This window comes from Myotis daubentonii, chromosome 7 (assembly GCF_963259705.1).
Source record: "Myotis daubentonii chromosome 7, mMyoDau2.1, whole genome shotgun sequence".
In the NCBI taxonomy this organism is placed as follows: domain Eukaryota; kingdom Metazoa; phylum Chordata; class Mammalia; order Chiroptera; family Vespertilionidae; genus Myotis; species Myotis daubentonii.
The window spans coordinates 13,064,104-13,206,893 of record NC_081846.1 but is presented as its reverse complement, the minus strand read 5'-3'; the positions used below and the strand labels follow the sequence as shown (position 1 = coordinate 13,206,893).

The following is a 142,790-nucleotide window of genomic DNA, read 5'->3' as shown; positions in this document are numbered from 1 at the left end:
GGGTCTGATGCCTGTGCCATCTGTTGTTACTGAAGAATGGGGAGATGAGGATGGGTATGAGGACTGACTTTCTGAGTCAAACACACCCCCACTGGAGGAAGTTGCATTGCCCAAAGCTTGCACTCCTTGGGAAACTGAGGTTGGGACCTTGGAGAGGGCTGAATGTCTCTAAGAAAGGATATGTCTTAGGATATCTCGGCTTGTATTACTTCTCTGAGCGAGCGAGTGCCTTATTTCATATATAGATCTTCTTCTGTAGAACCCAGGTTAGAAGCCATTCTTCCTAGTTTTCTACTGACCTGTGTTAGCACAGGAATGTCACAAAGGGAAAGTACAAAGGTTCCTGGTATAAGGGCCACACTGCTACATGGATCTCTCATATGGGAGAGAGAGAGAAAGAGAGAGAGAGAGAGAGAGAGAGAGAGAGAGAGAGAGAGAAGGACACGTGTGCGTATGTGGGAGGGGGTCCAGTGCAGGCTTCCTTTTCATTCAATTCCATTTGCTTCCCAGGTCCTCTAATTGAGGGAGGGCTTGCAATTAAATCAGAAGAACATGCTTTGAACTGGTGAGGCAGACGTGGACATGCCTTACCTGGAGAGGTAAGTGAATTGGGCAAAACGGAGATTTGCAACCAAACAGTGACTTCTTAATGCAGGCATCCGTCAACAAATTAGTTTGAAGTTTGTTAATAGTTCATGAAAAATAGGTAAAATGGGTTTCTGTAGCTCTTCAACCTCCCTCCTGAGTCCTGTGTCCATGGGCCCTGGACTCTGAAACTTTGCAATAAATTAGCCATTATACAAATACACTGCTTCCACAACCCCCCAATATTTTTGGTATTGAATTTGTAAAAATTATTCAAACCTCTTTTCATTCACTTAATGTTTTAAACTTGAATAAACCAAGGAAGGTTTGAAACATTTATGGAGCAGTTATTTGACGACATCACATTTACATGACAAAATTGCTACCCTCTGACCTCTCAGAGTTCTCCTTCTCATTATGCCTGTAATTTTGATAAATTTCCATCTGGTGGTAATTCCTTGCTCCAACTGCATGGATCCAGGACATTACCTGGTACATAAATCATAAGAGTAGCTTCTCAAGAGTGAGATGTGAAATTCTTGCATCAAATTACCCAGGATCTATTACCTTCCCCTTGTTAAAACAGATTCCTGAGCCACAACCCTACATCCACCTAATTAGACTCTTCGGTGATTCTGATGCAGATGAATGTTGAGGATCACTCATTTTGAGAAAAGGAGAAATGAAAATCATAAAATCTAAATATAACTCAAAGTTGTAAGACAGTATAGAAAGCGATACCTAACTTAGAAAAACATACAAAGACCTACTGTACAAAAATCAATATTCAGGTTGAGTGCTTTGTCCCACTAGGCTTTGGTTATTATAGATCACTAGAGGCCCGGTGCACAAAAATTTGTGCACTGGAGGGGGAGGGTCCCTCAGCCTGGCCTGTGACCTCTCACAGTCTGGACCCCTCGGGAGATAACGACCTGCTGGCTTAGGCCTGCTCCTGGGTGGCAGAGGGCAGGCCTAATCCCTAGGTGCAGCCCCCGGTCGGGCTCAGAGGAGGGCCGATTGGGGAGTTGGGGCGCCGCCCCCTGTCATGCACAGAGGAGGGCGGATTGGGAGGTTGTGATACCACCCTCAGTCACGCTCAGGGTAGGGCCAATTGGGGGGTTGGGGCACTGCTCCCTGTCACACTCAAGGCAGGATCGATGGGGAGGTTGCGGCGCCACCCCCTGTCACGCACAGAGCAGGGCCAATCAGGGGGTTGGGGCGCTGCCCCCTGTCACGCAGAGAGCAGGGCCAATCAGGGGGTTGGGGAGCCCCCCCCCCGTCATGCACAGAGCAGGGCCAATCAGGGGGTTGGGGCGCTGCCCCCTGTCATGCACAGAGCAGGGCCGATCAGGGGGTTGGGGAGCCCCCCCCCGTCACGCACAGAGCAGGGTCAATCAAGGGGTTGGGGAGCTCCCCCTGTCATGCACAGAGCAGGGTCGATCAGGGGGTTGGGGAACTCCCCTCTGTGACGCACAGAGCAGGGCCCATCAGGGGGTTGAGGAGCTCCCCCCTATCACTCACAGAGTAGGGCCCATAGGAGAGTTGGGGCACCGCCCCCTGTCACACACAGAGCAGGGCCGATCAGGGGGTTGGGGCGCCGCCACTGTTACAGGGCAGGGCCGATGGGGAGGTTATGGCTCTACCCCATCACACACAGAGCAGGACCCGTGGGGGGGGGGGTTGGGGCGCCACACCCTGTCACACACAGAGCCGCAGGGCGATCAGGGGGTTTGGGCGCTGCCCCCTGTCACGCTGATCCCGGTGCCGGGAGGCCTCGCGGCTCCACTGATCCCGGTGCTGGGAGGCATATTACCCTTTTACTATATAGAATAGAGGCCTGGTGCATGGGTGGGGGCTGGCTGGTTTGCCCTGAAGGGTGTCCTGGATCAGGGTGGGGGTCCCCACTGGGGTGCCTGGCCAGCCTGGATGAGGGGATGATGGCTGTTTGCAGCTGGTCACACACCCTTCAGGGTGGGGGTCCCCACTGGGATGCCTGGCCAGTCTGGGTGAGGGGCTGAGGGCTGTTTTCAGGCTGGGACAGAAGCTCCCAACTACTCCTTTTTTTCTTTTTTTTTTCTTTTTTATTCTGGGCCAGCTTTAGCTCTGGCTCCAGCTCTGAGGCCTCTGCTGCTGAAAACAGGTATCTGGTTTGTTTAGGTTCTATAATCGAAACTCTGTATCAACTCCAGCTCTGAGATCCCAGCCGGCTGAAAGCTGGTTTCTGGAGTTTTGTTTAGCTTCTATATTTGTTACAATGTTTCTTAAACTGCAAGCTCAGAGGCCGGCAAGGCAGGCGGGGAATGTTGGAGTCCTCCGTCACTGAAGTAAGCAAGCCTCATGTTCAGTTTAAGCTGCCTGGCTGCCGGCTACCATCTTGGCTGGCAGTTAATTTGCATATTGCCCTGATTAGCCAATGGGAAGGGTAGCGGTTGTACGCTAATTACCATGTTTCTCTTTTATTAGATAGGATTGTTTACCCATAATTCTACTTTTCCTTTTTATCCTTTAAGCAGAACCTCCTGATTTTCAATTACTCTTAGCATGTTAGACCTACCCCTTGGTCTCTCCTCACAAACTACTTTCAGACTTTCTCATTCTGTAGTTTTCACTGGAAACCTGTGGTACTTTTTAAAAAATATATATTTTATTGATTTTTTACAGAGGAAGGGAGAGGGATAGAGAGTTAGAAACACCAATGAGAGAGAAACATCGATCAGCTGCCTCCTGCACATCCCCTACTGGGGATGTGCCCACAACCAAGGTACATACCCTTGACTAGAATCGAACCTGGGACCCTACAGTCCGCAGGCCGACGCTCTATCCACTGAGCCAAACCAGTTATGGCAGTGGTTGGCAAACTGCGGCTCACGAGCCACACGTGGCTCTTTGGCCCCTTGAGTGTGGCTCTTCCACAAAATACCGACTTCTGCGCATGGGCCACGAAGTTTCAATCGCACTGTACGTGCGTGCCCCCACATGGTATTTTATGGAAGAGCCACACTCAAGGGGCCACAGAGCCGCATGTGGCTCAAGAGCCGCAGTTTGCCGACCACTGAGTTAGGGCCACCTGTGGCACTTTGACCTCCTTGTGCTATCTCATCACTTGGCCAAGGTCAGCTAGTCTTTTTCCCAAGAAAGCCTGGCTTTATTAGTCTCATAAATGCCCCCAAGCCACCCTCTGGCTTCCTTGTGTATCATCAGTCTGAGTCAGAAAATAAAATAAAATACAATAAAAGGGATAAGCCTGCATGGCAGTTTGCAAAAATTAAAAATTTTTTCCAATAAGGAAAATGTCCTTTTGACAACCAAGCCACGCCCCTCTACAACTGCCTCCTCCAGATGTGGCAGAGGAATTATTTTTGCTTAGATGGATGATTATTCAACTCGATTAGCAGCTACATAAACCCCAGCTGTCTTTATTTCCTTCCATACTGCTTTGGGTATTGAACTTATAAAAAATCAGCTGAACCTCTTTTCTCTTTCCTAATGTTTTAAATTTGAACAAGCCAAACTAGCTTTAAAGCATTTATTGAGTAGTTACTTGATGGCATCACACAAATACATTTAGGCATTCAAGGGCAATATGTTAAGCTGATCTGCAAAATGTTCCTCTTTAAGTGTGTTCAAGACATTTTGTTTTCACTTTCAAATTCTTGCCAAGGAAATTGGATATTGGTTCTTTTTCATCTCCAGTCTCTGCCTACTGGGAATAGAGTTCTAGCAATTATCTCAAAGTGTCAATAGAATAAGAAACATTTGAATATTTCATGGGGTGACTGCAGGGAGGGGTTAGATTGTCATAATGAGATATTACTTGTATAACATGGCCATTAAGGATTATGACAGTAATCAATTGACTCATGAGTCATTCATTCATTCATTCATTCATTCATTATTGCAATAAACATATACCAAGGACCTATCTTGTGCTTTGTCATATTTTAAGTGCTGGGAAAGAAAAATATATCTGAGATTGGCTTTTCCATCAGAGTCACCACAGTTTAGTAGGGGATAAATGCAAGACAATATAGATGGTACAAATATATATACAGTTCTCTTACATAGATACATGTGCCTAGTGTCTTAGGCAATTCAGAAAGGGGAAATTTCCCAAGGGAACAATGGGGTTTGGTTCAACCTTCATAGCATTTCTACAGCCAGTTTGAATTGAGTCCTGGAGTCTTCTTTTCCTCAGGTAAGCAATGCCACCATCTACCTCTGATCTTGACCTTCTGTGACTGAATTATTTTGTTGATTTACTTTTACTCTTGGAAGTCATTTCTCATCACTTTCTCAGCTGCCTTAACCTCTTACATTATGTGGAGGCTTGGGGTAAGTCTTGAGAGAGTTGTCCACAGGAGTTGTAAAGTTGTCAGATTTAAGAAATGTTTTCAAGGAAAGAGGGTGTAGGGCCAGACTGAACTTACTGTGGGCCTCAGACAATGGTGACCCCAGCGTTCACCTGACTTGGTGGAATAAAAGAATTCATAGCCACATCTACCTGAAAAATAGTAGGCAGCCTTGACTTCCCAATGAGCCCTATTGTGTTCTGGATAGAAGAAGATTCTGTTGAATGGAACAGCTGAGATGATTACATTTTAGTTCGATATTATGTAGATTGTTTACATCAAAACCGGGACTTCCCTCCTCTGTGGTTAATGGTTCAGAGCATGAGTTTTGAAGCCAGGATGTTTTTGCTCCAATCTGGCTTCATCCTTTACTCACAGGATAATGTCTGGAAAGTTACTTTTCCTCTTTGGACTTTAGGTTCCTTATCTCTAGAATGAGAAAAATAGTAGAACCTGCCTTGCGGGAATCATGGGGATCAAATGAATAGTTCAGTTAGCACATTGTAGATACCCAATAGATGCAAGTTGTCATGATTATTTGTCATTAGGAGCATCTTATGTTCTGCTCCCATTTCTCCGGGATGTACGCCCCCCCACCCCCCGCACCCAACACATGAATGTGTCTTTGTAGTTAAACTTGAAACTTCTTGTGATGACTGATTATTACTGTTATTACAGATACATTCACCCAACCTACACATGTAATAAGATTTGGAGTCCCCTTGTTCACAAGTGTAGCACTTATTAACCTACAGAGCAGCCATGAAAGTAGGCACTGGCCCCTGTGCCAGAAACCTGGCAAAGCCCAGAGGTGGAGGAGAACCTTCCAGAGATCACAGCCAGATGACATTTTCAGTTTCATTGGGCTTCCTGGAAATATAAGTCTAGTGGTGAGCGGGTGAGTGTAAGAAAGAGGACATTTGTGGCATTAATCATTAGTCTGTTCTCTGAGCTTCTTCCCGCCCCCAGGACCTCCATGTGGTGACATGATGCCACTGAGAAGTGGGAATGGGAGCCCACGTATTGCTTAGGGTCAACATGGGGTTTTCTAGAGCTCTGAGGATTTTTTCTTAATTACTTTATTTTTTTAAATTAGGTAACTCACCCACATGGCTCAAACATTAAAAAATATAAATAGGTGTATAGTGGTTATTCTTCTCCCTCCCCTCCTCCTTCCTCTTAGTTCTCACCCCACCCCAAATAGGTAAACCTGACTATTTATTTCCTATTTAACATTTCAGGTTTATGGCATGGCAGCAAACTAGTTGGACTGGCTTTGTGGGTGTCGAAGTACAGTCACACAGGACCCATGTACAGGAGGGCCCTGCACTGGTCTTGATGCTCTGCCATTGCTGTTGTGAAATTCTGTTTTTTTTAAAAAATATATATATTTCATTGATTTTTTTACAGGGAGGAGGGGAGAGGGATAGAGAGTTAGAAACATCGATGAGAGAGAAACATCGATCAACTGCCTCCTGTACACCCCCTACTGGGGATATGCCCGCAACCAAGGTACATGCCCTTGACTGGAATTGAACCTGGGACCCTTCAGTCCGCAGGCTGACACTCTATCCACTGAGCCAAACCGGTTAGGGCTGTTGTGAAATTCTTAATAACTTTGCCCCCTGCCCCCAATCAATTTTATCCTGTACTAGACCCCACAACTTACACAGCCTGCCATGCATGCCAGACACGGCTCTTCACTTGGCTTTTTTGCTTAGCTCTACATCTTAAAGATCTTTCCATATCCTATATAATAAAAGGCTAATATGCAAATTGACCAAATGGCAGAACGACCGGCCGCAATGATGTACACTGACCACAGGGGGAGCGCTGCTCAACCAGAAGCCAGGCTCATGGCTGCTGAGCGCAGTGGTGGTGGTGGGAGCCTCTCCCATCACCGCGGCAGCACTAAGGATGTCCAACTCCTTGAGGACCTAAATCAATCAGACATCCCCTGAGGGCTCCCAGACTGCGAGAGGGTGCAGGCTGGGCTGAGGGGCTCACCACCCCCGAGTGCATGAATTTCGTGCACCAGGCCTCTAGTATATACAAAAAGAACTTTCTCATTATACTTTTTACAGCTGCTCCATAGTTTATCTTTGAGGATTTAAAAATCTATATACATGGCTACTTTAGGAACCCCCTTAGGGATCCCTGTCCCAATTTTCTAGTCCTTCAAAGCTTCCAAACTTGGGAGAGAGAAGAGAAGATGGAGAGAGAAGCAGCAGAAAATCCTCCTTCTAGTTGAATCCTCCTTTTGCCTGCCTCGTTTTAGAAGCAACTCTCGTTGCTTCCTGACTCGCGATGTCCCCACTTCCCGTGGCTCATTTCTGCCACCCCACCCCGCTTCACCTTTCAACTCCCCGCTACTGAAATGCTTGACAAGGAACCATCAGGGCTCCATCAGTCACAGGGCAAACTAATTTTGTCTTTGCCTCCGTGTGGAGACAAATACTTTGGGCTGAAGGTCATAGTGGCCACCAGAGACCCACTTTTAAACCTCCCCTTCCATTGCTTCTGTAGTCCCACCAATCATCATTTCTGGATAAATCTATGGTCGTGGCACAACAGTTTATGTGCGTTTGAGAAGATAGCCTAGGTCCTCCCTCCTCCGGGATCTCCCAAGGTCCTAAAGCCCATAACTCATTTTGAAGCAGCCAGTAGCTCTGACTCCATTACAGACTTATGTCCCCGAAGCCCCCTCTTAGAGTTAGATCCGACCCCTCACTCAATCAGGGATAGGCCTGCATGGCACTGCACGGTGCACTGTACCGTGGCTGCTCCGACCTTGGAAAGGACAGAGCTTCACAGGAAGCCCACATTCCCTGAGAGGCTGGTGCTGGGGGCTTGTCCATGAGCACGTGTTCTGCCTGTCACCTCTCCTCTGGCCATGGCTTGAGGACATGGATGTGGATCGTTGGGTTAGACCAGCCGTGGGCAAACTACGGCCCGCGGGCCGGATCCGGCCCGTTTGAAATGAATAAAACTAAAAAAAAAAAAAAAAAGACCGTACCCTTTTATGTAATGATGTTTACTTTGATTTTATATTAGTTCACACAAATACTCCATCCATGCTTTTGTTCCGGCCCTCCGGTCCAGTTTAAGAACCCATTGTGGCCCTCGAGTCAAAAAGCTTGCCCACCCCTGGGTTAGACTGACTTGCTCCGGTGTAAATACATGGTGACTGAGATGGCAGCCCTCCAGCCAAGCCCAGAGGTGCTGGCAGCCGGAGGCATGTGGCTGCCACTCGGTCTTAGCTGGCCCAGCGACTGGACGGTGCACCCGCTGGCGTGTGTGCATGCAGTGTAGACACGGACGCGACCAGTGCAGCAGGTGGATGGGAGGACGTCCTCAGCCTTGTTGTGTTACTGCCTCTGCTCCTTACCAGGCAGGAGAAACCACAAACCACTCGATGGCTCACTGCTCCTTCTTTCAATCAAGCCATGCCCTTGGCACCTGCAAGGAGGATTAACTAGAAGCTGGGAGCGAGAGCTTGGCGTCCATTCCCACTGCCAGGGAGAGCTTCCAGGTATCTGAGACTCCGCCGGGAGACAGCAAGGCTCCGGTTCCAATTAAACACCGTATTGAGTAGCCTGGTCTCAGTGCACTCTGTTTGTTTAGTTTATTTGACTATTTGATAAGAGAAGTGCTGGGGTGGCAAAAAATTAATTAAAATAAGAAAGAGCGATCTTAAGAGAAAAGGGAAAAAATGCTAAGAAGCCAAGAGATGGCTTCTCCCCACACCTGCCAGCAATTAATTAATCACTAATCCGTTTATTATTTCCAACTTATGAATCTGTGTCCCCTGGACAAAACAACAAGGTTATTATTTTTTAAATGTCTAATTAAAACACGCTGAAAGACGTTCTCTAAAATGGGTTTGGCCGGAGCTGATCCCATTGGCGTCGGCAAAGTGGCTGGGAGCTGCCGAAGGGCGGCCAGGGGCATTCTGGAATGGGAGAAATCTTTCTCATCCAAATGCTAAGCCTTCCTCACAGTCACCACAGTGGGCAAGGACAGGACCAGACTGACAATGGTCTCCTCCGTCTTCCTGCACAGGGTGGGGGTGGGGGAGGAGGATTCCCACCGCAGCCGTCATGGGCTGCCGGTTGGAATTCATAAAACAGCGTTATTGAGACATAAATCACACACTCTCCAGCTCAGCCAGGATTATGTATATATTTTTCAACCTGGATTATATTTTAACCCAGGAAAGGGCTGTACCTCGCTGGGTGGAGGAGAGATGCCAGGAGTTCTAGGAGGAGTTCTGTGCCTGACCATCCAGGGCCGAGGCTACCACCTGGTCCATCGCAGAGCTGGCGGCCCGCACCGTGGTGACCACCCCCCCCCCTTGTTTTTCTATTACCTACTCGCCCTTCTCCATCGAGCCGCTGAGAATCTTTATGGGAAGTGATGTACGCTGTGCGTGTCAGGGCGGGTCTGACCCTGGCCGAGCCCCTTATCTCCCTCTGTGTTCTCCTGGCCGACAGCCTCCCTCCAGGTATCAGTCAGCGAATCCGCTCCCCACTCCTGGGTGAGCCAGGGGCTGGCAGGGATGCATTCTGACTGTCACCTTCATCTGAACTGCCACTTGCCCCTCATGGCTTAAAAGGTCGTTTTAAGGTGTCCAGAGAAGAGGAGGTCACACACCATTCCCAGCCAACCTGCCGTGGCTTGGGGAGATGCCATGTGTTTTGGGCAAATTTGGGGGATATGGTTTCTAAAGGCAGCACAAGAGACATTACCTTGCATCCGCTGTTCAGCCCCTGGGGGTCATGACAGCCGCATCTGGCAACCTCTCTTTTCTCCAGTGAAACTCCACCGGATGTCTTCTTAGCAGGGGCTGCTAAGCTTTGTGAGTTTCTAAGGCCGATGCTTTAGAGAAGGGGTGGGGAACCATTTTTCTGCCAACGGCCATTTGGGCATTTATAACATCATTCGGGGCCATACAAAATTATCAACTTAAAAATCAGCCTGCTCTATTTGGTCCAACATTTAATTAACTCACCCCTAATGCCATGGCAGGGCCAGACCCAATGATTTCCCAGGCCTTATATGGCCAGGGGACGGACATTCCCCACTCTTGCTTTAGAAGAAGGCAAGTGAGGACCGTACGGCAGAGAGGAGACATAAAGATGCCAATGAACACGGGGATGGGGGTGGTGGAGGGGCAGCCCCTGAAGACTCCACGGGAGATAAAAACGCCGGGGCTGGGAGCCGGAACGGAGCAGCCGCCTAAGCCCGGCTTTTGAATCGGCCCCAAATGCAATGACATTTTCTTTTTTGGCTGCTTTGAAAAAGGAGAGGAGAAAATGTAGACACTGACATTAAAGATGGATGGGGCTTAGACAAATCGCAGTTTTGAAGGTTTTCCCAGTGCTGGGAAGGCCGAGGGCACGTCTCCACGGTGTGCTTCTGCGGGAGCCGCCCTCTCTCTTCCCCAAGCCCAGAGAAAGCTGCATAATGAGACGGCAGCTCTCAGCCCAGCTGGCTGCTGGGAGGTTTCACATTTAACACCCTGTTGGCTTCCATCGAGCTGGGGTTTGCTCATCCACTTTAGGCTGACATTTGCAACAGGAAGTGGACCACAGCCTCTCAGTGGTGAGATGCTGGGCTCAAGGGCGAGGCCAAAGTACCGAGCTTTCCAGTTTCCAGGGGAAGGCACCTGTGGAGAGCCCCTTCCGGGCAGAGCCCTCCTGCCCTGGGCCTGGCTGTGCACCTGACTTTAAAAGCAGATTCGGCTGGCCGGCCCCTCTGCACGTGCATGGCAGCTTGAAGGAGCGGGAATCTCATTAAGGGAAGAACTATTGACCCATCTGACTGCGTCCTGTTGACGCTGCTAACCTTCCATTTGTGGCCTGTGATTCTTTAATGTGGGGAGTGGTAATTGGAGAAGAGAGATTATAAAGAGGAATGAGACCATGGCTGCATGTCACACTAAATAGCAAGGACCTGAAGCCCACTTGGTCTATACCCGTGGTTGGCAAACTGCGGCTCTCGAGCCACATGCGGCTCTTTGGCTCCTTGAGTGTTGCTCTTCCTAAGCCTTAGGTGTACCCTAATTAAGTTAATACCAATGTACCTACTTATATAGTTTAAGTTTAAAAAATTTGGCTCTCAAAAGAAATTTCAGTCGTTGTACTGTTGATATTTGGCTCTGTTGACTAATGAGTTTGCCGACCACTGGTCTATACCATCCTCCTGGCCACCACAAAATGAGACTTTCTGTTCCTAGCCCCCCAGGGTTTGGTCCAAAGCAGGTCCAAATCCAGCCTGTGTGACTCATCCTAGTGGGTCTGAAGTCTCCAGCACTGGTGCTCTGCTGGCACCTCCTACCTTCACGCCTGTGTCGATGTCAGGAAAGGTTAGAAGTCCAAGGTTAACCTGGGGACTGACAGGGACGAGGGCCACGCACAACTACAGGGAAACACACACACCCAGGACGGAAGGCAAATGACAGGTGGCTTAGAGAGACTCGCCCTGGTTCAATGCCATCGGTAGGTGCTGGACTCCAGGGGCCATGGCTGATGCAAGCTGGGCAGAAAGCATTTCATGTGGCAGGCAGGTCGCATCTGCTTCAGTGGGTGCTGGCTGCCACCGTGACCCTCTTTTTGATGAGTATAGTTGAATTAACTCCCCTCTCCCACCGCCTTTGGGCTTTTGCTCCCACCATGCAACACAAATTGAAATACAGGGGTGGCAGGCGGTGGCAGTGGGGGCTGTGCAGGGGAGGGGACCGCAGAGACCTTCCATCTTGTTAATGTAACACTTCCTTATGTGATGGGAGCTGAGCGCGCCGGTAATGAATTTCTCCTCTGGTAATCATTCACCAGCGCATTGTGACCTGTGTATTTTTGCTGTGCTACTCATTTCCAGACTTTCGCTGTGACTTGTCAGCACCCAGTAAAAATGAATTGGACATGACCCATCTCTTCTCGAGAAGCCCTCCCCAGCTGCCCTTCGTCTCGGTTGAGAGAAGGAGTAGGTGGGACCACCTGGGACGGCCGCCACAGACTCCTCGGCTGTGGTCCGAGTCCAGGCCCATCGCGCAGGCAGATGGACACAGGCGTGCCAAGTCTGCGGGCGCTCTTGTTACACGGAGCCATGTTCCTTGGTCCAAATGGTTCCAAAGTGCCCTTTGCCTTGTGCACCTGTTGTTTCTTGCTGTACGATGAGCTGTGCAGGCAGTTTCTTTCATGGAGAAGACATGGGTGCACATGGTGGTGCAATTAGGCATCTGGGCACCCCATGGGTTCTTACCAACTCTGGTGTGAAGATGCATTGATGGCGGGGGACGAGGCTATCGTCTGAGTCACACGCATGAGTGTCGCCATCTGCAACTGTAATTCTAGCCACGTGGTCAATTGTAAGAAGGGGTTTATAACCAGCTTTTACTGCATTTGTGGATCGTGATGATTAAACAACAGATGGGAAACCCAACCAAGATTTCTAATCTTTACCTCTTCACTGATCGAGGGAGCGAGGGCTGAGGGATCGCGGTGTGGTCTCTGTCTAGGGTTGAGTCTATAATTAGAGAGGCACCCCCTGATTTTCTGCGTCTGTCTTGTATACTCATTCTTATCAGACAACAAACACTGATTTTTGGCTTTAAAAGGATGGTTCTTGAATCCTGGGAAGGTCCTAAGATTAAGAGAAAGTCCTTAATTTAAGGTTGCCAGAAAAATACAGGATACAATTTCAGATAAACAATAAATAAACTTTAAGTTTAGGTATGTCCTAAGTATTACACAGGACTTTATTTTTAAGAAAAAATGCTTAATATTTTTTTCTATCAAAATGCTTTTTAAAATTGTGGTAAAATATACATAACATAAAATTTACCATTTTAACCATTTTTAAGTGTACAATTCAGTGGATCTAAGTTCTTTCACAATGCTGTGCAACCATTACCACTATCAATTTCCAGAACTTTTTCCACAGTGGCTGCATGGAATATTTTTATTTGTTAATTCCAGCAACCCTCCAACTTTTCAACAGCTTTTAGATCTGAATATATTTGATCTAAATTATTATATATCATCTATACTAATAAAAGGGTAATATGCAAATTGGTTGGGATGCTCTCACGCAATGACCGAACAGCAGGCTGCATGGGGTGACCAGGCTAGCGGGGAAGTGGGGGGAGAGGACAGTGAGGGGTGACCAAATGATGAAACAGCAGGCTACGTGGGGCAACCAGGCTGGCAGGGGGGGAGCAGTAAGGGGTGACCAGGTTGGCAGGGGGGGCAGTTAGGGGCTATCAGGCCAGCAGGCAGAGGCAGTTAGGGGTGATCAGGCTGGCGGGGGGGGGGAGCAGTGAGGTGTGACCAGGCCAACGAGAAGGGGCAGTTAGGGGTGACCAGCTTGGCAGGGGGGGCAGTTAGTGTGATCAGGCTGGCGGGGGGGGGGCAGTTAGGGGCATCAGGCAGGCAGGCAGGTGAGCGGTTAGGAGCCAGTGGTCCCGGATTGTGAGAGCAATGTCTGACTGCTGGTTTAGGCCCGATACCTTGGATCAGGCTTAACCTGGCAGTTGGACAACCCCTAAGGGGTCCCAGATTGGAGAGGGTGCAGGCTGGGCTGAGGCCCACCCCCCTACTGTGCACGAATTTCATGCACTGGGCTTCTAGTCTCTCTCTCTCTATATATACATACATATACATACTAGAGGCCCGGTGCACAAAAATTTGTGCACTGGCGGGGGGGGGGGTCCCTCAGTCCCACTTGTGCCCTCTCACAGTCTGGGACCCCTTGGGAGATAATGACCTGCTGGCTTAGGCCTGCTCCCGGGTGGCAGAGGGCAGGCCCAATCCCTAGGTGCAGCCCCTGGTCGGGCTCAGAGCAGGGCCGATTGGGGAGTTGGGGTGCCGACCCCTGTCATGCACAGAGCAGGGCGGATTGGGAGGTTGCGATGCCACCCCCAGTCACGCTCAGGGTAGGGCTGATTGGGAGGTTGGGGCGCCACCCCCTGTCACACTCAAGGCAGGGTCGATGGGGAGGTTGGGGCGCCACCCCCTGTCACACTCAAGGCAGGGTCGATGGGGAGGTTGCGGCGCCACCCCCCGTCACGCACAGAGCAGGGCCAATCAGAGGGTTGGGGCGCTGCCCCCTGTCACGCACAGAGCAGGGCCCATCAGGGGGGTTGGGGCTCCGTACCCTGTCACACACAGAGCAGGGCCACTCAGGGGGTTGGGGAGCTCCCCCCTGTCACACACAGAGTAGGGCTGATAGGGGAGTTGGGGCACTGCCCCCTGTCACACACAGAGCAGGGCAGATCAGGGAGTTGGGGCACCTTCCCCTGTCATGAACAGAGCAGGGACGATAGGGAGGTTGTGGCCCTGCCCCCTGTCACACACAGAACTGCAGGGCGATCAGGGGGTTTGGGCGCTGCCCCCTGTCACGCTGCTCCAGGGGCCAGGAGACCTCACGGCTCCACTGATCCCAGTGCTGGGAGGCCTCGTGGCTCTGCTTGACACCGGGGCAGTGAGGCCTCGCTGCTCAGCCTTATCCTGGTGCTAGGAGGCCTTGCTGCTCTGCTCGACACAGGGGCAGTGAGGCCTCACTGCTCCGCTGATCCCGGTGCTGGGAGGCATATTACCCTTTTACTATATAGGATAGAGGCCTGGTGCACAGGTGGGGGCCGGCTGGTTTGCCCTGAAGGGTGTCCTGGATCAAGATGGGGGTCCCGCTTGGGTGCCTGGCCAGCCTGGATGAGGGGATGATGGCTGTTTGCAGCTGGTCACACTCCCTTCAGGGTGGGGGTCCCCACTGGGGTGCCTGGCCAGTCTGGGTGAGGGGCTGAGGGTCATTTTCAGGCTGGCGGGTGACTGAAGCTCCCAACCTCTCCTTTTTTTCTTTTTTTTTTTTTAATTCTGGGATTTATTTACCTTCTATGGCTGTCACTGGAACTGAGAGCCAGCTTTAGCTCTGAGGCTCAGCTCTGAGACCTCGGCTGCTGAAAGCAGGTATCTGGTTTGTTTGGGTTCTATAATTGAAACTCTGTTGCAACTCCAGCTCGGCTGGCTGGCTGAAAGCATGGGGCTTGTTTAGCTTCTATACTTGCAACATTGTTTCTTAGAGTGCAGCTCAGAGGTCAGCAGCGGCAGGCAGGGAACGTTGGCTTCCTCCATAACTGGAGCAAGCAAGCCTCCTGTTCACTTCACTGCCTGGCTGCCAGCTGCCATCTTGGTTGGCAGTTAATTTGCATATCACCCTGATTAGCCAATGGGAAGCGTGTCGGAGGTACGGTTAATTACCATGCTTGTCTAGCCAGTGACCATAATGGCGTCACAACCATAATGAATGTTAGACCAGAACCACCATGGCCCCTGGCTGAGCTGGCCCCACCTTCCAGGGAGCGGTTAGGGGCACTCCTAGGCAACATGATAGGTTGCAAGTTTGATGGGGGAAAATCAAAGAAATAGGGGGGTAAGGTCTTAAGGGTCTGTGGGGTTGGGGTGATCTGTCCGGAGTAGGTTTGGAGTGTGCTGGGGAAGGAAGAGAAAGATCCGATTAGAAAACGGCATCACTGCCAGTCTCAACCCTGAAATGGCGCTGTTGGCTGAGCACCTGCTGAAGCTGCTGCCCGTGGACAAGCAGATTGACACAGGGCCCTTCCTGAAGGCAGTGTCCCACCTGCTGCTCTTCTTTTTTAAAATTAATTAATTAATTAATTAATTTTAAAAATTTATTTATTTTTTTAAAAAATATAGTTTATTGATTTTTTACAGAGAGGAAGGGAGAGGGATAGAGAGTTAGAAACACTGATGAGAGAGAAACATCGATCAGCTGCCTCCTGCACACTCCCCACTGGGGATGTGCCTGCAACCAAGGTACATGCCCTTGACCAGAATTGAACCCGGGACCCTTGAGTCCGCAGGCTGACGCTCTATCCACTGAGCCAAACTGGTCAGGGCCTGCTGCCCTTCTTTGATTGCCTTGGGTCCCCAGTGTTTATGCCCATCAAGGCAGACGTAAGTGGTAACATCACGAAAATCAAAGCTGTGTACAACACCGACCCGGCCAAGTTCCGGGCCCTGCAGAACATCCTGGAGGCAGAGAAGGAAATGGATGGAGCAGAGTGGCCCAAGGTGGGGGCCACACTGGTGCTGATGTGGCTGAAAAAGGGCCTCCACTTCATCTAGGTCTTCCTGTGGAGCATCTGCGATGGGGAGTGGGATGAGTGCCACCCCAACCTCATGCGTGTCAACGCCACGAAGGCCTACAGGATGGCGCTCAAGAAGTACCCACCCCTGGATCGTGCAGAAGATCTTCCAGGCAGCGCTGTATGCTGCGCCCTACAAGTCTGACTTCCTGAAAGCACTCTCTAAGGGCCAGAGCGTGATGGAGGGGGAGTGCCTGAAGAAAGTCTACCTGCCACTGGTCAACTACACGGCCGCCATTGACGTCACCTAGGAGATGTACACGAAGATGAGCACCGAGCTCAACTACAAGGTGTAGGCGTGCCCAGTGGCCGGCACTCCCAGAAACAGACAAGCCAGAATCACTGTGAAGCAAGCTGGCAGGCCGCCTTGGCCTGCGTCCCCCAGAGCAGTCCAGAGTCTGGCTGGGGTTGCAGGGGACAGCCCTGGTTTCTGAAAAGTCATTTTTGGGGTCTATCCTAACAGAGCAATAAATAACCACCCTACTTCTGAATCACCTTTTAATTTCATGGCAGCACAGACTGACTGCCTTCATTTCAGTGTGATAAAAATCAGTTAATGTTGCTAATAAGTCAAGTCCTAGGGTTTTCTGTCCCTATCCCCCCACGTGGTGCGTGACCCTGGGGAAGTCCTGTCATACACCTCATTTAAAAAATGAGGATCTGGTGCAGGGATGTTTCGGGTTGTGTACAGACCTTGAGGAGTCTGATTTGAAATTATACAGGATTTTTTTTAAAGCAGACTGCTGTGTGCTCTCCTGTGGTTCCACAGCCCAGCATCACAGTGCTGTCATTATAGACCCCACTCTTTCCTTCGGTCTTTTTCCAGACAGTTTTTTATAGTTGAAAACAACCAGCAAGCCTTTGATGACCTTGACCAAGGGGACTTTATTTTAAAGCTGTCAGGTATGAGTAACTGACCACAGATGACTGAATTTGCATTCTTCTGCATAAGTATTTTCTTTAGGGACAGCCTCCACCACCTAAGAAACTACCTACATGTGTATTCTCTCAGAGGGGAGACCACAAGCCCTCCAGATGCTGAGACCCAAGGAAACACCTCGCTGCCTGGCACTAACAAGAGCTGTATTTTTTAAAATATATTTTTATTGATTTCAGAGAGGAAGGAAGAGGGAGAGAGAGATAGAAATACCAATGATGAGAGAGAATCATTGATTGGCTGCCTCCTGCACGCCCCCCACTGAGGATTGAGCCCGCAACCCAGGCATGTGCCCTTGACCAGAATCGGACCTGGGACCCTTCAAGAGCTGTATTTTGAAAGTGTTGGGGTGAATAAAGGGACTCCCAAAGAGCTCATGTGTGTTAAAAACCCAGTGAGGAGCAACTGGTGATTTTTATGTAAGCACTAAATAATTCTTAATAAATAAATCTCTATTTTGCAATCACACACACACACACACACACACACACACACACACACACACACAGCTTTGGAGATAGTGAAAGGCAGTTTGTCTACTGTTGAGAGCTCAGAATTAGAGTTTAATTGGGATAGAAATCCTGCTAATAGCACCTGATGCCTGAAATCTGAGCACTCTACTTTTAGGCTTTCCAGTTCAAGTTTTTGGAGACTGCCTATTAAAACATTCCTGGTTGGGAAGTGTTTGTATAGAAGCCCATAAGTATTAAGTATTTGCTGTGTTTACCATGCTTAGCTCTCTGTAAGGAATATGGAATAATATTAAATGCCTCATGTTCTCAAGAAGCTTGAATTTTAAAATAAAAATAAAGAAGAAATGTAAATATTAAAAATAAAAAAATAAGAAGCTTGAGTTTTAGGAGCAAAATCAGGCAGGCAGGCAAGCGGTTAGGAGCCAGCAGTCCCAGATTGCAAGAGGGATGTCCATGTGATCGGGCCTAAACTGGCAGTCAGACATCCCCCAGTAGGTCCCAGATTGCGAGCGGGTGCAGGCTGGGCTGAGGGGCCCACCCCCCCTCTGTGCACAAATTTCGTGCACTGGGCCTCTAGTTTATCATAAAATTATAATTTTACACAGAAACTAATAATACCCATCTCCATGTTGGAACTTGTGGGCATACTTTCTCAGTTCAGACTCTAGGAGATTTCTACATGTTTCACTATAGGGAAGCACAGGTAGTGATTAGGAAGAACTAAAACTCTTACCTTTTAGTTTGTACAAACTGGGCAGCTTAATACTATCAAGAAGGAGAATTTAGATGTCATTCATTCATTCAACAAATGTTTATGTGCTTGCCCAGTAAATGCCAGTTATGCATTGGGGGCTCCTATATGATAGTGAATGAGGTGCTTGTCCTTAACCCCCACTTTTGCTGCTGCCAGGTTTCCCTCTACCTCCAATCCTTGCATGTGCTGCCCTTTCTGTCCACCATGCTCTCTCTCCTTCCTGTCCCAGTCATCTGACTCACCCTGAGGTTTCAGCTCCATTGGACATGATGCTCAGTGGTGGATTGCTCAATCCACTCCCACACTCACAGCTCTCTACTCTTCACTTTATGGCTCCCGCCATGATGGTTATGATAGAGTTGTGCGGTTATTGGACTCACCAAAGTCTCTTCTCTCTAGATTGTAAGCTCTCTGAAGGCAGGGACCACATCTGTTATGCCTATTGCTTCCTAGTATCTAGCAAGGCACATAGTAGGCATTTAATGTAAAATATATTGAGGATATGAATGAAATCATGCATACATTCTTCTCTCAAGAGCTAGTAGGAGATAGACAAATAAGCACATCAATATCTATGTAAATAGCTATGAGTGACGGGCTCTGGGAAACAGAGCAATTTTGCTGAGAGAGAGCTTGGATTTGGGCCAGCTCCCCCATAGAGTCAAGCCCAAGGGTGTGCTCCTGGCTTCTCTGCAGAAGGGAGCCCGAGAGAACTCGGGACCGGGAGCTTTCCCTCCCTGAGTGTCTGACACAGATTCAGACAACCAAGCAGAACTACTGCATCAGCTGGGCTGTCCGAGCTCAGGGCTCAAAATTAATTTAGCCCAATGCCCACTTTAGAGTTGGGAAAGCCAAGATGTGCACAACCTTCCCAAGGTCACAGAACAAGAGGCAGAGCCGAGAACCCTGGTTCCCCCAAGCTCTGGGACTAGCGCTCTCCCACCTCCTCAGCATGTCCAAGTTCAAGGGCAAAGGAGCATTGGTGGGTTTCAAAACCCTCACAAGCTTTCTTTGAACTTCCACAAGATTTAAAAGCAGTTGGCTGGGAATAGAAATGTAACTGCTCAAGAACACGTGAGATGAGGGGGCCGGAGGAGAAAAACAGGGAAGAGAGAAAGCCGGTCCAGAAAGGCCGCCTGCCTGGCTCTGGAGTCAAGCCCACAGGGTGGTTATGTGTGGGGCTTGGCAGTGCAGCCGGGCAGCCAGCGGGCACTCAGGAAGCGGTGCTCAGGTCCCAGCGGAGGCAGTCTGGGCTGCAGGATGGAGATTTATTAGCAGAGCTGTGCTCCAAGCCGCGGCAACCTGGCTCTGCTGCTGATTCCCAGAGGCCTGGGGTGGAGGGAGCAGGGTTTGGGAGTGGGGGGCTGGGGACAGGCTCTTGAGGTCGTTTGAATTGGGCTAGAGGAAGGTTCATACCTGACCACAGCTCTTGGGCCTGCTGTTATGGTGAGGAGCCCAGAATGGAGCACCCAAGTCCTCAGACCGCAAGTCCCTGGCCCGGGCTGTACTTCTCTGCTGGTGCAGGGCTGTGCTGGGTGCCTCTGTGTGTACAAGGGCTGGCCCTCAGGTCAGGGCTTTACATCTGTGTGGGCCTGCTCAGGCTGGCTCCTCTGCGGAGAGAGGGCCCCGCTCACCTGGGGCCAGCGGGCAGGTGGAGTGTTGAGGACAGGCTAGAGCAGCTGAAGGTCTTTCTCTCACAGCACCAACAGCGGGCCTGCGCGCAGTTGTCCTATGGGGTTAGCAGGCAGAGGAGAGAGGATCAGGCGTCATTCGCTGGATAGGCTGCAAGAATGACTTGGCTCAGGGCTCCCTAGTGGTCTCTCACCCTGGTGTTCAGGCATGTCCTTCCTCCAAGAGCTCCTCTCAAGGTCGCCGAGAAAATGAAGGACTGAGGAGGACCAGCCTTTGCCGGTAGGGAGCTGGCTTTGGGGCTTGGGAATTCTGAGAGATGGGAATTCAAGGGCAAGCGAGACTCTGCCTCAGTCCTTACACTTCTTAGAAACCTTCCTGTTTTGCTGATGGGAACAGGCATTAAAGGTACCATGACGGTCCTGGCGGGTGTAGCTCAGTAGTTGGAACACTGGCTTGAGCACTGAAGGGTCATGGGTTCTATTCCCAGTCAAGGGCACATGCCTGGGTTGCAGGTTCGATTCCTGGCCCGGGTAGGGGGCATGTGGGAGAGGCAACCAATTGATGTTTCTCTCTCTCTCACTCTCTCTTCTCCTACCACTCCCTTCCACTTTCCCTAGAAATCAGTGTAAAACATATCCTCCGATGAGGATTTAAAAAATTGTACAAATGTGTAGTGCTCAAAGGCACACACACCCCATTAAAAAAAAAGTTTCTGTGAAGCCCAGAGGTGGACCGAGGGAGCTCCGAGGTAGGTAGCATTTCATATTTTGATCATCACCCCCTCATCTCACACCCTATCCCCCGGGGGAAAATATTTTCCCCAGGAGTTTTACTTAGCTCAGCCTGGGGTTAGAGGCTGAAGCTTGGGAGAATGGGAACACACTCATCTTTCCATTGCCTCTTCACGCTCCCCTCCCTGGCTCTACCACCGCCACCAGCGTTGCGGGGGCAAAGGCACAGTGGCATCCAGATGGGCCCTGTTTCCCTCAAGGATGGGCCTATTTCAACTTCATTTCACTGCCTCCCCTGAGCATTGAATAAACATTTCCAGAAGGATACAGATAAGGAAAGGGAAAAAAAGAGAGAGAGAGAGATCTTATGTAAACACTAGAGGGCTAGAGACCAGGAGATATTATTAGTTTACTAGGGCTTTAAAAATACCCCAAAGCTCAACTAAAGGAAAGTAGAATTTGCTTTTCATTTTACCCTCTGTTATTGTTGCGAGGGTCAGGAATACAATAGAAGCAGGGATCTCAGGAGACGCGTGATATTACAAAGATCACAGCGAGGGCAGAGAGGGAAGTTGCAGAAATCTGACTCTGGTGACCTTCTGGGCCAGTGAGGACCGGGGATGGGAAGTGGGGAGCTGTTCTCTGCATACATTAAGGAAGGCCAGGGAGTGACGCAGATCAAACAGAACCTTCTCCCTGTGCCTTGCAAGAGCTTATCTGGTCCCCATCTCTGTGTTCCCAGGAGCACAGCAGACGTCCCCACAGCAGCCTGTATGCTGTTCCTTCCACGTGAAAGCTTTTCCCAGGCACTTTGCTTAGCTGACTCCTCATCCCTTCCGGTTTCAGCTTAACTATCACCTGCATAGCGAGGCCTTTCCTGGTCTACCGTTGAGAGGTCTGTTTGTAGGGATCACAGTCTTGGAAATGGACCAGGCAAGCCTTTGAGTTAAAATAACCCGATTGGACAGGTAGCCCATTACCCATCTCCATCATATTTTTATTTTATAAAAAGCCAACCAATCACCCTATTAATTCCCCATGAAAATGTTGAGAAACGTTGTCCCAGGAGAGTGACCAAGCATCCTGGTTTGCTGAGGTGGAGGGACTTTGGGGACATGGGCCTTTCAGGAAAGTCTTGGGCAAGCTGGGATGATTTGGTCACCCCAAGTCTCTTCGTCTCCAGTAAAAAACGCTCAACAAAATATCTCTGGTATAATGTTTATTTAAATAGTAATCTTAAAAAGGCTTTATACAAATCATATAAACACAGTTTGACATTGTTGTTTGTTTAATTTTTACATTGAAGAATCACAGTAAAAGCTCTCAAGTTCCCGTGATCTGGCTCAGCCAGCAAATGGTCGAATACCTTTAACTGCAAACCCTGGAAAAGTTAACCTGTGTGATGGCTTAACTTCTCCCCTTGTTTTCTTGCCATTCATGCTCATTCCTTGGACCCTCATCCCTGTCAACTCCTCATTCCCACCTAAGAGAGAAAGCAACCTGTGGCCCTGTGGCCCGTCTAGTCCGGGAGAGCGTGGAGGTAATGTGTCAGTCAGTACAAGGCAAAAAAGGAGATCAATACTGTGAGTTGGGTTTCCCAAAGGAATGACTTAAGGAGACGGGTCAGCCAGCCCACCTGCCGATGGAGACGACAAATGCACCAGGGTGCCCTCTGGCCAAGTTATAATCGGGGCCCACTATCTTTCTGTCTCGCCAGAGACCAGCCTCCAGCATTGGTGAGGTATCTACACGCAGCCCTGGGGAGCCTGCTTTTGTTCAGCATTCAGGGCCCGCCTGGGGCTTCACGGAGAACATGGATACAGAGGGATGCAGGCTGAGTTGTACGTAACTTAGAGGTGAACTGCAGGCTGGAGACAGGGCTGGTCTTTGGGGAGCTGTAACACGGTCCATTGGGCATGAGACAGCCAGACCCCCAGGGAAGACGTCTGAACTTCCCTTTTTCCGTAGGCTGCTCCTGGAAATCCCCAGGACTTGCTCGCTTCCTGAACACGGAGCTACACGGGAAGGCGAAGAGGAGGGTAGGCTACTTAAACACTTGCTTCTGCTCTACGCCCGGCTCAGGGGGGCCTAAAGCTAAGCCCTCGGGCTTGACGGCTTTACTTTTCACCTCTAACTACCACGGTGCCAGCGAGTGCTGAGATCAGCAGTTAACTCAGGCCCTCGGTCAGAGTCAAAGTCACAACAACACCACTGAGTCCCACGTGACCATTCACATACACAGTAGATACAGAGAACTCAAAGGCGGCACAGACACACACACGTAGGAATAAATAGCTGTTGGCATGAGTCTCCCTCTCTGCACACAAAACAGGGTGACGTTCCCATGTGAACCAGCATGTCCATGAGTTAACACAGGAAACTGCCAGCCCCATTCACCCTTCCCCTTTCACCTGGGCACGAGACACATGAGATGGGGGTGACCATAGCAGCAAAAATGGTCGGACAGTTTATGCGATAGGCTGGGCACGCTGGTAGAGTTTCAACCAGCACACAGGTAAACCTTAGGCGTCACTACAAAATCAGATTTGGATCTTGACGCGGGCAATCCTATCCTTCGCACAGGTTCATCCATTCCTGATGCGGCCCCTTCTGGAGCAGCTGAGAGTCATCTGGGCAATGACGACCACTTGGGCAGCGGGCTCATTCCATTAGTAGGTCAGCGGTGAGGTGGGGGAGCTGGGCGGGGAGCCCCTGGGGTTAGGGAAGGAGGAATGCCTTAACTTGTATGATATTCACTGATTTCGACATAGAGGGAAAATACATTTTTCTTCACTTTTTCAAGGCACTTAATAAAAAAAACACATAAATTGGTGCGTGTATGTGTGTGAGAGAACATCGGTCTCTCTGGGGTTCAGACAGGGTTGCCAGCGTTTTGGTTCACAGTGCTTGCAGACTTCCGGCGAGACACCCTGACCTCCTGGCCCCCTCTCCTGAAAGGTGGAGGTGGTGGCCGTAACCCCAAGGAGAGATCACTGTTTACTCCTGGAGAGGCTGACTCATCAGGATCCTCTGTACGGTCTGCTCAGCCTCTGCCATCACACCATCAGGGGCTGGACTTCTTTACCCCTCCACTGCCTCCTTCCCACCCGGTGGGCACCAGGCACCTGGCACCGACAGAGAAAACAGCCTGTGTCTCCCCACCCCACCTTTGAGACTATCAAACGAGGCCTTTCCTGGGGCTTAGAGACAAATGTGGCGGTGTGTGCATGCATGTGTGTGCATGTGTCCATGTCTTAGGAGAACAAGGAGGGGGGCGGGAAGCAGAGCCACCCCCAGAGGCCCCGCGAGGAGCCCCACAGCCATAAGTCCTGGTCCGAATGGCTCCTATTCACAAAGCTCCGTAAGGCTCGTCCACGTCTCACATGGAGGTGCTTCCCCGGATTTTGACGTGAGAAGTTTCCTTTCTGGTTTGTTTTAAATCGCATGTAGGAAAGAGCTGTTCGTGCTGACCCTAAAATGGCAATTTTCCCCTGGATAAAAAAAGCTAAAGGCAACGACATCCTATGTAAATGCTAGGACTGGGCACGGCAGCGCGCAGGGTCGGCGGCAGATCCCGTAAGTCAGGAGAAGATCAGGAGACGGGATAAGCTGCACGGCTTGTATTGTGAGTTTTTTCCCCTAAAGGTGGAAAGTGTGAAAAGACCCTTTGCTTTTCAAGTGTTGATTAGAAACAGAAAGCAGAGAATAACGACCCCCTCTGCTTCTACGCTAGAAAAGTCATTCTCTTCTGCCTCTTCGAGTTGCTCACAGACCAGAGAAATAAAATATAATAATAATTAATAATAATAACAAACTCACAAATGAAAGAGAACTGTGACCCCAAAGAGATGAGCTCCCGTCTTTGTCCCAGCAATGACTCGGCCCCCCCGGTGCTAGGTGGGTGGTGACACCCTCCCCCGCAACGAGGCTGCATCTCCCTCCTCCCTCCACTTGCCCGCCTGTCCTGCCCACGCCTTTAGTAATTCTGGATCAGTTTGATCGAGATTATGGCATTCAGTTTCCAAAGGGGAGAAACACTGTAATCTTCACTAGCCCCTCTCGCTGGAATGAAACGTCAGATGCGATTTGGGTGCAATCCGTCATGCCTCGGAGCAGCACTTCTGGTGGTTCATCTTGACCTTGTGCTTGAGGCCGTCGTAGAGCTCGAAGTTGTAGTTCTCCAGCGTGGTGCAGCTGCGGGAGCTCAGGCCCGAGTAGGAGCAGGTGCAGTAGAGCAGCAGCCCGGCGCACGTGGCCCCAAGGAGGACGCCCAGCGAGCTCATGGCGATGATGGTGATGAGGATGGGGTCCAGCGTGTAGAGCCAGCTCTTCTCTTTGTCGGCCGAAGGGGTGCTGGACCCTGAGGTCGAGGAAGAAGCATTGCTCCAGTCCACTTCGTACTCATCTAGGACAGAAAGCACAGGGCAGATGGCAGGCAATGCTTCTTGCGGGGCGAAATACCTGAGCCTCCCCAGCGGTTCTTCCGAGCGTGGGTTGGAAGCCGGGACTTAACACTGCTTGGCTTCAAAGCCCAGCCCTGCCACAGCCTCGCTGTGTAACTTTGGGAAAGTTATTTAACCTCGCTTTGCCTCAGTTCTCTCATCTGTAAAATGGGGATATTAATAAAGTCTACCTCACTTGGTTGCTAGGTGAACTGCATGAATACTGATAAAGTGGTTGGTGCCCAGCACATAGTGAGTATAGTCTTAAGTATTTGAGACTTAAATAATTTCACTAATGCTAAGTAAGTACATATTATAACAGGGTGCCTTCGGAGCCCCAGGGATGGCCCTGTGTTTGGGCACCCTTCCTCCTTCTCCTCCTCATCCCTTACTTCCAAGGGGTTCAAGTTAAATCGAAGGACAGGCTGAGACTATTCTCACAGCAAGAGTTTCTGCATAGCATTCCTGGCCATCCGAGCAGCAGATGTTTTTCAAGCCACCAGACTTCACTTGACATCCGTCTTACCTTACTAATGGGTTGAATTATGTCCCTTCCCCAAACTCATATGTTGAAGTCTTAAATCCCAGAACCTCAGAGTGTGACCTTATTTGGAGATAGGAGCTTTACAGAGGTAATCAAGCTGAAATAGGGTGGGCCCTAACTCAGTGTGACTGGTGTTCTTATAAAAAGGGGAAACTTGAGACAGCCAGAGATGGCAGATGGCCATGTGGATACAGGCAAGGCCACCGACAAGACAAAGAGAAAGGCTTGTACCAGATTTCCCCTCACAACCCTCAGAAGGAAGCCACACTTGTTGACACCTTGATCTTGGACTTCCAGTCTCCAGAATGAGGAGAAATACATTTCTGTTGTTTAAACCACCCAGTGTGGCCAAGGCATGACGATACCCATGGCTTATTTTGTGGGATTTCCTGATAATTCCATGAAGAAAGCAGGGTGATATATATAGAGAGGATGAAACCGAGGTTTTAAGGAATTAGGTGACTAGGTAACTCACACAGGGTCCCGGAGTCAGCAAGCAGTTGCACCGGGCCCCGCAGGCTTCCTGCACCCTCCTGCCCTCCTCCTCCCCGTCAGTGCTCCTTGCTTGATCCACTGCAGCCTCTCCGCGGAGGCCAGTTGCGCAGCTTTGCCCATAAAAGGAGCGTTAGGCTGGGTTTGCAGGCAGAGTCTGCGTTCGGTTAACAAGGTGCTGTTTGGATTAGTCACTCTGTTTCTATAACTACACTTGAAGTGTTTGATTAAGGTCGGGTGGAAAGCAGCTGCTCTATAAACTGCTCTTCTTAAATGCATCAATCTTGGTCTCAGAGCTGTTCTCCGAGGGGAACCTTCGTGATCCCTCTTGGAGATCAACTCTGGCACTCAGAGAAGCCCGGACAGACCTGTGCTGCTCTGAGCCCAGGGAAGAAATGACACCTACATGTTTGCCCAGGGGCCCTTTAGTCGGGATTCTCGCTTCAGCCTCTTGAAGTATGTGTTTGAAGTGGGAAAACAGGGCTTGAAATAAAATGAAAACACGAGATGGGCAGTGTGAGAAAGAAACATGGATCTTGCAGTGAGCCCCAACTTGGAGACTTGGAGAGTGTGAGAAAGGTCCCTACACGCCAGGGAACTGGCGACCACAGCAGGCCTGGGAGGGTATGCACGGTGACGCTCATTCACTCAGGCACTTTTTGGAAGGAGGTTAATGGGTTCAAGCAGTGACTCCTGTAGAGGACCCTGGCCTTCACTTCTCAAGGGTTTCTCCAGATTTGAAGTCCATCAGTGTTGAAAGTTGCCCGAAGTAGGGGACCTGTTTCAGATTAGGCAGAAGGGACTCGATACACTTTCTCAACTCTAAATTTGACCTTGACAGAGCAATTGGTGGTTTCTGGCCCTCTGCAGTACATTTTTATAACCAAACTTGAATTTCATGATTATCTGCTAAATCGTAGTAATACTCACCAACAATTTCATCTTCGTAGCCCTCTCTCCCATGTACTTCTGGGATGTCCACTATAATGAAAAAGGAAACAAACAAATCAAGCTATAACCAGTTCTATCACCATGGCTACAAGGCAGAGACTAGACCTTTCTGAGAATGACTCTTCGGTATGTTGGCAGCTCAAGCATCCCATCTGCTTCTAGATCATGTAACAGGCATATTAATGGAGCCTTTTCCCTCAAAGGATCTGTCTTTACTTCCAGTAACCAGAAGAACAGAAACAATAGGAAAGGTCTTTAGTGCCAAGTAAATCCTTACTTGTGTCTTTATAATAATGGTTATTCATTAGCAATATAGGTCTGAGTTTTGAGGCAACTTCAACGACACTGCATGTCCATCCTCAGCTGTCATGACTGTGTTGTTCATCTAGTATAACATGCTGACCCTCCTTATATGATGATGCATCTAAGTGGACACAAAGTACAAGAGCCTTTCTCCTCTGGATTTCAAATAAATGTATGGAAATTTAAGGAAGTCACGTTTCATCATTATGTGCTTCAATGTAGACGTAGGATTGGAAAGAATGTCATGCCTATTCACCTTCACATATCTGTGCTAATATCTCCCATCTTTCCTTTCCCGTCTATTTTTCTATTGGCTTTCTTCAGTTTAGAATAGATCAAACATGGGCATCCAATCTGACTAGCCCAGTCTTGAATACAGCTGAGTTAATTTACTCTGAATTTTCTCTAGTATTATCACTATCTTTTTCTTCTTTTATGATAATATTTTGGGGAAGGGGATAATACAGGTTTCTCTATTCACTATGCTGTCCATCTTACAGAAATCAGAGCCAATAAAATTACATGTCTAAAACGGAAAATCATTAAAAAAGAGAATCAAATATGTGGTGAAGAACAGTGTCTTATCACTTCTTCCAATCTCACAAGTTAATTATGCTTGTTCCTGCTGTCAGCAAAATGGCACCAAGTGAAGGCATGTGGCCCTTTGAGAGTTTTATTCAGCCCAAAGTCAGGTGGACAACCTTGAAGTCAGCACTATAAAATGATATGCAGAAATCAAGGCTTACCACAAAACCCAAATCCTAAACAGCTAAAGTATCAAACAAAAGGAATAAAAGAGCTTCAGACCAGCCTGAACTTCTCCTTGATCAGCACAACATCTCAGGGAAGGTCGACTTGACCATGACCTGAACTGAAGATCCATCCATCACGGCCACACATAAAACTCAGACTTTTCCTGGAGGTGCTAGTTGTAATCATGTTACAACCTCATTCCTGGCAAAAGTGCTAAAGCACATTCTCATCCCCTTGGTGGCCCAGAAGAGATGCACAAAACAATGTGCCAAGACCCCACTTGAAAGGATCGATGCCACTGGCACCGATCCTCCATAAATCCTGCCTGCTCCTGGCATGATTAGAGCACAGCAACTGGCACCTGCAGGCTGTGCCAGCCTCCCCACCTCGGTGCCCACCCCCTGCATTATTCTCCAGGCCTCTACAATGCAGACTGTTTCCCTGGAAGGAAGACGTGGACACGAATCAACAAGAGGCAGGTGGTGTCTGTCATGGGGATCAAATCAAACTTGTGAAAGTCAGACTGGAGATTTTTTTTAACCTTATGAAAAATAAAACAAACATGGGAGAAAGGGAGAAAGCCAACACATTTCCAACCATTAATAGTTTTGATGCTCAGAGGTCTTAATACCTTCACGGTTAAAAGATGCAGAACATTGGATGAGACTATGAATGAGCCTAGAACAAAAATTGTGGGGCTCCTATCTGTGAGTTTTGGGCCAAATCCTGTTCTTGCTTTCAGGTACTTGGTCTTCACAAAGGATGCAATGAGTTCTTAGAGGCTAGCTAGACTGTCATCTTGCTCCATCTGACACCCTCGGAGAAGAACTCTGAGGACACTATTGATGATGGCCTGGAAAGGGGTGAATGTTGCCTGGATCTTAAAGAAAAAAGGGTAAGAGGGTGGTGATAACTATGAGGACATTTTGTCCCAGGAGATAACAGCTTCTTGTCTCTGGAGGCAGAGGACTGGATGAAATGAACTCCTAAGAATCGATCCATTTCTAAGAAATTGGACCAATGAGATTGGTCTGTGAAATTGATTGCCTAGATGTGGCTGATAGTTCTGCACCTGGAGAATTAAAGGCTACTTAAGGTGAAGAACACAGTAGAGGCTTGACTTGGCTTTTGACTGCTTCCAGCAGTTTGGGGGAGTGGGAAGGGGTCGAAAAGAGGATAAGTTAATCAACGTTTTCAAACATGCATCTGTTCACCAAGCCTTGAAGAAAGAATGGCACACTGGGGAAAACCCAAATATAGGGAACATTTGTACAAAAGCAATTTAATTTGATAGCAATTTTCTCTAGTCCCTTCGCGAATATTCTTGATGTCTGGGGTTGATTAAGAGCTTTCTTTCTCAAAATCCTCTTTGACCTTCACAGGCCACCTTCCTTTTCGGTTGAGCCTAGTAGGTAAACCTCAGCCTGTGGCAGCAAGGAGTGTGGTTCCACCAGGTTCCCGTAGTTCTAGCAAAGAAAAGGCAAGGGTTTGGAGGAGGGAGAAGTAATGAGCGAGGAGCGCAAGGCAGGGAATGGAGGCAGCACCTTCCTGGGAAGGAGACCTAGCTTGAGAAGTGAGGCAGATAGCAAAAAAAAGGGGGGTCTAGAGACCTGGAATTTAGTTTTTAAATTTTTTTTTTAACGAGGAACAACTTGAAGAGAGCCTGCCAGGACTCTGTTGTAGGGAGTGGTTATGAGGGTCAGATGGATGAGGAAGAGCAGAATGGGCCACACATTTAGGAGACCACAGGTCAGGGATGGATCTTACCACCCACATGACTTCCACTTTCAACCTTTGTGCTTACATGACCCTATTTCCTTTTGGGCCCCTGTAGGGGTTCAATCTCAGGCCAATCCGACCGCAAAGCCTGAACTCTGACGCTCAGTACTGTATTAGGGCCAGAGGAGAGCCCTCCTCCCCTAGTCTGTTCTCAAGTTCTCTGGGTGTGGGCAGGACACTACAAATGCCTCCACATCATCATTACCCCATCCTAACAGAAATAAAGGTCTTGGATCCTAGTCGCCTGGATACACGCCCTCCCGTGGTTTACCTGCATCAATGGTTCACCACTTTGATGGGAACTAATGAAGATCTCTCATGAACGAAAGATGTGGCAATCTGAAATTTAGGGCTTCACATTTTCTCTGATAGGCGTTACTCAAAGAGGGAAGGCTGATTTAAATTGTTCTTCATTGACTGGCTAACTAACCAATCAACCAGCCATCACTTATGAAAGAGGGTTTAGTAGGTGCCCAGGAACCATATTGAGGACTTTGGGAAATGACGATGGATGGGATCAGGTGTCTGTAATCAAGGTCCTGTCTGGTTGGGAAGCAAAGACTCAACCCCAACAAAATAGTGTACAAGAAAGGGGGGCATTGTGGAGGCGACTCCTATTGCTGCTGGAGCACAGGGTGGGGATTGGGCAAAGGAGGCTGGGCCAGGGCCAGGAAAGAAACCCGGGAGTGGGGAGGAGGACGCTTCAGAATTAAGCTGCAAAATGGGGGCCGGAGGTTGTAGGAGTGGTTTCAAACATGGCACCTGAAGCTTTTTACTCATACACTGAGTTCTTGGTTTGGGGCTCAAATTCATTTTCATCAGATTCTCTTTGAGGAATTAAAAGAGATTGCCTTGCCCCCCACAAATCCTCCATCCTATACTTCCCTACCTGAGAGCCAGGTCTGTCCCCTCTCCCCGCACCCGCTGCTGCAGACCAAAACCGTGAGAGGGAGCAGGGCTCATGGTGACTGGAAGGGATTTTAGTAGAGTTGGAGCAATCAAGTGAGCCTTCTTAAAAAAACACACAAATGAACAAAAACGCAGTCCAACAAAACATGGCCATTTTTATATGAACCTTGAACCTCAGACTGAAAGTCCTCTTGCTTCCCCAGGAGTTCTTCCTTTAGCATCACTGAGAGGTGGGTTAGGTACACAGTGATGAGTGACTCCAGGTCTCATCTATCTCCCATTTTCCTGATTTTTCAGAGCAAGAGTAATTAAACATCCACTGGACTGTTTCAGGAACTCTCTCCCCTCTAGAAAAGTCAAATATTCTCCAGTGTCCTTATCAGTAGATCTCCATACTATGGCAGGAAGGGTGAACAGCCATACCTAGTTAAGAACCAAACCTAGTCTAAGAGATGTTTACCCCAAGGGGTCTGGAACACTGCCTGGTGGCGTAAGACCACACATGCTGTGCAGAGGAAACACCCCAGACACTCCAACCTGCACCGGGAAATTCCCCACTGAGCGTGACTTAGGCCTCAAACAAGAATGCTTTCTCTCACAGTCCTTTCTCCCCCCCCCCTACCCCCCTTTCTTTTCTTCCTCATTTTCTTTCTTTTTTTTTTCCTCCTTAAATTAAGATCCTTGGGGTTAGTTTCTTTTTCTGTTATAGAAAAACTGTGACCTTCACTTTCACCACTTCTGCTCTGCTGTGGTCTACTCTGAGTGTACTGGTGTTGACATTGTTCTGTGTACTTTCTGTGTGGCGCAGGGAGCTTCATAGGGTTGCTAAGGGAGTTAGGAGCCAAACCACTGGCTACTTTTATATAAATGATGTAAGACAGTCCATCCCCGGGTCACTTGTGCACAGATCATTTCAGGACACTGACATACACAGGTTCTCTAGAGGAGTGGTTGCCAACCTTTCAGACCTCATGGGCCACCAGTGGTCCGTGGACCACCAGTTGGCGACTGCTCTAGAGAGTCCCTTCCATGCCTACTCTGAGCAGTAGATTGAGAGGCTTGGTTGAAGCCTAGGACAGGCTTGACATCCAGAATGTGTAGCAGAGACACCCAAGGGCCATCCACTCTGTACCTGAAGGGAATATGGAGGAGTAGTGGACTGGGGGCAGCCTGGGAACAGACTACCTGCTTCTTTTTAGAAACTATTTTTATTGATTTCAGAGAGGAAAGGAGAGGGAGAGAGAGATAGAAACATCAATGATGAGAGAACCATTGATCAGTTGCCTCCTGCACGCCCCCTACTGGGGATCGAGCTTGAAACCAGGGCATATGCCCTGACCAGGAATTGAACCGTGACCTCCTGGTTCATAGGTTGACACTCAACCACTGAGTCACCCAGGCTGGGCCAGATGGCCTGCTTCATGCCTGAGTTCTGCTACTGCCCCAGGTGTGAGTGCCTGGACAAGGCATTGACCTCCCTGAAACTCTGTCTGCTCCTCTGTAGAGTAACCACGGACCCTCCCTGCTCAACTCTATCGTCTTTCTGGACAGAAAATAAGAGAGCTCTGAGGGCCCTCGTGCTGCATGCTTTCTGAACAGGGCTGCTGGCTGAAGGAGATGAGGCGGCTTCTACAGAAAAGGGCTCCATGGCTGCACGCTGCTCTGCCCCCACCTTCACCCAATCCGTCCTCTCCTTAAGTGGCTGCTCCCCGAAGGCATCGATCTTAAGGTGTAAGGTGTGCGTGGAGAGAGAGGACCATGAAAGGACAGACAAGTGGGAGCCAGGAGCTTCTATGTTTGCAATACTTGCTCATTAGGCTTCGGAACCCGTCCTGCCAACTGGCAATCCGGGAACTGACGATGTGGGTAAGTGTGCCCCAACTTCCAGGCCTCCGCCTGGACTGAAGCAGGGCTGATAAAACGTCCCAGGACGCCAGCCGTAACCCCTCCACTTAACCCACCAAACTGCAAGCAGCTTTAAAGCAAGGATCCAAGAGGCTCTTCCACACCGAAAAATCACTGAAACCATTCATTTTCACAGGTACCAAGTGTCATCGCTTCCATGTTAAAGAGGAAGAAATTGAGGAAGGAGGGTAGAAAAATGCAATAAATCGTTGAACCAATCAGCAGTAAAACTGAGAGCAAGCCACACTGTCAACACCTTGTTTTGGGCCTATGATTTGTTTGGGATAAGCTCTTGGCCACTTCGAGCTCTTGTTGAATTTGATTCCAAGTTCCCAACCCCCCTGAGCCAGCTAAATCACTGGACTGTTTAGATGGGAGTAGCCTTAAAAAATTCTCTCGGACACTCTGTTTTGATCCCAACAGGAGATAGAGCACTCAGACCAAAATAAATGGGAAATAATGAAGGACTAGGAAATATTTCTTGGCCCTCCAAAGTGTTTAATTTAGTACTGGCTAAAGGTGTACCCCCCTCCCCGCTATGTACTCAATTTCCCTAATTTGGTTTGCTCATCCCCAGCTGCTACAAGAAGCCAAAGGTTCAGATGTTCATCTAAACTTTGCCAAAGCTGCTCCAGAGTCAGGCTACTTGTGAGCCATTCACCCCTTGCTGGGTTTGGCTTGAGTTTAGAAACACCAGCAGAAGGTCCTTCATCCTGGGTTATTATCTTGTAGGCTAGAGCCAAATCTAATGAAAATCATGGAAAAGAAATGTTCTTTGGAGTTTTCAAATGGTTTCAAGCTGGGAAAGAAAAGGGGGCTTGGTTTGAGATATTGGAAGAGTCTGAACCTGAATTTAGCCATTATTTTTTATTATTTTTAGTTGAATAACTAGGAGGAAACACTAAAAAGGATTGGAAAGAGCAACTGCAATGAGAAGGCTGTAAAATGACCTAATACTGCTTTCAAGTGTAGAGGAAGATGAGCAGCTTGAGGCCGGAATGGCTCCACCAAGCCCCAACAATGGCGTGGAAATAAGAAAAGCACAGTCAGAGAAATGGTTAGCTGTAAAGATGGGCTTCACAGCTGTGTGGGCTGGGAAAGCCCAGCCATGTGGACAGAGGGCAATTCTGGAGCCTCTTCCTTACACTAGGTCTTTGAAAAATCCGACATTCTCCATTTCTGTAAGAATACATGTCAAAAAGGAGGTCTTCTTACAGATTGCTCCATATGATTCCATAGGTGCTTGAAAAAAAGTCTCTTACACATGCATCTCACCGAGAGAGCTGTTTATACTCAGAAACTGGGCAGCTCTTCTGATCACAGGAATGAATGAATGATTCTGAGATAAGATGGTAGGTGTTCCAGAAAGGTGGAACACCTTTACCTATTCAAGAGGTGGAACACCTTTACCTATTCAAGAGGTGATTTGCACAGAAGCTTGCCGGCGAACAATGCAATTGTGTAATAAGCGAATAATAGAATAATTCCTCTGGCTCTAGGTTTGGTCTCCTCGGAGAATGCAACCAGTTGGAGGAACTAAGCAATTAAGCCTTTGTGTGAAGGAATCTGATCCATGCTTTTATGGGAGAAGGTTTTGGTGAGGCGGGCAGGGCAAGTGTGAGGATGTCACAGGAGAGGGACGGGTGCCACCAAGAGGGAGGAGGGTGCAGGCTGGAGATGAACACCTGGTGCAAAGGCAGTGGTGGAGACAGGCCTCCTTGGGGAAAGAGGAGGGGGCGACGGCCCTCTCAGGAGGTGTGAAGCAGATGGCGATTATGGTGTGTGGGCCCAGGGCTTCTCATGACACTACTATTGAGCTCACATTCTTGGTCTGCATTTGGCCAAGGCCTATGAGGCACCCCAGGTCTCCTTTGATGCTCCCATCTCACGCCCATCTGGGTCCTAATGACTGTCTTCCTCCTTCAGTACCAGCTGTCAGGACTGTCCTAGAGAAACAGTGAGGAAGCTGACATGGGCCCCTGAGGTCTTTACATCCCCTTTCCCAGCTCCTTGGCGGCAGTGGGGAATTGCTGAGGGACAAAACAGTTCTTTAACAGTCTGTGCTCAAATAGAGTCTCAAACCAGCAGGCCGGCTGAGAACAAGACTCTGGTCAAGGCCACCTCCGGCTCAAAGCTTTCCCTGCACTCGCATCATTACCAGGGCTGGCTGCTCTGTAACAAGGCACAGAGAACTCTAGCCCACGCGTCCTGCTAATGAGTCCTGCTGCCAAGAAAAATTGCTGTGGTCGAAGGCCAAGACGTGGCATACTGTCGTTCCAGCTCCGGATCAGAGCCTTTGCTTGTGGGTATGTTAGTTAATGATACCAAAAGGGTTCAATTTTGCACAAGTATACACAGAAGGCAACACAAGGCTTGTGTGCATGGTGACGTCTCTAGCTCACCCACCCCTGGAGCTTATGCTGCTCTCCCCCCTGAGACATCCGGAGAATCTACCCAAGCCCCAGATCCCAGAACCAGCAGTCCTGGGTTTTGGGCCCACCCAGCCCATATACGGCTGTAGAAACGATCCATTATGCTCAGAGTCAGAGTCCCATGTTCCTGACCCCTTTGTCTTAGTGCTCGGCAGAACCAGGGTAGTGCTCTTGGAAGAAATTGTGTTTGGAACTAACAGGTCCCTTGTTTTCTCTCCCATTTGCCACTCCTGCCTGGAGCCATTTGGGGCTAGTGGCTTGGCCTGCACATATAAACCTCCTGCTAGAAAACAGCCTCGTCGCCTGCTGTCTTTCCTCAGGTCACACCAGCCCGAACCTCCTCTGAAGGAAGCTGGGCACCGCGTCTCAGCCCAAGGACTGGAGAGTCTGGGTTGGCATGTAGACCTACTTGTGGCGGCTGGAACATTTTAGTCTGCAGCACAGTACTGTGCACTGACCTTAAAGGATGGTTTTACATGAATTTTTTAGTAGAAAACATAAATAAATAACAGCAAGGCACAGCACAGCCACTCTTTGAGGAAACCAAGTGGAACTCATTAATCATGAAGAACAGAGCTCTGCCTGCTGAACCCAGGGATGGAATTAACTCGTGGGCCACAGTTGCCTCGGCTCCGGTGAGTTGCCACGTACAGCCAGGCCCACCTTCTCTGCATACTGGAAGTGTTTTTAGAAACGTCGCTGGGATTAACATTCCCTTTGGCTAAAGCTACCCAAAGTCTTCTCTTGTAAGCACTCCGCTCACTTTAGAGAAAGGGAGACTGTCACAGAGAGTATGCGGCTCGTGCAAGTGTGACCTGGGGTGCTCTCCGATGTCCACGACCTTGTTGCCCTCTCAAAGGGGTACAGGTCCTTTTAAAAGGAAACCCGCAGCCATCTGAAGCATGTATGAAAATGCAATCAGGCACACCAGGGGACCCAGGCATGCTATCGGCGACAAACATGTGCACAGAGGTGACTTTAAGGATGTTCACTGCAATATTGCTTATAGCAGTAAAAGCTAAACAAGAAGAAAACTGGACACAACCTGAATGCTCACCAGGAGGGGAGCACTTAATAAACTACGGCACTTCACACGATACGGAATGCTCTACAGCAGCTCAAGGGCGGGGTACATTTGTCCATGCGAACGGATGAAACCTGGAGACTTTGTCAAGTGAAAACAAGTAAGTTGTCCAACAAAGAGAACAAATGCTGATACCACTTATGCAGAACAAAAACAAATCCCAACCACACCAAACCACAGAATTGGGCACGAAGGTGTTTTGAACTCTTGAAGGTCAGTGACTGAAATAAAACAACCCCCCAAGAAATATTACTTTCCCCAGAAGAGAGGAGAAGGATTCTGGGTTTCCTGCCCACCCCCTGGCCTTGGGACAAGAATGGTTTTTGCTGCTTTGCCTGAGGTCACCTATTCTCCGAAAACAGCATTCCATGCTGAAAGGGATTTTGCTCTTTGGCGATCCCCCAAACCTCGCCTCTCTTCACTGCTTAGGTCTGGGGCCAAGCAGAGCTCTCCACAGTTAGTACAAATGTGCTCCGGCCGAGGCCTGTGGCCTGACGCCTTCTGAGGGTGCAGGCTTCTGCTTCTATCTAACCTCTAGACGCACCCCAGTGTGCGCAGCTGTCAGGCTTCATCAATCCCTGCACCTCCCCAGCTTTTAATTTATTTATATAAGGCGATGCCTCTCCCTGCCGACCGTAAGGCCGTCAGCTGGCGTCCCCTCCCCTCCGTGTTCGCTGGTTGGATTTGCTGTGTGTTTTCTTTGGGCCGTCACTAAAGTGGACGAAAGGCAAGCTACAGCTGTGAGAAGCCCAGCGACGTGCACAATGAGAGAGAAAACGAGCCGCGTGGACAGGCCTGCAGACTGGCTCGGGTGTGCAGCCCACCACACAGACAAATCAAAGCTCAACACTGAAGCCCTCTCCATCAACAGATTAGCGGTGGTTCTCCACCGTCTGGCCCTTTAAATGCAGTTCCTCATGTTGTGACCCAACCATAAAATTATTTTCGTGGCTACTTCATAACTGTCATGTTGCTACTGTCATGAATCGTCATGTAAATATCTGATATGCAGGATGGTCCTAGGCAACCCCTGTGAAAGGGTCGTTGGACCGCCAAAGGGGTCGCGACCCACAGGTTGAGAGCCACTGAATTACAGACAGGCCATGATGTTGGTGCAAAACCACCGCAGAGTCAGGGAGGAGGGGCAGTGAATGGGCCACAGCAGACCAGCGGGGCTTTGGTTACATGGGCAGGAGGGCAGGTCTCGCTTCCACAGCAAGAACACACATTTAAACCGTCATAAAGGGCCAGGTAGGAGCCCAAACAGGCCATACGGGGCCTGGACATCTGGTATTTATGATCCATGGAAACACGATTTCTGCAACATTTATGCTTGAGCGCAGTCTGAAATACCACGTTATAGTGCTGTGTGGACACCTAAGATCAGAGTCCTAACAGCCTTTCTCTCCTTTGGGGGCAGAGAAAGGTCCTCGAGAATGAGCTGTGGGGCTAGAACCAAGGCGGGAAGCGCAGGATGGAATTCTCCAAGGGGGCTCCAAAAACAGCAGTGCTAATGGAGCATGCACGATGGCTCATTTAATTTAGTCGGGCAAATCTGGTCTCAGGCCAGCTCAGGAAAACGGTGACTGAGCCTGGGTCTTTGCCTGAAAGAAATACTTTACTAATGGGAACAAATGGCTTTAGAAAGGAAAGCCAAATGTTACTCAGACAAAATGGGCAATCATACTTGTCATTAGAGGAGCAAACGAGGCTCTCGCCACGGACAGTCTCCTCTGCTCCCCGCCTGGGACCGATGGGGACATCTGTGGGGCCATCTGTACTGTCAGCGCTGCCTCTGAGACCTGACAACCAGAGCCCGTTTCCTCTGAGCACCACTGGGAGGTTTTATAGCTGTAAGAGCACCTTTCCCTGGACCTAGGTTCAGAGAGGGAAAAAGGAGGACTCGGGCGGAAATTGGGCCTCTTGGATATGTCCCTTTAAGACCTTGAATCATGGCTCTCAGACCCCTGAGGAAGGCTCCTGGGCTGATGAAATGTCCCACCAATAGGGGGTGGTGGGAAAATCCTTCCACAACCTCTTCTTGACCACATTCTAGAAACATTCAATAATGGGGAGGTTGCAATTCCTAGATTTTTTTTTCCTCCTAATCCCACCGTGATAGAAATATCCTATATAATAAAAGCCCAGCGACCAGAGACCAGAAAGACCACGGCCTCTCACCCCAGCCGGCAGCCCCCCAGCAAGCAGTTAGGGGCGATCAGGGAGGCAGGCAGAGTGGTTAGGGGCGATCAGGCAGGCAGGTGAGCAGTTAGGGGCCAGCGGTCCCGGATTGAGAAGGGGATGTCCAACTGCTGGTTTAGGCCCGATATCACAGATTTCGAGAAAGTACAGGCTGGGCTGAAGGACCCCCCCACCACCCCAATGCATGAATCTCGTGCATCGGGCATCTAGTTTTATATAACTAATCACTGACAACCCAAAGAGGAGAACCAAAGAGAATTGCCTGTCAACAAGACATGGCTTTTGGAATAAGTTCCCCCAATCCCTCTCCTCAAAGTTTTAAAGGAATGCTCCTTTCAGAAGCTGTTCCTTTCATAAGAGTTCAGGATCACAGTAATTTATCATTATCTTCACGACTTGCTCCAAAATGAAGTCAGGAATATCTCCGAGCCTTGAACATGCTACAAGTTTCCGTTCTGTCTGCGAAAGTGCCCAGAAATGGGAGCTCCCCGTGGCTCTGGAAGTAATAATTGGGTAGGCGAGGCCCAAGACGCCGCCTCTTCTCCAAAGGAAGTTATCTGTTTCCCTCGAGTCGAGCACACCTTTCAGCCTCCCTGGTCCCATTACCCGCGGGACCCTTTAAAAGTACAGTCCAGTCTCCAGGGGTTTTCCATCAAGAGAAATTTTGTGGAAATCACATCGAGCAATTTAGCACTTAGCAACTTTTGCAAAATCCCACACCAATCATAAAAGTTGGCTCAGCTGCACACATTGGATAAATTCCTAACAAGCAGTAATAAAACTAAAAGGAAGGGAAGCTGGTGTTCAGCCCCAAGGAGCAAACCCACCCACTGCCCACAACGATGCCCTGCAGCTCAGAAGACAGACAACCTGTAGGCTCTGAAAACATCCATTTGTTCAAAGCCTACATTTCCACTTTGTTCTCACAGGCAAAAGGGAAGAAAAAAACTCAGATGTTTGTATAAAAAATATTATCATTTTATTACATTCCACAACAATACATTTTCAAATAGTTTCCAATGTCCACAAGTGATTTTGACACACAGGCAACTGAGCAATGCAAGAGTTGTCACAGCTATAGGGAGAGGGGATCAGAACAGGAAGTTAAAATGTTTACGTTTTCTTGTTGTTTTGTTTTCTTGTTGTTCTTTGGTAATTTTCGATTATTTAGGTGTTTGCTTGCCTGCTAGTTTCATTTTCAAGACAGGGTCCTTTTCAAGATGGGGTATCAACCTCAGAAACATGACTTAATTTCCTATCCTAATGTGGCTTTAATCCCTAAATTGTGGGACAACGGAAAGGGCAATTTTACTTTATTTTAAGCATCCTGTTTGGTGAATGGCAATGATATGATTTTTTTTTTCTGCCTTTGCCAGCAATTAGGGGATAGCAATTGGCAGCACAATGTCAAGGAAGGGATTTTCACCCAGAGATCAGGGCTTCCTTCCTGGGTCTGTTGATATGAAACCTCTACTAAGGCAAAAACTTTAGCAGCCCGAGCTAGACCTTCAATTCATTCATTCATTCATTTATATTTTCTTAGTTGCTATTACCTCTTTGTCTTCTTTGAAGCAACTCTAAACACATGCACGCATGCAGTCACCTGTCCAATCTATTTTTCTTAGGCGAGAGCGACCCTCCCTCCCTCTATGAAATACAGAATTTTGCTTTTTAAAGCTGCAAGGCATGATTTTGTAGAAGAGCTGCCCTTTTAGCATAGTACCTGGGTAATACTATGAAAGTTGCTGGGGGGGGGAGAGAGAGAGAGAGAGAGAGAGAGAGAGAGAGAGAGAGAGAGAGGATGGAATGACAACCCCAGCTGAAGTGCATCATGGGATTCACAAAGATTTGAGCAGCCTCATATCCTCAACTATGGCGTGTACATAATGATGCCTTCTTTTAAAGAAGGGAAATCCTCAAGGGTATATGGTAACTCTGACAGTTGCTACACTGGCTGGATTTTCCAGGTGTAATTTCCTGACACAGCTCCAGGGGGCTCCAACAGGGATGCCAATCATTTCCAGAGAATGCCTGGCCCCAAATGCAGACTGGATGTGGACACCTGCGATAAAAGCCCTTAGTGTCTGGCATGGAAGTCATCACAGGGTATCCTGGGCCCCTTCCCCCCCTCCCTCTCCCTGCTTCTCTCTGCAATCTTCAGCTGGGCTAGGATTCTTCTTGAAATCTCAAGGTGGCTCCTACTCTAGCCTTTCATCTTTCCTTTTCTTGGCAGGGGTGCTGTGGTTGAGACAGAGTCGCTCTTTGAAATAGAATAAGAGTGGGAGAGCACCATTCTTTCAGAAGGATGAAACAAACCAGATGCGAAAGTGAGCGTGTGCTGGAGGGAGTGATGTGGATATCCTGAAAGAATGTCGGAAAGTCTCTCCCAAGCAGCCGAAAATAAAAATAAAAATCTATCATTAGTATTTTGTTCTCAGAAGATCCCTGAAGCTTTGAGCCCAGGCAACCTTCTTTGGAGAGAATGTCATACTTGCCCAGGGGATTCCTAGCAGGAGGGTGAGAAATAAACACCCCCAAGGCGGAGCCCCAGTACACTGTGAATCTCGTTAAAATATGCATTTTCTATCAATGAAATTGACTTCATTATTGAATCTATCCTCTGTACACACTATCATTAGGCCATTTACCTCCAACATCCCTTTCCCTGTTGCTTAGAGGACAAATGGGCAGCGATGGATTTATCTTCATTACACCTTCTCCTGACCATGAGGCAACATCTGGAAATGCCAGGCCAGCCTAGGACGGTGGACTTGCCAGATGCTACACATGCTTTAAGGGGTAGCACACTGGTACGTTCAAAAAATGATTACTCTTTATTCTCCCATCATATTAAAATAAGTCAGGTGGACAGCCTTATATATTGGTGGCTATAGGTTCAGGCACACATCAACACCATGAAAGAAAGCCAAGGATCCCTTCCCCCCATATTTTACAAACGCTATTACAGTGGCCGACAGAATGCCAAGGGATATGGTTCGTAACCACCTTACTCAACTCCCCTTAAGGTTGGGCACAAGGGTTCCTCTCGGGTGAGGCGACTTAAAGAGAACATTTCAGTCCCTCCTTCTTCTGCCTTCTCCCCCCCCACCTCCTCCTGCTCTCAACAAGCTACTGCTTTCCCTACATCAGTCTCAGGTCCGTCATTCTCTATGACTTTACTCCAAGATTGGACTTAACTGATAACAGCTAAACATTCATTATGAGCTTCTCTTTGTAAGGCAACATGAGACAGATCTGCTTCAGGGCTGGAAGCAGAGGCGGTTCCGCTCGCACCCAATGGCTGTTGTCTTGTTACTTCAAAGACACCAGGAGACATGACAGGGGGTCACATCTGAGTGCACAGGGAACCTTCCTCTCGGGGCAGGGGGGTGGGGAATGGGGTTTTGGGATGGGGATGGGAGGGGCCACATTTCGGTCCATGTGGCCTCTAGGTTTTTAGGTACCCGGAGATGACAATGGTAGCCAACAGAAAGCCAGCCAGAGCTAGATAAGGCAACAAAAAGCTTCAACCTCTTCTCCAAGTAAACAAAACTAGGACAGTATATTATTTTCTCATAAAATGTACCCCCCCGGAGAAGTAACACAATAGTTAAAGGGGGCCCTCTCTGAACACACCCACACACTCCCCCCACCTCCCCACCCCGACAATGAACCGGTCTCTCTCACACCCACACACACACAGAGCTACTCACACGCGCAGAATGTATACTATGTACAAACACAGATCCAGGGCTCCCCTCCGGTCCACCAGGAGGGGGGAGGGGGTAAGGCAAGGGGACGCCAGGGAACCAGTCTCTGGAAGAAAACCAGCTGAGCCTTGAGCTGTGAAGTGCTTAGGGGTGTATCTCTTCTCCAGTCCAAGATGCAACATTAGAGTTGGGGTTGGTTGGTTGGTTGGATTGGAATCAACAAAAGGACCAAAAAAACAAAAACAAAAACAAAAACAGAACTGAAGAATAATGGTCAGGATGGATAAGAGTGCACAGGGTTTGGGCCCCAAGAGAGAGATGTCTGAGGGTTCACACAGAGACTAGGCGAGGAGAAAAAAGTGCAAAATCGAGGCAACGTGTTTGCAGTCTTTCTTGTTTGTTTTGGGTGCTGTCCTTGCTTCGGCCTCAGCAGTGCGAGGGGCGGTCTTGCTCTAGCTTAATGGTTAGGGTGGGCTCCACCGCCAGAGGGGCCCCGTTGGTGTAGTGGGAGGTTTTGTAGGTGATGGAGTGATCGGTCTTCTTGGCCGCATAGCGGAACCGGTGGTAGTGGAGCACCAGGGCCAGCGCGACGGAGACCAGCACCAGCACGGCACCCCCGGCGGCCATAACGTAATACCAGTAGGCTGGGATGGGCTGCACGGGCACCGTGTCCACTGTGGGCTCGGTCCCTGGTAGGAGGGTGCCCCCTGGTGGAGAGACACAGAAGAGTGTTGCTAGGCTGAGAGCATGCAGACTAATAAAAAAAATTAATTTTAAAAAAAGGAAACACACACATGCTTTGGAGTGGATAGGGAAGGGAACAGGGGAATAAGATGACACCAAGTATCTAGTTCATAACAAGTACTTCTATTCACAACCTTCGAGGTAGGTACTGTCACACCCATTTTACAGATGAGGAAATAGAGGCCCAGAGAGGTTACACCAATAGTGTTATGCAGCAAGTAGGTAGTAAGTATGGCATTCAACCAAGATCTGTACGATTAGAAAGCTCTTCTCTTCTTTCTGTTATATCACAATTACACTATAATACAGAGAAGTGGTATAATTTACACACACACACACACACACACACACACACACACATAAATGATGTTGAAATGACTTCTGGAATTCCGTAAGGCTGGTTCCCTGAATGGGTGGAAATACAGTATTTGGTCTGGCTGGCTAGCATTTTCAAACAATGTATTAATTAGGCTGGCTAGACTTGAAGGTAAATTCCACTTTGGATTGCCAAGGCTTCCAGGCCCACTGAAATCAGCCTGGTCTTGTCTAAACAGGTCAATTACCACTGTCAAGCAATGACTAACGATTCATTTTTAAAAAAAAAACTGTACAGAGGATTTTAAAATCTGATTGGAAGGATGTTGCAACAAAAAATGTGGCCACAAAATGATAGTGGGTGTGTGAGAGCGAGAGTGGGTGAGGGCAAAGGGAGGGAGATCATTCTTAATCACGGAGAAGACAGGGGAGGGAAGGGAAGCTAGCAGAGGATTTAGAAGGCAACCGCACTTGCTGGCCGGCCTCTGGTTGCCATGGAGATGATGTAGTAGATTTAAGTCCAGGGTAACTCTGGGGAATGACTGGCTGGAGTCCCACTTGATGCAAAACAGCACTACAACGTGTTTCTCCCAGAGATTTACATCAGATGAGAAGCTGGCCCCGGATGGGACTAGGAGCTTCTGAGCTTGCCAAAACCAGACATGATCTTTACTTCTGAAAAATGATATATGCTTAACCTCTGAAAATTCCTCCCTCGCTGCTTACATCAGATGCCGGTGGTTAGAAGGAGGTATCTTCTCTATCCATGGGCTACCCAGTGGGGGGCCGTGGCCATGCTGGGGCCTTCTCCATACCTCGCTGGTCCTACTCTGTGGGTGTTTCTCTGCTCAGGACACAGACAGAACTCATTTGTAGCTTCAGGCCTCCCCCGTGGGACCCAGGGCTGCTCAAGCAGGAGAAGAATGAGCGCTCATCTTGGTTTCTCCCCCCGGGTGTGTGCAGAGAAGGCACCCAGTAAATGCTTGTGATTAAAAGACTGAACAGAGGCAAGGACTTCTACTTCTGAGTCCGTGTTCGCCCACGCCTGCAGCCCAAACACCAGAGCTCCTCTCTTTGATTGGGGGATCGCCCAGGGGTGGGTCAGACCTTCTGATGTCCGCTCAGAGTGGCAGAAAAATGAGAACATTTTTCTTGGACAAAATTTCAGAGCCTGCCCACCTTCCCAGATCGTCACCGTTGCTCCCTCTAGTCCTAGGATCCCTTCTGCTACGGTGCAGGGCTCGCCGATGCCTTTCAGGCTATCACAACTGCCACAGTACTGGAGGAGCTTTGACAAGGATGCATCACAGGGCACATGCCCTGGCAGCCGCGTCCACAGCCCCGGGGGTGGAAAGGGTCCCAGAATCCCAGGATGCCCTCTCCGTGCCCCTGCCTATGCTGTCATCTTCATCATCACCTGGTCTGCTTTTCTCGCCACTTTATCTTTTAATAGTCTCATCACCGTAGCTGAGAAAGTGCCCCCCCCTTTGATCATATTAAAAATTATGCATAGAAACAGTAAAGGAAAGCAAGGCGCTGGAAAGAGCCACATCGGACTGGTATCAACTCATTATTCAGGACACCGGAGTTTCCGCTGCCTGGCAACCATCCTGCCGCTGGGTTTTCCTGTGGGCTCGGAAGAATGCACAAGAAACAACAAAGTGCGCAGGGACAGCCCCAAGTTCCTCAGCGCCCAAAGGGCGTCCTTGGGTTTGCCTCTGATTTCGATTTCGCTGCACAGTGAGGGCTGTTATCTAATGAGGCGGCAGCTCACCTGTGAGAGGAAAGGAAGGCGATACATCTGCAGGGATTAGCTCCCCATGGGGAGCACCTGACCAGACCACAAAGGCAGGAGTACACATTTTTGTCCAGCGGAAAACGGTCACAGCTGCCCACATTAACCTCCATCACCATCTAGTCCAGTGGTTCTCAGCCTTGGCTGCACATTAGAATCACCTGGGAGTCTTTTTAAAATCCTGATTTCTGGGCCTCATCCTCCTTGGTAACAAAGAAACAGAATTTCCGGAGGATGAGGCCCAGAAATCAGGATTTTAAAAAGACTCCCAGGTGATTCTAATGTGCAGCCAAGGTTGAGAATCACTGATCTAGTTTCAGTTCAAAGGTTTTGCTTTCCTCCCGCCAAGATCCTGGTTTTCAACGTTAAACGCACCACCCACGGCTCAGAGTGCTGGGGCTGAGGAAGGATGTGGCCTTCCTGCTACACCTGAAATGTTTCTTATGATAGAGACAAGTCAGGCACACAGGGGCGGATCTAGGGCGCCCCCTGGAGGAAGGTAGAATTACAACGCATGGATTACCCAGTCAGAATCAGTGATGGACCCTGGCCTCAGCGTTCTCTGCTCAGGAAGACAAACTCCACTTTGGGTCTAAGACCCCCTTCCTTTTGCAAGTAAGACTCCCCTCCCCCAAAGGATCAACATGTGGGAGCTTTGGGTGACCAAAGCCATGTGGGGGACATTGAATTGCCTACTTAAAACATTTTCCTTAAACACTGGTTTGGAGAAATGAGGAAACATGCTACATGCCTTTGTGCTTTTAATGTTAAGGGAGTTAGAAAGGAGAAGATGCACCTCATAACCCTTCCCTCATCTCCCACAGGCAATCTTGGGGTGACCTGCAGTTGGGGGCCAGAGGTGTTCAGAACGTTCTCCAGCTATAGGGACTCAACGCCCCCAGGCGGGTGGATGGCTGGGTTGGAGTCCGGCTCTGGGTTGGTGGCAGCCTTCAGGGCGCTATGCTGATGAGGCTGCGGTTTGCCAGGAAAGGAAGGTAATAGGTCAATAGGGTTAGAGCGCCTTCCCAGACAACAGCAGCAATCCAACAGGCATCAGAGCGGTGGAGGGACGCATGGATGGGGGAATGTACTCTGGACTAAAATTCAGATGCCCTGGAACGTGGTAATGGCCGGCACTTCGCCTCACAGTCATTCTTAAGAAGTGCTGGAGAGTCTGCGAGCTCATACAGTGCCTCTACGTACAATTGCAATAAAGGTGCCCCCTGCAGGCGGACTCTACCTGCGCCAGGTGCGAAGGCTGGTGAGTGGCTGGGCTTTACAATGAAGACGCCTGGGCTTGGTCCCCAAGGTGGGAGGAAAGAGCGCAGGTACGGCTTCAGCCTGGCCTAGAGCCCGCCCGGTGCTGACCTGAATGCCCCTGTTGGTAGCTCCCACTTGTACCGCTTACTCACGTGCGTCTTTTTCCCCAATTGGAAAATCAATGCCTGAACTATTTTTTATTAATCTCCCTCCCCAACCCCTATTCTCCACAGAGCTGTCTCCTTCTGTGAGATAATGAGAAACATATTTAAAGAGGCAGTAATTGCAAGTGTATTTGCCAGGCTGAATGGGCCTTCATCGGTACAGGCTCTGAGCCGCCGGGAGAGGGGGCGACATGAACGCACAGCATTTGAATCTGGAGAAACAATAAATGCAAAGAAGCCAGGCGTGGGGGAAAGCGAGGAGAGTGGTTACATAGAGCGCACGCTCCGGCCCTTCCTGCCTGCAGATAGGTTAACATATAACATATAACTGGGGAAGTGGCCGGAACAGCCCCTACGCTGCGTGGGCGTCTCGTGTGTGGTGGGCCCTGGGCTATGGGCTTCCTGTGAATTATCCTGGTGACTTCTCATGACTCTCAGGCAGGAGACCTGAGCATCTGAGAGCGTAAGTGATTTCCTCCTGTTTTTCCCTGGAGGAAAGGGGGGGGGAGGAGGGCAGAGCAACACAGCGAAACCCTAGAGATGCCACCGGTCAGAGGCAGGGCCAGGACCGACGTGCGTGCTGGTGGCACCGGCCCAGCCCTGATGTTGAGATGCACATGTGGGACATGGTCCCCTCATGCGTGCCCACACTGCTCCTGGCTCTCTGTGTTATGGGGTGGGGCTGAGCACTCGCCAGTCTCATAGAGCCCCACAGTCACTGCCTGGCCCTGCACAGAGAGTGTGCAGACCCTGTTCTTGGATAGGACGCAGCCCCTCCCTCCCTGAGGACCGTCCCCGCCAGGCAGGTCCTCCCTGAGTCACAGCGAAGGTTATGGCCGTCCTCCCGGACCCGGGGAGCCCAGGTTTCCTAAAGCAATGTTTTGAAAGACAACAACGGTGAATCGTCTCAGAATGGAAAAACAAGGCTCGATGCAAGTAAGAACTGTTTGGGCCGGCCTGTCTGGGCAGTCCTTTTTGGATAGGTTGAAAATAAAGTGTTGGTGAAGGGGCATTTCAGATAAAAGGCTTACTTAATTTGGGAGATGAAACAAGCCAAAAAAAAAAAAAAGTTGGCTCCTCTAGAAAAGTTTACAGAAGATAGGGGAAGAATGTGGTGTGTTTGGAAAAAGAATGAAGAAGTATGAAATATCCCTGAGAAATGGCTCTTTGCATTTGCCTCTTGAGCAGGGCGTGGAGGGTCAGCGGAGGGTGTGTGCTGAGCTGGCAGGCACCATGCGGACCCCCGTCGATCAAAAATGTTTTTTTTTTTACATAGGATATGGACTTATAGAAAAAGAACCTTCTATGTTGCTGTTCTAATTATGCTTAAAGATTTAAATCCAGGGGATTCCATGCTTAATGGGTGAATGTAGATTTAAAAAAAAAATACACCAAACCCTGCAAAATTTGCATAAAGATGTAAAGTGCTAAAAATGTTTTTGTTTCCTTCCCTCTTTTTGAAAAATATTTTTATTGATTTTTAGAGAGAGAGGAAGGAAGAGGGAGAGATAGAAACATCAATGATGAGAGAGAATCATTCATCGGCTGCCTCCTGCACACCCCCCACTGGGAATCGAGCCCGCAACCCGGGCATGTGCCCTTGACTGGAATTGAACCCAGGACCCTTCAGTGCGCAAGCTGACACTCTATCCACTGAGCCAAACCAGCTAGGGCTCCTTCCCTCTTTTAACAAAACCACGTGAACTGTACCCTATACTAGAGTTGTTTGAATAAAAGTTGTATTAATTGCATCAAAAAAATAACTAAGTGCAATGCCTCTCAATTCAGGTCTGTGGTTGGCCGGCCGAAGTCTCCGGCACTTCCTATCCTTCAGGGGCACATATGTGACTGTCTGGCAACCACGGCGTGTCCTTTCTGCACTTGGAGAGAGGAAGAGTCCACGAAAGAATGTTCTCCTCCCCTGAGAGAGTCGGCCGCTGGCCCCTGCTCAGATGGAAAGTGAACCTTCAGGAGGGGATGTGCCAGCCTTGTGCCAGGAGAGGTGATGTGCACAAGCGACCCTCACAGAGAATGCCTCAGTGTCCTCTCATGCAGGCGTGGCAGCACACATCTGATCTGCAGGCTCCCTGGCTCAGCAACACCTAGGCTGCATCTGGCAGCCGGAGCTGGAGGGTGGGGGAGCCGGGAAGGAGCCATACAGCACAGCTGCCTATCTGTAGCCCTGGCAGGGCTTAGGAACACTTCTCTGCCTTTCATCGGAGGATTACGTGCATGAACACCATTTAACCCTCCCTGCGTCTCACAAGTGCTCCCAGCAGAGAGAGAGAGAGAGAGAGAGAGAGAGAGAGAGAGAGAGAGAGAGAGCAGTGGGAGGAAAGAAGCCAAGGAGAGCGGGACGTTGAGGCCAGCCCCAGGTCCTGTGCCCTGGGATGGGGGCCCTGCTGCCGGTGGGCAAGGCCTCTGGGAGGCAGCCAACAGGGAAAGAGAGTGGGGATGGGAAGGGAGAGAGGGGCCTTAAAACCTGACGCACAGAGTCGAACCCCCGCTGGCTCTGTCTCTACCCCACATGGCTCTCTCCCCTGACTGCTCCCCTCCTTGTCCACGAGAGACGCCCCAATGTTCACTTTCTGCTGGTTATTCCGGGTGAAAACGGTGAGGACTTCTAGAAGGTGAAACCCAAGAGATGGGCCCCAGGACCCTCAGACCTGGTCTGAGACATGCAACCCACATTCGCTGTCATTAGCATCCGTCAGTGGTGACATTCTTTCCCCAACAACCACCGCGCACAAGGGCACCCAGCCTGGGAGTGCCATGGGTCTCTCTCGGGGAGGGCACCAGGCCCAGGCCCCGGGGTCTTCAAAGCCCACAGCCTCCAATGTGAACCCCGCCTCCCGCCTCCACTGTGAGCTGCTAAGAATAGCCACCTGGCCACCAACCACGGAACGCTGATTATGGGCTTTATATATTTTTACTGGCTTCTTTATTATTCTTTTTTCTTTTATCGAAAAAAGAAAGGATTGGTGAAGAGGAAACAATCCATCACCTTAATTACACCCCTTCCACCCCCCCTTCTTCTTTACACACAGATTTTCATTTGTTAAAGCTCAAATTCTAGAAAAAGATACACGACGGTAGTATGTTTATAGCCAGCGCTTAAAACAGGAAAGAGAGAAGAGAAAAAAATAGCGCATACCCAGCTACATTGTTTAAAACGTGACTCATAACAACAGCAAAAAAAGTCTTTCTGAAAACCACGTGACAACTCGGCTTGTTCCTTCTCTCTCCTTGTCCCTTCCCCACACGTTTCTCTCCCCCCATGGCGTGTCCCTCCTCATTACTGACTCACCCCCTGCAGCACAATGACGGTGTACACACTAAGCAGGAAGCACTGGGCGACTTATAGAAAAAGAACATGTTTCGTGGCAAGAAACGAGTCAGAGGCGGAAAACGGAAACAGACTTCAAAATAGGAAAGATCAAGAGTAGCTAATAAGCCCCGGTCCAGAAGCCACTTTTACCGCATTTCCTTCAAGATTTACCCAGTACATTGGTCTCCCCTGCAAGGAATGAGAATGCTGCCGTCTCATGGTTAATTTATAATGGAAAAGAAGAACAACTCACATTCGAGAACACCTACTGACAATGTAAATGCCTGCTGTTAGCGGTGCTTTAGCATCCACTTTCCGTATCCTGCCTGCCCAAACCCGGCTTCTCTCTCTCGGTGCAAAGGCTGGTTTCATCCCCAGGCACCGTGCCCCCTCCAGGTCTGCCCCTGCCTGGACCAGGAGAGGAGCCGAATGCTGGTCGCTAGGTTCCACGGGGCAAACGGCCCTCTCTCCACTCCCAAAGGGAAAGCTTTGCTAGAATCCAGAGTTGCATGCTGAGGTCCCCTGGGCCTCAGCCCCAAAGAAGGATCTGGCCCTGGGTTCCCTGGCTACCAGATCAGAGCTCCGTGTCCAACTTGTCCATGGGATTGTCACTACCCATTCTCCATTCTGGGCCTGCTCTCAGCCAGAGGAATAGAGTCTCTGCTCCCCGAGACTTGGTTTCTCCCCTCCAAGGATGCTCTTTATCTCCCAAGACAGCAGCCAGGGGCCAACCCATGCCACCCGTGTCTGCCTTTGCTCAACCCCTAAACCAGCCCGTCGGGAGCTCTGGAAATGCTTACCTTCAAGTCACTAAGATCTGTGTTTATTTTGGCTAAATGAGTGGCATGGCTCTGATGAGATTTCATATATATATATATATATATATATATATATATATATATATATATAAATTTTTTTTTTTTTTTGCAAGGGAACACGACTGGACGGTGAAGCTCCCTGGTAAACACAGCCTCAAGGAGCCCACATGTGCCTGGTTTGTTTATTCTCCTACGGAAGCCAACCACTCCGCCACAGCCACGGGCCTGTCCGTCACAGACCCGGGCCTGCGCGTGCGCACAGAGCACTGTCCCCGGCAGTGGCTGGATGCCTTTGCCCAGCCTCCCTGGGAGCTTCCAGTCTCAACCACCCACGAGAGTCCAGGGAAACAACAGAAGCAGGTTCCACGCGCCAGCACCAATTTACCTTGGGTCCTGAAGGTTAGACCTTGAATTCAACGGTACCCACACCCATCGCGAGTGAATTCCTCCCCACACTTAGATTCGCATGAACATACATCTCACATCCAAAAAGCACCAATGCAGGCATGGGAATGTTCTTAATAACTTCAAAATGTGCAATGGGGGTGGGGATGGGGCTCAGGGGGGAACGAAGGTGAGAAAGAAAGAGAAGACAGTATGTGTGGGCCTGTCCTTCCCTGTTCGGCTCCCCCCCACCCCTTCCTGTCTTAGGCTGTGGGGGGTGAGTGGCAAATTCGGAGAGCTGATTTCGAGCCAGAGAGCACATCTAGGTGACAAACCGGGAATTCATCTCTTTGCAGCCACGAGCTGGACAGATTAATGGGAGTGAAGATAATGAGTCTAGACTCAGATAGAAAACTGACTTCCCTTATCTCTGAAGTGCTGTCACCTACGGGGTGAGGCCCAGCCAGTACAAACAGGGCCCAGCACCCTCACAGCTGTCTGCGCAGAGCAGGTTCTGAGAAACCCGTCCCTCAGTGCGGGTGAGGGCCTCTGAGGGTGCTTCTACACCAGGCCCATGAACTGGAACGCTTCCAGTGGCTTCTAAATGCTCAGCACTGGGACCTGGGTGGGCACTTCAGCAGCGCCAGCCAACTGGATTGCCAAGAGCCCCACATGTGAGATCCGCCGCGTTATAAAAGCCCAGGCGTAAAGAATGAGAATGTGGCTGTCTCATGCATGGTCAATGCATGGAGCCCCCTCACCGCCCCCCCCCCCCCCATGAGGCAAACATCCCAAATTCTTCTCTCTTTGACCCGCTCTTATGTACTTTATTAGGGAGAAAATGTCCGTTTCTGTGTTCCAGTCCTGTAAGTGCTCAAATCCCAGCCATCGAATGTGCCTCCGATTCCCCTCACTAGACGTCAGCTCCTGAATCCTGCAACTTCTCCTCTTTAGGATGGATAGTCCCTCCTTGAACTGTCCTCCCGCACCACACTGCCTGCCCCTGTCACTCACCGGAGGTTAATTGAGACCGCTGCCTGGGTACCCTGGAGTTGGGACTGGGAAGAACCTGTCTTCAGGCTAAAATAAATCATTGCCACATCATTTCACTGTTAATTCACTCCCCATTTTTTTGTTGTTGCTGTTCAGTCTGCTCACAGCTTCTCCTTTCTCACCACTCACGCATTTTCTGCCTCATTGCTCCCCGTCGGACAATGCGAGGCTGAAAGGCTTATCTGTAACCTATTTGTCTCTATTAGAGGTTTCTAAACTTTAATTAAACAGGAGACAGGGAGGATCTCAATCCCCCTTTCCCAGCTTCTCCAGGCGTTGCTGGTGCCATCTAGCGGCGGGAAGGGGTGGCGTCTAAGTTCTCTTAGGAGACTCGTTACACTTGGAGGTTTATTCTCTCCATCCAATTCACATCACATAAGGGGAAGGAAAAGGCATGCAAAAAAAAATTTTTTTTTTTACCTTTAAAATTCTCACCTGCAAAAGCTGAGATGGGTTCTGGAAAAACAAACAGAAAACATTTTGAGTTAGATAAGGGGAAGAAAGAATCGGGCGAACACAGGGCATGGCGTAGGTGACTTCCACGGACTGAGTTTGTTTATAATGCCCCTTGGAGAGCGTCCCACGTCCTCCGCATGCCCCAGACTGTCTCACACACCATCATCATGGGGGCCGGGTGGGTGGGGAGAGCTTCGCAAAGTTGCTTTGGAACAAAAAGCCCTTTATGGAGTAACGGGTCCCAGAAGCATTGTAATCAGCCACTTACCGCTGATTACTTTCTCAGGGTCTGGCTGACTCTGAGATGCCGGGGCCTGAGAGCTGCCTGAAGGGACTGGGGGTCCCAGGTGCTCCTGACATCATCACGCGCACACGCCCGGGACCCATGTGCCAAGAAAAGCACTTGGCGAGTTACTACAGTCACCCTGCCGGCTGAAGGCGGGTTCCCTTCCTTCTCGGGATTCCCTCTGGCTTTTAGGAACGTCTGCGGCTGAGGAAGATGACCAGGGTGCATATGGGAGGTGGGCTGGCTGCGCTGTGCTTCTGCTTAAGGGGACTGTCATGGTCCCTTCCCATACTGGCCACCTGGTGTGCCGTGCTTCATCTTACGATAATTCTGGGAGCTTGGCCATTAGAGGCATTCGCTTCAAAGCAAAATCTAAAATGTTACTTCACATGCCATAGTTCGCCCTGCAATTCATTCATGCAAAAGAACTGCCGGGTAATTATGCTATCACTCTGATATGGCACAGGTACTATTTTTGCTCACCACTGAAGGCTCCCATTAAATCCATCAAACCCCTCCTGCATGTAATTCTGACTGGCAGTTGTTCTTGTCCTCCAGCATTTTCTTTGCTGAAAGCGGGAGTCTGACGATGGGGTCCCGGCACCCCCCAATCTCCATATACTCAGCGCATGTCTATTTCTGAATGGGAACGGGGCTCGAAGGCGTCCCCTCATCAGACACCCCTACCTAAGACACAGCTACACGCACACCTCCCCTCCGGCACAGGCTGCCGCTGCCTCACCCACAGGGGACCAACTGTGTCTGAGATGGCGTGCTGCCTCCTCTCGTCTACCCCAGCTCTTGGTGTCCCGTTTGGAAGAACTGCAAAGAGACGGATGGCCACGTACCCATGCAGTTCTCCAGCGGGACATCGGTGCTTATCCGGATGTCATCGATGGCGATTTCTCCGGAACGTCCTTTTCCGATGACGCCCTCGAACACAATCTGGAAGCCAGAAGAACAGAGGCAGGGTTAGCTGAGCTCCCTGGGCCACCCAGTGCCAGGATTCCCAGCTTTCTGTGATTGGTTCAAGTCAAATGCATCTTGGAAGGGATTAAAATATGTATCACAAGGTGATGGACACTGTTGTCTAGTAACTGGAATGTATTGATGAAAAGAAACACGTTCAGAGTATGTTTAAAGAAGGGTGAAATGTTCCCTAGCATTTTTGAGGTTCCTTCCTCATAAATCTTTCACATGCCCAGCCCAGAGGTATTTGGAAACTCGGGAAACCTGAGCAGGTGGGGGTAAGGTGAGAAATATACAGTGTACAGGTTTGGATTGCCTTGGGGGTAACACTGTCTTACGGCTCCAATATGACAACTAGCAGGGAAATAGTTTACTGCACACCTACTGTGTGCCAGGCACAAGGATAGCTACAAAACCTAATAGACAAGCCCCTTTGAGAATCTCACAAGTGAGACAAAAATGCAAACAGCTACTGACAATACATTGCATTGATGTTTATCAGCGGGAATGTGGTTGGGGGTGGGGAGGAACTCGGGACCCCTTGCTGCACACAGGCGCCCCTCTGCTCCCTGGCCTCCCCCACCCCTCCCCCTCCCCAGGTTCTCTCTGCACACTAGCACATGTCCTCTGGCAAGCGAAGCGAGCAGTTGGCTGCCTCACCAGCCATCTGTTGCTGCTTCTCGTCTGGGGAGGAGCAGGTTAATGCTTTGGCTGGTTCTTAGTCACCTCTTCCACAGTGTGTCACCTCTACCCAAGCTTCAGCCACAGCTGCGCATACCCATCTGTGCCTCAGTCTCTCGCTCTGTGGGGCTGAGATAATGGAACTCAACTCCTGGGGCCTCGGGGAGAGAAACCACTCGTTTAGTTTAGAGCCTGGTCTCTCTGGTCTGCTGGCCACGAAGCACACACAGCAACCCGTCCCCTTCCTGTGCTTGCACCGGGGCTGGGACAGGCCTGGGATGGCTCCCCTTGCCCCACCCCCCCACCCCGGAGTCTGAGCGGCTCCACAGGCCTCTTCCCTGGGCGTGGAGGGTTTGTTTGTGTTTATTTCCCTGGCTTGTGTGTCCCTTTGTCAGCCTACCGGATAGCAATCTAAACTAAAATGGAGAGAAGAAACATTTGCTGGAGAAGATTTCAGCAATATAAAAGGCAATAGGAGGAACAAAGAACCAAGTCTGGGTGTAGAGATAGGCACACTCTGAATAACAAATAAGAGTGTCATTTAGTTGCCATGGCAACGTGAGAAACACAATGAAAACAGCAGCTTAACCACGTTCCCTAATGATGAATGGGCGCAGACAGCCCTTTGAAATATTGAAATACAGATCACAAGGACACCCGCGGAGGCCCGCACCGGCTCCCGCCACCATCCCACCTGATACTCCATGTCGTAGCTGGGCAAGATGATGCGCCCGTGCTTCCACTCGCTGCCCTGGTCCTCGCGGATGACCCACAGGAGCTTGCTCTCCTGGCTGGCTTCGCGCACCACCTGCAGCGCCACCCCACGGCCGCCCGTGGCCTGGTACTGGAACTCCATGCACACGGGGCTTTGGGGCAGGTGCACCGGAGGGCTGATGAGCCGCCCGTACTGGCCCTCTCTCCGCCCGTCGCTCTGCAGCCGCAAGAAGTTCCTGTCATCTGGGGGGGAACAAACCAAACAGGGGTTCCTGGTAAACGCCTGGGAAAGACACCCGCTTGCAGCTGCTGCCCCTCCCGCGAACAGCTGGGGCCCACGTTGGAGTGTCTTGTTTTTTCAAGTCCTGGCTCTGCAGGCCCCACCTCCCTTCCTATGGCTCCTTCAGAGCCTTGATTCAGATACTGGGCCCTCTTGAGGCCCTTGAGTCTTTCTGTCTCTAGCCAGCCCCTCCTGCCTATCCCTCGGCATCACTGTCTTTGAGCCACTTTTACGGAGGGCACCTGGCGGGGCTGGCCCGTTGTCTCGGCTGGTTGTGTCTACTTGTCTTCTCTCTCTAGACCAGGGGTGGGCAAACTTTTTGACTCGAGAGCCACAATGGGTTCTTAAACTGGACTGGAGGGCCGGAACAAAAGCACGGATGGAGTGTTTGTGTGAACTAATATAAATTCAAAGTAAATATCATTACATAAAAGGGTACGGTCTTTTTTTTTTTTTAGTTTTATTCATTTCATACGGGCCGGATCTGGCCCGCAGGCCGTAGTTTGCCCACGGCTGCTCTAGACCCTAAGGGGCCAGACCCACATCTCCTTCATCACTGGCTTACCCAAGGGGCCAACGCATCTACTGTGCCGCGTTGCAAGGGGGTGAGGTGGCTCTGGACTAGAGCCTGGCGCTGGCCAGGTGGTGTATGCTCTGAGCCTTTGTCATCTTGGCTGAGCACTGTCCAAATGCAAAACATTTAAAACCTTCTGTCTCCGCCAGCGTTACTCGACGGTGCCTGGGCGACCGTCAATCAGAAGCCTAGTGTCAGTTTCGAGAGAACAGGGGATGATGGCTGAGTGGGGGTGATTCTTGGGCTCTACCCCCTTCCCTGCCCGGCCTGGGGGGGCCTGAACTTGGCCTTTCGCATACACTACTAGGCCAACACTGCTCCCATCATCACGGACGAAGGCTATGTGTTTAGTAGAGGACATACACATGTTGGAAAGTTAAGGTTTCTCCCATCCAAACGTTCAGAGGATGGGCCTTTTAGCTGATGAGTTTTCAAGTACATCAGACACGATGTGAAAGACCGCCTTCCTCTCCCCCTTCGCAGACCTCAGGCCCTGCAGACACAGGTGTGGGACCTGCACCTGCAAATCCAGCTCGTGCGGGGGGAGGGGCTTCTGGCCATGCGTACAGAGAGCGAGGTGGCCCCTGAGGAGAACCCTCACTGGCTCCTGCTGGCCCTGAAACCGCTCGGGCTGGTCACTTCTGCAGGAGGGCAGGGATCCTTGCTGCACGCACCCCGCACGTCAGCCACCTCGGGGTCCTGCTAAGGGGAGACGTGCACGGACTTTCTCAGCGGGGTCTGTAAGCACCTGGGGCTTGTTGGGGAAGGACAGGCCAGGACTTCAGAGCTCAGAAACCACTGGTTTTGTTACTCCTGCTGACATCATGTTTCTCGTGAGAGCTGAGCCTGCGACAGTCCCACCATCAGAAACAGCTCCTGCCTCCCCTCCTCCAGTCACCTCGCGTCTCTTCTCTAAGCCCCTCTGGGTAGAGCCTCCGGATTATGGCTCTAGAAGCTCCCCCGCCCTGAATCAAAAGAGAGCCGCTTAGAATGCATAGTTGGGATTCCACTTTGTGTCTCCTTAACCAGGGAAAGCCATGTCTGTCTAACACCCCACACCAAGAGACCTCTCCAAGGCCAAAGTCAGCACAGAGACCCAGGCAGCTGCCTGCAGCCGAGATTGTTAATGACGGTGATCTGTGGAGGGAGGAGACACCCGTGCCACAGCCAGACACGCAGTGCGCTTCTAACCTATGCTTCTCCCATCAGATCTCATTACCGCCGCTGTTAATGATAATAATTATGTCGCATCTGCATAATGCTGTACAGGTTACAAAGCATGTTTGTATGCGTTATTCCATTTAATCCTTGCCATATGCGCGTGAGCTCGGTTTGCTTCATCTTACTTTGCACAGGATGAAAAAACTGAGGCTCGGAAAGGTTCAGGTGACTTGTCCAAGGCAGAGAGGCCACTAAGTATAGAGCCGGAAGGTGTTCCCACCTTCACACAGCAACAGGTACCCTGCCCCAAGCCCGGCAATCAGTCACACCCTATGCAAGGCGCTTCCCACTGGGCCTGGTCCCCTTCCTCCTCTTACCTGTAACGCCTCCCTCCCTGACCAATCCGAAGAGCCCACCTGTTAGGCTAGTCTTTCTCCTAACCCTCCTGGCACATTTCAACATTAATACCTCCCTCCTCTGAACAACTCAAGCATTTACAGACCGTACTACTCGTTGTACCTTGTGTTGAAAAAGACTGAGGCCATTTTTCCCCCCATGCATTTCAGCACATAAACACCGGCTGCTATACTTATACTAAAATTTAACTGTTTCTTGTGTGATTTTATTATCTCCCCAGTTAGATAAACAGGTCCTGGTATCACACACATAAGGCTTAATAGGGCTTCTTCTCACCGGCCCCTAGATAGTGACATGTCTACGCCACTATTAAAAATAAATGTTGTTCCCATGAATGACAGAATGACACACACATGGGTGAGGAATGATAGGAGGCTATGTATTGGAACTAAGAACAGAGGGAGAATCAGCTAGCCTCTGGCGATCCCTCAGACTCATGAAATATCTTCACCATACCTCCCCCCACTCCCCGCCCCCGCCCGGGCCAACAGCCCTTTTCAAAAGTGAGGTGAACTAACAAGAGCAGGGGGACCTGTGGACATCCCAGCCCCGGAGCCACAGGTGAGAACCCCCCATATGCTCCCCCCCCCCCACAGTCCTTTCCAAGCCCTGACTGTCTCCACCTGATACAAAGGCAGCCAGATTTCTGAGACTTATTATTCAGCCTTCCTCCTTCACAGTTTCACAAATAAGACCCCCTTGCCGCCTGAAAATTGCTTGGCAGAGATACTGTCACTTGTGTGAATTTACATTAAGCGGCCGGGGAATCCTGGCATAATGGGTAGGATTTAGGAAGTAAAATGTTCGAGGAGGTGTAAAGAGCAGGGCTGGCTGGGTGTTATCTGGGTCTGTTGCACTTACCCACCCTGTTGCTAAAACTTCGGCACAATGAGGCCAAAGGTTTCACAGACTGCTTCTCCCCCAGCCCGAGCTCAGCCCCTTCCTACCCGCCCCCCCCCACCCCACCCCCTCACAATAAGATGATAGTCGCTATGCATGATTTAAAGGGCCACTGGAAGACCAGGAAGTTAATGCTGGTGGCGTGCTAAGCACGAGCAGCTGAGGGATCATAATTCAGTGCTGACATCTGAGCTAATCCACTAGTTTGCAGAATCTCGAGACAAGCAGGCCTCTGAATTTCACTGAGTTAAATCGTTTGTGCCCCACTTGTCTGTTAAATGCTATGAGCTCGAGGGAAGAAAGATGATATGTAAATTTAGGGAATTAGCAGTAGACATCAGTCAGAGGGACGCTGGGCTGCAGAATGTCCCTGCCTGCCTGTCACTGACAGACCTGATTAGAACCAGGACATCATGCAGGAATGGCCGAGACCAGGAAAATCTGGGGAGGGGGAGAGGAGAAGCAGGGGGAAGGGAGCTGATGTTAACTGAGCACCTACTATGTGCCAGATATTACACTGGAGGCTTCATCTGCCTATTTTATGGAATCTTCCCTGCGAAATAAGGATAATTTTCTTCATTTTTACCAACAAAAGAAAGCGAGGCTCAGAGAACTGAAGTGGTGTGCCTCAGACCCCAGCTACAGAGTGATAGAAGTAAGCTATGAGCCCTGATCAGTCTGAGTAAAATCACCTGAGCATGGCCTCTCACCTGGGCTGGAACCCTAGCCTAATCCTCACTCATCTGCTAAAGCTTCAGTCGTCCCATCTGTAAAATGGGTGTAACAACATCATTACTGCCTAGGGTTGTGAAGAGGAGCTGGAACAAGCCATGCACAATGCTTTGCACAGGAACAGGGACATGGTAAGAGCTCGATATAAATTATGGCCTTTTATCACGACTACTATGGCTATCCACACTGCCTCCTATGCTTGCCTTTTTGTTTTTTTTTTAGAAAGAAAAATGGTTGGAAGAGCACCAATAACTTGGGAAGACCAATCCAAGACTCAAAGGGAAGGATGGTTTGGCCTGAGGACAGTAAAAATGTTTTTAGGAATAAGACAGTTCCCAGATCCATCATCCTAATCCCCCAAACTGGGCAGCCCCAAATTGTACATCATGCACGATTTCCATGCATCTGTGTGTGAACCTGTGCTAGATGGAATAAAGTAACACATGATCCTGGAACTCGAGGGGGCCTCATGAGACGGCTTACAGCAGGCCAGCCCTGCTGCCCAGAGGAACGAGGCCGAAACATCCAGAACAGCTGTCCACCCTTGGCTTTAAACTTCCCAGGGAAGGAGTTCCCACAGGCCATGTGGACAATGTGTTTCCTGGGTCGCAACCCTAACGGTCAGGATCTTCTTAAATTCAGTTTTACATTTTCCTGCTGTCACTTTAGACACATGTCCTCCTTCCATCCCTGAGGGAGCACAGCCCAAGATCTGTCTTCTGACTTAGAAACACTGTCACTCGTGAAGAATGGGAGGCCCTTAGTCTTTGCTTCCTCAGGAAACACAACCCTTGCTCCTTTAAACATCCACTTCGCAGGCCTTCAGGTACAGGGTGGGTCCCCACTGACTCTTCTCTAAGCGAAGGGTTTCTGTTCCTTTAAGTCAGGGCACCCACTTCAGTGCTACACTGAGGCACACGTGTGAAAGTGAAGTCTGTTCCCAAACACAGAGGGGCTGCTAGGCACACACTGGCTGCTGATGACCAGACAGAGCAAAGGGCTGGCATGGCATGGCATGGGGGTGGGGGTGGGGGGCTACCTTAGTGATTTCCTTGGACTTTAAGGATGAGCCCTTTGAATTGCTGACAATGAACTAGCTGAGAACCACCTGTGACTGGCGGCTGTCTTCTTGTTCTCCGACCTGGTGGCGGTGATGCCGGCAATGGATAGCTTCCCACAGAAAGACAACGGGAAGGAAATAGGTTCAGTTGTTGAAAGAGAATGAAGAAATAATGTCCCCGAGATACAATCCCTCTTCTCCCAGACCTGACACGCTTGGGAGGCGTTTGCGGAGGGTCCCTGACTCCGAGCATCTGCTGTTGCCCTCGACGCCGGGAAAACCCCCACGTGGGAATGAGCAACGGGAGTTCGAAAGGGCAGGGAGGAAGCGCAGAGGACAGGGCCCTCAGGCGTCTTAACCTGCGGCCGCCTCTACAGGGGCCTCCTGATACCTCACCTGGCGATTTACGGCCACATCTGGCTTCAGCTGCGCGAGTGCTTTGTGAGCACGTGACAGCATCTGGCCCAGCAGCCACGGAACCACGGCGTCCCCACCTCACCAAACCCTGAAGTAAGCCACCAGGCGGGTCCTCCTGGCGATCACAAAGCCAAGCACGCCATCTGTCCAGGGCGTGCCTCTCCTGGCTAGCTTTGCGCCCTCCCGCCAGAGCCACCATCTGAAGGAATATTTAGTGCTGCAGGAGACGCAGGCGCTTTGTACAGGTCATGCTTAAAACCTGAGTCAGCCCCTCGGCTGGCCTCCCCACGTCAATCTGTCTCGCTGAGGTCCTCAGATTAACAACCAGCGACAGGAAACACTGGCGCTGGATGAACTCGGCGGGATGTTCTCAAGGTTTACAGCTGACCATTTTGTGGACAGTCTGGGATGTCAGGCTCGGTCCTTGCAGGAGCCTGTTTTGGTATGTCAGCGTTCAGGAAGGTTTTGCAATGGAGGCGGTCTTGCTATCACCCCACCTCTGTGTTATTTATTCACACACTGCTGGGGACTCAAGCACTGATGCCTTAAAAAAAAAAAAAAGGAGTAATTGCTTCTCCTCTCTACTGCTGTCTTTTCCGAAAAGCCGAAGAAGTGTTTCCACCTCCTTAATGAAGGACCTCTATGCTTCTTTTTCCAGTTGAAGTTATTGCTTGAATATTGGCTTTCTTTTAGCCAAGCTGTTCCTGGTCTTTAATTATCTGCCATGATTTAAGCCTGAGAAGTTCCTGTCTCAGTATCTGCAGTGGCTGCAGAGCCCCAGCCAAGCCACAGCAGCCTCTTTCTCAGGGCAAGTCAAGCTAAAGCCAATCCCGTGTCCGCTGCCGTTGGCCCCATCTCTGGGGAAGGCCTTTTGAGCTCAGAGAGTTGCTTTTTAATTCATGGAGTCACCAGTAGTTTTCTGACAAAGACCATGGCCATCACAAGCCAGTTCATGCATCAGTTATTTCCTTTGATTTCTCTGCACCCATCGCCCACCATCCTGGCCCACACTTCATCTTCTCATGCGTGTCCCACGGTTTTGGTCTTCCATTCTAATGGAGTTCACGCAATGGCCCGGTTTGCACCCACCAGCCCGTGTCTACCACGTGCTTTTGGTGGGATAGCCACCAGGTGTAAAATTCAAACATTGCCGAACATGGTATCCCTGATTCGCTCTCACTTGAGATTGTTTTTGAACCCAGAGGCAAGGTTCTGTTCTCTCAATCCAATAAACATGAATGCAAGCCAACCAATGCTGTCCTTTCCTACTGGCAGACCATTCCATGTAGGCTTTGCCCGTTCTCTTTATATCACGTCCACGATTTGAACTTACTGAAATGAAGTCACACTGTACCCACCCTTCACGAGGTCCACAAGCGTGTACAAGAGCACACACACCCGAGGGAGACCACACACACCTGCGGGTACTGAAGCTGACCTGGCATCGTACCTGTGCCTCCTTGTCTGTCTCATTCCTGACAACAACAATAACAACAAAAACAATCAGTATTCTTCCTATTATGGGTATGGCTTAGGATTGATTTAGGATGCTCTTCCTGATTGAATGAAATAGTCCCTACCCTATCCAATGCTATGTTACTTGCTTACTGTATGAAGGTTGCACACGGAGGTAAAACGAAACAACGAGCCAGATACCAGCCACGGACCACTCCCATCAAGGGATAATATGGATGGCACATCCCCCTCATCACTTGCTTCTTGCTTTGCACCAAACCAAGGAGCAGCAGCAGCAGCAGCGAGGGTCCCAGAGGTCACCCTCAGGTCAACGCCTGATGGCGCTGGAGCAGCGGTCGCCAGGGCAACGTGATGCCCTATACCTGCACTGTCCCAGGCAGCATGGCTCTCATGCCCCTGAACCATGGCTGGGTGAAGAAGGAACCAGAGTTTTAGCTGTATTTCATTTTAATTAAATTAAAATAGCCACACGTGGCTAGTGGCTGCCCTGTTGACCAAGGGCCATCTCAAGGACTTTTTGGCCTTGTTCTCTAAAGACCTCAATCTGATCTTCCTCAAAACTCCCACTAGGGGACACTTTCTGTGTTCTCCGTAGCTACAGAGAAAAGGCAGAGTGGCTTTGGGCGACCAAGGGATGGGCTCCTCTGTGACCAGCAGGGGTCAGATTATTGGGAACAGGGTCCCCAGGGACAGGCTTCCCAGGGACGGGTGTGAACACACTCCGGGCTTCTGAGCACAAGCAAAGAGCTAAAAAAAGAAATTCCAAGCGGCTTGAAAGACTATCTTGAAAAACAAAAACAGTGGAATGGAACCAGTGGGTGTCCTGTCAGCCTTAAGCAACCACCAGCGCTGGCCAAAAGAACAGAACTAATTGCTTACTTAAAAGGAAAAGAAAAAGAAAAACAAAACAAGAAAAAACACACAAAACAAAACATGAGAAAAGAACTAAATCAGAAACTATCTAAGGAATGTAAGTCGTTTCCACAGACACTTCTAACCAAATGGCCTGTGTATGCTATTTCAACATGGCTATTTTCTTTCCTGCCTTCTTTTTTCTCCCGACTCGACGGAGACACCTCCTTTCTTAAGTGTAATTACTTGTGTTTACCCATCGAATGAGGGGATAAAACATATGGCGCACTTCTCTTAAGAGCGGGGTGGGCTCCTCTCTGTGCAGTGGTGACCTGTGGGGGACACAGCCACTTTCAGGTCTGACTTGGAAGGTCTGGCCACTCTGATCCCATTAGCATTTACCCTGCCCCTAACCAAGCACAGCTGTTTCCTCTCTCCCAACTGCTCCCCTCGGGGGCCTGTTTTTTTTTTTTTTTAAGAAGAAGGAGAAGAAGAAAGGAAGGACCACCCTGAACAGAAAGGGCTTTCTCTCCTCTCCTACTTAAAGCCTGAGACCCAGTTTTGCCAGGAGAAGGAACATGGGAAATACAGCACATGCTTTTGTAAGTCATCAGCGGGCAGAAGGAAGGGCTCTGAAGACAATATTATGATTCTGTTTTCTGGAGGCAAGTTACAAGTGCCACTTTCCCAAACTTCAGGGCTTCCTCTGGAGGAGGAAAATAATTATTTTCTTTCTCAATATCTTAGGGGAAAAACACCACTAGATCGAGTAGTTCCTTATGGCCCTAATTTTCCTTCCGTCCCCATCCAGCCAGCCACAGGTTGGAATCCTGCCCACTTTTCGAGCTTGCTCCAAAGAGCCCTACCAACCGCAGGCTGCAATGCATCAGCTGAGCGAGGATAAGGACTAGAATTCCCAACCAGTAACCAGGGCACTCAGGGATGGGGCAAGGGCTGGGCCAGGGGGAGGCAGAAATGAGCAAGCAATGGGCAGGGGTAAAGGCCAGGGTCAAAGGGAGTCACTGAAGCTCTCCTGAAGTGTCCCTTGCTAATTGGTGGCCTTGCAGCCTGGCCTGGGAAGGCCTCAGACATTCTTAGAGAACATCTGCTCAGAAGAGTGCAAGGGAAGAGGCTGAATTATTGGACAGGACCTGAAGATAAATGCTGGGTAAGAGCCAGGAAAGGTCTCCATGCTGTATCAGCCACGTCCCTTTATTCAAACTGCCTCTGCCAAGCTCCCCTCTTACACACACATGCGTGCCCATAAACCACAACCACACACACAGATCTACAGACACAGGCACAGAGATTCATGCACAAAACACACACACAGGCATATACATATTTATCCATACATCTACATCTATACAGAAAAACACATGATATATGCATGTACACACATACACAAAACAAACACCTTGAGCAAGAAACATACACACACATATGTACCCACAAATACACACATGTAAACACGAGGCATACACACACACACACACACACACTCAGACACATACCCTACAAATCTTTAAGATAAAAAGTGGGGGTTAGGAGAACAACCAATTAATTGGGCCAAGTCTCAAAGGAGAGGAAATAAAATGAAAAATCCAGGCTGGGTTATAAAAATAAGTATTTTTTTTTCAGCGTGCAGGAGGCTCATTACATTAATTAAACATTATTGCAGTGAAGGAGAGGAGGGAGGGTGATTAAGGCTGGGACAGGGTAAGTGCTCTCTCCTGTTGCCCGCGGCTGCGCCGATCCTCAGATATTAATCTCTCTGAGCACTCGAATGCTGAAGAGATAAACACTTGAAATATGAAAATGTTTTTCTCTAGAGCAGACGCTGTGACCCTCTGGGAAAGCAAGTGCAGGCCGTGTCGGGAGGCGGCCGCAGCGCCCTCCCGGCGTCTGTCCTACTGCCTCCCCTGGGGACAGGGGACACTGCCAGTTCTTGCAGTGAGGGGCAGGGGGCAGCTCCGGGGGACCCTGCAGAAGGGGCGGTCCCTTCTCCCTTTATTCTCTAGCCAGGCAACATTTAATCTGCTAATTTCCAGAGTGAACCCCTTTCCTCTCGAATGCTGGGGGGGGGGGGATGAGGTGGGGGGGGTGGCGTGGGGTGGGGGGACCGACGGCCCAGGCCAGGGGTGTGGGAATTTGAAAGCGAATGCCCGGTGTTTGTGACGGCCTGTTGTTAAATTATCTGGGATTTTGCAAACCGGCTGTTACACGCAAGCACTATTAAAAATTAAATGATAGAAAGTTACAAGTAAATAAATGAGATTACAAACTCAAGATAATAAATTCCTTAAAACTCAACACTTCCTAATTATTTTAATATGATTTACCAGTACCTGTGCTCCCAAGGTTATTTGCATATATCACATCTGCCTGAGGAGGAAACTACGGGGTGCTGTGCGCCCCCCCCCCCCCCCGCCCGCCCACTGATGGCTGGTGGCTTGAGTTCAGCTACAGCAGGAGGAACTGCAACCCTGAAGGTGGCCCTCAGCGCAGAGCAGGCCTTTCCATCATCGGAGAGCTGCTTGTGAGGCCTCTACCAGAACACCCCTGTAGCCGCGTGCAGCCCCGGACACGGCAGACGACCTGCTTCTGTCTATTCCAGTGATGGCGAACCTTTTGAGCTCGGCGTGCCAGCATTTTGAAAAACCCTAACTTAACTCTGGTGCCGTGTCACCTATAGAAATTTTTTGATCTTTGCAACCATAGTAAAACAAAGACTTACATTTTTGATATTTATTTTACATATTTAAATGCTATTTAACAAAGAAAAATCAACCAAAAAAATGAGTGTCATAGGTTCGCCATCACTGAAAGGGCCCAGGCAACGCCTCATGTCCAGGGGCCAGAGGCTTTTGGACTTGGACTCTGCAGGACAGCGCCAGGCGGCTCTCCTAGACACCGGTGGGCATGGAGGCGTTCAGGCCCTCGACGGGGCTCGCCGCAGAAGCCATGCCACCCTGGGAGAAGGTAAGGCCGAGTCTCGGCCCGCGGCTTCCTGATGGGCCACTTTAGGAACAATACCCAGCCTGACAAGAGGCTCTGTGATGCTGGCAGCGAGGACCGGCCGGGAACAAGGGGACATTGACTCATGGCATCTCCTAGACCTCCCCACGGCCCTTCCTTCCTTCCTCTTCTTTTATCTTGGCCTCTCTCCCTCCCGCCCAGCTCCCAGGCCGTCCTGTAATCACAGCGAGGGCAGGAACCACCAGCCCGCTATTCTGTGGGGTGACGTCGTGAGCGAAGACCGTGGTGGTTTGCGGGCAAAGGGCAGAGGGTTGCTCTGTGCTGGGAAGTGAGGAAGCCAGCCCGAGGGTCTGAGCGGAGAGCGTGGGGAAGGCGAGCATGAACGCTCTCCTCTTTGCACTCGCAGCCGGCTTACCTGGGAACGTGCGGTCGTTGGGGCTGGTGCTGCCGGCCCAGGTGCTGCGGAGCCACTTGGCGTGGTCGTAGATCCAGCCGCAGGCCTCCTCGGGGAAGTCGAAGTTGCAGTTGAATCCTGAAGGGAGCTGCAAATCTTTGTCTAAAAGAAGAGAGAGAGAGAAAAATAACCCAAAGGAACGCCAGTGAAATGGGTTCAGAGAACAGCCACCGTGGTGCTATTTCAATGGCTGGCAAGGCCTGAGTGCCGAGCAGAGAAAGAAGGCTCCCTTTCGCTCATTCATTGCACTCCTCTTGGCGGTCGCTGGCTTTCGGGTCAGCCTTTGGTCTCATCCTTCCCAGGCACGAAAGCCAAGTCTGCCCGCGGTTCCCATTGTGAGCGATCACAAAGGCGGCCACCGAGTGGCTTCGGGCCCTCCCTGGCCTCTCTGTCCACCTCGGCGAGCAGACCAATGTGAAAAGCGCTGCTCCCTACACGCCAGAGAATGTCTCCCCAGGGCCTCGGTGGAAGGCTGGCCCCTGCCCACCTGGCTCTCGGGAGTGATGGGCAGCCCGGTAGCACCCAGAGAGGCGGGAGGGAATGCGGGCCAGGGAGGAGAAAGTGGACACCGAGACAAGGCCGGCTTGTTTGCGCCCCTTCCCCTGCTGCGGGAGGCCTCTCGTTTCAGAAGACCGGGCCGTTTCCACATCCCGGGGGAGGCGCTGCCGGGTGGCATGTTAGGGCAAAGTGAGGGAACCGGACCAGCCGGCCGCCCGCTCGGCGCTGACCCGGGGGAAAAGGGATTGCACAGAAGGCTGGGTCCAAGGTCAGCAGAGGGTGCATCCTCCTGGGAGTCCTGGAAGCGGCCACCCATGGCTCGCCCTGGCTGCTCAGTTGTTCTCGGGCCTGAGCTAGAAGCCTGAACCTGACGCGTTGTTTTGAGGGTCCACTTGGCTCTAAAAACCAAGCCTGAGCTGGTGCTACATGGGTGATGAAGCGGGGGTAGGTGGAGGTGGGCGAAAAGAGGAAATGGGACAAATATGGACGCTTGCGCTTGCCAGAACGGCCTGTGGAGACAGCAGGAAGGTGTGGCCAGTGCTGGCAGCAGAGAGGAAGCGGGGTCCCTGGCCTTTCCACTTCCCTTCTCAGGGTTCCCAGGGAGGAATTTCCGCGGAAGGCCTCAGACGTGGGTTAGGAGGTCTGAAGTGAGTAACAGGCTGGAAACAGATGGCTCCCACCACGGAGGGGAGGAGGGCACGCCTCTGGGGGCGAGGGCAGGGCTGGCCTCCGCGCAGAGGGCCACCGGGCGCTACCGGGCCCTGCTCATGCCTCTCCTTCCCAAGAGGGAACGTGGAATGTTTGCCCACCGTGGGCCAAAGTCAGCTCGAGTAAAGAAGAAACACATGGAGTCTATTACAGCATCAACCTGTGGCTTGGAAAAGTCAGCTCTTAGCCCTCACCATCCCCTTCTCCCGGCCACTTCTGAATTTCTATTTTTCCGTTCAAAAAATATGGAGTAATTCAATATACCATAATTCCTCTCTCATGTTTACATGCATACTGTATCTCGGGAACCAAATTCCACAAAGGGATCTTGTGCAAAAGAAGAGGGAAGGGAGGAACCACCAAAGAAACCTCAAAGGAAACAAACCGCTACCAACAGGAAAATTATATGAAACTTCTGAACGTTTGCAGAACGCTTACATTTTCCTTTGGGCTGCCATTAAGATAGAAGCCCCGCCCCCTCCCTCCGCCCAGACAACCCTGCTAACCCGACACCATATATTCGCTCCCTATGCATTCTACTTTTGGCCCTCAAACTATCTTAAACATGTCTTGGAAGATTCTCCAAGTCTCCTTCTCCTCTTGATAAAACAAAAACAAGTTCATTAAAATGTCAGGATTCTGTATTCCACTCACCCCGACCAACAGTGTCCCTCCACCCACACAATGCACAAAAGCACATTCCTGAAAGCATATGCATTAAATTATCATTTTTCAGTCACACAACTTCAGCATTTATTTTTGGCTTCCCTCCCATTCTTCTTCGCAGCCTTTTTTTTTTTTTTGAGTTGGCCACTCCATCAGCGCAGTCCCTCCGACTGTCAGGCCGCTGAGTGTGCGGGTCCGGCAGACTCCACCGTCCACCTACGGAATCGGCGTTGCGTCTCTTATGTCTCCATCACTTCCCAAGTCTCTTCACCAATTTTCCCTCATTTTGTTTAATGAACATTTAATAATGGTCAGTAATTTACTGTAAATGGAGGCTGTCAGGCATGAACTTCCAGCCAAAAATGCCAGGTGTTCCAAAATTTGTGGTTTGTTAGGAATGTCCTCAGACTCCGCTCCTTAGCGGTATGATTTAAAACCTGTCGCACTTTTGGTCTCTGCCAATTGTTTCCATCGAACGTGGGTATGTTTAGGAGACGGGATGAGAGGAGTCCAGATTTCCCACGTGACGAGGAGGGGCCCTGTGACTGGGAGGAACTGAGGTGCCTTTTGACACGTCCGCTTTTGTCACTGACCGGCACTCACACCCCACGGAGGACGCGCGGTCCCATGGAGTCATAACGATAACACTTTCCCAATCAGTGGTGGTGAGGACAGGGAAATGCAATTAAGGAATGGTTAACTGCTGAGTTAACCTTGACTATGGGGCTCCCTGAACCATGTCACCTCCAGATTTTCACCTGACTGTATTGTGAAGACACGGCTTAGCAGGAACAAGGATCACAGATGTGGATTCTAACCACGTGAAGTGAAGGCTAGAGAAGAGGACTTCTCGGAGGAGGAGTCCTCTTTAAATGGACCCTTATGCCCGGCTGTGGTGGCTCAGTGGTTGAACACTGACTATGAACCAGAAGGTCACAGTTCGACTCCCGGTCAGGGCACATGCCCGGGTTGCGTGCTTGATCCCTAGTGTGGGGTTTGCAGGAGGCAGCTGATCAATGATTCTCTCTCATCACTGATGTTTCTCTCTCTGTGTCTCTCCCTCCCTTCCTCTCTGAAATCAATAAAAATATATATACTTTTTTAAAAATGGACCCTTATCTCAGCTGATGATCACTGGGTTCGTGCCCATAGGGCTGTACAGGGAGCTCCAATACTGACTGGTTGGAAATGGCCATTGCCCCAAGCCCCCGAGTACCCGCACCTCCCTGACCTCTGACCCAGCGACCCCCAGGTCCTTGCCCAGTCACAGGTCAGCCTCCATCCCCACTGGTCAGCACCCCTGCCATCCCGGGTGAATGCGACGCTGACCCCGACCCTCACCATCCTCAAAGCTGCAGTTCTCCCCGCACTCCGTGGCCTCCTCGTCAGTGGGATACGGGGTGGTGGTCTCTTCGCTCCTCACGGTGGGTCCCAGTGTCTCCACGGTGGGCTTGGCATCTGCGTGAAGGCAAAGGAAGGGGCGTGAATGCCGCATTCAGCAGCCAGCACTGAAACGCAGCAGGAGGGAGAGGCCCCGCACCAGGTTTCCTGTCTGAGTGTGGGCGCTCAGAGAAGGAGAAGGCGGGACACACGCACCCTGAGGCCACCCCCGTGTGCCCGCAATGATGTCGGGGCGTTGTACGAGCTGAACGAAAATGGGCTCAAGCTGCAGAAACAGCCCGGACAGAGGCCCCGATACAAGCCCCTGCTAAGGCCTTCCTGCCCCGCAGAGGCCCTGAGGCCGGCATGAAGGCCACGCGAGACAGGGCCACACGAGACAAGAATGAATGTGGGCGATGCTGACCCGGAGGCGGGGCTAAGCCACACTCTGGGTGGTCCGTTAAGACAGAAGTGTGGGTGAGCAAACACACAAAATGAATGACGCTCATCAAAACCAGTTTGCATGCGTCTTGCTGCTGAACGACCTGAGCTTCCGTTCAGAGGAAACCTAGCGCCTACCTGTGCCCCTCCCCTCGGGTGGCAGCCGACATGCCTTCCAGCCTCACCCCTGCTTTTGCGTGAATACAGAACTTTGGGAACCAGAGCTCACCCCACCTGGGCGGCACAGTCACCGAAGCCGTAAGCAAGGCCGGTGCCTGGGGGGGGGGTGGGGGGGAGGTGATCCCGACACTGCTGTTCACGTTTGCACAAAAGCAATGGAAAGGACTGCGGGTTCAAAGGGACTCAGACTCCGCTTGGTGGGAATCAAGGGGGGACTGAGCCTTCAGGAGCTGTACCTGCTCCTTGGCGCCATGCGTGTGATTAGGCGTCTTTGTGAGGCCCCTTCAGGATACCATGTAATAAACAATAAGGCGTGGCAGAGTCAAAAGCTTCCTAAATTCAATAGCTGCTGCCAGGCAGGCTGGGGGTTGGGGAGAGTCAAGGATGGGACAGAAGGTGACGCAGGGGACCTTGCCTGCCTGATTTAAGGGGCCACCAGGACTGGCTCCAGCTGATTGAGGCCCTGAGGGATGGGGGTGAGGAAGAGTGGGGAGGTGGCCAAGTGTGGCCAGATCTTGCAAAAAAAAAAAAAAGAAATCCCCCCCACCCCCCCAAATCCAAGAATCCCCATGGAAAACCTCCAGACTTATCCATGTTGGCAACTTATTCAAAATATTATAATAACTAGAATGCAACAAAACCGGGCTGGGCCCAACCTGGCTGCAGGCAGTCAGTTCTGACCTGGTGATTCATTCACCTCTCCATTCGCTTGTTTATTTGCTCACCCCAGTCATTCATTCAGCAACCGTTTGTGAAATGAATTAAAACGTGAGTCAGGCCCTTGGTGGGGCAAAAAGGAGTGCTGGTGACTGGTGTTCAAACCCATGTGTCGTGGGGCGGGGTCTCCGTCCCAGAGCTGTGCTCCCACGAAACTCCCTGAGTATGCCCAGGCGTGGTTCCTCCCATTTCTGTACCTGCTCCTTGGCGCTACTGTGTGTGATCAGGCGTCTCTGTCAGGTCCCCTTCAGGATACCGTTTAATAAAGCCAGGAGCTGAAGGAACTCGCTAAATACGCTGAAACTCTTTTTCACGGTCGATTTCCCATCTTTCTGCTATTAAGTACTACGCACCTAACCTTTCAGACTTCCCTTCGCCGTGTCTGCCTCTTGCTCACAGTCAACAGCAAATAACCTCGAAGCGTCCTAATTTGTAAGTTTGAATTTGTCACTGTGTCACGGAATCTCAAACTCAATTGTACAGCAAACTCCAGGCAGCAAGGCAAGAAGTAATCATTGGAAACACACACCGACTAACAGGTGAAGCAGCCCTGTCACATTACTTAGCGGCAGGGACCCGGCCCGGCCCATCCTCTTCCCTGGGATCCTTCCGGGGTAGGAATGAAAGGCATGAACCAAGGATGAGTCACACAAACGGGTGTGCACGTGACAAGCCAGAGAGCCACGTGCCCTGGCAGAGCAGTTTCTGGAAATGTGAGGTAGCAAGATGGGCCAGCGGATCGGTGGAGATGAGGCTAAGTGCAGGGGCACAGCGGGCCGGCGAGGCCACAGAGGGCAGGGCGTGTGGCTGACAGCGAGGAAACAGCAGCGGCCTCTGTGTCCACAGTGTTTGTACTGGGCGCTCCGAGGCAAGTGCCTGTTAAACTGCAATTGAAACCAGATGTCCGAGACTTCAAAGGGAGGGAGGCCGGGCAGAGGGTAGCGAGCCCCAACTCTGCTGTTCGGAGGAATGGCCGGGCAGGACTTTGAAATGAGAAACCTGTTGCTGACCGTCACCGGTGTCATTTGGACCAGGTTGGGGTTGGGGTGCAATACGTGGAAAAAGCCATTTGCCACTGTCCGGCCGGTCAGAGAGCAGGGCCAGCCGGGAGAGGCCCGGCCCAGGGGCCCGTGGACAGGACGGAAGTGTGAGCAAGCCCCCAGCGGGCTGAGCGACCTCTGCCGCTGGCTTCCTCTCTCTGGGACTCAGTTTCTTTATCTGTGAAAGAGGCGCTGGCTTTGATTTGTGATTTCCCCCCCCAAACTGTATGTCACATGCATTAGTAGGTTGTGGAATCAATTTAATGGGTCGTGACCAGCATTTTAAATATAGCAGCGATAACACTTCAGCGCGCACGCACGTGGTGAGGATGAGCACTGCTTTGGGAACCTTTTGTCTCAGTCGTACTTACTTATCCTAACAGGTTTATTAGATGCCGGGCAGCAGTCTATGTACTTGACATGCATTATTTTGTGGAATCCTCATAATAACCCTAGGGGGTGTAGCTCTACCACGATCACCCCCGTTTTTCAGCTAAGATACCTGAGATGTTGAGGGCTAAGTAACGTGTCTGACTTACACTTGGCAATCTGTGGCCAGAGTCTAGGCCAGGGGTCCTCAAACTACGGCCCGCGGGCCACATGCAAATACAAATATTCTATTTGTTCCTGTTTTGTTGTTTTTTTTTTTACTTCAAAATAAGATATGTGCAGTGTGCATAGGAATTTGTTCATAGTTTTGTTTTTTTTAAACTACAGTCCGGCCCTCCAACGGTCCGAGGGTTTAAAAAGTTTGAGAACCCCTGGTCTAGGCACTCAGTGGCACACTGTTCCCCATAGGCACACACGTGTGTGCTTATGTGTGTGTATGTGTGTGTGTGTGTGTGTGCATACGTGCACTTGTAAATCTGGTGGGTAGTTTTATAAATTTATTTTAACTTGTGGAATGTGGTTAAAACCACTTGAAAGCCACTGGCCTAGAAGCCGCCGTTTTCAGCGCCTCAAATGGGCAGGTGACCCACATTCCTCGGAGACCTGGCCCTAGTGCTACCTAATGGGGAGAAGTGTCTCCCCGCTAGATGTGCTCATGAGGGCTGCCTGCACTCCGAGGGGGAGGGAGGCCGGTCTGGGCCCGATTCCCACCTGCGTGCCGCCATGGGCCCCCTCCTCTGCGCCATCGCAGCGGGCACGCTGGCACTTTTCTCCCTGGGAGCCCAGAGCACTCCTCCGACATGCCCTTATCAACCCTCCACGATCCCCTGCTGGTGACAGGCACAGCGCAGGCAGAATGGAGATACCTGGGCCCTGGGGGAGGGGGCCGGGGGCTCAGCCCGCCTGCCGCTGGCTCCTGCTGGCCTGGGGCTCTGGCGGCCCCAGCTCGTTGGCAGCAGTGAGTGTGCTCCGGGGGGTCTGTGGGGGGAGGAGGGCTGGTGCCCAGGGGACAGGTGGGGCTGACTCAGAAGAGCAGGGCGCTTCCCAGCAAAGGGTGGGCATGCTCAGGGGCCCCCTCCTTGTGAAGGAGAATTAAGAGGCGCTCCCAGGACCGGCTGCCTGGCGAGGGCGGGAATGAGCCATCTCCTGCCACACACTGGGAAGAGGTCCCAGCAACCGGGTCCCTCCTGAGCAAATGAATGCCTTTTACAGATGTGGCTTCGAAATGAAAACGAAGTCTCGGAGCCGCTGACATCTGGAGGCCAGATTCATGCATAAACCGATTACTTGATTATCATGAGGGGTTGTTTTTTCTCTCCCTTCCCTAAATCAACAGCCAAGCTCCCTGGCCTGAGGAGTCGGATCTAATTGAATTTGGGTGGGTGGTGTGTGGTTGTGATTTGTTTTTGAGAGACTGGGGCTGGAGAGCTGAAACGATCCTTTAAACATGACAAAGTACCTCCCTTGAGAAACCCCCAAGACCAGAGGCTGAGCGCCCATGGTCTGAGGCAGGAGGACATGGCAGGGCCCAGGTGAGCAGGGCTGCCGCATTTCGGTGGAGAGGGATTCAGCTAGGGAGGGGTGGCCCCTCTGCCCCATCCACGTCATGGTCTGATCCCCCCTCCCCCCCGCGCCCCGCCCAGGGCATCCTGAGGAGCCAGGGCCTTACCTGTCCAGTCACAGCCAAGCACCTCCAGCCGCATCCCGATTCCCGCTGGCGACCACCTCTCGGGGTACACCCGCACGTACTGCGCAGGGACGGGGTCGAACCTTCGGACGTCAGGGGTGTCGTAGTGCATGTTCCCTTCAAACAGCTGCAGGGGAGACAGGCTGCTCAGCCCTTCTTATGGGGGACCCCTCCTCCATCATCCCGTCTTCCCTCTCCTCCCCCTTCTCCTTCCCACCCTTCGCATCCAACAGAAGGCAGCGTCCTAGCTGCCTCCTGGTCGCTGGACATGACGGTTCCTGGGAGCTCCATTCTCAGGCCAAGGTTCGTATTCATTCGGAAGATGGTTAGAGGCCCAGACCATGGGAAGCGGGAGCAGGTCTGAGTGTCATCGCCAGGTCCCGCCTTCTATCCTGGGACTGAACTGAGCCCTCAGAAAAGAACTCGGCTCCGAATGAGTCTCACGCTGGACTTAGCCCCAGAGAGGAGAGAAGGGAGCTCAGGCTGCCTTGCCTGTTCCGAACTTTTCAGTTTATCAGGAATCAGACGTTCTAATCTAGTCCTTTTTCTAATGCTTGAAAGTCTAGATGTAGAAAGTCCCAGTTGACTGATGGTCCAAGTTCACGGAGAGGCAGAAGGGAAAGTGACCTTCCCAACACCTGGTCACACACTGATAGTCAGAGACTGTTACCCAAGCCTTTGCTTAGTGGAGGCAATTCTATCAAAAGAAAACTTGCCTAGAGCCCCAGTACATAAAACCGAGGACAGAGGGGCCGCCCTGGTTGAAGTCGGGGGGCGGGGGGGGGGGGGGGAGGTGGCGACCCAGAGCACACCTGGGAGCCACTGGCTTAGGGGAAGGTGGGGTGGAGACAGTCAGGGGCTGTGGTGATCAGCATGGGGAATGCTGCAGGGTGTCTGTGTCCACAGCTCCCAAAGGGGCGCTGTCCCAGGGAGGGCGGGCTCTGCCCCTGGCAAAGACCCTCTCTTTTCCCAGCACCCCCCCCCCCCCCCAGTGGTTAAGAGGAACCAGGATCCAACTTCTCCACCCACTAAAGGTTCCGGTAACCGAGCCCTGAGCCTTTCCAGCCCCTGGAATGGCGAGCTGGGAGCTGACATCAGTATTGCAAACCTCCAGCCCAGCCCTTGCCTCAGTGTCAAGAATGAGCACACTTGCTTAGTAAAGGGGCTGAGTAGGGACATGGGCTACCCCTTCCTGGTTAGGGGCTCTGCTCTTTAGAGGAAAACCAGGGGAAACTTAGACATGAGGTTGCGAAGGCCTGGCTAGCCGGGAAATTGACCTGGAGAAGAGAAACGATGTCCTCCCCCTCCTGGGGCTGCTCCGAGCCTGGAAGGCCGGCCTTCACGCCCCTGACGGCAGGGGCTGTCCTCCCTGCCTCGCCCGGCCGCAGCACCAGGCGGGAAAGATCTAACAGTCCAGACTCGGGAACTACAAAGGAGGGCGGCCACATTCAGGAAAGCACAGTTGTTTTTGGAAGTAAAGTCCCCGTTTCTACAGTTTAGCCTCCAAAAACCACATCTCCTTTGGATGTCTGGCCAATTGGAAGGAAACTTTATCTGGGAGAGCGTACAAAAGGCGTTGAACTTGACCGTAAGGCGTTTGGGCACTGGAGGCAGGCTCACGACGGGGTCTGAACCATGGAACCACCACAGGGACCCTGTGGGACCCTGGGCGTGCCATCGAGCCTCAGTGTGTCATCGCTAAAATGGGAGTGACAAAGGGTCTACCTTCCAAACCTGTTGGAAGGATTGAAATAATAATAAGGATTAAAATAAGGCAGTTAGCGCAGTGCCTGGCACAAAGTAATCTCTTAATGAGTATTCCTCATACTGGATTGTAGGGATTTGGTGATGATTGTCTGGATGGGAAACCAGCACCCCCGACTTAAGGTTAGAGTCCTCCAGGCACCCCTACCTTTGGCTGCTGGGTCCTGGGGTCCTGGATGTATTCCCAGTCCTTGCCGTTCAGGCTGTAAGAGACTTTGAACTTGCGCACAAACGCCCTGGCCTCCACCGCAGTGATGCTGTCTCCTCCCCGCGCCCCCTGGGCGATGACACCTTTCACCGTCTTGGGCGCCCCCAGGTCCACCTGCAGCCACTCCTCACCCGGCTGGGCCTGAGGGGTCCGGGGGAACCAGCCCGAGCGGCTGCTGACCAGGCGGGCGGCGCTGGGGCTCCAGAGGTACTCGCGGGTGGAGGAGGCGGAGATCTGCGCGTCCGTGATGAGGCCCGAGAGCATGCCCAGCATGTTGGAGCAGGGGGCGTCTGTGGGGAGGGGAGGAAGATGCAGGAGGTCAGGGCTGACACCACAGTCACTGGGGACACCCTATTCGTAGGGAGCTGTAAAAAAACCCCAACTGGTATCGAGCACTTTAAGTCAGCACTGATTTCTTTGCACTTCAAGGCAGAATAGTGCCGAGAGCCAAGACTGGGAGCCAGGCTGCCGGGGTTCATGTTTGCTCCGCCACTAACTGGCTGCATGACCTCAGACAAATATGACTGAATTGCCCCATGCCTCAGTTTCCCCAGGTCTAAAGGAGGACTAACAGCAGTGCTCACCTCTTGAGGGTTGCTGCGAGGGTTCCATTGGTTACTGTACGAAAGCTCACAGCCCAGAGCCTGACGTGCCGAAGCATCTAGTGCTGCTCGCCAAGGACTCTCAGATCTTTGTTGGTGACACCAGCTCCTGCTGCCCCAAAGGCTCGTCCCCCCGTCGCCACCGGGCTAACCTTTCCTCACCCCCTAAAGGTACATGTCACAGCCTCGGAAAGGCTGTCCCCAAACTTTCAACCAAGTTAATGAAGTCCTTCTAGTCACTCTTGCTCGGAGCTCCTGTTCTTTTTCTCCAGACACCCATCTTCGTTTCGAATGGTCCAGCACTTGTCTTTGCTAATTACCGATCTTGCCCGCTAGCCCGAAAGCTCCCTGATGTCAGAGGCCCCATCTGCTTAGCTCACTTCTCAGGCCCCAGCTCCCAGCATGGGGCCTGCACACAGCAGGCCTTCGGTAAATAGTTCTGGAGCACATGAGCGCGTGGACAAGGCGGGCCCTCTGTCAGTGCGCTTTAGGTGCCTGGACACTGAATTACAGACCCTCCAGGCGGTCCCAACTCTTCAAATCCACTGGTTCTCTCTTTTCAATTTTCCAGAAAATGAGTTTTCACTGAGTCCTCGCTGGGCGCCTTGTGCAAAGTGAAGGGACAGAAAGCCATCCCCTAGGTGGTTAGGATGCACACTCCCCTTAGGCAGCGGTTCTCAACCTGTGGGTCGCGACCCCTTTGGGGGTCGAACGACCCTTTCACAGGGGTTGCCTAAGACCATCGGAGAACACATATATAATTACATATTGTTTTTGTGATTAATCACTATGCTTTAATTATGTTCAATTTGTAACAATGAAAATCCATCCTGCATATCAGATATTTACATTACGATTCATACAGTAGCAACATTACAGTTATGAAGTAGCAACGAAAATAATTTTTTGGTTGGGGGTCGCCACAACATGAGGAACTGTATGAAAGGGTCATGGCATCAGGAAGGTTGAGAACCACGGTTCTAATCCATCCTCCACATTGTACCCCTGGGGTCTCGGCCCACATTCCCTGCCCGCCCTCTCACTTTCTCTCTTGGTCCCTCTGGCCCCTGTGCCGTTGAGCAAACGGTGACCACTCCCTGTGGCCTTTCCCTCTAGTCTGTAAGGCCTGTGTGGTTTACCACCCTGAACCCCATCTTGTCTGGTCTCGGAAGTGAAGCAGGGTCGGGCCTGGCTAGTACTTGGATGGGAGGCCTGTGTGCCCCTTGCCCTCAGCTCAGCCACCACTTCCTCAAGGAAGTCCTCCTCCCTGACCTCCAAGACTGGGGCAGGTCCCCTACAGTGTTCTTTATCATGGTTTTATTTACCTTTATTTGTGCATTTGTTGGCTTATAACTATGTCTCCCCAACTTGTCTAGCTGTCCCCCCCCCCCGAGCTGGGTCTGTTGTGCTCATCCCCGTATCCATAATGCCTTGCATAGCTCTTGGCCCCCAGTTGAGGCAGCAGAAAGTGTTGTTTGTTTGTTTGTTTGTTGTTAATCCTCACATTTTTCCATTGATTTTTAAAGAGAGTGGAAGAGAAAGACAGAGAGAAACATTGATGTGGAAGAAACACATCAATTGGTTGCCTCCTATACAAGCCCTGACCAGCGCCGGGGCCGTGGAGGGGCCTGTAACCAAGGTATGTGCCCTTGACCGAAATCCAACCTGGGACCCTTTGGTCCGCAGGCCACTGCTCTATCCACTGAGCCAAACCAGCTAGGACCAGAAAATGTTATTTGAGAGCCGGGCTCTTTCAAACTGCCTCGTTTCAAATCCTGGCTCTACCGCATAGTGCTGGGGGGTGGGGGTGGGGGAGTGCGGGGGGTGGGTGGGCGGGGGGGACCTAAATCTCCAAGTCTTGTCTCCTCAGGTGTAAAATGGAGAGACTAGGAACACCAGCCTCAAAGAGCACTTCTGAAGGTTATGGAAGATAACACACCCAAGTGCTTGGCATGGAGCCTGGCGCCTCAGCATTCAATAGATGTTAGCTAGTGGAGACAGTAGATGTTTAATAAACACCCCTGAATGAAGAGAGGGGGGCTGCTGGGACCTGAGTCCCCGAGCCACTCCTTCTCGGAAGGTCACGCGGTGCAATCATGGGCCGAGAGACAGCGGAGCCAGGACACAATCCGCTCCCAACCTCCCCGGGGCGCCACCTCACCTGTGACCCGGCAGCCGAAGAGCTCCAGCCGGAGGGCGATGCCCGCGTGCCAGGTCTGAGGGCGGACCCTGACGAACCTCGTGAGCAGCGGCGTGTGCAGCCTGTTCAAAACCACCTCCGTGGGGTCGCTGTTGCCCTGGAACACCTGTGACAGAGGACGCGGAACCACGTGAGTCACATCCCCACGTGCAGCGAGGCCCCGCGCGCGCAGCCCTTGAAGCGGGTGGGAAAGTTCTGTTGAACGCTATTCCCCTCCGGTTTACAAATAATCAGTGGGCTTGTGGTTGGGGGCCTTTTGAGCAGCGCCATGAAGAACAACGTTAATGTCCCACAGAGTTCTGACTTGAAAACAATCGGGGGTCTTCGCACACACTTTGGGAGACAAACACAATGTTGCCCCTGCGCTGAGAGCGAGCCGAGGAAGGCGCCTGGAAAAGGAAAACATGTCAGAAGCCGAGGGAGAGGGGAAAGAGTGGGATTTCCTTTAAAAATGGAGCAGAAATGTCCTCTTTTAGGGCCAACGGACCTCACCCGCTAGCTTGAACTTGACTCTCCCCTTTCCTTGTGTTGCAGGCGTCTGGCGCTATTTGCAGGGTGTTTAATGATGATCTGCTGTTTTCCTTAGTTACTTAGGGGCCTCCTTGTGCCATGAAGGAAAGGGTGAAAGGGTGGGGGGCCCCGTCTAGCCCCGTGCCCCTGTGTCAATCAGCATGTTCTGGGTTCTCCTGGCCTTTGTTGTGCGGTCAGGGTTGCAGACGGTCCCCTCGGAGCCCTGCCCCGGCTTCCTCTCACTGTGGTCCCCGCCCTGTAATGAAATCCATCCCTGTCCCCATCTGACCAAGGCGCCTCTGATGGGAGGAAAGGCTTTTGGGAAGAGCTTCTAACCCAACATGGTGGGAGCGAGTCCTGGCCTAGCAGATGGCCCGAATCAATAGCGGCCATATGGACCTGATGCTTTGTGGGCGTGCGCTCCATAGAAAACAAAGTGGCTGGGGCAAGTCTATGCGAGTTCCTCTCGGTTTCCTGGGTAAGGGTGGAGGGAAAGGCCAACTAACCAACCACCACTTTTAAATCATGCCTGTCATGGCTGTCACAACCATGTGGGTGTAAATCCACTCCCAGCCGACTCTGCAGCAGCGAGCAATTTCTCCTGGGTGGGGGTTGGGGATAGATGCTTCAGCTCCTGATACCTGGGCCGTGCCAGGGGGTCCCTGACAGGCCGGGACACGGGTACATCTGAATATGAACACCTTCGAGCCAGACACTCTGTAAAGACAATTACGCCCACAATACCCCGGGGTCAGGTATTACTAGTCCCACTTTACTGATGAGGAAACTGAGGCTCGGAGAGGTCTGCCTGGACCCGAAGGCCTTGCCATGTTTTTAGGTCGCGGTCTCTTAGGTGGACTCGCATCTCTTTGGACACATGCGCGGCGTTTATGTTGGTGGCTAGGAGTCCTGGAGCCGGAAGGTCTCCAAGCGCGGATTCGCTGAGGCAGAGCGGCTGTTACCAGTGTGTTTATAATCCCAACTGAGAATGCTCTGGGTAACAGCAAGGAGCGGCCAGAAGCTCAGAGCCAATGAACAGCCTGGAAGTGTATGTAGGAGCCCTGCCGTCAGGCAGCCTGGACCCCGCCGTATGTCCTGCTTGCTCAGGTCCAAGGTGAGAGCCACCTAATACACAGCTCCCCTCTGATGGCGAGGGTGAAGGGCTAAGAGACGTCACACCTTCTGCAACCAAATGAGATGTGGCTTGCTTAAGACAAACAGAGGAAAGGAGAGGAAGGAAGGTTTCACCAGCCCAGCACATTCTGTTTAAATCTCTTGTTCCGGGTGCTGCGCCCACGGACTGCTGGGAGCCTCCCTCCGTCCTGGTCCTAAGGTGGCTAGTCTCCCCCTCAACTGCCTTGCGGGTCACAGGAAGCCCAGAGGCAGGACCGCTGGACACTCACATAGCCCAGGTTCGCTCTGGCTGCTTGATGCTTCGTGACTGAGGATAAAGAGGGGGGAGAAGAGACAAAGAAGGGCCAGGGAAACCCACAGAAAGAGGGGAGAGCCGGGCAGCTGGGAGAAGTTCAGAGAGAGGCCGAGGCTCTTCATCTCAGAGAGGGATGGCAGGAAGGAGGGACTAGGGCCCAGGAAGGTCTGGCCTCCCCAGGCCCTTTCCTTGGCCTCCTGGGTGCTGATAGAGGGCTCCGTGGCTCTGAGGAAGGGGACAGGTGAAGAGACCGCATTCGGGGGAGATCCATCAGTTTTCCTAGGCTTCTGTGGGCGGCAGAGGCTGGTTGCCTTTGTGTTGTTTGGCAAGGAGAAGCGAGGGCAGCACTCTGCTGATTTTGGTGGGTGCTGTGGGCAGTGGGGGCCTCCACTGGCCAGCTCCCTGAGGGCGGTGACAATGACTGTGTGTGGCCTCCGTCAGGAGATGCTACAGAGTTGGAGGGGAGGGGCTTGATGGCCATGTGAATGCATAATTGGGGTGTGGAGTGGATTCAAACTTAAACCCAGCTGCAATCCACGGTACCCACACGCTGGTCCTGTTTAGAAACACAACATGTTGCATATGTTCTGAATATCTGACCCCGTCATTGCTCAGCTTGGGCAGATAATACCAAGGAACCTTTCTTCCCTCCCCCTCAGGAATGGTTGTGTCTCTGGACTGCCTTTGGGAGTCTGGTGTGTGCGTGAGTGTGGCTGCATGTGTGTGCACTCGGGTGTGTGCATGTCCAGGGAGAAGGTTGGTTTTCCCATGACGCATGTGCTCACAGGCTTGGAGGGAGCACCGCCAGGTCTCTGCCCACAGTGACATCAGCCAGAGGGAGGCACACGCTTGGTTTACCTGCCCCAGGCCATCACCCTGGCTGCTCACATTGAACGTCCCTCTGCCGCTCCATTTGCCCAGCGTCTCCCTCCCCGGGACCAAATGAGGCTCTTCCCACGTGGCCTCAAATGACCCTTCACGTTTCTGAGCCCAGTCCCTTCTTGGATTTTTGTTTGCTCTTGACCTTGTGCTTATATTTTCCCCCTGAAATTTGGACCCTTTGCTGAAGGAATACCATATTATTTTATGAAACTATTCATATACTGTCCACTCTGAATGTGGCATAGTAGGAGGGGAAATCCCAAAACACCCAACCACCACTGAACTGGGATTCAGGAGACAGATTCTACTGCTAATTAGCTCAAAAGTGTGGGCCCCAACGTCCTCTTCTATTAAATGAGGGGATTGTGTGAGTTGATTTGTAAGGTCCTTTCTGGCCCCCGATTCTTGCTCTTTCTGGCTTCCTTCACAAGAGTTTTCCTATCCAGCACTGCCTTGGGAGTGTCCACTTTGTAACAGGGCACCATAGTTATCCGGTGGTCCCTGGAGGCTCAGAGCTTTTGTGGACAAGTGCTGTGGGTTTTCATACACTTACAGGGATGCCAGAACACACGTGGTGAGCACCCCACTCACAGGGAGAGTCCACCTCGTTGATGTTTTGGTTCAATAACAGTTCGAATTATTAATAACGAAGAGTAATAAATAACCACACCTTGCTCCTTACATATTGTCTTTTGCCCAAAGCTATCCAAGTGCCATTTATGAAAATCCATTTTTAATGACATATTAAGCACATTCTCTTCCTCCTGACCCAATGGAATTACAAGGTCTCTATTTTTCTCCCTGCCTCTCCCTATTTATAGCTGGTAAATGCGATCATATATTATACATCTTTATGACTTTCTCAATGCTTCTGTGGTTTCCGAATCACCGTCATCTGTTTTCTGATCAAATTCTCTGAGATGGATTCTTGGCTTCCAGTCTAGGCATTGCAAGGTAAGGAGTTGTGTGCACCGGAAATGCTGCCAGGAAATTGGTTTTATTCCCTATTCCCTGCCGACTCACTGAATCACTATAGGCAAATCAATAAACCTTAGATACCTTGGTTTCTCCTTCAGGAAAATGAAGTCTCTAACAGGCTTGCAGATAGATGCTGCTAAGTCTACCAGCCCTCCTGCCGGCTCCATTGCCTGCACTACACCCAGGGCAGATGTCAGAGTGGAAGCTGCGTCACAAGTAGCAAGCAGGTCTTTGTTAAATCGGAAGAGTTCCAGTTCTGAAAGCCATCGACTCCCAAGTGGAACCTCGAGGCCAGAAATTTTCAAACCATCACTTCGCAGTGAGATGTCCCCAAGGCTGAGGAAACTCTGTGGGTTGTCAGCATGTGGTACACCCAGCGAGGCCTGTATCCAATGCGATGATCAAACGATAACATCTGCTTTAAAAGCTGGATGTCACAGATGGTGCACACTTTTGTCAATTTTAAAAGAAAAATGCTGGTATGGTTGCCTTACTACCCAAAGGAAAACCAGAAATAGGCTCAAGGTGACCCTCGCTTCCTGAAGAAGTGGGAATAGAAAAAAACAAACAAACCTGTATAGGATATAGCTATAAAAGCTCTGTTGAGCATAAAGATTTCTTTAAATGTATCTCTGTAAAAGCAAGTCTGAAAAACAATTCAGGGCACAAAGTGGTTTGGATAATCCATTTGGTGCCTCGCTGAATGCTGAACATAATCCAACACTTTCCAATTGATTCTTGAGACCTTTGGTTTATTTTCCGTGAGAGAGAATCTGAAACCAGCAGCACCTCGTGGATTTTCTGATTTGCACCTCTGGGGGAGGGGGCACCTGCCAATTATGCTGGCTGCTATCCAACACCCCAGTTGTATTATTATCTATACTGTGCCCCGTCCAAACCGGGAAAAGAAAATCAACATGTTTGACCATGCCTGAGAGCTCACAGGCATGAACTGTAATATTATGTAAAATAAAGGGCATTATCTATATAGAAATATTGCCCCAGAAAGCGTCACTCTACTGCAGTGACTTTGGCTGAGAACAGTGAGTGTTTCAGCCTGCCTACCTCGGAGGCCTCTGGGCTGGGAGATTTCCTGCCAGGCCTCAGTCCCTTTCTTTTTCTTTTTTAAAATATATTTTTATTGATTTCAGAGAGGAAGGGAGAAGGAGAGAGAGATAGAAACATCAATGATGAGAGAGAATCATTGATTGGTGTCTCCTGCATGCCCCCTACTGGGGATTGAGCCCACAACCCAGACATGTGCCCTTGTTTGGAATCTAACCTGGGACCCTTCAGTCTGCAGGCCAACGCGCCATCCACTGAGCCAAACTGGCTAGGGCCGCAGTCCCTTTCTTACAGCCATTAGTGTCTGCCATCAACATCCAGGTGCCCAGGACGGTGGAGGTGCCCCGTCCACCAAGGCCTTGGGGTGAAGGCTCACGGTGTTACCTGGCTGTTCCCCTGGCTCAGCCAGCAGGCCCTGGCGGAAGATGCAGGCTCTGGGTGTGGCCACGGCCTCCCCTTCGCACAGGGCTTCGGGATTCAGTCTGCGCACGCCTGTCTCTTCATTACCTGTGGTGCGACCTACAGTTTGTTTCTACTTTGCTGTAAATATCTGAACGCAGCCCGCTCCAGGGACTGCAGAGAAAGCAGGAAATTTTTCAAAGCCAGCACAGCGCTGGGGCCCTGAGGTAGAAAGTGTGCAGGAGACATTCTTCCACTTTTTTCTTTAACAAAATAAAAAATACTTCTCTCCACTAATAAATGTTTCATTGCGCCCAAACTTCTCCTTTTCAATCTACTTGGCACAGACACCGAAGGAGGAGGAGGACGAGGCAGGCGGAAAGAGGGGAGGTGGGAATGAAGGGCAGAAACGGGGGGAACCAGGAGCAGCTCCTGTTAAAAATTCGTCTCAGAAACAACTGTACCGACGCATCCTCAGCCCGGGGCCCGTCTTCACTCTCCACCCCCTTCCCCCGCATTTCCTCTAAAACCAGCTATCGAATCCCCATGTAAAAATAAATTGTTAGCCCGGCCGACGTGGCTCAGTGGTTGAGCGTTGACTTATGAACCAGGAGATCATGGTTCCATTCCCAGTTGGGGCATATGCCCAGGTTGTGGGCTCAATCCCCAGTGTGGGGCATGCAGGAGGCAGCTGATCAATGATTCTCTCACATCATTGATGTTTCTCTCTCTCTCTCCCTCTCCCTTCCTCTCTGAAATCAATAAATATATATTTAAAAAAATAAATAACTGCATTGTTAATTAATGAATGCCATCCTGTTTAATTAATTTATTGCACCAAACAGGCAAGGGGCGGTGTGTGTGTGCGTGCGTGGGGGGCAGGGGGGCTGTTGCACTCAGGGAAAATGATGTTAAGTAATGGACATTCCCCCCCCCCTTTTTTTTTGTAAATCACGGTCCTGACATTTCTCTCTTAAAACTCTTCCTTAAAGACGATAAAATTTGGTTTAAGCTGCTTTCATTCTAGTGGATGTGGGAACCCAGCCAGATGCAGAGTCAGAAGGGACGTCAGTGAAGGTAAGGATGGGGGTGGGGCGAAGACGCTCCCTCACCACCAAATGCTCACTATGACCACGATGCCCTCCTGTCTCCTCCTCCTTCACTTTAGGGCTGTTTTTGTCATCAAGCGGTTTTGCTGATGTGAAGGAGGAGACAGAGAGGCAGGAGCGTGTCACGGGGTGTGGGGCGGGGCCGCCGGGGGGGGGGGTTCTGCCTGGGGGTGGGGGGTGGGGAGAATATGTGCATCCCCATCTGTGTGTGCCTGGTGGGGCTGCTAGATTTACTGCAGGATTATGTTACCCCCATGGAGACGCTGAGCCCTGGAACATACATACTAACAGGATTAGGGTTTCAGGATTTGAGACAGGAAAGCATCAGGAGGAGAGGAGTGGAGGGCCGCTCAGGGATTTGGGGCTGGAGGAGATGGGGTGGGGGAGAGGGAGCATCAGAGCAATGCAGGGCTGGAGGCGATGGCCAACATCCTCCTGCAAAGCCGGGGGAGAAACTGACCTTCTAACTGCGAAGGGCCCTCCACACGGAAAACCTCCTAAAACAGGCCTTGCCACGTTTTAAAGTATTTCTATTGACTTCAGAGAGGAAGGGAGAGGGAGAGAGAGAAACATCAATGATGAGAGAGAATCACTGATTGGCTGCCTCCTGCACACCCCACACCGGGGAGCGAGCCCGAAACCTGGGCATATGCCCTGACAGGGAATCGAACACTGACCTCCTGGTTCCTAGGCTGACACTCAACCACTGAGCACGCCAGCCAGGCATTGCCACTTTTTTTAAACTTGCAGGTGGGCAGATGAGAAAGCAAAGGGTACAGGGAGGGAGGCCCTGAGCCTATCTGACTCCTTCATTTCTCTTCCAGGGGAATCTCAGCAAACGGAAGAAGGAAAACGGCGAGAGCAAAGAACCCCACAATCCACCAGATGAGGTGTTGGCTCTGGTGCTCATTAGAAACCCCAGGGTCAGGGCCCCCAAGCAAAATGGTGATGCCTGTCCACACCCCTTGCTTAGGTACTCTGTCCCTCTGGCCCTGTGCACAGTGGTGGCCTGGGAAATTTGGGGAATTTAGCATCAGGGCTGAAAGCGCCAGGGTGGCTGGTCTCAGCTCCCGGAGACAATTCCGCACCCGTGGGAGCTGGGTGAAGCCAGCCATGGGAGCCCAAGAGAGAAAAGGTTCCAAGCTTATGTATAATGAAATTTTCCCTTGAGCTTCCTAAGTAGAGAGGCTAAAGGTCTGAGCTCATCCCAGGGCGAACGGATAAGGGACAAACTTAATTACCCAGGGCCCTGGATTCTTCCCTGCTGTCATTGAGGGGGGCAGAGACACGGGGGGGGGGGGACTTGAATTTGGAAAGGGCACCAGCCCTCTTCTGAATACACATAGCCCTGGTGAGACGACGCAATCAGAGCCGTGACTCTGAAGGCTGATGCCATGGCTGGCTGACGGTTTGAGTCACTGCCCTAATCTGATACACAACAAACACAATTACAACACCGAAAGGATAAGGGGAAGCCAGTCATCCACTAGGAGGTTTAGCAAAAAGGTGTTTTTGGAGAATTCAAAGTTATTAATTGGAGGAATTGATTGCACCGTAAGAGGAGAGTGAGGCTAAGCGGGTTACCCTCTCAGGCCCCATCGGATGCAGGGAGAGGTCTGGATGGCTTATCAGGCCCCGCCCAGACCTCGGATTTTAAAAGAGGCAGATAAATATCCCATGGGGCCTTGTTACTTTTTAAATGGATAACTTGCTTCTGCTCACGAAGAGCTTTGTGGGCCTAATACATTAATTATGTCGGCAGAGAGCCTTCCATCTGTGGATCCCAAGGTGCTGGGCCAGCAGTAGCCGGGGCACCATTCCATCTGGGCGGATGGAAACACTGAGGCACAGAGCTGCTCAGGGAGATCTGCAAGGTCACCTGGCGCATCAAGGTCACCGGGCGCATCAAGGTCACCCGGCGCATCAAGGTCAGAATGGATGCCATGTGGTCCCACCTGTGAGCCGACTGATCTGGGGAGTCCGGTTTCCCAACACCACTCCCCTCCCCAGTCTCTGATCGTTTTGCAGAGGTTTTCAAATTCCCCAACGGCTTTCCAAGTGATTTGGTTTAATTTAGAAAACAAATCTAGGACAGAGGATTTTTGAAGTGGGGGTGTTTGTTTTCGAGGGATATGGCCAAATCAGACGCAAAGCAACTTCTTTCTACTCTACATCCTCAGGCTTCTAGGACGGGGCCCAAACTCTGCAGCGCCGAGCCTGGCCCTCCGAGCCACGCAGTCCAGACGTGACCTGCCTTCAGATCTCCCTACCAGGCTCTCCAGGCAAAGGCACCCCTCCTGACCTCTAGACGAAGTTCCCTCTGCATGCAAGACGGTGAGCAAGGCATGGGCCAGACTGTGAGAACACCTGCCGGGGATCAGAGCCCGGTGACCAGGTGCCTTCGGCAGGGACTGCCCGGTTCCCCAAGTCTCAGGGGGCAAATGACTCGTCTCAGCGTTTCAAGTCCACAGTCTTTGAAACCCTGTTAAGTTCCGAAGTGAGTAAGTCGGTGCCTGAGGGTTCTCCGAGCCCCTTGGAGGTCATCATTACATTAATATGTCAAGCGTAGGGCGGGCGTTTCTGCCACTCACCAGGGGGCCATTCGAAACACTCTCGGACCCAAACCTTTCCTCATCCCAGTCTCACCCTCCCATCCTCAGTGTGGTCATCAGGATCTATTTAACCCCCTTGGCTTTCTCTTTTAGCTAGAACTTCTTCGAAATACATCAGAATAGCCCAGCAGCACTGTGACCAAGAGGAAGGTACCCAGAGCTGTGTCAACAGGGGAGTTGCCCACATTTACTGAGTAAGGGAGGGCTGGAGGCCGGGGCTTTTGCTTAGACATATACGGGCCACGCCCTGTGCCCCCCTGTCGGGACACCGGTCCTGGCCTCATTCCCTCCAGTGCAGACTCTGAACCGGCATCTCCAAGGTGAGCAGGAGCTTGGCCAAGGCCTCCTGCCTTCCAGCGCCTCCCTCTCTCTCCACGCCTCTCCCTGGCTGTATGTGTGCACCACTGCGCCTGTAATTACAGACACACCCGCGAACCGTGCACTGTTGTATTTACAACACTCTGCCTATGTTTGGGGTGTTATTAATACAGCTGGGGAAACCAAAAGCAGCCGTTTTCTGCTTGTGGTTTCTGAGGAAATCTATGGGAAGCAATTTGTGTAAGCTAAGGGAGCACATGGGCTGGGTCTGGGCTCCAGCAGGCGGCCGAGCTCCCAGCCTTGTGGTTACGCCATAAATGTGCATAAGGAGGACCCGCCCTGTAGGAAAATCATAGGTTCCATGTTTATGGCATGTGGGACGGAGAAGGACTGGGGAATGTGCTGTGCATATGGCCTGCATCACCGTGCCACGTATTGAAGGGGGATGCTCGCCCTACCCACGGCTACAGTGTCATGCCTTTCTCTCAGGCAACCTCACCGCTACCTGTTGGATGGAAAGCGACGACGAAGAGGCCGCTCTGGGCTGGGGGAGGCTGGAAAAGAGTCCTTGAGTTTTCCTCACTTCCTTCCCCCACAGGCCCAGTCCTCGCCTTAGCCCAGCCTGGGTCTAATTTTTAAACAGTGTTTTGCAAGGAAATAGCACGGCCATCCCCCATCACCTTGAGGCTCATTAATCTTGTTTTTCTCCAGTTTCCCCAATTCCCTGGTCTTTGGTCCATTGTATTGGTGTGCAGGGGATAAAACCAGGTTCCCACATTCCGGCCCCAAACACCACCCCGCCTCCCCTTCACACCCGGTGCACTGGTCTGCATCTGCAAGCCCTCCCCCTGACCACAGAGCAGAGCCCGCTGCCGCCTCCACCTCGGCGACGCTTTGCTCACAGGTCCTGCTGTCTGAATTTGGCTTTCCAGCTACTACTTAGCACAGTGAGCTTGGCACGGCGCCCACCATCCAGCAGCTACAAAGAAAGGCTCAGTGGTAGCGCCTGGCATTGACGAAGCCGCTCCCTCCACTGCCCCCAAGTCCCCTCCTCACCCCGCCTTCCTGTTGTGGCATCAAATCAGACTGCAGCAGACTTGACAAATCTATTTGGCATGGTCCCCTCAGCGATTTCACCCCGCACAGCCCAGAGAGCCGTGAGGCTCCTGAACGGTATGGAATCTGCACGTTAAATACCGCCGTCTGGGAGGTGGATCTGCTAATGAAGGAGCAGGGAGATCACCCGTGGAGGGAGGGCCCAGCAGGTCTCCCCTGTCGCCTCCACACCTCAGGGGCGAGGGGGCGTGAGGGAGGGGGCAATGTGCAATTGGCAGGCTTTGCATCCTCCCGCCTCCTTGTAGGTACCAAGAGGATGAATTTCTAAGAAGCAGACATGCTACTCCTCTGCCCCAGTGCCTTTATGGGGGCAGGACTGACTCACTAAAAAACAGAAAATAACAAAACAAAAACAAATTATCCCTTGACTACTGGGGGGAAATTTTAGCCAAGGGTAGGACGAGGAGGAGGGAGAGGAGGAGGAGGAGGAGGAGGAGGAGGAGGAGGAGGAGGAGGAGGAGGAGGAGGAGGAAGAGGAAGAGGAGAGACAGAGAGAGGGGGAGATCCAATATGAAAAAGTTGAGGAGAATGATTCTAAAGGCGCCCAGAAAGCAAAATTCAATTCGCAGGGAACATCTCCCCTGCAGCACGAATACCGGGGGTAAAGCCAGGGAGGACAGCATTCTATCAAAATGTGCAGCGCTAAGGTATTTCCAAAAGCAGAGTCCCTACAAATGGTGTTTTAAATAGCATCCGGTCCATCTGCATGCTCTTAAAATCAGCTTATGCTACAGGATCCCTCTGGCCCGCACTGCTTAGTCACTGAGCCTGGACAGGGCGGCGGTCAGGTGAGCCTCCTCGTCCCCCCCCCCCCCCCGCCACGCCGCTACCCAGCTGCCGGCCCTCGTCTACCTGGCGAAGCCCTGGGTTCTACCAGTTTCTTACTGAAAAGGGTGGGTGGAGAAAGAAGGCATGAAAATGAGTGTGGGGGTGGCGGGCGGGGGGAGACTCGGTGCACAGCACTCCCAGCCCCCAGTGCCCACCCAGGCTGGCCATTTCCAAAGGGTATTTGACAACTCTTTCTGCAACAGATGAAGTCAGTGAGAAACCAGACCTGGCCCCACGTGTCAGGGCGAGGGCGTCTTTCGCGCGCCCCCTTTATCTGTGAAGTGGGGAATTCCTGTGTCTGTGTGCATTGATGCCTAGTAATATTGAGAAGCCACGGTTTTCAGATGAATGGTGCCATGTTACTATGGCAATTTTGATGTAAAAAAAAAAAATCCACTCTTTTAAAATCTCACATTTCCCGAGTGAAACGGTGCCACCAACATTATAGCTCAGGGTTTTCTGGGCCCAAGGTTTCCAGCTGCACGGCAAGAGCCAGCTGCCTGGGGTCAGTGACCGGCGGAGGGCGCTGCTGGGAAAGGCCTTTGGCTTCTCTAGGTCTGTGTCCCATTCGACCCTTCACAACCCGAAGGACCAGGGCTCTGGTGGAACAATAGCCCTAGAGAGGGGACCCCTTTCCCTCTGTCCCCAGTCCCCTCCAGAGAAGGGTGAGCATGCTCCTTCCGGGCCTTGGGCCAATTAGTGATACCAGAGCTCCCCCACCCAGGTGAGCCCACCAGCCAGTAAGGCCCCAGGCCCGGAGTGCACAGCCACAATGCCAGGGCCAGAATGCCACGTGTCTGCAGAACTCTGAGCGCCAGACATCCGTCCGTATGTCCAACAAAAGCCCCACATCACCCGCCCGGCCACACCTCTGTGAGCCCTCAATGCTGAAGGCCCAGCCGAGAGAGAGAGAGAGAGAGAGAGAGAGAGAGAGAGAGAGAGAATTCACTGCTCTGTGCCAAGCAGGGCTGCCTGTTCAGATGCCATCCCGACACATGGATTTCTCCTCGCTATTTATTGTCCCCTTTCTTCTTTGGGACATTGTGATCCCTCTCAGGACTTGTGCCCTTTCATTGCCAGACCTCGGTAACTCCTGAACTGCCGGTTCCTGTGGTTTTGTGATTGTTAACCCAGCGTGTGGAAGGGACTCCGGCCATAAATGCTCAATGAATCCTGTGCGGGGAGACTAGGGCTGGGAACAGATTTTCTCCTTCATTTGCAGTCAGAGAGTACTCTGCAAGCACGCTCTCTCTCTCGCTCTCTCGCTCGCTCTCTCTCTCTGCTCTGCAGGATGCAACAGCAGCCAGGTTGTTGGAGAAATGGTATTTTCCAATCACTTTAGCATAAGGAAGAGTATTTTCCGGGCCAGCATCTCCCATGTCTCCATCAGTTATTTGAGCTGCACTGAACAAGACTCCTTCCCCGCGTGGAGCTGCCTGGAAGCTCCTCTCTCCCCGCCTGTCCTGCTCCGTCCCAGCATGCCCGTGAGGTGGGGAAACGGGTTTACCTTGTGGTTTTTGCCATGCCGGTACACCATCCAGTCTTCACCATTGGTACTGACTTCCAGTTTGTAGGATTTGACATAATAGCCATTCTGGGTCTCCCTGGAAATCGCCCCCTGCGTTGCAATGGCCGTGAGCACGGTGAGAAAGCGCAGGTCCACCTGAGGAAGAGAGGCGGGGACGTAAGGGGGGCAGCGTCTTGCTTTTTCTCTGAAGGACACAATGGTCAATCGCAGCTCACAACCTGTGTCTGTGATCACTCAGACGTATCAGTGATTAAGGGCCAATTTGCAATTGCACTAGACCAGTGATGGCGAATCTATGACATGCGTGTCAGAGGTGACATGCGAACTCATTTTTTTGGGGTTGATTTCTCTTTGTTAAATGGCATTTAAATATATAAAATAAATATCAAAAATATAAGTCTTTGTTCTACTACGGTTGCAAATATCAAAAAATTTCTATATGTGACACGGCACCAGAGTTAAGTTAGGGTTTTTCAAAATGCTGACACGCCGAGCTCAAAAGGTTCACCATCACTGCACTAGACAGTGAAACTCAACTTATTTGACACTAAATAGGACACCTTTGAAATCGTAACGATTATTTCTCTCTCTTTTTGCAAATCTGAATGGACAGTATTAAGTTTAATCTTAAGGGAATCGTTGAATGTCTAGAAGCATGACCCCTTCTTACTGAACAGCAGCCTGCCTTGGATAGCCAAAGCAGATCCTGCTTTAAAGGAACAATGGCTAAATCCAATCCAATCCACTCCAATCCAGTGCAATTCAATCCAATTCACTGACGATGCCCGAGTTGCAAAATCTCAGCTCAGGTCTGTCTCCCCTCCCTCACTCCATTGTGTATTTAGTTGCTCAGGTCAGTCAGGGGTCAAAGGGCAGGCAGAGTCTGCCCAAGCAATTAGGCTTGTGCACCAAGACCTGACCTTTGCTCCATGAGGAGGATGGCCAACATTTCGACGCACCTCCCCTCCTACAACACCAAACCCATTTGGAAATCGCTGGATGTCATTCTTTTGCTGGCCACAGCGTTTCTTTTCGTTTTGTTTGTTTGTTAATCCCCACTCGAGGATATTTTTTTCATTGATTTTGGAAGGGACGGGGAGAGACAGAGAGAGAAACGTCGCTGTAAGAGAGACGCATTGATTGGTTGCCTCCCTCACATGTCCCAACCAGGGCTGGGGACTGAGCCTGCAACCGAGGTATGTGCCCTTGACCAGAATCGAACCTTCAGTCCGCGGGCCGATGCTGTACCCACTGAGCCAAACCAGCGAGGGCCACAGCGATTCTTAATGGTCATCTCCAAGTGATCAAAATTTAGCCAGCACACACTGGTAAAATTTGACCCAGCAAGCCTTTACTGGCTACTTCACATGCGCTCAGCACTAGTAAGCATTCAACAGAAGCAGCCAGTGCGGTATCGGTGCATGATAAACAGGTGGTTGGCAGTAAGAGAAAGTATGTGATTAAGGACCACAACTCAAGGTACGATCAATGGGATGCCCATTATAAGGGAGAAGTTTCTGGAAGCTTTGCAGGATGAGCAAGGTTTTTGGAGGGCAGACAGTGACAAATGGCCTTCGGGTTGTGCTGAGTGCCTCCCTGAAAGTCTCTCAGTGGTCTTTCTCCCTTCCCCATTGTGTGTTCTGCCGTGTCCTTCTCAGAGCAGAGGTGACCGTGTGGCACCGGAGCGAAGACAGGCTTGTCAACGGGCCACACGGCTGCCTGCTGTGAGTCACAGGGCCTTGCTCAAGCAGGGAACTAGCAGCTTGCTCTTCCCTGGGGATGAGAACTGGACACGTCTGTCATGCAAGGGAGGATTACTTAACGTGACGGCAAGTCTTATTCAGAAGGGAAGCAAACTAGTCTGAGAAGATGCTGTAGAGCAGCCAGGCAATCGGAGTGCCATTCCTGGTGTTGACATTCCCCAGGTGCTCTTCTGAGAGCTATGTGCAAACCCTGCCTGGCAGGGCTCCTCCGAACAGCAAGGATCATGGGAAGCTGCCCTGCTCAGCTAGTGACTCGCAAGCGTGACCTTAGAAAGACGCCTGCCACCCCCTCCCCCCATCACATTTCTGATGCCTCCCTGTGCCAAGGATGAGGAAGACCTGGAACTGCTCAGAGACGGTTCCTTGGGTGTCTACAGCGACAGGGCAAACAGCATCTCGGCCAAACAGCGTCCCCAAGGCCTGGTAAGCTTCACAGGAGCAGGGCAGCGTCCATCTTACTCGTCATTTAGCCCAGCACTCGGCACGGTGCCTGCACAGCCTATTCATGCCGGCACATGTGTCTGTTCGGATGGATGGATGAGTGAATGGTGTTCTGAAGGATACTGTGTTTATTTTCCTTGTGCCCTTTGTCCACTCTAGACGAGGAGCCACCCCCCTTGCCCACCAATACACACACACCCTGAGCACCCTCTGATAGCTGAGCAAGTACCTGGAGATACTCCTTGTTGGAATCCAAGTTGGGTGTCCAGCCGTTGTCATCACCGTGGAGCCGGCTTTGCTGAGGTCTCCACCTCCCGTCAGAGTAGGTAGAGGAGGCACTGATCTGCTCGTTAGCAATCCTGCCGGACTCCATTCCCAGAGGGACATTGCACTGAAAGTCTGGGGAGCAGAGATGGTCAAGCACAGAGTTATCTCAATCTCATACCCTTGGGACTCGCAAAACACACCTCCCTTCTTGGGACAAGTCCTTGCAGGCACTCTCTCATCTTAAAGACCTAATTATACACTCCCATGTTAAAAAAAACCAAAAAAAACACAAAAACAAAAACTACACCAAGTCCTAGAGCTTGACAACCCCTCTGGGTCTGAAAGAAACTAAATTGGACCTAAAAGAAATCAGGCTGTGGATAAATAAGAATCATCACACAAATTAAAAATACAATCCAAAGCACAAGAACTGTTAGTGCTGCAGGCTACAGATGCTCACAGACGCCAGATGCACCATGACTGAAATACAGGTACATGTGTGATAGACTGTGGCAATCTGGGTGGGCTGATACATCGTGGGAAGCCTGCTTCATTAATAAACACCCAGAAGGCATCTTTTGCTTCTTTGTTTCTTTCACTCCAGTGTCTCATGAGTTCTAGCACAGAAGACACACATTACAAAGCAACAGGTACCTGTCTTCAGGAGACCTCTCTGTGAGCATGTGCATGTCACTCTCCCTTCCCCCGAACCACCCGTCTGGGCAGATGGACCCCGAAGTCCCTTCCTCTGATCTTGTGCCATCAGTTCAATTGCTGCCCTTCCCATGGATACTGCAGACACTGGTCACTATTTGTGAGTGCATGTGTCTGATAAGGACCAGCAAGCTTTTCAGGTTTCAGACCTATTTAGTTTTACGACACCTCTGGCCATTTGCAGACTTTGGTGCAATCTGCAATATTACTTTCTTGTCACTCAATATTCATGAGCCCTTTGAAGAAAAAAAAAAAAAAATCCCAGAATAAAACCCATCGACTTTGCAGCAGGCCAGGCCGCCGTGCCTATAGGTAAGCATGGGGTATGTGCCTACAGTCATGGCGGACTTCCCCTGCTCTAACCATCCTTCAAGTGCTCCTTCAGTCCTTAGGTTATCATCTGGGTTTCTAACGGGAAACGGGAGCGCAGTTGAAGCACATCTCAGGAGGAGCGGATATGAAGATGGAGCTCAGGGCAGGAGACTGATGGCCCAGATAGCAAGTCCACAGCACTGGGCTCAGAGCTGCATGTTGCACAGTGCCTGGCACGAAGCGGGAGCTCAGAAGGCTGCGGGTCCTGGAAGTGTGAAGGGAAGTGTGGGATAAGCTCTAGCTGGGGCCGGAGATGTTTAACGTCAAAATATAGAGAGAGAGATTTAAAATGGCTGCTTCTGACAATGGTCACCGAGGCTTGGAGAGGAAGAAAAAGGGTCCCAGAGTCAAAGTTAGCACAGGGGGAATGTTATATAGATATCCTAACTAACCTCCCTTTTATTTATAGATGAGAAAACTTGAGATGCTCCCGTAACTTTCCCTGGGAATAACTGATTCTTGGTACACATACTATTTGTTTCCTTTAAAGAAACGAGCGCCCGGATGGACATGTGTTCTGTTTTCATTCATCTTTGCCTAACAAGAGGACGCAGCTCCCATTCTCTGAACTCAGATGCCAGTGCAAGTTCTGCAGAATGCCCGCCAGGCCCCTGGTCTTGGAGAGGTCAGCACGCCCTCCCTCCTCTGAGGAATGGACAGGACAGAGGTTCCCAACCGGCCAACTCACTCTCTAGCGGTTCTTGGTGGACCAGGTAGTAGCGGGCAGAGAAGCCATCCTTGGCCACCGCCATGTCCGTGTGAAAGGTCAGAGAGAGGATCCCTGTCGACGAACGTAGTTCAGAGGGTGTCTTGGTCCCGCAGTACTTGCCGATCAGGGGACCCACTGGGTATGCAGAACAAAGAGAGGGCAACAGATACGGAAACGTCAAACTCCATTTTCAGTATGTCCTCCTTCCCCACAAACGCAAGTCATTCAGTGGGGCCTCACTCTGTATGCCTTGGCGTAAAAGAACAACCAAAGATATGTTTTAAGAACGATGTCTAATATCTCGCCTGCACCGTAAAGGGTCCCTTCACTGACCCGCCCATTCTGTTCTCACAGCCCTGGGAGATGGGCAGGAGAGGTACCATTATAACGCCTGCTCTACAGAAGAAAGGATCGAGGTTCCCAGAGGTCACGTGACTTTTCGTTGTTCAGACAGCACGGAAATAACAGAGCTCCAACCCAAGTTTTATGACTAAATCTTGTATTTTTCTCAGGAAATGAAACTGCTTAGCTGTCGAGTCTCCGTTATGGGGCAGAACACTTAGAATGACTACCAAAGCGAAAGGCTGTTTCCTCGCTGATACAGACTATTCCCAAGCCTTATGCTGGTCTCCTGCCGAGAAGTACAGGTTCCTGGTTCCTCTTGGCCTGGGTGATGTGCCCTTTTGACATCTATGACTAAATTAATAATAATGGAATTATAGTAATAATAATGATGACAACAGCAGCTTATTTATACAGATACGACAGACAGGTTAGCAGCTTGTGCAAGGTTGCAGAGCCACTATTAAGCAGAACGGGATTTACACCTCATCAATCCGGCTTGAGAGTCCTATCTGGGCACAGAGGGTAGCCACTGAGTCATCTTCTATGGAATCCTGACAACATGAAGGAGAAAAGAGCCTCGCCGATAGCTTTTCTCATCCTCACCCAAGTGTCTACTCCGTCTCCTCCTAACCTTCTCCAAACCAGTGTCCCCAAGAAAGGATTGCCCTTCTGCAATCTCTGAAACCACCTTGGTGTAGGATAGGACAAGACAGTCACCGTGGGTCAGATACAAACCCGAAGGAGGTTTGAAGTCTCGCTCTCTCTTTTTGTTGTTCCTAAAGCCATTAGCAGGCCCAGGAGAGGCTCCTGCGCAGTGCCTGGTGACAGCGACAGCACTCACCATGCGGGATGCCGTCCCAGATGTCCAGCCAGTCGTACTTGCAGTCTCCCTCTCCCACCTGCAAGGGGTCGTGCTCCAGGTCAAAGGTCAGAAATTGCAGGACGATCTCCATCTTGGGCTTGGCCAGGATGGTGAAGGTGCAGTCCAAGTTGTGTGGGTACTTCTCGGGGAACCCGGGCGACTCGATGGTCCCGTTGGGGCTTGTGAAGTTTTTCGAACAATCTTCGGAGCCTGTATGTCAAAGGGAACCGTAGCATTAGAAAGGAGGAGAAGACGCCTGTCTGAGCTGCCTCTGTTGCATGAGTTACTTAAATGCCTGGGCCTAAATCCCTGCTCCTGGGGTGTTTGTTTCCACTGGAGTGGCCCTTGAAGCAACATACTCTTCCCATTCACGTGTCAAGCCCGTGAGCGGGACCCTCTTTAAGGGAGAAATTAAGGAGGCGAGATGGTTTGCTCTGCATGTAAGAGTAAGAATAGTAATTGAGGAATTGGGGGGGGGGGTGTGTGTGTGTGTGTGGAGAGAGAGAGAGAGAGAGAGAGAGAGAGAGAGAGAGAGAGAGAGGAGAGATTCTCTTGAAAAGAGGAACAGAGACTTCTTTCTCAATTACTCAGCTGCTTGCTCCAGAAATGTAAGTTATTTCAATCCTTAAGGAAGGCTTGCTGATTGCCAGCAGGGCAAACAATGTTACCCCTTATTTATCGCTGACCTCAACACAGCCCCTATTGTACCAGCGCCAACCGAGTGCCCCCTTCTCCCTCCAAGATCCAAGGTGCCCCAGGGGAGGGGCAAAGGGGAGCTCGGGTCTCATTCATGTCATGACTATATTAAAACGAGCTGCTCTGTAGCGGCCAGACAATGAACAATCGACGTTTGTAGCCGGTGGATCACAGCGGGGCGCTGGGGCTGTGAAAGGCCGCTCGGCAAGCAAGTCTCGAAAAATGCGGCCCTGTGCTGCCACTGGGGAGGCTTCTGGCCCCTGTCTGTGGGGTGGCCTTGCTGTGCTGCTAAGCGCTCGTGTCTGCTTTCTCGGGACTCAGGGAGGCGTCCTTATTACATGTGGCACACACTGCACCCCGGGGCGGGCTTGGCGGGCGGCGGGAGCTGTGACAGGACTACAGCCACCCTACGCCTAAAGCCTCTAGGTGGAGTCACATTCACAGAACACTGTGACCCAGCCTCCCTCTGCCAGGGGAGGCCCAGAGACGGCCCAGGACATGCAGCCCAGCCCGCTGGACGTGACACGCACAGGGCGCCCTCTGAGACAAGTTAATGCCGCGTGGGTACTGCCGGACAAGTAGAATGGATTTCACGACGTTCTGATTTTAAAATAAATGAAAAGAAGAAGAAGCAGGATTTATGAGGAGGATAAATAGGCCCTCAAAGCATGAAGAAAAAACACACCCAAATCCTCAATAAAGCAGGTGTTTACTGGCAGGAAGTGTCCCCTGGGAGCCCACAGAAATGCAACTATGCGATGTCAATATGCGGATCTTGGCCTGGGGCGATGTCTTTATCCGCAGCTCCTGCAGAGGCCCCTCCGTGAGTCTCTTTATTGATGATGACTGTCTGGAGAGCAGCAAAGTCTGACTTGGAAAAGGTATCATGCAGATGAGCGGGGGGTGGCGGCATCAGGCAGAAAATTCCAACATCCCCAGCACTGAGCTTTGGCAGCTGGGCCCGGACCCTGGGACGGGCGAGAGCCAGCCTCTTCAGGATTTGTTGGGGGGGCGGGGTGCTCTCTGTGGGCCACATCTCAGCAGCTCTGCACCCCATCATTCCGGGGCAGGGCAGCCCAATGGGCAGCCAGGGCCAGCGGGAGGAGCTGGATGGCACCCCAGTTTCCTAGCAAGTCCCTGGCTTTGGTTACCATCTAGCCCTCAGCTCCCAGGCCTCCTCAATGGCCAGATGAGGCAGTTTGGCGAGGCCAAGCCAGCTGGCAGGACTTGGGGCCGAAGGGACCTTTGAGAAGGTTAGCGTTGTGCGGCCTGCTTCCTGCGGGCCACTCAGCCAGAGGAAATAGCTTTTCTTCACAGCACGCATCCAGAGCTGGGAGGGGCATGGACCTTCCTTCCAGAGGTGGCTCTATCATCTCTCCCTTCCAAGGCGAAGGGAGTCCTCATCCCCGGGAGTGGGGAATTCATTGTGGAATCTTTCTTTGGTTCCTCCCCACAGTGGGGGGGCTTCCACAAAGGACACCCAGTAAGCCTAAGGGAGGCCGGGGGAATGTGAGCTTCTAAAGCCCCCACGGCCTCCAGGTTCTGAGGCCGGCATTTGATGGCACAGAATTTTTCAATCTGACGTGCTTTAAAAAAAAAGAAAAAAGTGTGTATCTATCTCTGACATGTGTCTATACATGGGTATATCCCCTGCTTTATTTGGAATGAGGTAGACACACAGTTTTATCCTTTTTATGCAGGAAAAATCAAACTTATCCATTATCATCGTGACTTTGTCCGTTAGACTGCCATCTCGTTATTTAAACCTCGGTCACAGTGTTGGAGAGCGGGTGCGGCTGAGAATCAAATGTGGAGAAGAGATCTCAGAACAGGGTGCCGATCCCTGACACAAAAGCTGAGCCTTGCAGATAACTACCCAAGCCAAGATCCCTTTTCTGTGATGTGTTACAGGGTTAGAGGTGACAGAGAAATATCTCCGTCCACAGATACTCAAGTTCCCTTGGTGCGGAGACTGTCCCCAGGAGCTGGGGGACTTCAGCTGCAGGGCATGGTTTCAGACCAAAGGACTCCGCTATGAAAAATGCCCACTCCGTGGTTCCCCACTGTAAATTTTACAGTCACCCGGCAAGCGGAAGAAGAATCTGTACGCACAAAGCTATTCACAACATGTGGGATTTATCCGCAGCTGAGCTTGGCCTGATGGCAGAAGGTGAATCTAGTTCCTCAGTTCGAGGAGTGGGGGGAGGGGGCCCTCCAGGTTTTCTCTGCCTGTGAGTGACCCCAGAGATTTCAGTTCCCAAAACGTCCCCCAGCACCAGGAAAGAAAACTTGATCTTGAACGTTGGTCCAAGGAGCACCAGAAAAACAAACAAAAAACCCCACATTTTCCAGTGATTTAAGTCTCCAGTGCTGAATTTGAAGTTATTTTAAAATTCCTTTCTCTGTTCTGCCCAGGATTTGGGGACTGGAGAGCCTTGGAGTTTACGAGTTGTTTTGGTTTGCCCCTTTACATGTGGAGAGTCTGGTAGTGTACAGACTCCTTTATAAGCCACTTCGTTCAGGGCAGACATGCGCCTCCCACTCCAGCCACATGGCCCCTGCCTGCACCCAAGTGGTGGGTGTGTGTCTGTCAGTCTCCTTTTGCAGCCGTCTCGCCAGGGCGATGTGCTGGCGAAGGCTTCCAGAGCCCTCTGTGTGGGTATGTGTGTCTGTGTTTACGGTTCCCGCTTCTTTCTCTATGAATCTGACCAGCAAACATAGCTGTGTGTGTTTAGATTTCTTTAGAACGTGCATGCGCTTCTTTCATGTTCTGCAGATGATGTAAATGGTGTGTTTTCTCTGCACTCCAGCGGTGGGTGCAGGGCACGGCGCCTGGAAGAATGTTGACGTTTGCACCCCCACACATGTATGTGCTTTATACCGAGTGGCCGTTCATGCGCAGAGCTGCTCTTTGGAATGGACATGATGGCGGGTTGCAATGGCTCCGAGAAACCACTGGGCTCTCGTCTTCTTTCTTACATTTCCCAGATGCATGGCCGTTGTGGGCGGGGATACCTCCCACTGTAGCCACATCCTTCCTCCCGTACAGACAACGGCAGTCCTGAAAGCGGGCTGCCCACGTCTCCACGCCCAAGCCACCTCTCTCGGCTGGCACTCCTGTTCCTAAGAAGTATGCAGACTCGCTGCCTCATGCAAAGATCCTACCTCAGCCTGTCCTCAAAACAGCAATGCTGAGTATAATACCCTCCTGTGTTTTTAACTTTTTTAAAAATATTTTATTGATTTTTTGTAGAGAAGAAGGGAGAGGGACAGAGAGTTAGAAACATTGATGAGAGATCGACCAGCTGCCTTCTGCACGCCCCCTACTGGGGATGTGCCCGCAACCCAGGTACATGCCCTTGACCAGAATCAAACCTGGGACCCTTCAGTCCGCAGGCGGACGCTCTATCCACTGACCCAAACCGGTTCGGCTGTTTTTAACTTTTAACATTGTCCCCTTAAACTGAATAGTGTTAGCATCCACTTTTCTGTGGCTTTCTGGAGAATGTGGCAGCGTCGCTGTGAACTACTGAGTCAGGAGGCATGACACGGAGGTGAGCTTGAATGGTCCTGCTCATTTTGTGGCGACGGCCCCATGGCCAGCTCCCTGGAGACCTCGCTTGAAGCTGTTTCCCTCCCGCGGCCAGCACAGTGGAGCCGAGTGACAGCTGAGCCCTGGGGACCCTGCTCTCGAATAGACTTCCCAGGTTCTCCGCCTGCCAAGCCACCCGATGAAGCCCTCATTCCCACAACCACAGCGTGTCAGTCACACCTTTCCTGAGCGCTTACTCATTCTGCCTCAGATTATAGTTCTTCCTTCCATTTACATGTCCACTTACATCCATCCATCCAACAACGTCCACTGTGCCTCTGCGACGTGCTGAGGGTCGGCACACCTGTCTCCCTCGCGAGAGGAGGGCGGACACTCTTTGATTCCCTGGTCGGCCCTCTCACCCCACTGCTCCCAGCAGAAATGCCACAATGAGCGTTTCATCAGTGATCTGAGCTTGCACAGGACTCGGGAGCTGTGGGTCAAGCGATTCAGGAGCTGCCCACCAGCCTGGAGCCACTGGACACGGAGTGTCAGTCCCCGTGGCCTCGTGGAGTCAGGCGGGTGGTGACCCACAGCAGATGGACCTTCTCAGGACTTGTGCCTGCGAGAGTCCGGGCTCCCACTCTGGCTTGACACAGTTCCCTCGGCCCCACCCCTTCGTCAGACTCTACGTTCCTGTTCTCAGGCAGACAAATTTAACAAATATTTAGACAGCGTGGATATAAAAAGTGCTTTCAGCAGCTACCACTTCCTTTCAAGAACTGTTTAGTGAAAAAGAAAATATATATGAATAGCTCCCCTCACACTGAACTCAACAGGCGCCGGACTTAGGCCTCTCGATGACAAGGCCTCCCCTTTCACCAGCTCCATCCACGAGCTGCAAAACTTAGGCTGGTGACGGGAACACGCTCCTTCCATGGGGCGGGAGCCTCTTAGGTGGCGGAGCGGCCGAGGGACCGGAGAACTGGGGGATGAGCTTCACTCGGCCTCAAGATCATGGGCTCGCATATCGGAGGGCAGGGCACGCTGCTGGGAGAGCAGAAATGGGGATGCTGAACCAGCATCTTGTGAATGAAAGTTGGCTCTGCCCAGGTATGGGCATAAGCACTGGCCCATGCTCTCAACAATCTAAGGGGGAGCTAGTCGAAAGCGAGCAGTCTGCTTGATGTGCACGTTCTCTGCCTCTTTTTTTTATTGTTGCTTTTTCGAGGTCAGCTTCGTTGGCATTTAGGAAGTGGGGTTCGATGGGTAGAAGTGGTAAAGTGGATCAGCGAGGGGAATTTCTAGGAGCCATAACTGAATTTCAAAGCTACTGTCTGACCCCAGTGGGAGGGCGTAGGCCACACTGAGATCTTTAGAGGCTCCACACAATACAAAGATTATGTCCTCCTGCTCCGTGTAATTCCAAATAAAGGCAACATTAAACCGTGAAGTAATTAGGAGGAAGGTCAACCGAGTTTCGCTTTTTCCCATGAAGAGTATCGTGATTTTAAAAAACACAAGAATCAGATTCACCTCAACAGTGGTTTTCTATTTACTTGGTGCCCCTTCTCTTTCGGTGACTCAAACAAAGCCTGTCGGCCCGTCGGGCCTCACCCAGCACATCCCCTCGCCAGTTGGATGATGACATAACTGGCTTTCCGTCTTGGTCTGTCTCCCGGTCCGCCGGAACCTCTCTTCCCTCCCTCAACCTGCCTATGAGCCCACGACTCTGACACAGTTCCCGTAGGCAGTGCCCCACAGCCAGACACAGAGGGTGGTGCCCCATCTTCTCTTAGAGGCCCGGGTCCCGGCTTTCCACCCAGGACCGCACTGACCTGTCTTGAAGATCTCGTAGCGCAGGGAGAAGCCGGCACCCTGCCGGGCGTAGTCGGAGGTGAACTTGATGTAGAGCACGGAGCCCGAGGAGATGATGGTGGGCGGAGCGATGTTGCCGCAGTGCTTCCCCAGGAGGTCTGCAGACTCACTGTCCCCATCCCGGATCTCGATGAAGTCATACCTAGGTGAGGAGGGCGCGAAGGGGCACAGGTGAGAAAAGACCACTTTAAGGAGATGAGAAGGACCCCTTGTCTCACTCCCGCGCATGTGCGCTCTCTCCATTCATTTCTAGACACTTAGGTGTTTCGGATTGCTCAAGCAAAGTCACTATGTTTGCTTGCAGAGTATCAAACACACACAGAGGGAGTTGCATTGCTTTATTAAAGCCACAGAGAATGAGCACCTTGGCCGATGGCTAGATTTTAAGGCCTTATCTCTTGCCCACATACGAGCAGTAGCATCAGTCTATCAAATATCTCTAAAAAAACATTTTTTTTTTTCATTTTTTTCTTCCTTCTGTAGAACCATTTTTATTTCCATTATGATCTTTCTGCATCTTGGTCGTTGCCTCTTAGCTCTGCGTCACTGCAAGCTGCTTAACCCATTTGAGCATCCATTTCTTCATCTGGAAGACGGGGATAAAAATACCCACCTCAGGGGGTTGGGAGAGAGACGGAATGAAAAAATCATATGCGCGGTGCTAGGCACCGAGCCAGGCACACTGGGGCTATTTCAGAGATATTTTCATTTTCCTGCTCCCTCCCCCACCTTTAGGTTTTCTCCTGGGTCCTCCCTCTTCTCGTCTCTTTACTTATTCATGACAAAGACTCCCAAACATGGGCCACCTCCCTCCCTGAGATGACTCTGCAAACTTCACATCAGCAACGTCTGGCCAACAACATAGTTTTAGAAGGAATCAGCATCACGTTAGATAAGGCACTAAAAACCTTTCTCCCAACGCAGGGGGTGAGTCCCCAGGGACCAGCATCTCTGAGCACATAACTCCTAGCCTCAGCAGGAGGCAGGGGGGCCGCCCTCCCTACACCACCAAGGCCTGCGCTCATGTCAAACAATCCAACTGCCCGGCGGGGAAAGACCCCTCAAAGACCCCTCAGCCCGCAGGTTGAGAACCGCTGCCTTAAGCAGGCATTGGCTGGGCTGTGGGACGGCTCACAGCCTGCGACGCTTTCTCTGCACAGACACACGCCTTGGGCCTTGCTGTGCGCTCTGGGGATTGTCACTGTGCCCTGACTGGGTTCCTTCTCTGGGGTCCCAATGCTGAGGTGGGACATTTCCCTACCAGCTCCCTTCCCACCATTATTTACCGAAAACCATCATCTCCCTCTCCATCCCTGTGTATTTCCTTGGCATCCACCTGCTAAACCAGCGGTTCTCAACCTGTGGGTCGCGACCCCTTTGGCGGTCGAACGACCCTTTCACAGGGGTCGCCTAAGACCATCCTGCATATCAGATATTTACATGACGATTCATCACAGTAGCAACATTACAGTTATGAAGTAGCCACGAAAATAATTTTATGGTTGGGTCACAACATGAGGAACTGTATTTAAAGGGCCAGAAGGTTGAGAACCACTGTGCTAAACCAACACGGGAGAAATCTCTTCCCGTTAAAAAGAGGGTCTGGCCTGGCCAGTGTGGCTCAGTGGTTGAGCGTTGACTCAGGAACTAAGAGGTTTGATTCCCAGGCAGGGCACATGCTGGTGTCGTGGGCTCGATCCCTGGATCCCTCTCCCTTCCTCTCTCTCTAAAAGTCAATAAAAATTTATTTAAAAAATAGAAAAAGAGGGTCTGGAAAGGCTACCCTCCCTGGGAGGTGCCTGCCACACACCCAGGGTCTGTGGGAGCAGGCTGCCTGCAGAAGTGGCTTCTTTGAGCCAAAGTGGCCCGAGGCCCCACTCCAGCCCCCGAGAGCGGCATTTCAGGTTGCTCTCATATTCAGGTGGCTCAGGTTGCTGGGCTACTTCCAAACCAATAGGCCCGAGAAGGAAGTGGGAGGTGCGGTCCAGGATTCGTTCATTCCCTGATCCCAGAGCCCTGGAATCCCGCAGTGAAAAGACTCACAGAAGCAGTTAGAGTCTGGGGAAGGTGGCAGCGTTTCCGCCACGAGCTGTGGAGAGACGGCCACCGTCAGGGAAGGCAGTGGCGGTGAGAATTGTGTAGGCCTGTGATTTCACTGTGGGAGATGGTGCTAACTTTGAAAGCATGCTTCCTCTCTTCTGAAACAAAAGTGAAAAGACAGTTGATTCTCAGAGGAAATTCCCCAAACCTTCTGGAAAATCCCTCCTTACTATTTCCACACGAGGTAAGTGCTGCGGGCCAGCCACACCCAGTGAGTAATGGGGATGCCCGCCAGCACGCTCGGTGGTGGAGAAGCCATGGGGACTCCTTAGACCAGCGGTTCTCAACCTCCCTAAGGCCGTGGCCCTTAATACAGCTCCTCATGTTGTGGTGACCCCAACCATAAAATTATTTTCGTTGCTACTTCATAACTGTAATGTTGCTACTGTTATGAATCGTCATGTAAATATCTGATATGCGGGATGCATTTTCATTGTTACAAATTGAACATAATTAAAGCATAGTGATTAATCACAAAAACAATATGTAATTATATATGTGTTTTCCGATGGTCTTAGGCGACCCCTGTGAAAGGGTTATTCGACCCCCCAAGGGGTTGTGACCCACAGGTTGGCGACCCACAGGTTGAGAACCGCTGCCTTAAGCAGACATTACCTGGCCACGTGGGCTAGCAAAAGCGTGGCTCCTGGAGAAAGAGCCCTCCCCACATCCCAGAAGTGACACAACTCAACCTAATTAACGGGTGCCCTCAGGCAAGTCACTTAACCCTCTGAGCCTCAGAAACAGGGAAAATAAAACTAAAATAGGGACAGCAGAACCTTTCTCCTAGGGTTGCTGTGAGATTTCAATGGCCAACATGACCCATACACAGTGTCTCTACACAGCCTGGCAGTCAGTAGGTGCTTAATAAATGCTAACTGTGACCTGCTGTCCTCACGCCCATTTCAGAGGTGAAGAGGCCGAGGCTGGAGCGGGAGCGACTTTCCCTGAGAGGCAGAGCGAGGAAGGACAGGGCAGTAGAAGCAGGAAGGCACATCTGTTCAGACATTTTGGAGGGCATCTTGGCAAAAATGTGACAAAAGGTAATATGTACATACCCTTTACTCCAGCAATCCCACGGCTGGGAATTTTCCCTAAGAAAATAACCAGACAACTGTGCAAAGATGTATATGAATCTGTGTGGGTGGACATATAAGCAGCAGCACATAAGAAGTGGAAAGATGCTCTGTTTATAACAGCATCGTGTCGGAATGCCCGCATGCACAGGTCCATCCGTGTTGGCATATGATAAAATGGAATACTCTACTGCTCTAGTAGATAGCTCTGCAGGCCTGCCTATATGCTTTTGTTTATGGAAGAGTCTTTGTTAAGTCGAAAACATAGGTATTTTTACAAGCATGTTTTAAAACATGTATGTGCATGTTTACATATACATATATATATATATATTTTTTTTTGCATAAACATGCAGACAAAAAGCCCAAAACAGTGCATACTAAAATATTAACAGTGGGGAGACAGATGAGTGGTGGGATAATTTTTACTTTCTTCTTGGTTCTCTTCTATCAGGGGTCCTCAAACTTTTTAAACAGGGGGCCAGTTCACTGTCCCTCACACCGTTGGAGGGCCGGACTATAGTTTAAAAAAAAAAACTATGAACAAATTCCTATGTACACAGCGGCGGCAAAAACACCCGGCGGGCCGGATAAATGTTTTCGGCGGGCCGCATGTGGCCCGCGGGCCATAGTTTGAGGACCTCTGTATCTGAATTGTTTACATTGAGTCTACATTTCTCTAATAAGCTTACATTTCTCTAATAAGCCACAAAGATATAAAATAAAACTACTTCCATTAAGAGTTGCTTTCCAAGTAGAAGAGCTGGGAAACATAACCCAGCTTTCACAATTTAGCAGATAAAAAATAAATATCACCATCATCGCCACCATCACCATCCATCTCACAGACTCCCTGTGAGGACTGACTAAGACACAGCCTGTGGGGGCATCTGCCATAGAGCCAGGGCCAGGGCCCCCACTCAACAAATACTTACAAATATTTCTGTGAAGTCCAGCAGGTAGCTCTAGTGGCTGTGGCGCCACTTTCCCCGGGAAGGACAAAGAGAGGTCCTGACATCCACCAGCTCCTCCGTCAGAAGGGGGAGGGTTTTATCTGGTTGCCTGATCACCCCTGGATCAATTGAGGGGATCAGCAGAATCAGGGGTGAAGCAGGGCTGCCCAACAAATGCCACAGCTACCTGCCAGCCTCGATGTCCCCAATGGGTATACGGCCCCAAACCCTCCTGTGTAACGCTGACAGCTGCAAACACATCCTTACATCCCTCCATGCACACAGATGAACAGATGCGCTTTTGGAAAAAGTTTTCCTGTCACTCCATCGCATTATACGTTTTCTCTCTGAGCTGGTTATTTAAAGGAGGCCTCTGCGGAATCCTTTTGTGAAGCAAATAATCAGCCCTGACTCGAACTTCGTGGAAAAGCTGGCCTCTCCCATCAGGTTTGCTTGCGGGGAAAGCTACCTAGCGTTGTACTGTGTGGGAGACTCTCACTCCCTCCAGGGTCCAGGTTCTGCCCTGCGGACAAGCCCCAGTCAGCCACCAGGGCCGAGGCTGGGCTTTTTGTAGACAAGACCCACTCCAAATGACACGCTGACATCACACGGAATGTCTCAGTTGCCTCCTGGGGGACTGACTCATTTGGGGAAATTTTTTATTAGGGATTTGCCACAGCTGGAGTAAATCTCAGAAATTTCGTGTTGTCGGGTTCGTGTGAAGAAGCTCGCAGAAGCTGTGGCCTTGGAATATATATGACTCAGCGTCCAGCATCTAGGATCCAGCGTTTGTTTGGAGAAGGAATCTGGGTACAAGCGTGGGGTTTAACCCCCCAAACAGTCCAGTAGGGGCGTAGGAATCTTGACCGTGGAATTAATTTTTTTTGTTAACCCTTACCGAAAGATATTTTTCCATTGATTTTTAGAGAGAGTGGAAAGGAGGGAGAGAGACACACAGAGAGAAACATTGATGTGAGAGAGACACATTGATTGGTTGCCTCCCACAGGCGCCCCAACCGGGGCCAGGGATTGCACCGACAACTGAGGTACACACCCTTGACCGAATTGAACCCAGGACCCTGGATAGTCTACAGGCAGACACTCTATCCAGGAGCCAAACCGGCCAGGATGGCAGTGGGATTAATTTAAGAGTCCATGGGGGAGACATGGAAAAGCAACAGTCTCGTCTCTTCCTCACCTCACTTGGGCAACATAGGAAGGCTCTCTAGTCTCCATGACCCTGTCCACGCTCGACACCTCCTGGCAGGCCCCCAAAGGCTGGGTAGCAGGATGACGCCCAGCCCCTTCCGGAGTCTACCTTTGTGAGGGGATTTCTATATCACAGTGAGTACCTGGGGGCTCCGAGGGAAAATGCTGTGCCCATCCTCTGGGACTAAGGTCTACACATCGGCACACCTGGGCCCACCCAAGTCCTGAAGCCATAATCTTTGCTTCCCAGGCAATGCCTCCTCTTTCACGCTGCTTGTATCATCAAACGTTTAAGACATCACACTTGGTACATGACATGCTTGTTCCAGCCTTGGGGGCCTTTGCACTTGTCTTTCCCTCTGCCTGCAATACCATTAGCTTTCTCTATTGGCTGGTACCTTCTCATCCTTCAAAGTGCAAAAGTCACCCCTTCCGGGAAGCCTGCCCTGACCACCCTGTTTCAGAGGACGGGCCCTTATTCTCTACCTCTCCACCCTCTTATTGCCTGCACAGCTATCATTGCTGCAGGAGAGGAGAGGGGCCTATCTCCCCAGAATGCGGTGGGAGTGGGAAAGGTCTTGTCAATATATTTGTTTGTTTGTTTAGAATCCGTGTCCTGCACCAGGCAGTTGGCACCCGGAGGGCAAGGGCCTTGCCTTTTCGCTGCTGCGTTTGTAATACTCGTTTGGTGCATTGCACACAGGAGGGCTCCCTAACCTACTGTTGAGTGAATAACTGAGGGGCTTGAGGGTGGCGCTCCGTGTTCGGAAGAATGAACTCTGTGATGACACCTTCTGAGGAATTTAGTATGTTTGGTCCATCTTACCCTCTTTCCTTTGTGTTCCGACACAATCCCTGAGCTATTCTGGTTGTATCTGGGAACCAGAATACTGCCTTGTGACTCAAAAACACGAAATACAACATTTTGAGTGGAAGAAACATCTCAAATCACGCTGACAGCACGTTCACTATTAGCGGCAAACAAATCAGCTATAATTAAAATGCTGTCAAAGTGATTTGAGGTTTTCTCACACTTTCAAAGTTCCATATTTCATGAGTAGATGATCCAGACCAGAGGATTTGTCACCTCCTGGAGTGCCTCTCTTCCAGGAAGCTCAGAGACACCTACCAGCACTGTCTTATTCATCCTTACGTTAAATCCTGCAGGGAAGCCCGGCCTGTGATTGAACATCGGCCTATGAACCAGGTGGTCACGGTTTGATTCCTGGTCAGGGCACATGCCCAGGTTGTAGGGAGCATGCAGGAGGCAGCCAATCAATGATTCTCTCTCATCATTGATGTTTCTATCACTCTCTCCCTCTCCCTTCCTCTCTGAAATATATCTATAATAATAAAAGTGTAATATGCTATTTAGACTGGACAGCCAAATGGCCTTCCGGACCTCATTCCAGATAACCTTCCAGACGAAGCTACAGGGGTCTCCATGAATGGTGGGGGCCGAGGCAGAGGCGGTTAGGGGCAATCAGGCAGGCAGGTGAGTGGTTAGGGGCGATCAGGCATGCAGGCAGAGTGGTTAGGGGTGATCTGGCAGGCAGGCAGGGAGGTGAGCAGTTAGTTTAGGCCCGATCCCGCAGGGATTCGGACATCCCTTTGAGGGGTCCCAGATTGCAAGAGGGTGCAAGCTAGGCTGAGGGACCCACCCTCCCCTGTGCACGAACTTTGTGCACCAGGCCTCTAATATGTATATGTGTGTGTGTGTGTGTGTGTGTGTGTGTGTGTGTGTGTGTATCCTGCAGGGAAAAGAGGAGGAAAAAAAACTGTCCTGTACAACTTCACAAAGAAGCAGCTGCCGAGACGCAGAGGCTGTGGGGCAGGTCTGCACAGTGTGCAGTCTCTGGTTACCGCAGGCCCAAAGCCAGGCGCTGGCTTCTCAGGTCAGTAGGGACATCCCGCCTTTAGGAAGAAACCAGCTTGCCATCAGGCGGGGTTTTTTAAGGCAGCACATCTCCTTTCCTCTACTGTCTCCCTTTCATTGGTCCCGCCCATGAGATGGGAAGAGCTCCCATTTACTGAGCACTTACTGTGGGCAAGGCCCTGCGTTTAGGTACTATTTCATTTGGACTCATTTAATAGACACACCATGCCCTGTTCCAATCACCATCCATTTGCAGATGCTGACACTGAGGCTCAGAGAGGTTAAGTGACCTGCCCAAAGTCACGTGACAAGGAAAGGTCAGAGGCAGGCTTTGAACCCAGGCAGCCTCACTCCAGGGCACAGACCTTGCCCCCCCCCCCCCTGCTTTTGCCTTGCTGTTGAATGAATATCTGAGAGCAGAGGGAATGCCAGATTGCTAAAGCACAAGAATATTAGGAGGCACCAGGGGTAAAGAAACAGCTTGGTCTCAGTTAGAGACTTAACAGAATCTTGCTCTTTTTATTTAGCTGTTTTGTTTAAACAAAGCCTATAGGACTTGCCAAAATTAATAGACAAATCACCAGTGGAGGCAGTGAGCAAGCAGCTTTCCAATTCATGGTTTCAAGACTCAACCCAGTAGAAATCTAGCATGTAAGTGTTCAGATGGTATGACATATTAATCTTTGAAAGTGAAGTATTTTTATATGCACATACACACCCATATGTGAACATATGGCCCATCGAGTGAGCAGATAGTATCCTGTGTATTTATAAGCTCTTGAAGTATGATCCAGAGCACATAATCTGAAGCCCATGGATTTTCAGTGGGGTCCACGGATGAGTTTCCATAGGTTGGGAACTCCTATAAACATATGCAGAAATTTTGTGTTTGTGTATATGCGCATTTTCATAGAAAAGGGATCTGTGACAAAAGAAATCCTTAAATTACTCCTTCATGGAAACATATCTGTCCATAAAGCGGTGTGCACATGGGCTCTGTAGACGTGTGGTGGGCAGCTAGACAGAGCAAGGACCACAGGCCAGGCACCGGAGGTCAGCAGGCTGGAAAGCCCTGGGTGCTTAGCAATGGACAATCACTGTAGGGTGGGACCTCGCCCAGGGTGGCCTCTCTGCCCAGCATATCGCTGGTCCTGCAGTTTGGACTCCCTGACCTTTCCTCCCTAGAGGTAACATCTAGGCCTCAGTTGTATTTCAGCTCCAGGCCCAGATAAACAACAAAACCAGCCACAGCTGATATCAGGACCAGCTGCATTGAATAATGACCCCTGCCCTGGTGCTGGCCAATCCATCCGTGGAGACCCAGGGACCCTGAATGGACACACCTGGAAGAGTACTGAATATTCTACTAAGATCTTCCTCTGGGACCTCCCCCCAAATCTCCGCCCTTAAAACCCTTAGGACAGAGGACCCAGTGCACTCTCCCTCCCAGGAGCATGCCGGCTTCTGCCTTCCCCCTCCGCCCCCCACAACCCCCCCCACCCCCGTGCCCCAGGCATGTTACCATTAGCTTCCTCACTCCCAAGCTCCAAGAGCTCCTTCCTTTACCTCCATAATGTAACTCGTTGTTTCCTAAGCCCATGTCTTCTACCTCTGTGATTTACCGAATAAATGTTCTCTGACAGTTTGGGTCTTGGCTCTGAATTCTTTCCTAGCCAGAGCCCAAGCTCCAAGGTTGCTGAACCCAGGTCTGGTCTGACCCCACTCGTCAGACACCTGGTGCCTTTATCACCCAATGCCTACAACAGACAAACCCATCTAGTTTCTGGCTCCCATTAGAGACAGGACTGCAGGCAATGCATTTATTTTGCCTGAGTCTCAGTTTTGTCATCTATACAATGGGAATAATAACAGCCCCCCCCCAATTGTTGGAAGGCGTGCAAAGATATATACACGCCCAGCACAATGCTAGATGCCTTACAACATGCCTGGGAGACACTGGCTGTTTTATTATTACCCGTGTTTTACACAGCAGGACGATGGACTTGGGGGGCACAGAGTTACGTACACACAATGCTTTGGAAACCAAACGTGATGATGAAATGAAAAATCATAAAGCTGGAGTCTCAGTGCCCCACAACTTAGGTGCTGGGAGGGTGGTTTCTTAAAATTCCTCCTCCTGAATAAATCCGTCCACGGTGCTTCAGCCACTTGAGTTTCTGAGATTTCATCTCAACCTCCTGTTCTGGGCCCAGGCTCTGGAACCAGCCTGCAAGGCTGGGTTCAAAACCACCCGTTCCCCCATTTGCTGGGTTCAGAAAGCAAGCACTCAGCTTCCCTCAATCTGGAGAGTTAACGCACATTGACGGCTCAGCACAGTGCCTGGCCCGTAGTAGGTGCTCAATAAGTTGATGTCAGTTGTTAATTGCTCCTGCTGCTATTATTATTATTACTATTATTAGTTTTCTAACTTATTATTATCATTTGTTATCTAAGGGCTCAGACAGTGCCAAGACTCTACGTTTGTGTGTAGGTTTGCACTGGTGCCAGTTGCTGTTATAATAGTGGCCGTTCGCAGTTCCATTTTCTTCCCTCATTTCTCCCCACCACACATCTCCGATATTTCGAGCGTTTTCACAGTGCCCTCCCAGCCAGGGTCACCACGGCGCGAGAAGGGAGGAAATCTGACCCCCCCAGCAAAGGAAGTGTGCAAAGAGAATAACCCAAAACAAATTGAAGGAATTATTCCAAAAAACCTTGAAGGCAAGAATATGGAAACGACAAATAACATCTATTTATAATTGCGGGTTGTTTTTCCGCAGAGGCCCCAGGATGATGGAGAGGGCCCCGCCGACCTCATTGTTCCTGACGGAGCACGCTGCCAAGAACGCCTCACAACGCGAGGAAGGAGGCCGCCCCAGACAGGGTGTCTGATAAGTGTCACTGCAGATGAACTTGCAGGGAACTCAGGGCACACAACAAAGCCGCCCCCACGCTCCCCTGACCCTCTGGCCGCTTCCCCCACTGACCTGGCTCCCCAGCACGACATTCCTGAGGCCACGTGGCCACAAACCTGCTCCGCTCCTGGACCAGCAGGCCCTCAGGAGGCTGCAGGCAGGACGTGTTTGCTTACATAAGAAACGGTTCCCTAGGCAGCTGGTGCCAATGGGAGGTTTAAGGCTTTGGGGGAGAACGTTTGCAGGGTGGCTGCTGGCTTTCTCTTTTTTCTGTCTGCTGTGCACGGCTAGAAAGGCCTCGCCCTCTGCAGGTAGCCTGCCCAGCCCCTGGCCAGTCTTCTGTGATGACACCAGAGCGGTAAGCAGGTCAGAACAGCCCACAGTTTATGTTCATTCACCAGCAAGCTGGCGCTCAACTCGAAGGTGAAACCCAGCAGGGCCAGAGACTCCCTACACTGCCCCAGCTGGCCTGGGTCAACCACGCTCACCTGCCTCAGTTTACCTGACCTCATAAATGGGAACAGGGATCATGGCTCTGTGCCCCTTGGGGAGAAAGGAAGGAGCAGAAAGTGATTGGTATCCAAGAAGGGGAAATCGGAGCACTTCATCCGGCCTGGGGTGCTGGCAGCCCCCTGCACTTGGCCAGTCGGAGCACATCATCTGGCCTGGGGTGCTGATAGCCCCCTGCACTTGGCCAGTCGGAGCACCTCATCTGGCCTGGGGTGCTGGTAGCCCCCTGCACTTGGCCGGGTGAATGGTTCCCTCCGGGACAGGCGCTCACTACCCCTCCTCCCAGAGGGTCTAATTGCAAGAGCGAATCAGAACCTGCCTATCTGTCTGAAAAGTGGGAGCCTGTGGGGAACGCGGTGTGCTGGGCCTGAGGGAATCCACCGTGGCATCGGAGAAGTCCTTGATGGTTTTCCTGGGCTTTAGGCTCCCAGTCTTGTTTCTTTCCGCCATTGCTGGCATCCAGGCTCCCTGACCAAGCACGGAAAATATGGAACTTAGGTCTGAAAGACGTGCCATGCAGAAAGCCAAGCAGGGGACAATTTGGGAGTAGGTGGCAGGTGTGCTGGGCCCTGTCCTTGCATTTCATTCACTCGGAGCTCAGGTTACAGAGCTCAGAGCCTCTCCTGGCTTCAGGAGCAAAGTTGTCATGACGGTGCAAAGGCACCACGGGTGGGGTGTGGAAGTGACGGGCCCGCCGTGATGTCCAGCAGGAAGGGCTGCTGCCACGCCAGGGTGGAGATTCTGAATACAGCACTCAGTGGCCAGCCAGCTGGAACCGCTTCCGCCTCTCACACAGCCACTTGATCACTGCGGTTTCTTCCATGGCCGCGTTCTGCAGGCACCTGGCTGAGCTGGGAGCAGAAGCAGCCCTGTCTACCCAGTGCATGCTAAAGCACTCACCTCTGCCAATGAAAAAACTGGGTGGGACCCAGACAGTGTGGCTCAATGGTTGAGGTCCCAGTGCGATTCCCGGTTGGAGCACATGATGGGGTTGCGGACGCAGTCCCCAGTAGGGGCCTGCAGGAGGTGGGCGATCAATGCTTCTCTCTCTCTCTCATTGATGTTTCTCTCTCTCTATCCCTCTTCCTTCCTCTTCTCTCAATAAGAACATTGGGGGGAATGGGGGAGGCAAGAAAGAACTGGGTGGAAGCAGCGAATGTTCTGAATGTTGGAGGCTCCTGGCTGGAGGCTCCATAAGACCAGGAGGAAATATGTCCAGAAAGGACACCAGCTTCTACAAGAGAGGGAACCGGGCTGCAGGAAGTCTCCTCGCAGGACGGGACCCGTGTGAGTCAGGCCTTGGAGGGCCTTTCTTTATCCCACAGCCACAGTGTGCTGGTAGCTTTGTGAACAGAACTGCTGGCTGGCTGGCCACAGGCGCGTTCAGGGTCCTGGTGGGCAGTAGAGACCGCCACCACCCCCCTCAAGAGGAGTCAGTACCCCAACACTTAGCCCAGCAGCCTGCCCTGAGGCTTGGTCTAGATCCTGTGTCTGCTTGCCTCTCAGTTTCCCAGCAGATAAGAAAAAAATAAGAATACTCTCTTACCCTCCTACCACTCTCAAAGGGATGACACATCGACAAATCACTTTGAACTTTCAGATGAAAGGTGCTCTATAAACCTGAGGCCTCATCAACTGTAATTGTTACGGTAATTATTTTAATGATAATAATGATGATAATGGGCGAAGGGGGTGGGGCGGGGAGGAAGCCTCCTGCCTTGAGACAAAGAAAAACTCTTCCATGGAAACCCACCTCAGGATCCCTCCAGCTCCCAGCACTCAACCATCTCGTTCGCACTGCCCAGTCCTGGGCTGAGCTATTATTTACTCTTTCCCTTCCAATAAAACAATGATTTGTTCCACCGTTTCCCCTCTCGCTCACGCCGGTGCGCCTGGCTTCGCCCTGACAGCTCAGCCACGGACTGTTTACACGTCTCGCTCACCCTCCAACACTCTGGTTCGGCTCCGCTGACACTGAAGGCAGGAGAATTCTCTCTGTGTGAGGAATCAATTACTTCTGCTGACACTCTATTAGGAGCCCGCACATCTCCAGATTCTGGATGGAGAGTGGGGGGTGGGAGGTGGGGGGCAGAGGATGGCAGGGAATTTGAAGAGGGGGGTGAGGGGGGCTGGAGACAGGGGAGCAGGAGGTGGATGACGGGGGCAGACAGAGATTATTGACGGAGAGCCAGGCCCCCGGCTTGTCTTTAACGACAGAAAGATCTCTCTCTCCTTGACTGCCCTGCTGGCATCCGGAGGTGACCACATGGCAGGAAGAGGCAAAGAAAAGGAATAAAAAAGAGAAAAGGCAAAGACTTGTCAAGAATGGCTAAGGAAATCAGAGAGGCCCCGAATAGCTAAGCTTTGGGATGGCGGATGGCAGCTCCAGGTACACGGACACAGGTGTACGAAGGCCGCTCTGGGTGGCTGGCTTCACACCCCAGTCCTACCATTACGATCTGTGCAGCCTCTCAGGGCCTCAGGAGAGCAGTAGTGCCAGACCCATAGGCTGGCTCTTGAAGTAAAACAATGGAAAGTTCTCGGTGTAGTAGCGTCTGATGCCTGTAGAGAGTGCAATCAATGTTTGCTGTTCTTGTCTAACGGACAGTCCCTCCAACCACCTACGAACATACAGTGGAGGCAGAGCAGACAAACACATATACACCGATAGACTGCCAAGGTGCCTGGCTGTAAGGCTAGAAAAAAAACAAAAAACCAGCATCAAAAATCATGTGGATTTTCCTTGCTCAAGCTTTACTGCCCTCTAAACCTAGGCCTAACTCAATTCATTTTTTTCTTCTTCTTTTTTTTTTCTTTCGAGTTTTATTTCGACCAGCTAACATTTTTTTAGGGCTTTGTCTCCGTCTGCTCTGCAATCACCTGAGAGGAGTCGAAGCACTAGGCCTCCTAACGAAGGACAATTACGGAGGCTCTTTTCTAGAAGGAAGGACAGGGCAGCTGATATATTTTTCCCGAGATGATTTATCCAGGCAGAAGCAGAAGCAGAAGCATGGAATTAAATTATCTGTAGAGTTTCTCTTAACTCAAAGGTTTCAAGCCCCCTTGCCATTAAAAAGGACAAAACAAAAGAAAAAAAAATGTTTTTTTTCCCGTAAGTAGGACTCATGACTACAGGAAAACACACAAATCCCTTTTTTAGAAAGATCCCATTTTTTTACTGGGTCTATTTCCTTTTCCTCTTCATCCCCTCCACCCAGAGCTCCCACTGAATGTCTGCAGACACTCTCACCGGTGTAATTAGATGGGAGAATTACACGGAGTTACGTGGGGTGAGATGCAGGCCTTCGGGGACCTCTGGGTTCAGAGGATGTGCCCGGGCTGCCAGCCAGAACAAGTGGGATTGTGCATTAGAAAACCTCAAGTGATTTTTCTCAATCGGAAGATAAAGAGCATCGTTAGGAAGGACGTCCACAGTGAAGCTTGCACTTGAAGAGGTGCGATTGCAACATCGCCTGTTTGAAAACAAACTGCCCAAAATAGCGGTGGGACCCAACTGCCCTTTAGCCTTTGTAGGAGGGAACGGACAATCTGCGGTGCCTTTTCTCACTCCTGCGGTGAGCCCGGTGCTGGGTGGGGCCCTTGGTCAGGGTTGGAGAGCGTGGGGTCAGCAGCCAGCTGAGCTTGAGTCAGCAGGGCTGTGCCTGCTTATTGCACCACATACCTAGAGGGGGATCTGTTTCTGTGATTAGCAGGGTTGTTGCAATACAGAGAAGTCGTGCTGCTCATTGGCTCCTCGGGGGGATCAGAATATTTCTGTGGCCGAGCAGGCAGTCAATCTGGAACGATGCCAGGAGCAATCACCTGAGGGTCTCTCCTGAGGTGAACCACAGAGAACTCTCACTCCGCTCTGGTTTCTAGAAGCCCAGGTGGATACCAGCTGAAGCCACACCTCCAATCGGACATGTGGCCTCCTACCATCTACCTATCATACGGGAAGGAGACAGAGGCGGTCCTGTGTAGGAGGAAACCGACAAGCCCAGCCTAATCCAAAGTGTTACCTGGACTTTCCCAGGCAACCCCACTTTCAGGCCTTAAACGGGGGTTCCTGGACATAGGGGATGAGACCCAGAGACCCTGACCAGGGAGGGTGGGGGTAGCACAGGACCTCCATAATCTTAGTCTTTCCTGCTTCCTGACCACAGCCCATCTCTGAGATGATGGAAGTTGCCTGGCCAGGAAATAAGATTAAATAACAACACTCAGGCACCTCTTTACCAAGAAGAGGGACTGTATCATCAAGTCACAAGGATGGCTTTTCAATTTTTGTGATTTCTGTAGTTATTAAATTCTCTCCCCTTCTTATCTTTAACATGTTGCTCTCTACCTGGACCACCAGCCATACACACACCCCCTTTGCCTGGCTAACTTATTCAGGATCAATATGGACCTCACCTCCTCCAGGGAGTCTCCCCTGATCTCCCCAACCTATACCTGATCTCACATAACATGTCCATATCATGTCCCCGGTCAGAATGCATGGTGTAGGGGGAGGCAGTGGAGCATACGAGTAAAGAACACAGATTGCAAAGTAGGGTATTCCAACTTCAAAACCCTTCTCTGCCACATGGGTCAGTTGCTTCTCTGAGCCCATTTCTCCATCTACACAATGGAAAGAGTAGCAATGACCTCCCAGGTTTTTTCTTTGTTTTGTTTTTAATATATTGTTATTGATTTCAGAGAGGAAGAGAGAGAAACATCAATGATGAGAGAGAATCATTGTGGGCTGCCTCCTGTACGCCCCCTAGGGTCGAGCCAGCAACCTGGGCATGTGCCCTTGGCTGGAATCGAACCTGGGACAACCCTTCAATCTGCAGCCGACACTCTATCTACTGAGCCAAACGGGCGAGGGCTGACCTCCCAGGTTTTGTTGCAAGAATCAACGAGATGCTGTCTGTGGAGTGCTTTGGAGCTGCTGCACATGTGGCAGCTTTACCATCAGTTACCGTGTGTTTTCACTTGCTTCCTCCTCCCAGACTCTAAGCTCCATGAGGGCAAAGAGTGCAATGTGGTCATCACTGCGTTCCCGATGCCATGATCATGCTTGGCACATACTAGGTTCTTAAGCATTTTTGGATGAATGCATAACAGTCTATTGACATTTTGTGGGTGAGAGACCAAGTCCTCGAGAGCTTAGAGACATCTACAGCCTGCGTTTGGTCCTCCTGCTGTCACCCTGTCATATCACAAGATGGACAGGCACAGAAGACAGCCTTCCAATGCAGGAGCGTGCCATGCTGACTCATGTCCTGGCATCTCAAATGTAAAATATCACCGACACCACCAACCACCTGCACCCACCTGCTTAGCCTTCTCCAGGACTGGGTGCCCCAGGGATAGAGACAAGAACTGTATGGTCCATGCCCTTAGAGAACTCATATGCTCAGGACACCAGGTGGCCACACATGAACCAAAGGCACGCGAGCAAGTCAAGGTGAAATGCAAAGCTCTGAGTTCAGAGTCAGGGTCCATAAGAGAGCCCTGGAGGAATCCAGCAAACTGCGGGGAGCCAGAGGGGAGCGTGCAGCGGGACACCGTAGGGGGAGGGTGAGGAGTGTGAGCACTGGGCGCTCACAGGGTCTCATGCAGCGGTAAGGTTGTATTTGGTTGTGTGAAATCAAGGGTGTTTACTGAGCACAGGAAATCAATGGTGGGGAGGGGCCAGTTTATTGAGGTCTAGTCTGTTTCCTCTGTTTACTGTAGTCAATTTATCAACTGCTACCTTTCTAGGATATCACTCCCTACTTTGGGAGAAAGAGACATTTTGGATTTGTGGACGAGGGCTCCTCTGGCTGTAAATCAACACAGGAACATCTTGTTTATCCGGGACACTGGGCTAGAGGCCAAATATCCCAAACCTCTAATACCCAGAACATGGGGGAAGGGGCGAGGGATGGGTTCAGAGGGAAAGATCATGAGCAGCTCAATGCCAAGGACTCCACGCACTGATGCCCTTAGACCGCGTTCCCTTCCTCACTCTGCTGTGAGCTTGGCTGTCTGGAGCAAGCGGGCGAGCAGGCCTGGGTTGCACTGGCTTGGGGCAAAGCTTAGACCTAAGAACCAAAACTTCGCAAGAAAGCAGGGGTTTTCAACCTTTTTGGTCTCATCACATAAATTAATTACTAAAATTCTGTGGCACACCAAAAAAAATATATATTTTGCTGATTTGACAAAAATAGGTGTAATTTTGATTCATTCACACCAGAAGCCTGTTGTTGTGTTCGCTGCTGTCATTTTTTTATTTGACAGGCTAAGGCAGCGGTTCCCAACCTGTGGGTCGCGACCCCTTTGGGGGTCGAACGACCCTTTCACAGGGGTTGCCTAAGACCATCCGAAAACACATATATAATTACATATTGTTTTTGTGATTGATCACTATGCTTTCATTATGTTCAATTTGTAACAATGAAAATACATCCTGCATATCAGATATTTACATGACGATTCATAACAGTAGCAAAATTACAGTTATGAAGTAGCAACGAAAATAATTTTATGGTTGGGGGTCACCACAACATGAGGAACTGTATTAAAGGGTCGCGGCATTAGGAAGGTTGAGAACCACTGGTCTAAGGGAAAAGAGGTCAGTGACCCTGACTAGTCAGGTATTGCATATTTTAAATATTCGTGCGGCCCACCGCTTGAAAATCGCTGCAAGAGACAGCAAGACCTCCTAAAGCAAAGTCCATACCCAGTATGAAAGGGCCAAAACAGGTCAGAAGAAGGCTCCAGGTTACTCAGAACAGGAAGTAAGAGTAAGAGCAACGATAGAAAAGTCCCAAACGTCCCTGTGACCAAACCTAAAGATGCTAACACAGCTGCCAATGTATTGTGCATCTACAATAACAGGTAGTTATCATCATCATCGTCATCATCATCATCATCACAGTTTTGCAGAGGTGGAAGCTGAGGCCTGGGAAGTTTTCAAAGGTGAACAAAAACTCCGAATATGACATTACACAGCCAGCCTGTCACAAAAAGTGACGTTTACAGGGGCGGGGGTGTGTGTGTGGGGGGGGGCGTGAGTAGAGTTGACTCGCCTTAGGTTTTGTTTTGTTTCGGAAGACAGGGAGGTGTGGCACAGGTTCCAGAAGGCCTTTTATCAGCTAACCTTTGTAGAAAGAACTGGAACTCTGAGGGGGCATGTCTCAGTAGCTGGAGATTTCACTTGGATGGAGCGCTATTCTGCAACGCCCCCCAAGGTGAATCAGATACTGCCGCGCTGCACACACATGTAAAGTCGTTAGTGCAGGCTTCTGTGTGGGTTCTTGGCCGAAGAAATGTTCTGTCAAGTCTTCTTAGCGGTTTTTGCACTTTGTAAAACACGTTTTTCTCCCCATACCCATCTGGAAATGACCAATTCTTAAAAGAACGCAGGCTCTCGAATTTGGTATAATTGGGTGGTATAATGGGCTGGGCTGGGCTGGGCTGGGCTGCTGTCCCTGCCTCTGTGGGAAGGACTCATGAATAAGCCATGTATCATATGCAGTGGGTGTTTTTCAAAGGCATGGATTTTAGATTTCAGAAACGGAGAAAGATTCAGTCTTGTTGCGTATGTTTCTAAAACCCTTGCGTGCAGCCTGTTGGCTGATGACTCAGGTGAAAGGCAGCCGGCAGTGGCCTCTCCTCACCATAGAAGTGGCTTCTCCCTGTTTGCTCAGGTGGCCCCGAGTCCTGCCCTTTTGTCCCTGGGCCACACCAACCTGGCCGGGCCACAAGGCCTCTGGTTGCTGCCCACAGCCGGTGACTAAGCCCCAGAGCAGCCTTTGGGTTCTGGGGGCCCGGATTCCTGAGAACGGCCAGGCGATGGGGCTGTGAGTGAAAGTTTCCAAGCAGACGGAACAGAATTCACAGCAAAGGTTAGGGGGAAAGGTCTCTGTCTGGAGTTTAGTCAGTCATCGCCTAGACCAGTGATTTTCAATTGGTGTGCTGCAAGGATTTTATTTCTTACTGATCTTAGAGAGAAGGAGGAGAGAGAGGGAGGAAGTGGGGGGGGGGGGTGGTGGAGAAACAGCAATGTGGGGGAGAAACGCTGCTTGGTTGCCCTCCACATGCACTCCGACTGGGATCGAACCTGAAACCTGGGTCAGGTGCCCTGACCCGGGAATGGCAACCTCAATATCTTGGTGTATGGGCTGACTCTCCAACCAACTGTGCCACACCAGCCAGGGCTGCCACCAGCATTTCTCAAACATGCCATACCTGACTATTTAGTCAGGGGCACTGCTCCTTCCCCTTCGGCTGTCAAATAAAACAATGACTGCAGCCAGCACAATAGCCATCCAGTGTGAATGAATCAAAACTGTATCGATATTTTTGGGTCAGATCGGCAAAAAATACACTTTTTGGATGGCTGACGACGTTTAGTGATTAGTTTGTGTGGGCCAGGAGCTGGAGAGGTTGGAACTTGCTGGCCTAGCCCTTTGGGCTGATTTCAAGGCACAGAGGGCCAACTGCCTGGCCAGGCCAGGCCTCTCGATTAGGGCCCATTTCCGGGTCACGGGGCAGTCTTTGCAGACCATCCCGCAGAGAGGAAGAAGTGCGGGAGGAGCACTGGGTGGGGGGGGGGGGGAGGGCTGGCTGCTTTTCTGACTTCCTTACTCATCCCCCCTTTCACGGAGGTGTTAACTGCTGCGTTCTCATCAGAAGGATGGTGCAGGCAGTTCCTCTTGGTGAGCACCGCCCGCTGGGCTGCCAGAGCCGCATCCACTTGGAAACAGGCCCCCGGAATCAGAGGAGAAAGGAGGCCATGCTCCTATGCTGGCACGTGCTTTCCAAACCCAGGAGCTCCCTCGGAACAGAAATGAGAGGGGGAAATGAGGAGGCACCGGGAAGAACTTCCGGGACTTCCATTAGATTAACTGTTCCTTTCGCAAGTGAGCCAGGGCGGTGGGGGAGAAGCCCATCGATTCTGAATGCACATGGCCGGGGAAGAATGTCAAAAATACCTTGCAGAGCGAGAGGTTGAGAGGACCGGATGTGTCTCTCTAAATACAAAAATTCATCAGGGTGAGAGAGACATGGGGAGTGGAAGGGACACGGGGGAGGGGGAGAGAAATGAAGGACGAGGTTAAGTAGCAGGGGCTTGACCCCGACAGACCCTTTCTGACAATTTGGCACTGGGGGAGAGAGACCCCAGAAAGGGTTTTCTCTGACCCTCCTGACCTTTCCGGTTCGAGCCAGCAGCATAGAATGGGGGAGTTGGGAAGGCAAACAGGAAGCTACTTAGTGAAGATGATAAGCTGGAGGATAACCTGTCCCGCGCCTGCTCCAGCTCAGCGTGAAAGGACTCTGCCCTCTTCCCGGAGGGCTGCAGCAATCTGAGTTCTCCCGTCCCTGGAGCTGGGTCTTGGAAGGGGAAGGGGCTCCCTGCAGCCCCAAACAGGGCGGGAGCGTGTCTTCCTGGCCTTTCACACTTCCGAACGTGTTTAAAGCCATGCTCACCAGCTCCTGAATGTTTCCTCCCAAAGCCGTGCCTTCTCCCTCTGCCGCTATGAATATACATAGGATGACCTCTTAGCGATTTCCCTGGGAGGTTTGCTGGCATAAGCATAACAGAATTTGGCCCTCAGTGGAGAGAGGTGCTAGGTCAAATTTCTCTGAGCTCAGACCCAAGCTCTCGGTGCATTACGATTCAGTCCGTGCCAACCTCCTGCAGCCGGGCCAGAGGCTCCAAGAGCAAAAACACCTCATAAAGAAGCCCTTCTCACAGAAATTCTTGGTGAACTTCACTGGCAGGGAATGGGCAGCCTTGCGACTCTGTGCAAGCGTGTCCAAGGGTGTGCACTGAACTTAGACAAAGAGGAACTGGGCAGCTACCCTGTGTCCTTCAATGAGTCAAGAGACGATCTGCGATTAGAAGCTTGGCCTTATGATTCTTTGTCACATGAGGCTTCTATCCAGGAAACCCTGGGATTCGCAACAAAGACTAACTCTTGTTAGGGGAAAACCATTGCGTAGGTGAAAAGCAGTCCTCAGAGGGTAGCGATGACATTGATGCACGGGTTCACAGTGAAAGCCATGTTAACACGAGGGCCCTATAAATCAAGGTGCGGGAGCAGGCAGCATTGTCATGCCAAGAATGTGAATGTGCTTTGTACCATCCAGTGGGCTCTGTCTTACAGTGTTTCCAGAGGGTTTTGCCTGGTTACAGAGGGTTCTGTGTTCTGCCTGGTTACAGAGGGTCCTGAATCTGTGAGTAAGCGCTGGCTGGTCCAGGTCCGAGTCCTGCACCTTTCCCATCAGCTGGCCCTTGATGAATTTTTCATCACTTGCATTGCCTTGGTCACAAGAAAGGCTCAGACTATTTATCAACCATAAGGGGGCACTGGATACCCACTGGAGCAGGGGCACCTTGTAGGCGCTTCTCTGGAGCCAGACATGACCTTCTGCACAGAAAACTTTCCCTTTTGTTTCAAGGAGGAAGCACTGTATTCACATTCTGGACATGACAGTGCTGTCTGCTCCCCCACCTTGATTTATAGGGCCTCCGTGTTAACATGGCATTTCTGAAGCACTCCCAGATGTCTACATGTCCACGTGGTGTCTCCTGAGCCACGCATCTCCACAGTGACAGGACCGAGGTGGTGAGACCAGCCGAGTCACCGCGGGTGACTGACTTAGGTTCCTGGGCTTTGGCTGTTCTCCTTGGCCACGTGGAGGTGGTAAGGACCCCCCCTTTCCCAGGGCCCTTGTGAGAGAGGAGTGGGCTGATATTTACAGAGCAATTAGGAGACTGCTTATTAGATAAATCCAGCCTTGAGACTCTCACCTGGGCAGCACAGACACCAAGAAGCAATGCACATCTTAGATCTACCCGTGGAGACTCTGATGTTTAACTGCAAGGAAACCAGCTGCCACTTGCCACCACAACAGCCCGAGTGTCCACGGCTGGGTGCAGAGGGAGTCTCCACGTGGGACTGGGCTACTATTTTATCAAGGAAGCCGGTGGGGTTCCTACGTGTGGTTGTAGCAGTGGAAACGGGGAGATCTCCAAGGGGGAGGCAAGTCCCAAAGTCAAGAGCTGCTGTTTTGTAGTTCACCTCCCACCATGCCCCCACAGGGAACTCCCCCCACTGCCAGCTTTTGAAGATAGGATGCTATTCCTTACACATTCACTCAAGAAGGTTCTTTCCTCCATACTACGGGACCAACTGTCCTTTATTTCCCCCCGAAAGAGAATGCCATCTTGGGTTCCCCTGGGACCCAGGTCCGGCACTGTTTAGCAGGCCAGGTGTTTAGCAGACCCAGTGTTTCGAGTGTGGCCATTAGGTGGCGCTGCGGTCGGAGCCGGGGCTGGAGGGAGGGAGGAAGGGAGGGTGTCTCAAGGAGGCACAGTGGGCAGGAGGGTGCTTACTTGCAGTCATGCTTCTCGATTTCAAAGTGCGGGTTGAAGTTGAGGACAATCTTCTGGTTGGGTTCGGGCGCGTAAACAATCCACTCGCAGTTCTGGTGGGACGGGTAGTCCTGGGGGTAACCTGGCGAGGTGATGTAGCCAGCATCTTTGGAATTCAAACGACCGCCACAGGGTGGGTCTGAAAGAAAGGGCAAACAACCCAAGGAACTTCAAATATGTCCCAGCATTTTTTTCCTCCTCTCCTTGTTTCTCTCCTCTACCAGTGGCCTGAAAGGGTTTTACAGACCTTTTATGGCAGTCCAGGAAGCTAACCTACTTACTCATTCAGTGGAAGAGGTTATTTCAGCCCATCTCCCCCCTCATCACCCGGCTGAGCACGCACACTCACACACACACACACACACACACACACACACACACACGCATACACACACACGCACACGCACACACACGCTCCCTAATGAAAATATTTCAGAAAGTGGTCGCCAATGTTCCCAATCACGTGCTCTGGGATTAAAAAAGAACAAGAAAGCTGCAAAGTTAACATGCCTCCCTGCCTTTTCCTGTCTCCTGGCCGGGGCCCATCTTCTGCGCTCGCTCAGCCTCTCCTCTATCTTTACCTCATAAATCCTTCATGCTCTCGGGCCTCCCAGCCCAGCCCAGCCCAGGCCAGGCCGCCAGAAGTAACGGCTCCGGGAACTGACAAGAGCGGTTTTGTGGTGCCGACCCACAAGCCTGGTAACAATTACATGTGATGCGGAAGACGCGTTTTCAGCTTTGGGCCAGATCAGGCCCTGGAGGGTGATTTCAGCCTTTTTTTTTTTTTTTTTTTTGAAAGAAAGCAAAAGCAAAACTCCCAAACACTTAATTCCACATCCACCACAAATTTGATTTATGATTTCATTATGCACGGAGTGGAAAATCTGCATAGGAGACTCCACCGCCTCTGACCTCAGAGTCGCCACAAAGAGCGCTTTGTGCTGAGTGGACGGCTGGCTTTGCCCGAGCTTTCTGCCCACTGTCCCTCCTGCCTGGGCGCCACCAGCAGAGTGTGCTGCTGCTTTGTCCCCGGTCAGCAGCCCTCTGGCAGGGGCTGGGGGAGCCTGGCGGAGCATCCCCCGCCCTCCCCACAGTGCCCGGCTGGAGGGAACAGATGCACCCGTGCCAGAAAGGAAGGGGCCATCTTCAAAGGCAGGAAAGGTGGGCGATGACATTTGAAGAACCTCACATATTTGGGAGTGAAGATCTTCCATCCCCAGGAGGGGTTCCTGGGCAATGGGGGGTTTCGCTTAAGACGACCTGAGAAGAGAGGACAAGCAGACACAAGAGACCTGGAAACATCCAGAAGCCTCCGGGAGACCTTCCTGAGAGCCGTGCCGCTCTTAGCATCAATCACGATTTAATATCGCCATCTGCACGGAGCAGCGTGGGCCCGTGAATTATGCATTAGGGCTCAGCAGCCGCCCTCCAGGACGGGTCTCTCTCCTGCGTTCACTCTTTGAGGAAGAGGGTCATGCATTTTTTAACTCTACAGGTGCACTTCCCTATTCCCCGCGCCTGTTGGCATTACTGTCTCCCAGAACTCTGATTTAGATTACCGGGCGGGCGGGCTTTAAATGCATAAAAGATGGGCACAGTGGTGGTGGGGGACACACAAACCCACACAAGTGGCCTTTAGGCATCAGCGCCTCCAAGAGCTCAAACTGTGCCCTGTTGCCCTGCCCAGAACCAAATGGATTCAGGTTCCATTTCCTACTGGATAGAAAACAAAAGCAGGCCATTTCCTCTGGCCAGCAGAAACCACATCATCCTCTAGCTCAGTGGTTCTCAACCTGTGGGTCGCGACCCCTTTGGCGGTCGAATGACCCTTTCACAGGGGTCGCCTAAGACCATCCTGCATGTCAGATATTTACATGACGATTCAGAACAGTAGCAACATGACAGTTATGAAGTAGCAACGAAAATAATTTCATGGTTGGGTCACAACATGAGGAACTGTATTTAAAGGGCCAGAAGGTTGAGAACCACTGCTCTAACTCATGACCCTGCACCCTTCTGAGGCCAGAAGGACAATGGGCCCAGCCCTCCTGCCCAGATGAAGGTGAGGCCAGCAGCCGGGCCTGGTGCCACCGCTTCCTCTGCAGCCAGTCCCCGAAGGCTGGCCAGGTGCCCACACCACTCACCCAAGCTGGGCACCTAACCTCTTGTAGTGAGTCAGATTGGGGCCCTTTGGTCCTGGCTCATGCATGTGAAATAGGACCACGAGTGGACCTCTGAGAAGGCGGGGAGGGGGGAGGGGACTTAGATCACCAGCTGTCTTACAGCTCGGAGGAGAGGAAATTGCCTAAGGACTTTTCTATGGAAAGAAGAACTTGACTTCCTCAATGCCCCCACGGCGCCCAGTTTGCGCTTTGAGTAATCAGGGCAGGCACACGTGATCATCAGGAAAGACAGGAAACTTCCTCATAGGAAGGTTTCATTTCTGAGCCCCACCAGGAGTCATCACTTCCCCACTGAAGAAAAAAGTTAAACTACGTGTGTATGTCCCATAGCTGCCTGCCTGCCTGTTCTCCTGGTAAAAACTTACTTCACTCAAAGGAAAAGGAGTAACTCTTTTTTTTTGTTTTCTGTCCTCTCTTTATCAGGAAAATCGAGGCACTCATTAAAATATTTGAGAACTCATTGAAACATCTGCTTTGCTTGTGTGTGGTTAGCCGTTCCAATATCCAAACATTTATAAACCCGCATTCTTTTTTTTAAATGTATGTTTATTTTTTTAATGTTTTTATTGATTTTAGTGAGAGAGGAAGGGTGAGGGATAGAGAGATAGAAACATGGATGACAGAGTTGGCTGCCTCCTGAACGCCCCCTACTGGGGATTGAGCCCACAACCCAGGCGTGTGCCCTAACCAGGAATCGAACCGGGGACCTCTTGGTTCATGGGTCGATGCTCAACCACTGAGCAACACCAGCCAGGCACAAGCTCACATTCTTGTCTGGATGGCACTCACACTGAGAAACACACACTTGGATACCAAACATACATCAGGCACACATACACTTTAGAAATTAACACTTTGGCCCTTGCTGGTTTGGCTCAGTGGATAGAGCATCGGCTTGGGGACTGAAGGGTCCCGGGTTCAATTCCGGGCAAGAGCACATGCCTGGGTTGCGGGCTTGGTCCCCAGTAGGGGTGTGTAGGAGGCAGCCGATCAACGATTCTCATCATTGATGTTTCAATCCCTCTGTCCCTCGTCCTTCCTTTCTGAAATATATATATATATATATATATATATGAAATTAACACTTCAGTCCAGTACAAACTTTCATGCCTTCTCACACAAGATCAGACATCATTTGCACAGACAGGTCCATCAAGTTAAATACTCTAGAATTTTCGTCTCTGTGTTCCTTGAAGAAAACTGAATTCTTGAAATCTATCAGTAAAAATTGTACAGAAGACCCACTGAATCCATCCATGCCTCCTTTCGATAATTGATCTTTCATGCCCAGGTTTGAGGACCCTCCATTTCTAAAATGCAAACACACTCCCAAGAGGAACGACCCAGGTTTGCTTCTGAAGAGCAGCACTATCCACGCCCCCGGAGGCCTTTCCTGTGACCAGTGGAACAGCACACTCGCTCTCTCCAGGAGTCCCGTCCATCCAGCCCAGCCGAAAGAAAGGTGAACTCAAGGGCAAATGCCTCTAGGCCAATATGCATACGCAGAAGAGAAGCTGACCTGCTAAAATCTGAGCTACTGAGTCTGTTTGGTGAGTTGACCAGGGATTTCTTTCTCCCTTGCTTTTGTAACTACCTTTTTACCTGGGGCACATTTCCCAAAGGGGAGCAGGCAAACCCAGGCCTGATCTGCTCAGAGAAGTTTTCTCCTGCAACTGAGATGGGCCAGGTCCTCAGGGGCCCAAGGATAAAAGCATTAAAGTGATAGCTCTACGGCTAGGCAACAGTATGGAGATTAGGAGGGGGGAAGAGGGGTACGGGAGGATGAAGAGGGTAAAGAGGATCAAATACAGGGTGACACAAGAAGACTAGACTTTGGGTGGTGGACACACAGTGCAATATACAAATGATGTATTATAGAACTGTACACCTGAAACTCATATGTTATTTACCAATGTTGCCCCAATAAATTTAATTTTTAAAAGTAAATTGAAATAAAGAGAATACTATGTTCTGAAGTCCCAAAGGTCTGACACCCCCCGTCCCCCCATAAGGACTACTTAGGGTTCTTATTTGATATAAAATGTCAGATTATTACTGACATTTTTCTCCCCTCCCTCCCTCCCTCCCTCCCATCCCCTTGCTTTGCTGATGGCCTAAGCACCATCCCATGCTGCTCTGGGGTTACCAGGTCATGGGGCAGGTGAAGAAATGTTGTGCTGGTCCACCTACAATTCTCAGGTGCTCTGCCAGCTTCAGAGGGAACTCACCCTCCTACAGAACCCAGTTTCAGGCAAGTCCTTGGTTCCTAGTAAGAGCAGATTTTTAGTAAGAAGGACTAAAAGAAGATCTTTTTAAAAATCTGGTCTGCCTTCTAAGGGAACTCAATTGGAGCTGTTTTAAAGGATCACTGTAGAGCCTGAACTTGACGATAGTTGTTCGACACTGAAGCCTGAGGATAGTGAGACTTTTAAATGATCAGAATCACAAGGGGGTGACACCAAGTGACACTTGGCAACCGCCTGCAGACAGTCCCATAATAACAATCAGGTCCCTTGATTTAGCTGAACTGAGGGGAAAAGTCCTTGGCAAAAAACAGGGGAATTTAGGGCTGGCTGGATGTGGGATTGGAGAGTCAGGGTGTTACTGATGGAGGGTCTAGGGCAGTGGTTCTCAACCTGTGGGTCGTGACCCCTTTGGAGGTCGAAGGACCCTTTCACAGGGGTCGCCTAAGACCATCGGAAAACACATATATAATTACATATTGTTTTTGTGATTAACCGCTATGCTTTAATTATGTTCAATTTGTAACAATGAAATTGGGGGTCACCACAACATGAGGAACTGTATGAAAGGGTCGCAGCGTTAGGAAGGTTGAGAACCACTGCTCTAGGGTGAGGGGACCAGGTTACTGGGAAGGGGAGGGGGGACTGATATTACCGAGAAGACGTGGCACCTGGATTCCTAACTCAGTGGCCTGCCTCGGTCTCAGCTTCCTAACTGTGATGCAATGAGTGGACTGAATTAGGTGCGTAGTTTTCAGAATTCTTGTTAGAAGTGTTTGTTCTTTCCTTGAACAAAACTCTACCCTGAGCTCCAACGTGCAGAGCAGCTGAAAGCGGAGCCCCTCTTAGGCGTGGGAACAGAAGGTGGCAGAATCGGAGTCGTGTCCAGGCCTCGAAGTCCCTCCCTCATCTCCGTTAAGAACATCAGGCCTTCCTGGAACAGGGTTTAAAACCCACAGAGCCAGAGCTCTGTGCCCTTGCTATTTCAAATGCCACGGAAAAGAGAGTAAGGTGAGAGTACACCTACTTCTACCTCTATTCTCCACACCTGGGGACACTTAGTGGAGAAAAGTACTCGGTCCCATTTCCATTAAAATGACACTTTATAATTCATCCTTTATCGACAGCAAAATCCCGTCCTGTTCCTATTTGCACAGCATTGTTTCATTGACTGACCAGTAGCAAGGCGATGAGGCTTTCTCCTACTTAAAAAGAGAACGTGGCCACCTTGCCGCTTAGCCAGCAAGAAGTCTTGTGTGGTCTTACCACTCGCAAGCTGTGTGACCTTGGGTAAGTTAGTCAACCACTCTGAGCCTTCGTTTTCTCCTCTATAAAATGAGGGCAGGGAGTCTAAAGTTCAGTTCCAGTTCTCAGATTCAAAGCCTGTACAATGAGGCGGGGGAAAGACCCTATAGCCCAGAGGGGAACCAAAATGTAAAGGTTCTCTCCCCTCCCAGGTAAGCAGATTAGCTACTCAAGGTGTTGGTCCTGCTTCATCTGCTCCAGGTGAGCCTCAAACAAAACTCGAGGATTCTTCAGAAGAACTCGTCTGTCTTGCATTATGGAGAGTTCAAATGTCTCTTTTAATCACATTAGCTCTACTGACGTGAGTTTCCTTTCGTAACTGGGTCTGCGGCTGCATGTTTATAAATATTATGGATACGCAGTTCTGTGTGTGAGCCTGTCAGCAACAGTGATGCATAAAAAGAAAGACCAAAAAGTGTTTCTTAAAATCCCTCGCCGCCATCACCGAAGTCCTCTCTCGGCTCAGGGTCTTAACCAAATTTTGCTCGCTGACCCTGGACGAGCTGCTTTTTAAGAGTTTTCCTTTTCTGTGAGCCGAGGCTGGGTTTGGTTTTATTCAAAGCGACGTTAGCCTGTCTCAAGACAGTCTCATAAAATCTGTATCTTGGCTTCAGCGGGGAAGCAATGAGCCAATCCATCAGCCCAGGAATGCGGCTGTTCGACCACTTCCTAAGGCAACGGGGAAGGGACGCAATCTATTCAATTTATGGGGCAGCGGCAGTGAGTGATGCACTCCTGAAGGCACGGCAAATGGAAACCCCTGTGAACTTTTGCAGTGATAAAGTTCAAAATCAGAATGGAAGAATCTTCGGCCAGGCAGGGGGGAGGGGGAGAGGGAGGGAGGGGGAGAGGAAGCCCGCATGGAAAGAGGAGAAGGGAAGGGGGGAACACCCCCTCTTCTAGAACACCTCCAAAGGTTCCCCATGGGGAGAACTGGAAACTGGGTCTGGAAATAGAGCTTTGGAAAGTCTCTTCCCCTCAATCTGGATTCTAAAAATGAAGCCCTGTTTAATCATTAAAATGTAAGTTTGATGTGATTACCTCCCTGACCTCGAATCATGCCACCTGTGGTAACCTTGTTATTTGTCATCTTATATCATAAACAAATGCAATTCCAATAGGGCAGCCGATATAATAGCATTCGTTTATATTTATGGCCACTCTTTTCCAGCCTTCATTGCAAATGTAATTTTGATGCCATTGATGAGAGATCTGGGATTACAATTCCTGACCATTTCAACAGACATTTGGGGAAGGAAATAGAAGAAGAATAATTTTGAGGTCCCGCCAAAAACCCAAGGAGGGGGGAAAAAAGTAATATAATAGTTTTCTTCATTTATTTTGATTAACTGAGGGCTTATGTTGAAACATCTATGGCTCCCCATTGGTTAGTAAATGAAATCTAAACCCCTTGGCCTAGCAATTTGGGCCTTGCATTTAGCCCGAGCTACTATTTCCAACCTTGTTTGCAATCATTTCCCTCCACACTGAAGCTTCTGGGTGTCACCTCCAACAAACCCAGTGTCCAATTCTCCATTCCCACCTCCCCCTTCCCTTAGGCCTTTCCCAGTCCTAAATCCCATCTATGCCCTCAGTCAGGCTCAGTGCACCCTCCCCCATCCCTGGCCACCCAAACCTGGGACTCCTAAGCTCTTCAGTATCTTCTAAGGCAGCGAGTTTCAACCCTTTTTATCCCATGGAGCACGCAAGCTAATTACTAAACTATATTATGTTTTTGCCGACCTGACAAATAAAAAAGTTTAATTTTGATTCATGCACACTGATGGCTATTGCATTGGCTGTTGTCATTTTATTGTTTGACAATCTAAGGCAGTGGTTCTCAACCTGTGGGTCGCGACCCCTTTGGAGGTCGAACGACCCTTTCACAGGGGTCGCCTAAGACCATCGGAAAACACATATATAATTACATATTGTTTTTGTGATTCATCACTATGCTTTAATTATGTTCAATTTGTAACAATGAAATTGGGGGTCACCACAATGCGAGGAACTGTATGAAAGGGCCGCGGCATGAGGAAGGTTGAGAACCACTGATCTAAGGGAAAGAGGTCAGTGCTCCTGACTAAATGGTCAGGTATTGCATGTTTTACACATTCTTGTAGCACAGTGTTTGACAATCGCTGTTCCAAGGTATGTGAGAGCTCAGAACTGCCTTATCCCTTCTGATGGACCACTTCAACTCGAGGGTATGAGTGGCTCCATTCTGATTCATCTTTGGAGAACTTTATAGGATCAAACCCAGAGCTTTTCCCAAGAGTCAGTGTCAATGAGGTTTGATAAATTAATAAATTGCTAGTTGCCTAACGCAACACCACAGGCATCAGTAGGTGCCACCAATGCTAAGAAAGCCTTATCACAAATTGTTGTGCTTCTCCAGCTCCAACAAGGCCTACCCAGCCCCCAGCTGATACTAATGGTAAATTTAGTGGTGAACTGTGTGTTTAAATGATTTGTTTGGGATACCAGCACCTAGTCATAAGTCAAGGTAGAGTTAGTGTGAACCATGTCTCTGAAGACACTCGAACCTCAGATAGTAATGAGGACGTTCAAATGACACTTATAACCTCAGATAATAATGAAGACGTTCAAATGACACTTATATTTTAATTCTAATAATGGTAAAAATAATTTATTGGAATGTTTTCTGGCCCCCTCACTCCAGTCCCCCACCCTCCCAAAGGCAAGGTCTAGATATTTGTTGTCAGTAGCACCAGAAAGATGCAAACTATTACTTCATCACTAAACCTGTGCTGGGAATGGATTGGCTCTTGCTGGATTTTAGTTCATTTCTCTCTACCCATCTTTCTTCCCCTGGCCCCCAAAATGCCTTTGGGGCACATCTGTTTTATTTTCCCTCTTTATCACAACAATTATTATTACCACTCAGTCCGATAATTTGCAATACCCTTTATCTTTTCCTCTGAAAGACTGGCCAGATCACTGGTTATCACGGGATCTCTGGAGGGTCACACTGGACATTGCATTAAGCTGGCCTGCAGCCCCGTCCACTGCACACCACGGGGAGAGCTTTCCTTTTGTGTGTCCCAGGCCCCTCCCTTTCCTTCTGGATTAGATCATGACTCTTTTATGAAGACCCAGAGGGAAATGGGATTATTAAGAGTCTTGCTGGGTAAAAGCTATTTTGTCTTTATGATGACTTTTTTGAGTTCAGCTGCTGAGGGGCCTTGATGCCACAGTAGAAGTTATTACACATTCGGGGGGAGGGAAGGTACCTTCAGCACTGGGATCCCTGCTGAGCACATTCTCCTGATGAAGCACGGAAGAGAGGAAAAGGAAAAGAGGAGAGATTTTTAAAAAAATCAGTAGAGGTGAGAACACTGAATGTGGAGAAAAAAGAAGCAAAGAGGAGAAGTATATCTAAGATGAGAACCTAGCAGGGAATACCTGTCTCTAAAGGACAGAGTGAGGAGAAATAATTCCCATGCTTATAAAACACAGGTAAAGGGTTAGTGGGGTAAGAGCTGGGAAGGAATAATTATTTACTGATTAAAAAGCTCATAAAATAATGAACATTGACCACAATGTTTATACTGTGCTTTCTGTGATACAGTAAACTCCACTGAGGCTGTTTTAAAGATGACATGATTTCCGAATAGGCAGGTAATAATACCTATGAGGTGGGCTATATCATTCTCAAACCCATCTGACAGACCAGGAAACGGAGGCACAGAGGGAAACTGAGGCACGGGAGATTCAGTATTCTGGATCGCAGGGCGCGGCTGGGTTTTAAACCCAGGCTGTCTGGCTCCAAAGCTTCAGAAGCTGGAAAGCCCAATGAAGGTCTTCCCCAAACTTCTATGTGACAAGCTCATTTAGCGGCATTAGGAAAAGAGAAACGTTTTGCCTGATGGAAACTCCTTTTTCTCTTCCTGTGCCAGCAGTCTGTCCGTGTGGACAATGCGAGATGTGTTCAGGCTGGGGTGTGAGAGGGCTGGAAGCATTTAACACCTTCTCCACTCCTTGCTCCCACAGGCACCCCGCTCCTGGTCCCCCGGCCCTCTTTCCTGTGTACTGAAAACCAGGGCATGTGTTTGGGGGGGGGGGGAGGCAGGGGGGTAGGTAGGATGCTCAGGCCTGAAACTATGCCTTACAACATCGGAAGGTTTTTTCTTGGCAACGCCCCCCCCCCTTCCCCTTTCTTCTCAACCCTGCTGCTCATCTGTGCTAAATGCCAGGTTGTTATTGTTCTACTGGATAGGAGCAGCGTTTTCAGAAATGGGGGATTTATTTTTATAGCACAGCTGGTCTGCCAAAGGTCACATAATTTGGCAACCTTCCCAGTGGTTAAAAATTAATTTCTCCTTATTAATACAACCAAGGTCCCATAGGATCAGAGCTCAGCCTTATCTAAACTTGACAGCTTCCTAAACCTTTAGAAGATGCCTTCTCCTGGAGGGCCAGCCACACTACAAGGCCACAGTATCCAGGAATCCAACCCCACTGAATCCTGTTCGGTGAGGAAACCGTTAGGCCCCTCAATCCCTTCTTATCGTGGCAGATAAGGCTGTGAAAAATGCCGTAGGCTCTCTAGGCTGAGCTGCCACAGTAGCATCCAGGAATGGGTTAAAAAAAATTTTTTTTTTTTAAAGTGAGTTCCTTCCCTGGAAGGAACAGAACAAAGACTAACTTTTGGGATCAAACACATCTCTGCTACTCCAGGAGGGTGCCTTCAAGGCGTCCAATGGCAAATGATGGTCAGATGATCCCATACATCAAGTATGTTAATGATATTACAAACGACTTCCCAGAGGTCACCTTTCGCATCCTCTCCTGTCAGTGTAAGAAGTCAAGATGGTGTTACGCTTCTGCTCCATCCTTTTAGAAAAGGAAAGTCACATCTCTATTTCCTAACGTCTTCCCAAACTGGACTTTCACAGAATATGTTCTGAAAACTCTTCACCAATGAATCTGGCTCTGAATTCTGTCAGCCCAGAATTGTCCCACACTTGGGTTACCCAAGGTCAGCTCATTGCCTTGGTTGCTTCCATGAGCAGCTGTGTGGAAACACCAGGCAGGTTACTCAGAAATCATCTAGTCCAAGGTGCCCCTCCCCATGACCCCACCTCCACCCCAGGCCCTTCCCTGACTTATTTGGCATTCATGCCTCTCAACTCAATGCAGGTAGAAACTGGCCTCTCATTGCCCCAGTGTGGACTTCACATTCAATAGCAGGGGCTGAAGCCACTTGGTAGACAGCAGGAGTCCTGTTCCATAGCCTTGGGTTCTGGTCCCTGCCACGCTCCAACCTTCCATGTTGTCAGCAGGGAGCTCTGTGGCCTAATGGACGGCCGCCCCAGAAAGTCCAAACCTGCGGTGCTGCCTGGGCAGTCACAATTCTGCCGGCACATCTTGGACAAGAAGGAGCTTGCTGAGGCGCCCCGTCCCCCCCCCCCCCCCCCCCCCGCCCCCAGTGCCCTTCCCACTGCTTTGCACTGTGTGCTCTGTTGGCAAGAGGCCGCAGTTTCACTACCTCCAGCCGCAGTTTATGGGGTAAAGTTTACTGGGCACCCATGGAATGCGGGCATGAGACCAGTCCCCGGAGCCTAGAGCAGACTGTCTGTGTAGAATCTAGGAGTTTATCGTTTTGTTGCACGTTATTATGCTTGCTCATAATTATCCCGCATTTGGAGAGAGACAGGCTAAAAGAGAAATCCTCCTCGGACCCTTATCCTGAGCCTAGCTAGCCCCTCCGTGCGTCTCTTTCAGGATTAGTTTGACCCCAGGCCTGTCTCCCACCGCCAATTTACACCTCTTATCTGATCATTTCAGACAGAAGGTTGAATTGCCCGCGTCCGCCCGTGTCCGTGGCAGTAAAACCCCAGCGCGATCGAAGCTCTCCGGGCGGAGGTGGGTGTTTGGAGATGAGAGGGCGTGGGTTCTTTTGGCCCGAAGCGCTGTGGACCCTGAGGCTGGGAGTTGCCACCATCTGAAGAAACCCATTGTCAGGGCCTGAATGATTTCCTGAGCGTAACCTAGTCCCCTGCGGACCACGATTAACTCTAGCAAAGGGGAGTTTCGTGGCAAGGCGCTGACAGCGAATGGCTAGCGCCAGGGGGCTCTCCTCTCTGTCTGAAACCGAAAGGAAGGAAGGGAGAGAGGGCGGGGGAGGCGGGGGGAGGCAAGCAGTGAGCACAAGCCAAGAAACCAGAGCGCGCATTCCCTCTCCTTCCAGACAGATCAGCCGGAGCCGCAGAAGCTGGGACACGGAGGAGCCGGATTCCCTGAGCTTGCCCTGGAAAGCTGATCCCCAATCCCGCAGCACCCCCTGATTCCCAGGGGTCACCAGGTTCTTTCCGCCACCGTCCCTCGCCAGCCCTAGGGCGTTAGCTCTGCGGGCCTGTGCGCCCCCCCCCCCCCCCGCAGCCTCCCTCTCCAAGCAGCCCCGCGCCCCAGCCCTAGACCTGGTGGGGAAAGCTGCCGGGCAGTCAGCCCCAGGCGCAGGGTGGGGGCAGCCGCTGAATCACAGCTCGCCGCGCCTCCATTAACTTGTGTTGATATTAAAAAGAAATCAATCAGTGGAAATGAAGCATCGGCCGTGACTATTTCCTTTTCTCACGTGGAAAAGCAAAGAGCGCGGCGGCGGCGGCGGGGAGGGAGGCTCGCAGCCCTGCAGAGGTTTCTCCCGAGCAGGGAGCGGCAGCCGAGACTTTCTGGCACTGGACAGGGTGGAGGAAAAGCCGCGAGCTTCTTCTGCCCGGCGCTGTCCTCAGTCGGGAGGAGGAGGGGCAAGGCTGGGGGAGTTGGAGTCGGCCAACTTTGCCCAGGCTTGAGCCTCGGTTTTGCTTTCACTGGGGATATTTTTGCCTAATAGAATGTTTATGGATCGCTGGGCTCTGTTTCTGCTGCGTAGCCCAAACAAATCGATGCGTCGTGAGAGCTGGCGCTGGGGGTGGGGTGCGCTGGGGGCCACGGCGTCCCCACCACGTGGGCGCCCGCGCCGCGTGCTCTTCACCTGTCTCGGCGCCCGGCGAGCGCTCGGCGCGCAGCGCGGCTGGAGGCGGTGCAGGCGGCGCGCAGCCCCGCGGCTCCATCCAGCTGGCTCCTGTCCGCCTCCGCCCTCGGCTCGGAAAGCCCACCCCGGCGTCTCGCCACCCAGCTCGGCCCGCGCTCGGATCCCCCTGCCCCGCCGGCCCGGCCCTCCAGGGATGGGGTGGGGGTGGGGGATGAGGGGTGAGAGGGGGTAATGCAGCGTCTGGGACGCGCGAGGCAGAGGGGGCGCTCGGGGAGGGCCCGCCGAGCGGTCCTGAGCCCCAAGCCCGAGCGGAAGGGAGGCCGAGAGGCGGCGGTGCTGGGATCGGCCCAGCGGCGTGCAGAGAAGTGGGGGCGCCGAGGCTGCACGCCGCCGAGGGGTTATTTGCTCAATCGCCCTCCCGCTTTCACCTTCCGCCCTCCTTCTCCCCCCCCCTCCCCCCGACTCCTCGGAATGAGTTCCCGCCGCCGCCGCTGTCCCCGTCCCCTCCAGGCCGGCGCGCACCGGGTGAGTCAGAGGTCTAGCTGGGCCTCGCCCTTTGCCACCGCCGCCAGCTGCCAGGGTGCCGGTGGGCTGCTCGGACCGAAATCCTGAGCAGCTCCGCGTCCCACCGAGAGGGCGACCTGCCCGCTCTGCGCCTCCGGCTTCTCTAGAAATGACGCAGGGCGGCGAGGGGCCGGGGAGGGGCGCGCTGCGGAGAGCGCGGAGGCAGGTGGCGGAGCGGGAGTGGGTCCCGTCCTCTGTCGCACACACGTACACACTCCATCCACACGGCGCCGGGCGGGGGGAGGAGGGGACATTTGTGCGAACATCTGGGGTAGAAGATGGCCCCTGAGTCTTCAACGACCCCTCCCGCTCTGCACAGCACACAGAATCTGAAGTTGTGTGTGCGCGCGCGCGTGTGAGTGTGTGCCGGGGTGCGCACCAGTGTCCGCGCACTCGCACACCGGGGTCTACCAGCGACCGTGCCTGAATACACAATATACCGTGGGCATCCTCACCGCGCGCGGGAGCGTGCACACACACACACAGCGAATCACACAAACATACATAATTTATGCAGCCTTCAGGTCTGTGGGAGGTAATTTCATTTCACATCAAACCGGGAATTTGGAAGCAAGGCAAGAAGGAATGGGGAGGCACAGGAGACGTCCCCAAGTGGGACCTGCACTCATCTCTTTGATAGGGTTTGCAGCTGCCCTGAGATCAGTCATGGCAGAGCAGGCGCAGCAAACATGAGGGTTTGGATAGGAAGGGCAATGCCGAATCTTCTTCCCCCTCAAATAAACAGCCGAGCTTAAAGGGGGGCGTGTGCATGTGTTAGGAGGCGATAACCAACTTCCCCATCCGTCAAAGCAGGCCCCAGGCTGCCCCCACCAGCCCTGGTGATGGGAGGAGGTGCCCAGGAGCCTGCCAGGGGTGAGCCCGGTACTGCAGCCAGAGCCGTGGAAGTGCGGCTGGGTGAGGGCACGCCAGGAAGGCTTTTCCTCCTTTCTCTTTTTCCTCTTTCCCTATAGATGGTTTCCTCATTCTCAATCACCTGTAGCAGCTCCAAGAGTTCAGTCAGATCCCAGACACTGTTCTCAGAGGGGAGAGAGGCTCACCCTGGAGAGTGGTGTGAGGGAGGAAGAACAAGCCCCACCATATTCCGACTCCAGAGATCCCTGTTCAGGGAGTGTACCCCTTGACCCCTTACCAAACCCCCCTCCACACACACACACTGGCCCCAGACCTTCGGGGCCTTCGGGTGCTTATCTCTGCGCTCAGTCTACACACCCTTTTTGGCAGTGGTTTTGAGAACAAATTCCACTCAAAAGTTTCTAACCACTTCACAAGAGAGACCTTGGAGGGCCACGCAGTTTGTTTTTATCTAATAATATTTTTTAAAAGAACACGATTTACTTTCCCAGAAAACACATGGATGCAGGAAGGAGAGGAGGGTGGATGGACCACCTGGCTGGGCCAGCAGCACCCAGCCCCAAGCCCCTGGCTCTGCCGAAAGCCCCATCGGCCGAGCCCTGCGATTTTGAGGCGGATCCGCACATTCTGCAAAGAACCCACAGCACTGGGAAACAACTAGATTCTTGCCTTTCCCAAGCCCTTCAGTTAACATTGCTCAACCAGCTCCGTGGAGGGAATGCACATGATTTATATTCCGCTGGCTAGGTTGAAGAAACTCCAGGGAGATGTGCTCTGCTTCAAGAAAGGGGAAAAAAATCCCAAAAACTGTAATGCAGAAAGGCTTTGTAGTATTTTTAAACCTTTGATTCAGTCCATATGTGACATCTGAACACCGCCAAATTCTGTCTATGTTTCAACACACACACACACACACACACACACACACACACACACACTCCTCGCAGGAGAATGAAGTTGGGTTTTAGCAGTGGTGGTGGTGGTGGTGGTGATGGTGGTGTAAGGTAGGGGGGCCGACTGGGATGGCTCTTTAAATTATTCAGTATTAAGGATGCCTCCTTCTATGCCATTCCTTGTGCCCCCCTCCCTGCCTTAGCAGTTACTTTTAAAGGGAAAGTATGTTGAGATGAATAGAAAAAAAAAAAAACTTTCAGGGCCTTACCTGGTTGGCCTCTCACTCCTCGTCCTGAAAAGTAGAGAGCTAAGAAAACCCAGGTGAGAGGAAACATATCCATTTTGGAGAAAGAGGCTCTCTCCAGGGCTGGATGTGTGGGTTTCTTGTATAATTGTAAGTCTTTGTGTTTTTTCTCGCTCTTGTGGTCTTCCTCACAGTGTCTTCTGCAGAGGATTCTAATGGTCAGCGTCTCCCTCCTGGGCCCGGCGGCCCGTCTTCACCTTTATCCTTGCTGGATCCCCACCTCACGGGGAGGAGGGTCGGTCGCTCTTGAAAACAGCCAAGAGGGAGCAAGCCGGGAAGAGGGGACGGTTCTCTTCTCTTAAACACAAAACGGATCTATGTCCTCTCCAGTTCCTCAAAGTATCATTTCCTTTATCCTATAACATCACGAATATTTCCCGAAAGCCAAGCGTAAAAAAAAAAAAATTATAATAAAAATAAAAGCCAAGACTTGCCTTAGGCATCACACGGCCCCAGGCAGCTGTGTGATCTCAGAGGCGTAAACGGACACACATCCCCCGGCACCCGGGACCCACGAGAGGGCGGAGGCACCCACCGCCGGACAGCCCGGGTGGGAGGCGGCCGCCCGGCTCCAGCCCTCGCCGGGCTCCCCTAGCGGGATCCTCCCCCAACGGCTACACCCGCTCGGCCAGCCTCACGAGGGGAGTCTGAGGAAGGAAGCTGCCGGTGCCGGTGCCGTTGCCCGAGCTGCTGGCGGTGCGGCGGAGGCGGCTCGGATCGCCTGGGAGCGAGCGAGCCCCTCTCCGAGTTCGCTCGCGCCCGCCTTCACCTCCACCTCGCCCAGCGCCTCGCCGAGTGTCTGCGCGTCTGAAGATGTGCTGGGGGCGGGCTGCGGGCTGCTGCCTCGCTCGCGATCTCTGCTTCCCCTCGGGCTCCCCCCTGCCTTTTCAGGCAGAGCAGCATGTGGATGTCAGAGCCGCGGCACAGCTATCCGATTACGCGCCGGCTCTGGGCCCGCCCCTTCTGTGTTCCTGATTAAAGAGGCAGCCGCGGAAACGCGCGGCGCAGAGGCGAGCGCCGCGGCACCCAGCTCGGGCGGGGCGGCGGCGGCGGCTTCCCCGGGGCCGCGGCCGGATCAAAGTTAAGGCAGCTCCCACCCCGCCGCCCCTCTCCCACCCGGCATCTCCCGCCCACCCCGGGCTCCTCCGCTTCAGGCTGCGCCGAGCCGCCCGTGCGCAATGCCCCGGAGAAGGAGCGCCCCCGGGCACCTCCAGGGCGTGCTGTCCTTGGCCGTGTCGATGCCGCCCGAGGGAGACTCCGCGGGAAACGGGGGAAATCCTGGTTTCCCCCAATTCCCTCACCGCGATGCCACACACGTAGAACCCAACACAATGCCACGCGCAATGGCGTTGGTGGCGCACGGTGTTTGGAGTAGGGAGCGAGGCGGCAGCTCAGCCATGCGTTTGAACAGGCAGCCGTGCGTGGCGGCGACACACACGCACAGGCCCGGCTGAATAAAATCCCAAACACCCTGCGTTTACTACTGAGATCCTTTGTTATGTCCCAAACACACTCCTCTTCACTCTGGGGGATGATTCACTTTTCTCTACGCCCCTAAACTTGAAACTACCAGAAGAGGAAAGACTTCAAAGAATTTGTTCAGGCCATTGAACTGGATTCCCCCAACCTCTCCCCCGCCCCCCAACATGTACAGGTACAAGAAGGTTTCTACTTAATATACATTCACATTTCTCCCCTTGGAAATGTGGCCACAATTTGGGGTGAAAAAAAAAAGGTATGAAAACTGTTTAGAGGGAGCTGCAAGCTAACAGTTGGGGAAACACTTGTATCTTTGTTTCTGAGGATGGCTTTGTGGATTCTAAACGGTCTTGTTTCACCGGGCACCTATTACTCCACTATCATAAAGACTCCAACAGGAACAGTCTCAATAACGCCCCGCATGGACTTTTCTGCCACTCTGCAGATGAAGAAAAATAAAGTTTTGGTGACAAGAAACACTCACATCTGACTATCCCATTTATTTCTTTGCTTGTACTTGTGGATTCTTCTGGGTGGTTTTCCTCCTTATCTGGATTTGCCATTAGCTTTGTTTATCACTTTTAGTGTTTGAAAAATCTGTGACTCCCACTTAACTGTTATTTACACTGAGATAACCAAAACAAAATTGAATCAGAAGTGATTTG

At 51.1% G+C, this 142,790-nt stretch overlaps 1 protein-coding gene and 1 pseudogene across 4 annotated transcripts; one reads left to right on the top strand and one right to left on the bottom strand.

The window, feature by feature from the left end:
* Positions 1-15,482: 15,482 nt before the first annotated feature.
* Positions 15,483-16,753, top strand: LOC132237912 (glycolipid transfer protein-like; annotated as a pseudogene).
* Positions 16,754-21,829: 5,076 nt separating this feature from the next.
* On the bottom strand, positions 21,830-141,551 carry NRP2 (neuropilin 2). Of its 4 annotated transcripts, none has more exons than XM_059702880.1 (17): positions 140,611-141,551; positions 125,248-125,425; positions 103,195-103,376; positions 97,108-97,338; positions 95,901-96,056; positions 94,089-94,258; positions 91,635-91,790; positions 78,843-78,987; positions 76,020-76,369; positions 74,090-74,234; positions 69,614-69,730; positions 66,362-66,502; positions 55,079-55,341; positions 53,583-53,679; positions 52,413-52,448; positions 27,034-27,084; positions 21,830-25,030 (listed from the first exon to the last, which is right to left on the bottom strand). In XM_059702880.1, the coding sequence occupies exons 1-17, from the start codon at positions 140,681-140,683 to the stop codon at positions 24,726-24,728; spliced, it is 2,796 nt and encodes a 931-aa protein (XP_059558863.1). In that variant the 5' UTR covers positions 140,684-141,551; the 3' UTR covers positions 21,830-24,725. The 4 variants fall into 4 exon arrangements, with proteins under 4 accessions (XP_059558863.1, XP_059558864.1, XP_059558865.1 ...); XM_059702881.1 differs by having other exon boundaries at positions 52,428-52,448; XM_059702882.1 differs by lacking the exons at positions 21,830-25,030; positions 27,034-27,084 and adding an exon at positions 39,378-42,838.
* Positions 141,552-142,790: the final 1,239 nt, after the last annotated feature.

What these genes read in the sequence shown, in the direction of transcription:
- NRP2 (XM_059702880.1), bottom strand. Translation starts at nt 140,683, where the DNA reads ATGGATATGTTTCCTCTCACCTGGGTTTTCTTAGCTCTCTACTTTTCA. An exon ending in CCAGGACCCAGCAGCCAAAG is followed by an intron (nt 74,235 to 76,019) that starts GTAGGGGTGCCT and finishes TCTCCCCTGCAG; the next exon opens with CTGTTTGAAGGGAACATGCA. An exon ending in TGCAGGTGAGAATTTTAAAG is followed by an intron (nt 27,085 to 52,412) that starts GTAAAAAAAAAA and finishes TTTTCATTATAG; the next exon opens with TGGACATCCCAGAAGTACAT.